Here is a 144,179-nt window from a genome sequence, read left to right as displayed (position 1 = left end):
ACTCAATTGTGCTTCGCAGATACTGTGTTTTTCACAGGGCCCTCCACCAGCAAAAACATTACAATGTGCTGAAGGCTCAGATGATTGTCAGCATTTTTTATCAATAAGATATTTTTTAGTTAAGGTACGTACATTGTCGTTTTAGACATAATGCTGTTGCACACTTAATAGACTATAGTACAGTGTTAACATCGCTTTTATATGCACTGGGAAACCAAAAAATTTGTGTGACTCACTTTATTGTGATATTTGCTTTACGGCAGTGGTCTGGAACCGAATCTGCAGTATCTCTGAGGTATACCCGTACTATCGCAAAGGCAAGGAAGTCCCCCAAACTGTATCTCTGGTTCAAATCTCTCCGTTGACCTCAGGACTCATATGTATAACTTACTACAGAGCAGCCGAGTGGATGAATCTGGAGCAAATAGCACAGTGTCCTAAGTGAAATGTATAGAATGTAGAGTGACAGTATAAGGAATGAAATGGTCTCGTGATTTTCTGCTGAGATTACAGAAAGGCAACAGAGAATGTCCTCCCTCAACCTGAGTCCAGGAAGAAGCTTCTGAGCCTTTTTTCTAAAGGCAGAAAACACTTGTTTGTCAGAGGAGATTTTTTATCCAAAATCCCTGGGGCTCTTTATCGTTGTTTTTCTTTTATCTGTTTGGTTCTTTTGAGCCCACTGTTGAATTTGCGTTATTAAAACTTCCTCCTTTGGCTGACGTCATCACTTTAACCTCTTTTTCTTTGTCTCCCCAACATGATAGGTGATGGAACAGCAAGTGCAACAACATCAAGGAAGGAATGCAGGTCCGTCCACGAATACCCAAACTGGCCCTTCTCCTCTGTCAGGGTCACCAACTTGTCCCGTTTGCCCAGGGACTTTCTTAGTTTTAGAATGGAAAGTCCTACATTCTGAGAAACCCCACAGTTTCAGACAAATCAGGATGATTGCTCACTCTATCGAGATGAGAATAAAAAAGGATATGGATGTAAAATTATTGTAAAAGCTAAAAGGCATCTGCCTAGAGTTGTCTTTGGAATAAGGAGACCTTCTATAGATCGAAATCTCCTGGAAGTTGTGCGAAAAACACAGATTGCCGAGCCCACCACAGATTTTCCGATACAGGAGGTCAGTGTAGAGTGGAGAATCTGCTTTGCTGACAAGTTCCCAAATGCTGCCGATGCTGCTTGTCCGGGGACCATACTTTGAGAACCACCACTCTCCAGTGTATGGACTCTCCCTGCAGAAAGTGCAGGATTCCTCCACCTGCGATTACACCAGAACCATCTTGCCACTAAGCCTGACCTTGTACATGCCCACTGAGCCATTTTATTCTTGCTAAAGTCTTTATTGTTCTGAGGGAGAGAGTGCGTGCTAGACCAGCAACATGGCCACCGTTGATTAATGAGCCCCTGGTGCCCCTGTGCCTTCAGGAGGCTCTGGCATGCAGCTTTTGCCCCCAGAGCCCTGCATTTGGGGGAAAGAAATAAGAGGTCTCTTTAGAAAGCCTTGAGGGTGAAGCCTGAGGGGTTGGGCAAGGCCACAGATCACTGGAGAAATACCAACCTGACCCTCTCCAAACCCACAACAAAACCTTTTCTTGAGTGATTAGCCCCGGAGAAAGGTGATTTGTTAAAGCCTGGGTTCACTGCCTTTGTGTCCTGGGCCTAGGACATCTGGCGGGAGCCGGGGAGCTCTCTGATACTGGCCTTGAGCCCCCATTCTCATCCACTGGACTGTGCATCATTGAAACACTGGCCAGTCATTCTCATGCTAATCCGTGAACTCGGAGAGCAGATGTGAAACATTTGGTTCTGTTCTTACTCACTTGTAAAGAACTAATGCAACTTTTTTTAAAGGGAAGGGCAGAGTTGGGCTGAGAGAGGGGTGAAGGTGAAAGGGGAGAGAGAAAAGGAGGGGAATGGGGTGAATTCCAGAAAGAAAGAAAAGTTTACTCGAACAACTTTCTGTCTCGGTGGGCAAAACACTGCAGTTTCTGTGAACTCCAGCCAAATCAATATAAGACAGGAAATGCAAATTAATGCTAAAGTGGTGGATACCTCCAGCTTGCAAAGCGCACGATATTTATAGAATGCAAGTGCAGGGAGACATAGAATGTTCTCCCCAGTGAGCTTCCATGAGTCTTTTTCTCTCTGCCTTGTGCAAAAGCTTTATCTTCTGGGGGTATGGAAACCTTACTCTAGCCCCCAGAGATTTGCCTGACAAACTTATGGCATTCCTCAATTATTTTATATTTAGAATGTCATTTGAGAATTGAGATAAGTTTAAGCGGAAGCTGGTGGTTGTTCAAAGGAATATATCTATATTTCTATATGTATTTCCGTTTTTTCTATTGATAGAAAAATATATATAGATTTATAGAGAGAGGAATAGATAAATTACTTCTAAAGCTGTCAGGCATTTAATACTGTTTTTCCGAGTGGTTTATTTGGCTAAAGTGCCTATATTATTGATTAAATTGTAAATCTGTTAATGACAACATTGATTCAGTGGAATATCTAGATTTGTTTCCTACACTGTCATCAGAAAAACTCTTAAAGAGAAAGACTTATGATACATTTGCTGATGGCAGACTGTCCCTCTTGGACAGGATTTGTGGCCTATTTAATGCATGCCACAGATACAGGCTGACATCTGCAAAGTGTGCCAACTCGAAATTGTTTACAACTCTCACCCAAATGTCCTCTACGTGCCACCAGCTAGCATCACTCACTTTAACAGTTCTGCTGTGTCAATAGCCTCTGCATGCTAAGTGGCCAGAGCTCCACCTTCCACCCTTGCACCTTTCTAGAAGCCTCTTCAATCAGTGTTGCCCAAATCTCCCTAGTGATAAGAATAATCTGGAGTGCTTGTTAAATTACTTCCAAGACCCTATCCTAGAGATTCTTATTCACTAGACATGGGCAGGCAGGAGTTCCAGCATGCCTAACAAGTGTCCCAGGTGGGTCTGAGCAACAGAAAAGTCTGGGTCACATTGCCCAAAAGAGTGTTTGTGAGCAGTCTCTGGGGTTAGCGGGAGTGTAGCACGTAACCCGAGCTGCCTACCCTCTGCCTCTTCGCTCACGATGCTGTCTGTCCACCTTTGCAGGACAGGCGTTTTGGGGACCACTCCCTTTGGATGCCTGTTTTCACTTTACTGCCCTTAGCTGGAATTCTTGGCTACCTTTCTCCTGATATCTGGCACTGAGCTCTCTCCTGAGGGTGCCTCCATGTTTAGGAGGAGAGGCAGAGACATTTGATGATGACGTTTCTTCAGACTTTGCCTCCCAATCTTCTGGGAAGAAACACCCCCAGGAGAGCAACTTGGAATCCTGGTAAAACAGCTGTTTTCAGTTTCCCCACCCAGAAAGACCCTGAGAAGGGGCAGTTTGGTCACAACATGACACTGCTATTGGAGCCACCACCTCATGACTCTCTGTCCCTAAGTTGGGCCAACACACCAGAGTCCTTCCTCCCTCTTGATGATTTTCTCTCACTGGCATCCCTTTTGTCCATACTGGTAAACTAGATACATATACACACATACAAACTTACACACGTATACACACATCTCTTCCAAAATTCCCTGGCATATGTGTAAATGTCTGGTCCTACCCATGGGCGAGGTTCACATTACTTCTTATAGGGCTACTGAGCTCATCCAAATCAGAGGATGTAATGAGGCACCTGTTCGGTGACCCCAAGCATCCATATACTGATAAGGAGGCCTTCTCTATCCCGAACTCAAGGAATATCTCAAAAAATGATGTCAGCGAACTTCTCTGGGTGGTGTAGGCAACTCAGCCAAGATACCTTGTGCCAAATCTTTCAAAAGAGTTGTCACCTCTTCCTAGACCCATTCCGTCATCTCTGCCCATGTTCGTTCCTCCCTCGGTGCCCTTACTCAGTCCATGCCCTGGCTCGGCAGGCCTCTCCTTTCCTTCCACCTGTCCAAACCTTCAGCATGAATTAAAGAATCCTCTATTCAGCCTTCTGATTCTTCCAGCCGTCAGCAAGCTCCTTCTTTTCTGAATTTCTAATCCTGCATAATCTTTATCATACAATTTGCATTTCATCACATAGCACTAAATATTTAGGGTATAAATTTTCTTAGATCCGTGAACACTATGAATTCCATTTTGGCCCTCCTTTGGCCAAATTCTATTTCTTTCACGGGCATTTATTTTCTTCATTTTCTTGTTCATGAGCTTTTCAAGTGTGTGTCTTCTGTCCCTAACTAGATTGTAAATTAGTACATCACTGCATCAGTTGACAAAGACGTGCTGAACACACAGCAGGTGCTGGGGGAGCGTGGTTAGCAAGGCAGACTGATTTCCCATCATGGAGCTCATGGTCTTCCAGCTTCTTCCAATTAGAAACCATTATTTCCTCCAAGAGAATGGCACCTTTTAAAGGGTTTTATTCTTGTTGCTAAGACACCCTTAAAACAAGATATAAAACGCACATCCTATAAGTTGGGCCACAGGGTGTTGCCATGGTCATGCCTAAAGGTAAGTAAAGTGAGATAGCAGCAGCTAACAATATTTACCGTTTATTGAGCACTTTCTGTGAGTCAGGCACTCTATTAAAGCCCTCTGTGTGCATTAACTCATTTATTCCTCAGAACAACTCAATCCTGACAGCCTGTTGTGATAATAATACTACCATTATCTCCACGGCACAGATGAGGAAGCACAAGCTGGGAGAGACTGAGTGACTGGGCCAAGAGCAGGAGGCTGACAGGTGGTGGAGTCCAGTTTGAACCCAGGGAGATCGGCTCCAGAACTCAGGCTCTTGCCGGCAATGACCTTGGCTTCAATTCTGATTCTCAAGTTGACCGTGGAGCACGTGGAGCACTGGGGGAGCATTTGGCCATGGTAAGCGTTCAGCAAACGCTCACAATCGACAACTAGGGTGCAGCGTGGGCTTCATCTTTGTCCAAGTACTCATGAGGAAAGCATTCTCTTAGTTGCCTAGTGCTATGATTTGTCATTATTTTTTAGTTATCATTTTCTTGTTGCATTATGGTCAGAAATATGATTTATTAACTTATGCTTTAAAAATATTGAGATGTTTTGTAGCTTAATTTGCTCAATTTTTATAAATGTATATTTACTCATAGGGTACAAAGACTTGCACCCTATGAATAGATACACTTTTATAATATATATATAATATATATGTATATTATCATATCCTTCAGCTTAGCTTTTGGCTCAATTTAAAAATCCTTTAGTTTTAATAGATGACTAGGTCTTTTATCCTAAGATGTGACAGGTATATTTGGTTTAATTACAATCATTTTAACTTATGTTTTCTGTTTCTTCCCTTCAATTTTCTTTCTTTTCTCTATTCTACTATATTTTCTATATTTTAATTTAATTTTTTCTTTTGAGGAAGATTAGGCCTGAGCTAACTGCTGCCAATCCTCCTCTTTTTGCTGAGGAAGGTTGGCCCTGAGCTAACATCCATGCCCAGCTTCCTCTACTTTATATGTGGGACGCCTACCACAGTATGGCATACCAATCGGTGCCATGTCCACACCCAGGATCCGAACTAGCGAACCCTGGGCTGCAGAAGCTGAAAGTGAGCACTTAACCGCTGCACCACCGGACAGCCCCTATTTCTATATTTTGCAAATATGACCTGAGAATTTTGCACGTGTGTGTTAAATTGGGAGACATACTGTCTGCTTGTAGATCTACTAGTGATGTTTTTTATAACTAAGAAGTATTCTTAAACGTATATGTGTTCACTTTGAAACTGTAGATATGAAACTATAATTGTTAATTCCCCTCAATGAAATACTAGCTCAGTTATATTTCCTCTGATTTTCTGTCACACTTCAGGATTTTTCTTCCAGTTTCTTAAAATTAAATTACTAGTTTTTAACATGTCACCTTGCTTTCAAAAATTATAAAATGTAATATATTTATTACTGTGTTTATATTTTATTATGCTTTTTAAATGGAGTTTTTTTTTTTAAAGATTGGCACCTGAACTAACATCTGTTTCCAATCTTCTTTTTTTTCCTTCTTCTTCTCCCCAGAGCCCCCCAGTACATAGTTGTATATTTTAGTTGTGGGTCCTTCTAGTTGTGGCATGTGGGATGCCGCCTCAGTGTGGCCTGATGAGGGGTACCATGTCCGTGTCCAGGATCTGAACCAGTGTAACCCTGGGCTGCCAAAGTGGAGAACATCAACTTAACACTCAAACATGGGGCTGGCACCTAACTGGAGTTTTAACATCCCATTTATGACTTCCTTATTTTTGAATTTTTCAGTTGGTTAAATTGTGTCTTCAGTTAGTTTTTCAGAAAATTCTGGATGACATTGTTCCCAGGTCCTTTCAATGTTTTTGAGTCATTCTATTCTCTTTACTTGAGATTGACAAGTTGGCTGGGTATAGAATTCTACTCTGTTTTTTGCTACAGTTACTGAGATGTTTGGTGCTTATGCATTAGATCTGGAAAGTATTTCTCAAAATTGATTAAAAGCCATTGATTTCCCTGATTTCAGCATGGTTTTGGTCTTTGCTATTTTTTAAAAAATTTATTTCAGATGTTTCTGTATATGGGAGTTCCATCCCAAACTTTTTACATTTTAAATTAAACATATATCAAGCTTCTCAACATTTGCTGTCAAGATTACTTCCGGAATTTATTGGCATAATTTATACGTCATCTTATTTTGAATTTTCAAATTATTATATTTTCATGTCTGCTTTTTCTGACATTTTCTAATTTCATTCTCTAACCACATAAAAAAATTTACGCTTTTTAATATTCACTTTTCAATACTTGCTCTCAGTCATTTTCTTTTTTTTTGATGAGGAAAATTGGCCCTGAGCTAACATCTGTGTCAGTCTTCTTCTGTTTTATATGTGAGTCACTGCCACAGCACAGCTTTATGAGTGGTATAGGTCTGAGCCTGGGGTTGAACCTGTGAACCCAGGCCGTGGAAGCAGAGCATGTCAAACTTAATCCCTCTACCACCAGGCCATCCTCTATCAGTCATTTTTCTAAAATTCCTATTTATTTTCCACTTGTATTTCAAATAGATTTTTTCCCATAAATATAAATATGCAATGTTTTGTAGATTCCCGAATATATAAAAAAAATCTTTACATTGCTTTTCTGCAAAGGCAAAGAGCTTTATTAGGTATACAATATTTAAACTACTTTAAACACTTAAAATAATTTTCTTTTAATGCTTTATAGATGTTGCTCCATTGTCTGTTAGTATTAAAAGCTGTAGTGTGGTTGGAGGCTAAATGATTTTTCATCAAGTTTATATAGCCTTTTTTTTGTACTTGATTTCTCCAGTATTTTCTTTTTATTAATTTCGTCTGGTATCTATTACTTATTTTAATCTGAATATTTGTGTTTGTTTGCTCATGTCAAGCAAGTTCTCATGTATTTTAAATCAATTCTTGTTTTAATAGCATTTGTTTTGGAGAGGACCTCAAGAACACTAAAGATTTACATAATCAGGCTTTTAATTGTTTGTTTTCCATTTCTATCATCTTTCTCATATTTTAAATTATCTTTCTTTCTTCCTGCCACCTTGGAATAACTTCGTTAATTTACACTCTATATTCTAATTCTGTCTTCTTGAGGGTAAAGTTAGTTTGTACAGCTTCTAATGAAATTTAGATTTTTAAATCATTTTTTAAAAAATTGTACCATTAAGCTCCCCTTTTGTTTCTGTTTTGTCCTAAAGAGTTTGCTTTTTATTTAGTCTCACTTTATCATTTTGTCTTCTCATTCTTCTCCTTTGTTTCAGAGACCTAATGTGTTTTTGTCTAATTTTCTAAGAGCCAAGCAAATGTACTCTAAAATATGCCAGAGAATACCATTTTGAAAATTATACATTTCATCATGTGTGATGTTCTTAAATTTACTTTTCTCTTTATGCATCCATGAGTCGATGCTACTTCTGTCTAGGAATTGTATTTAGTTTCCAATAGATTGAGTCGGTTCTTCTTTTATTTCCTTGAACTTTACCTGTAGGTTTGGTTTTAGGTTAAATGACACATTATCTTCATAAACGACAAATATGGAGAGTCTGAAAAGTTTCTGTAACATACAGAGAAACAGGGTAAACAAATTTAAACTCAGTTTTTCATCTATTTAAAGAGGATAATGATACGTAGGTCGTATGGTATATTGGAAGATTAAATGAGCTAACGCAGCTAAGATGTCTGATGTGGCACCTGGAGAAAAGGTTAACAAATACAGCTCTTGCCATTATTGAGCAGGGAACCTAATTATTATTCAGAATATTAAGTTGACGTGGAAAAAGTATCTGGCTGTCAAGGTTTTGGATATACAAAAATAACATTCATGGATAGAACCCCACTTCTTACCACAACATTGTACAGTTACAAACATAACCCTGGAGACCATTTTATTTTTCACATTGAAAAGAGCTGGACAGCCTAACTCTCAATAGCTCCCTTTAAAAAATTCCTGAAATTTCTTTAAACAACGTGCTTCTGGAAGCTACTGACAAATGCAGGAATTGTGTCGATTCAGCCAAAGTTAGGCAATGGCTAGCAAGTCTGTGGTGATAACTGGGCTAGGTGGAAATTCCACCTGGTACCAGGTGGGTGTCTCCGCCTTTCTCTCCACAGGCCGCACTCAACAGATATTTTCATGGTCTGTCCATCAGAACGCTGGTCATCTGGATAGATTATTTTTCCATATCAAAATCATTTTACTTAGAAAAGACTATATTTTATTGCTTTTCGAGCTGCTAACATCTCAAAAGTACATTTTCAATTTCTATTTTAAAAAATTGTTAACACACAGACACGTCAATAATCTTGTCTCTCTCTCTCTAATATCTCAAGGATACTTTAGAACTTCATTGCTTTGACAGGCTCCCCAGATAAAACTTCTTCACTATTTTCCTCACCATAAGAATCTACTCAAGTCTTTTTTTTTTTAAGAAAGTCCAGTGTATTGATTTATAAGAATTATCTTTTCCCTTCAAATAAATACAGCAAATATTATCTTAAAGGACAGAAGGATGTCTAAATTTCAAAAGCAAAGAGCCTCTCCAGTCCAACAATATTATAGTTTCTTCCCATTTTTTCCCTTCCTTGTTTGAGGAGGTGCACACACAGGGAAGTCTATGGTCAATGGCGGGAAGGAGATAAAGAGGGAAGATGGAGTGAAAAGCTCAGCAAGCTGCGTCACTCCGACGTTAATGGTTATTTCCGCTTTGTAGGCTTAGAGATGGCAGTGTAGTACCGGGCAGTGTTTGGGGGCATGCGCTGGAGCCAGACTGCAGGGTTTAAATCCTGACCACCTCCCTCAGTGCTTAAACTCATTGTACCTCAGTTTCCCCATCCCCAAATGGGAATGATTCTTATTTCACAGGTTTGTTAATGAAGATCAAAAAAAGTTGATATGTGTAGAGGATCTAGAACAGCCTGATATAAATGTTAGTTACTCTTTTATATAATCCTTCAGTTCCTCATCTATAAAATGTGGGTGTGGGATTAGATCTGGTGTGTCCAAGTTTATTTCTACGATGGGCATATAATCAGAAATTCATCCGAACCTAAGTTCCAAGAATATTTTAAAATAATAACTTTACTGAATTAAGAATGTCTACGCTTAGTGACTGAGTATTAGATATGACTCAATCATGATTCAAATGGACAAGGAGGTATACTTTATACCTATTCTTCTCCTGGCAATCCTTCTTTATGTCAGTTTGGCAATGTAAATTTAATGAAGTTAAACTTAAACAGCTCAAAATTGTTCGAGTAATGACATGATACTTAACTTATAATTGTTACTTGATCCAAGTATGCTAGAGGTACACCCGACAAGGTTGGTTCTTCACAGGAGCAGTGGGCTGGTGGCAAATGCTTGCTGCCCTGTGAAGTCGCATGTACTAGCCAAACCGATGAGCAACACTTGCTCACAGGTCTTCCGGGGTGCACCTTTGGCCTTCAGATCACTGAAATGCAGTAGAGTGGAGAAAGTCCGGCCGGACAGATCTGCAGTGCATCCCTCTTTATACCTGTTCAACTTTCTGAACCCAGTCCAGCATTTCTAAGACCCTATAGGAGAGCTGTATGGTTTAGAGCTGATATAGACAAAGTGTCTGGCATACAGTGAATACCTACTGAGAGCTCAATCAGTGGCAATAGTGTGTGTTAAAGGTAATGTATAATAATGAATAATGATTAGTAGCGACCCAAGGCACGAATCATGTAGACTTGAGATTTTGAGTTATATAGCCTTAGATGTGGATCCAGTGCTGCCATTTTCTAAGTGGGTGACTTTGGTCAAGTTACTTTAAATATACAACCCTCAATTTTCTCATCTGCAAATTGAGAATAATATCAAGAGGAGTTGTGGCTTAAAACATTAGCAATAGTATGCGTAGTGTGATTAGCTGAGTGTGTGACATAGGAAATGCTCAGTAAAAGGACATGGCCGTCCCTGACTATTCTATCTTATATTGCCCCTTCCGCCCCAACCCCTGCGTATTATATGTCCATATATTTTTATTCATGGCAATCATTCAATATTTGAACTTATTTACTTCTTGTTTTATATCTTGCTTCATCCCACCTCTTTGGCGAGAGACAACTGCCCCTCTTGGTTATCACTCTATCCTCAGTACTGCACTCACGTAAGGCACTTAAGACGTTTGCTAAATGAATAATATAATACTAATAGTTGTTACTGTTATTGATCTGCATGCACAGGACTAAATGAGTCCCTCAGCTTTTCCTATATTTTAACCATTTTTTGAATTAAACTGATTCTTTAACGTTTCCGCAAGGATTGTTGTCCCAAGTATCTTACACTCTAGCTAAATGTTTACATGCCCTTTTGCTTAAAGTTCAACAATTCATAATTCACAAGTCATGCTGTAAATAGGTCTTATTAACGTAAAATAGGTCTCACCTTCTTGTACATCTGTGCTTTGATAATAATGCTTTGCATTAACAACTGCGCACTGATGACCGAGATTCATGCGGCGGGTTAATTATGGTGACAGGTAGATTTTGGATCAAATAGAAAGATCTAGCATTGCTCTCAAGAGATTATTAGATGAACCCTGACTTCTCCTGACCTCAGCATACGCACCTGGAGGCAGAGAGCGCCCTGGGAAGGAGAAAAGTGCAGACAGGAAAGAAATGGAAAGCATTCTAATTTTAAATTTGTTCCCTGAAAAAAAAAAAAAAAAACTCAGGGACAATTTGTCTCTTTTTCAGTCTTATCATGCCCCCAATTTCTGTAATATCCCAACTTTGAGTTTGATGATATGTGTTACCAAGTTTGTTAAATTTATAATGATAATAGCTAGCAGAGTCTGCTTAAAGTGCTGTATGTGAGTTATCTTAACCTGTCGAAAATCCTCCAAGACAATATCGTGTCCGTTTTACAGATGAGGAGGCTTAGAGTAACATGACCAGGGTCTCAGGGGCTGGATGACCGCGCTGGGATTCGAACACACGTGAGCACACAGGTGTATGCGCTGCCGCAGCCCTTCTCAGACTGTGATCTTTAGACAACCCTAGCTAAGACCTGCTAGGAGTGAAAATTCCCGGCCTCACTTTAATCCAACTGAATTAGAAACTTGAGGCATGGGGCCCACCAATCTGCATTTTAACAAGCCCTCTCTGTGTGATTCAAAGCAGACCAATGTTTGAGAACCACTGTTTTATTTTCTTCTCCTTTGAATGGATATGATCAAAATCTATCCTTGCTAATTGCCCACCAATAGCTTGAATTTGTTTACTAACTTCTCAAACCAGTGTCCACCTTAGGCTCAAACTTAGCCCAGGATGTGTACATTTCTGGGTTAATATCTCTGTTGTGATAAAAATAAAGCATTCGAGTATCCATTACAAACACATTCATAGAAAGAAAAGTAATATTTCCATTAGTTAGAGGCAATTGGGCTTTCTCAATAGAATTCTTAGAAAGATATTGGAGAAGGAATTATATGGGTTTAAATTGTAGATCTCAGGCAAATATTTAACTGTATTATTAGAAAGCAGGTAATTAAACCTTCATTTACGTATGTCAACAGGCAAAGATGCAATTGCATAGATTTCAAAATTGGCTTATGTAGTCTAGGCAGAAGACCAGCTTATTTGTATATTTGTATATATTTTTGTGGAGGGTGGAGCATGTTGACTTCTGTTTGAAATCGAAAATATATTAGAAAGATGGCTAATTTCATGTGTCTATTTGGCTGGTCAAACATTATTCTGGATATTTCTGTGAGAGTGTTTTTAGATGAGATTAACATTTTAACCTGTGAACTTTGAGTAAAGCAAAGTGTCCTCCAAAATGTGGGTGGGCCTCATCCAATCAGTTGAAGGCTTGAATAGAACAAAAGACTAACCACACCTGAGAAAGAGGGAATTCTGCCAGCAGACAGTTGACAGACGTGAATCACAACATCAGCTTTCCCTGGATCTCCAGTTTGCTGACCTAGCCTGCATATTTTGGACTTGCCAGTCTCCACAATCATGTGAACCAATTCCTTAAAAGAAAAAACCCTCTCTCTCTCTCTCAGGTATTTACCAAGAGAATTGAAAGCATATGTCCACGTGAATCTTGTATAGGAATGCTTGAAGCAACTTATTTGTAATAGCCCCAAACTGGAGACAACTCAAGTGTTCTTAGTAGGTGAACGGATAAACAAACAGTTTTATCTGCACAATAGAATATTACTTAGCAATAAAAATAAAAAAAAACTATTGATGCATATGACAAAACAGATGAATCTCAAACTAATTATGTTGAAAGAAGTCAGACTATAATGGTCACATAATGTATAATTTCATTTATAGAAAATTCTAGGTCATACAAACTAATGTATAGTGACAGAAAACAGATCAGGTTGGGAGGAGGGGAAGGAGGTGATGGACATATTCATTATCTTGATTGTGATGATGGATTCATGAATGTATATAAATATACAGTCATGTGCCACATAACAACATTTCAGTTGACACACTTAGGACAGTGGTCCCATAAGATTAGTACCATACAGCCTAGGTGTGTAGTAGGCTATGCTGTCTGGTTTTGTGTAAGTTCTGCAGGGGAGGAAGAAATTTTCCTCTACTCTTGTAGGTTCTTCTGGCTGGTCAAAGAATTAAGTTGACACGAGACAGATTAACAGGAGAAAAACAAACAAAAGTTTAGTAACATTTACTTGTTATTGAAACCTAGGAAAACAGACTAACTCGTCAAAATGGTCAAAGCCTTCACCTTAAATACCACCCTCAGCTAAAGACAAAAGAAGATGCTGAGGGTGGATAGAGTCAGGGACTTCAAAGGAAAGGCAGACAATTCACAGGCAGGTGAAAAGGAGCAAATGTTTGGAAAACAAGCGTTTGGCCACAGAAACAGAAGACACAGAGGGGAGCTCAACAAACAGGCTTTTCTAGGTTCCTCTCCGTCTACCACCTAGTTCACATGGTGCTAAGGTGATAGCTTGCTTCCTGAGACAGGTTTTTTAAACTGAACTCTTTTAGGAGGTTAAGAGGAGGTAACAAGAAAAACTGAGTCCTTTGTTTCTTAAAAATAATCAGCCTAAAATAATCCTCATGTTAAAGAGACACAGTTTGGGGTGGTGAATTTTGTTCCCCTTTAGTACACTCTATGATGTTCGCACAATGACGAAATTGCTTAAGGAGGCATTTCACAGAACATATCCGCATCGTTATGTGATGGGTGACTGTGTGTGTGTGTATATATATATATATATGTATACATATATTTCTGTGTGTATGTGTCTGAAGCTATCAAATTGTACATTTTAAATATGTGTAGTTTATTGTATGTCAATTGTACCTCCATAAAGCCTTTAAAAATCTCAATTTAAAAAGCTACATGTGGATAGTGGCTACAGATCTAGATAGAAAAAGTGATAACACACCATCAGTTGTGTGCTTCAACATCCATGTAAATGACCATCTCAAACCCTGGTTTCTCTGTCGTTTGGCCTCCTCGTTTCCAACAACTCTTTCTTCCACCCCATCTCTGCCACCCACATCTGCAGTCATAACTTATACCAGTGCTTTAAAAACCACAAGCCATAACCCATAAATATGTCTTGCATTTAATTTTGTAGGTTGTAACCTGCAATTTTTAAGAAAATAGAATAGACTTGAAAGTACCAGAGTATTTCTGGTATCACCTTCATGCATCTCATTAGTAATGATCAGCATTGTTTTGTGAAACTTTATCAAATATACAGAGATACACGGATGTATATGTGTATTGGGTTGCAATATAGACACAAATTTTGTTTACTCTAGGTCAAGGTAAAAAAAAAAGTCTTAAAAGTACTGCCTTAGATCTTACCATTACCAGTAACTGGACTGTCTCCAAAAGCCCTTTGATCGTCCCATCTTATTTTTCTAGTCACTCATCTGATATTCATTGGTTTTACCATTTCTCACTGTTTGATACTCACTCATGTTTTCTCTTTTCTCCCATTCAGCTTAGATTCCATGGTCTTTCATACAGTTTCTCCTCACATCCCCACTTAACTCTCTTTTCTACTTTGACTTCATAGTATTTAACAAATTCCACCTTGGTTGGTTCCAGATCTTGGTCCATTTCAGCTTGTAGTTAGGCAGGCGAATCCAGTTCAAGAAAATGCAACTGTGCTTATATGTTGCACTTTAAGTTCATGACCACAAATGCCAAGTGGGCTGTCGGCATGATATTTCCTGGTAAATTTACTCTTTTGCTCTTATGGAACAAAATTTCACACCTTCCCTTCTTTCCCCACCTCAAGCCTCCTCCATCAACTCCCTCACTCTACCTTGAAGAAATAGAAATGATCAGTGAAAAAATCATAAGAATAATGCATTGGAGGTCCTGATGAGATAAAAGAAAGATTGAAATGGGGTTACTTGAGTGAGTTTGAACTATAGAAAGTGGTGGGCAGTCAGAGCGCGAGAAACTTAAAGAACATCATGCTTCATCCTCTCACCACCAAATGTTTGGGTCATCTCTACCTGTACCCATATAATCTGCCTTAACTTCTGCTTCTGCCCAAGGTCATTTCCTCCACTTGGGTACCAGATCCCCTTACTTCTCACCTACCCAGAAACTTGGTTCCTGTAATCATCTCTCTTTCCTATGGACCAAGTCATTCCCATCAATAATAAAATATAAAATATCTCAGCTTTCAAAAAATTTCCCCCATCTTCTCCAATTCCCAGACAATTTCTCTATTTCCCTTTGTTTGCCAAACCTCTCTCAAAGGTTACCTATAACTATCTTCCTCTCTGCTAGTTCACTTCCATCAGGAAACAAACATGCTACACGTGTACAATATCTCCCATCTGAAAAAGAGGGAGCCCTTCCTAGACCCCACCGATCTAATAAAACCATTCTTGTCAAGCTCAAGAACAAATTATATCTTGCTAAACTTTGGCCAGTTCTCACTCTAATTCTACTTGATCAACAGCATCATTTGATCCTCTTGACACAATTGATCCTTCTTGAAACAAGTTCTTCCTCTCCCTTATCACGCTAAGCTCATTTCCCTCCAACCCCACTGGCTGCTTCTTCTCACCTTTCTTTTCTGACTGACTCCTTTTCTTTTTCTCAGTCCTTACATATAGGATACCTCAGGTCTCAGAGCTTGGTCTTCTTCATTTTTCTATTTATGCTCTTTCCTCAGGCCGTGATTAAATATATTTCCACAGTTTTAAATGCATTCAATAAGCTGGTGGCTCCCACATTTATATCTTTAGTCCCAATTTCTCCATTGAACTCCAGATTTTTATCTGTCTATTTGACGTCTCTAATGAGCATCTCAAACTTAGCATGACCAAAACTGTACTCTTGATTCTTGCTGCTGAACTGTTACCTAATCTGTGTTTCTCTAAATATTCCCCATTTATGTAAATGGCACAATCATTCTCTGAGTTGCTTAGACCAAAGACCTAGGAGCCATCCTTGATTCCTCCCTTTCCCCTATACCCCTCCCTGAATCCATCAGCAGATCCCATTGACTTCACCTCCAAAATACATTTCAAATATCCCCTCTTACTATTACCTTCACGAATAAAACCCTACTTCAAGAGCGTATGATTTATCTCCTGGAAGACTGAAATGGTTTCCTCACTGGTGTTCCTGCTACTTCTCTGGTCCCCCTAGAGTTTATTCGCCATGCATCACTGGAGTAATCTTTTAAATATGTAAATCATATCACATTATTCTCACTCAAAATCCCTCAATGGTTTTCCTATTACAACTAGACAGATCTCCGTATTCCTTTCCCTGTCTTAAAAGACTCTAAATGATCTAGCCCATATCTCTTCAGTGGCATATGTTTTTAATGAATAAATGAATGAATAAATAAAAGCCACAGAGTTTATGGTTATGAGCCTGAGTTCTGGTATTAGATTACTCGTGGTCATATTTTGGCTGCACTGACTAATAGTTATGAGATCTGGGGGACTTAACTCTCTAAGGACTGTTTTGATTCTAAGTGATAGAAAATCATCTCAAGTAGCTGAAATAAAATTCATTGGCTTAATTAACAGGGAAATTTAATGGGGTGATTCTGGCTTCAGGTATATTTGGCTCTAGGTGCTCAATGATATTATTAGGAATTTGTCTCATTTCCTCCATAAATCAGCACAAGTACCCTTGTGTTTGTCTTCAACCTCAGGCAAACACTATCCATAATGGGGCAAAGATATCTGTTTTCATTTTGTTATATAGCTAAAGATTCCATGGGAAAGAGTATTTTTTTTTTCTGAGAGTTTTAACAAAAGTCTAATGGAAGACTCTAAATACTGGGTTTGGGTCATTTGCCTGGTTATGATCCAATCACTGTGGCCAGGTCCTGGCTCATGTGCCCACCTCTCTAAGTCAGGCTGGCTCTATGCTTCCCAAACCATGGGGACTAAGAATGAGAATGCCAGCTCCCCAGAGGGATGTTCTAGGTCCCTCACATGTAAAATGAGACAAGAGTTCCTACCTTGTATATGAGGCTCATAACACTATGCCCGCACATAGCAAGTAATCACTAGTTAGCACATAGAAAAGCTTTGGGATGTATACAAATTTCTACGCAGATAAAAAGTTGTAACTAAAAACTTCCGTCATGGAACAAGAACGAATGAAAACAAATAAAATATGATTTCCATTCTTGCTCAAGATTCTAGAACAGTGCAACAAAATGCATCCAAGGAAAGGAGAAGAAAGGAAATAATAAAGTTACAAGCAAAAGTCAATGAGTCAGAAAACAGAAAATGGTAGTTGCACTTCTCAGTTGCTTTTTTGAAAAAATAAATAAATGCACATACCTCTGGCAAGCTTAATAAAAAGAAGAGAGGCTGAAACACAAGTGTACTAGATAAGAATTAAAATTATGATACAAACAGATAGAATATTTTTAAAATTATAATTGAATACCATACACAATTTGAATACCTTGAAGAATAGAATGATTTTAGCATGTGTTTAATGTTTATGAAGTAAATATTGCACCAATTAAATATGAATATATTGTCATGGAAAGAGATCAAACAAATATAGCAAAATCAAGAACACCCCCTTTCCTATATCCCTTCTCTTCACTCTTCTTCTTAAAAATAACCACTGTCAAGAGCTGGATCTTCATTCTTTTCCCCCACTGATGCATTTACATATGTATTTATTTATGTCTTCAGTGTCATCTGGGAAAATCTACACGTGAGATAATATTTTCCATTCTGCTCTGGTAACTTACTTTTTCGCTTAAGCGAATGAGTCGATGATAAATCTGGTGTTGACATATGGATCTACCTCATCCAATTTTATAGCCTTGGAGTATTCCTCAGGAAGGTAACCTTTTAAATTATTTAACCACTTCTCTATTGATGGACATTTAGGATGTTAGCAATTTTGCTCTTACAAACAACACGGAAATTGAGCATCTCTGTATGTGCATCTTTGGACACAAGTGCAAGTATTTCTTTAGCATAAATTCCTGAAAAGATTTATCATTTCTATTTTGATAGAAGGTGGCAACTTGTCTTCCTACAAGTCAACACCAATATACTTTTCACATAACTCTTTTAGATTTTCTATTTTCTGCTCATTCTTGAAAACATTTTCTATCATCAGTGTTTTACTCTGTCAATTGGATGAAGCCACCCAATAATTCATTTCATATTTTCACTTCTCCCCAGCAGCAATTTCTACTACTTATTGATTAGATGAGTCAAAAGATAAAGCTGCCCCCTTAGTTTTCATCTCTCCAGACTTGGGAATACTAGTAAAAATTCTCAGGATTACGTCCACACATCAGAATGGTCTCTGGGGATTGAAGGCAGACATAGGAGCAGAATGAAGCCTTATCCTCTGGCTCTGCTCTAATTGAATTAGGTTTCTCTCTCTCTCTTTCTTTTTTTTAATTGATGAATTTTGGAAAGGGAGAGGGGTACATTGTTTCTTCATTTTACTCGTTTCTTCAGGTATTGGGAAAGAGATTTTCTGTGAAAAAATTCAATCTTAAGGCAGAAATCTAGTTGATTCTTTTCTACCAATCCAATATTCTCCTGATCCTCACTGATGATATTAATTTTACTTATTGAGAAATGTTTTTGCTTCTATTGTTTCTTCTGTTAGCTATTTTACCGATAGATATTGTTTTCTCTTTTAATGCAATTAAGTATTGATCTTTCCAGATGGTTCCAATTGGGTTGAACCAAACGTCATTACTGATGTTTGACTCTTTTGTAACCTACAATAACAGCAATCCCTTATTTGGCAAGTCTTGTAAGAATTTCTGTTTTTCTGCTTATGCTTTTCTATGTAATTTTCCCTATGATGGGGGTTAGGAGCAGTTGCCAGATGGGGTGGGCTGGCGCCTCGTGAACCAGAACCTCTGAGGGTTTCCCACTCTTGGGCCACACAGCAAGCATTGTGGGTGGGTGGGGTGTAGGAAGGGGACTGAACATCACTTCCCACTTCATCACCCTGATGAACTGACCCTCCACTTTGTGAACCCACCTGTTGACTATCACATGGGGGCTGCACGGGACCACCCTTTCCTCTACAACAGTTTCTCCTATAGTATTTTGGGCAGCTCTTGGCTCCATATATCTAATCTATTCTTCTGTCTTGCCTTAATGTATTCATCAACATTTCTGATCTACTTGTTACACCTTTTTCTTTTTTTTCCCACAAGGTAATGAGTATTCTCAGTTTACCATCTTGATCTAACTTCTCCTGAATGATTTTAGGGAATAATTACTGATTCAAGAAATGGTAGAAAATCTGAATATAGCAACCAAGAAAAAACGTTTTTAATTGTCAATGAATACCCATCCCCATTAGGGCACAAAATATGAATTGTTTTATGGATAACTTTTATATTAGTCTCAAGAAATATATACCCCATAAATTATTTATACTCTTGCAGAGCATGGAAAAAAATATAGAAAGTTTTCATGGCATTTTAGAAAGCCAGCTATATGATAATAAAAAACCTGACAAAAATTGAATGCAATTTTTATTTTGACTGGCCTTTTGAATGAATATAGATGCAAGCATCCCAAATAAAATCTTAGCAAAACACTTACACCAGCCAAATAAAATAATAATAACAGTACCACATTACCAAGAAAGTGAACGTGAGTAGATTTCAACAGAAACACAAATTGATGTACCATAAAATGTTATTAGATCAAAGAAAACAAACCAAACAGAAGAGGCATCTCAATATCTGTAAACGGCATTAAACAAAATCCAACAACCATTTATAATTAATATGTTTTTTTTGTTTTTTGAGGACGATTAGCCCTGAGCTAACTACTGCCAGTCCTCCTCTTTTTTGCTGAGGAAGCCTGGCCCTGAGCTAACATCTGTGCCAATCTTCCTCTACTTTATATGTGGGACGCCTACCACAGCATGGTGTGCCAAGCGGTGCCATGTCCGTACCCAGGATCCGAGCTGGTGAACTCCGGGCTGCCAAGAAGCGGAACGTGCGCACTTAACCACTACGCCACCGGGCCGGCCCCAATTAATATGTATTTTTAACATTAGAAATGAAGTTAGAGCCAGCACTGATGGCCTAGTGGTTAAAGTTCAGCGCTCTCGCCACTTCGGCAGCTGGGACTCATTTCTTGGTCATGGAACCACACCACCCATCTGTCAGTTGCCACGCTGTGGTCACAGCTCACATGCAAGAACTACAAGGACTTACAACTAGGATATACAACCATGCACTGGGGGGCTTTGGGGAGAAAAAGAAGAAGATTGTCAACAGATATTAGCTCGGGGTGAATCTTTCCCTGCAAAAAAAAGAAAAAGAAATGAGGTTAGCTAATTCTTTAATAAGATGAAGAATCCACGTGAAAAAGAGACCTAATGTCATACTTAAAGATCAAACTATAGAAGCATTCCATTAAGAACATAAACAGAAGAAAGAAATCTGATCTTTTACTATTATTTTGTATTATTTTTACATTTCTAACCAATGCAACATGGAAAGAAAAATAAACAAGTTAGACTTTTGGAAAAGAGGATTTAAAATTTTTATCAACTAGAGATTAGATGATTGTCTATGAAAAACATTGAAAGTAATAGAAGTGCCAGTAAGGGTGCCAGTTATTGAATATACATGGAAAAGTTAATAGCTTGCTTATATATCAGGAAAAAAATCATGAAAAATATCGTGGGGGAAAGATTCATTCACAAAACAATCATACATCTAAATCACTTAGGAATAACCCTAGCAAAAGATGCAGGAATTTTCTGAAGACAAAAATTTTTCCTGTGTCATGTAACAATAGAATTCAATAGAATAGAATAATTATAATGTAATAAAATCAGGCATACCATGTTCTTGGAAGAGATTATATTATAAACATGTGAATTCCTCCTCAAACAATCAATAAATGTAATTAAAGTCCAATAAAAATGTAAACAGCCTATTATTGGGGTGATTGACCTAATAAATTTCAAATTTCTGGGAAAATAGATATATGAGAATAGTCTAGATATTTTGAAATGGCAGTTTAGGGTTTTGAGGCTGAAAATGATAGTATGTAATAAATACTATGATAATAATGTGTGGTCCTGATGAACGTGACAACAGAACAAAATAAGATGTCCTAGAAGAGATTCAGGTACATATCAAGTTAAATACAAGATAAATGTGTCATTTCAAGTCAGCAAGAAAAGAACAGGTGTTGGGAAAACCAGTTCATCATTTGGGGGAAAAAAAAGTCAGATGGTTACCTTACAACAGATAGAGAAAGTGATTAGGTAAGAAACTTACTGAGAGTGTCTCTTTCTTGGTAACTCTCCCTAGTCTTCCTCATGCTCTCTTATGATATTTAGCACACTAGCTTGAATTTCCCTGTCTATACACAACAAAAAGAGACCTAATCATATACAGACAAAGAAACAACTATTTTTTTAATCGCTATATAGCCACGTCTAAAACATCATTTTGTCCTATGTAAATGGGTCTATAAAAATCACATTCTTATATAGTCTGGGATTTGAATTATTCTAGGTCCTCTGAGAGAGTGAGAACTGTGTCAGAGGTCAAGCTGTAAAAAGCTTAGAAGTGAGCTTGGGCTTTTAGTGTTTAATTAGTAAAGATAAGCATTATCTTTGTGGCCCCAGCTAATATTATTTCAGCAGTTAAAGGACAGAATGCTAAAGAGAAGAGGCAATCAGATGGATCAAATGCACCTTCACCCTCACAGACGTAACACCAGCAAAATCAGCCTCTTTTTCTCTCTCTCTTGTTTCTTGTCAAGGAAGGACTGCAAGAATTGTGAAGGTAATCAAGGTTGCAAGAAAATCAATTTCATGTCTTTCCTAGGAAATGACAAAGGTAAGAATGAACAGAAGCCCCAAAAGAAGAAAGCTTGTAGGAGATCTAACATGTTTCCAGGAGTCTTTGAGCTACTAGAGTCTACTAGGCGGATGTTTCCAGTAGTCCTACAGGTGTGAACAAGATACAGCAAGGAACTGCAGACTGAACTGGAAACATGTGTTTTACTGAAGTCAGAGATAAAATAAGAATTCTGTTGAGTCGTGATGGAAAATCTTTGAGCATGCTATTTCCTTAGAGAGATGCCCAGCCTTACTGGTTAGGAGCATTGGCTTTGGAGTCAGACAGAAGTTTCTCGTCTTCTTTGAGCATCAATTTCTCCATCTGTCAAAGGGGATGGTAAAACCTACTCTAGGGGGACCACGTGAGAACTAAGTGAGATCATGGTCACAAAGCACTTAACACACAGGAAGAGCTTGTAAATACTAGCTATTATTATTATTTATTTATTTTTGCTGAGGAAGATTTGCCTTGAGCTAACATCTGTTGCCAATCTTCCTTTATTTTGTATGTGAGCTGCCACCACAGCACGACCACTGACAGACGAGTGGTGTAGGTCCATGCCTGGGAACCGAACCCAGGTCACAGAAGCAGAGCTCACCGTACTTAACCACTAGGCCACCAGGGCTGGCCCAATACTAGTTATTATTATTAAGCTAATTGCACTAATTTGTTGGGTTTGAGTTGTGTCCTCCCAAAAGGTGTGTTGAAGTCCTTAGTACCTGGGAATATGATCTTATTTGGAAATAGAGTCTTTACAGATGTAGTTAATATTTAAGTTAAATCAACGTCATAGTGGATTAAGGTGGGCCCTCAGTGCAATCACTGGTGTCCTTATAAGAAGAGACACAAACACAGAGACACACACAGAGGGAAGATGACCATATGAGATGGAGGCAGAAATCAGAGCAATGCATATACAAGCCAAGGAACACCAAAGATTGCCAGCAACCAGCAGAAGGTAGAAAGAGGCAAGGAAGAATTCTTCCCTAGAGCCTTTGGAGAGAGTGTGGCTCTGCTGACACCTTATTACAAACTTTCAGCCTCCAGAACTATGAGAAAATAACTTTCTGTTGTCTAAAACCACCTAGTTTGTGGTAATTTGTTATGGCAGCCCTAGAAAAATAATACAATGTGCAGTAATTAATCTTGCCCTTTTAGTTGCTTAATAATATGACTGAAAAAACTATATCATTGCATAGAAAATAATAACCAGAACTAAAAATGTGCATTTATTTTACTGTTGTACTACATGTGTTTTCATTAAAAAAACAAACTGATGCAATCCTTCTGTTCTAGAAGTTCCAGTACAACTAGAAAAGACACAGTAGATGGAGAAAGAGAGCAGATGGGACTAATTCTTTGGGTTGGCATCATTTGGGTCTTCATCTGGAAAGGTAACTCAATGAAGGAGAAAGCAGTAAAGGAGGGAGTGTTTGCAAATAACACTGGAAGAGCCTGAGCCTGTATCTGACCTAGAACAGAAACCCCAAGGGGGACAGAAAACAAAACCTCTCCTCTTGATAGTCACTGTCTACTTCCTTGTCGGTTACCCAACTGTGTATAGCACTCTTTCGTGAATTTGTGGATAATGTGATATTTTCCATCATCTGTGAAATTTTATTTATTTTCCATCATCTTCATTTGTTTTATGTGCTTTGTGAACTAACTTGCAGAAAGCAAAATTTGCTTAAGTGGAATATTGCATAACCTGAGGAGCATATGCAATGATTGTTCTAATTCCAATTAATATTCCTGCTTAGCCATATTAGTCTTTTTTTTTTTTCTGATTTTGTGAAAAGCCATTCACTAGCAGGGGAAAGGAGATGGGTCCTAAGAGGATAATCTCTGGCTGTAAATATTTGTGTTTATGTGTCTGTATGCTTATGTATGATGTGCACATGCCTTATCCAGGTATTCCAGAGAACAATGAAGAGGACGTTATTTGGGCAAAGACAGTAGAAAAGATCTCTCATCTTGAATTGAAAGTATCGAATCTTAAGAGCTTGGTCAATGTGAACATTTAATGACTTGATCAAATAAGAGCTGTTTAGACAGCAGGAGATCAAACCATCCAAACTTGAAAACTGTATTTAACTTTGACCAAGTCAATACGCATAAAAAAATCAGTGGTAATTAGTCTTGCACTCCTAGTTGCTTAATAATCTGACTGAAAAAGCTACATGATTGTGTAGAAATAATAATCAGAACAAAAAAGAAAAATGAAAACCATTTGTTGGAAGAGGTGGTATCCGCGGGTGTTCTAAGGCATGCCTTAGATGTTCTTCTGAGTCAACTAAGCATAAGCCTCTATACCTACTTCAGTGAGCGGTGCAGGCACAAAAATCTCAGGCTGGAAAACCAGGTGTGCAAAAAATGACTTTCTTATGCTTTTGAAAACTGAACTGAATTTCCATTTTGAGCACCCATTTTTCTAACTGGCAGAAATGTAATCTCAGTCCATTCTGGGTAATCTCAGGGTCTCCCCCTGCCTTACCCGGCCCGGCACCCCTATCAATCCTTCTGCTCCCACTGCATAGCTCTTGTTTGGTCTTAGAAAGTACCAGAATATCAAAGGGAATCTGGGTTTTGGCCGTTGTTACCCATCCATGGGGCATCTGATGAGTGGCGCTTCGTCCTACCTGTCCTCAGTCACCAGTCCACGCCTATCACAGCTGTGTCATGCCTTGTTCCTGACCCCCAGGCTTCTGCAGACTCTGCATCCTTCTCCAGACCCTGCTCCCTCTCTGTTGTTTCTGGGCCCTTCTCCCATGCCTCTGGAGCTTTGAGGGGCCCGTAGGGAGTCGATGCCAGTACTTTCTGCTAAGAAAACCACAGCCCTTCTCCTTTTCTACTCTTATGATGCTCTGAGATGGGGGATCTCTTAGAGTCTTGCCCCTTCCCTAGGCCCTCCCTGGGGACTGAGACACAAGTCTCCTTTGCTCTCAGATTCCCTCAGGCTTATCTACACGATCTGTGTCTCTCCTCCAGCTCCTGCCAGACTATGATTTGGGAGCGGGAGTGACAGGAGATTGGCTCCTGCTCAGGAAGCACCAGCATGTCACTCTCTTACTTTCCCCCTGATTCACTTCTCTCTTCTACAACACAAGGAATGTTTTTAAATCTTCTTTAGACGTGGAGAACCAAGGAAACTCACTCAGACTCCCCTTATTTTTCAGATCTATTACTCATGCCCCACCTCCTTCTAAAGTTCACCTAAGAGATTAACTTAATTTTTATCTATGCAATGTATGTGATATGTTTAAAATAAAAGAAAGTATCAATATTATAATAAAACAAAGGAAAAATTATGGACTCAGCATCCTCTACTTGCAGAAAAGAAATTGAAAAGAGGACAAATAAAATAACCACAAAGCCCTCAGTGAATCAACTTTTAACTTTACGTTACTTATTTAAATAGGTCCCATTTTTAAACTAACAGTTATTGTTTCTTCTGATGCTTAATTTTTATTGTAGCCAAGAGATTTTTAAAATCTGGATGGTCAGTCTACTGAAAAATGTCTCTTGACCCTTTTGCATGCTAATTCATTTCTTGATAAGGTATGTTTCAAAACCTGCTCCCATTTCTTTCATATGTCACAGAATCTAAAAGAATTGACTCAGAACAGAATCAAGAAGCATGAGGAAATCTCTGTGCAATTATCAATCTTTCCAATTATTTTTGGCCAAATCAATAATTCATGAAAATTACCATTTGTCAAGACCTTGGTTAAAACCCTATCCCCTGGGGGAGGTGGGCCCCTGGAGAAATAATAGAACAAAGAAAATGCCAGACACTTGGGGAACTGTCCCCCACCTGGTCTCAAAGTAAACCAAGCCCTCGCTCTATGCAGCTGAGGCTCCAGCATGCTCAGGAAACATTGGTCCTCCGAGCTTCAGACAATAGCAAGCCCTATAAAGCTTAGGATTATATTTCTTGACGTGTGTTCCTCAGAACAATGAATGTTACTGGATAGGGCAAGGGTAAAGGGAGTCCATGGTCCAAAAAGCTTGGAAAACATTAGAATAAGCAAAATTTAACTGTTTTCTTTCCTCAAAAGTCGTTTCAGAGCCTGTAATATGCTAAAGTTTGTCAGGAATTCTCAAGAGAGGATATAGTTTCCCAAGGTTATTCGATCGCAGATTACTTCGTTATGAAACATTTCCCAGGACTACGGTTATATTTGGGGAAACTCTGGCCTCTTCCTCATACACTGGAAACGATAAGAACAGACCTGAGCATCTACTCAGAGTAAGACCTGCTAGGAACAACCCCCATGCCCAGCACATGCCTGGCTTTTGCGACTATTAGCTCCTTGTGAGCCTCTCTGCCTCATCATCCTTTCTTGTCCCAACTATGAGTTTTGCACACTAATATTGGTAACAACACTTTTTAATATTGTCTTGTAATAACTTTTTCTTGTTTTGTTTCTCAGTCTGGAACAACCACCTTGCTCATCTCTATCTGCAAAAATCTTACTCCCTCTTCAACAAAGTCCTTCTTAAATTCCACTTACTTTGGGAATTCTTGGTGATCTTTCTATTTTCTTTGAATTCTTAATAACTCACAGCTTGGAAATTAATAAATTTTTAATCGTCATATCGCTTGAGATTGAGAAAACAAGTTTGGCTCCAACATGAGATGAGTAAGAATCATATAAAATTTAGACAGTGAGCAAAATAGTCACTGTGAACTCATTTCAAGCCTACTGCATCCCTTGGTGAGAGCTGACTTGTGACTAAGGCTGTCTCTTCAGTTCCGACAGTGACTTGACCCACCTTCCATTCCCACTTGGCCACTTGACTGCTACCCACTGGACTCCATCTCTCCAGTGCTACTGGCATGTCCCCAAGTTAATGCAGAGCAAGGACCAGCATGCCTGACTGCAAAGAGAGATGAAAAAACCCACCAGCAGACAAACACCCAGCCAACTGTGAAAGGACCAATTCAACGGGAATACTTGGAGTAGCTTTTGACATTTATTTTTCCCTCATGTGTTCTATCTACTGTGCCACAAAGTTTTATGTTTCTTTCTTTGTAAGATATTTTAGATTTTCTCTTTCTATTTGTAACCTCCGCCAACAGTGCAGTTTGGGATTCTATGATTTCATGGCTGGTTTCTCCACTGGGTTGTCCACTTCAAGCTTTTCTAACCCTTCCAGCTTTCAGCTCTCAAAATAATTTTCTAAAATGCTGCCTTAATTATTCCTGTCTTAATGAAATCAGGAACTTGAATTTGAAGTCTGAAGGTCCTAGACCCTAACTTTTTTTGTCTCTTTGTTTTTCTTTGTTTTGACTATAAACAAATCTGAGTTTATGGGACCAGGTAGCTTTATATCCCAAGAATGAATGAATCAACCTTCTATTCTCCTAATGTTTCTGTGACTGAAATAAGTTCAGAGAGGCAAAAGGTTTCCATTCATGAATAATAAAGCCTTTAAAAACTGTATTGGAATGATGTGCACATGTAATCCAAAGCAACAGGGGTATCTGGGGTATGAGAGTGACCAATTAGATTTCAAAAGCAAACATTCTGATTTGTAGTAAAAAATTCAGTAATGTGTTAGACATCTCCTAGGGTAAATAAAATGTCAGAATTTTAATTTAATTTAATTTGAGCTGTGCTCTCTGGAGTCAGGTTAGGTGGTCACAGTTCAGGCCTGGCTGATGTGCTGGGGGCAGGAAGGCAGGTACAATCCCAAAAATGAGAGCAGGTGGTTCCAGGTAGGTCTTAGAGGGTGAGCATGAGCAGTGCAGGCTGGGGTCATTAATAAGATCACCAGTGGGATTGTCTGACCAGACAAGAAAGCCTGTATGGTGGAGTAGAAAACCAGATCTGATGAAATCGAGACACACTGCTCTAAAATCCCAATGAACCTTGAAAATAACAACAGAATTTACCCCAGGTAGAGAGGAATCCAGATCTCAGATCAAGTTCCCGGGAATCTCTCTCTCCCTCTCTCACCTCTGCATGCCTGTGTTGATTTCTTCCTAAGGCAGGTTTTGCTTCACAGAGGAAAGTATAGCCACCAGCAGCTGAGGCTCCCATCCCGCCAGCCTGGCAAACCTTGGGCAGAGAGCACAGCTTTTCCGGTAATTCTAGCAAAGTCCTGCCATTGAACCTCTGGACCTGCCTTGATTTACCTGCATTTTCTAAACCAGACCCTATGGACTAGAAGACAGCCTACTCTAATATCTAAAGCTAGGGGTGAGTTGAGCTGTATTGAGATTTATGGCATTAGTATAAGGAAAAGTGTTTGCCCAGAGGAAAATCCAGGTGCCCTTATTAGAAGGCCAGAGAAAAATTATAGATACTCACCAGTGTGATATTGTGATTTACAAGAAATATATATTTGATCACTCAGATGACCAAAATATATTTCTCATATAATTTTGGTCTTGGTCCACAGTTCCTGGCTCACAGCTCCCCAAACCCTTGGACATTCCTACGGTGTTGAGAGTTACAAAGGTGTCTTCTTATGTTAATGAAGGTGACTTTTGGACTCCACCTAAGGTTGGGGGCTGGTTGCCAGAAGAACCAGCCATGTGATCAGAGGATTGGAACTTTTAGTCCCACCCCCCGCCCAGCCCCCAAATCTTCTCTAGGGTCATTAGTTAATCAACAAGTCTTTACTGGGCATCTCCTTGCACCAGGTAATATGCTAGATGTTCCAGATGTACTACTGTGGGGGCCTGGAATTGCCACCCCAAGATATGTCTCTTTGGCATGATTATTTGGGGCTGGTTGCTTTGATAAACTGGGATGGGGAGGGAGGCTCTGAGGAGTGGAACTTGCTTGCCCTTTGTTAAGAAACATTTACATTGTAAAGGAGATCTCCATCTGTAAAGAGACCTCCCTCTCTGCACCAGGAAGAAGAAAGGGGATGACTTTATCTCTAGAAACTCTTAATCAATGCCAAAGGGAAGGACTTAAATCTGCATAATAATCTTATTCCTGTTTCTGGTAACCTCCTGTAACTGACTCCCCCCATCCCTACCATCCTCCTTTGTCGTTAGCTGGATATGATATTTAAGGTGGGGGCTTCAGCCATTTTGGCGAGTTGCTCAGCTTGCCTGAGCCTCCCATGTATACATGTTATAAAGCTTTGTTTAATTTTCTCCTGCTATTCTGTCTCATGTGAATTTAATTCGTTCTCCAGCCAGACGAACCCAGAGAGGGTAGAGGAAATGTCTTCCTTCCCTACACTACTGAGCAATGGTCTTGGGCCCCTTGGAGTGCTTACAGTCTAAGAGGGAAGCATAGACAGAACCACACACCTATAACATTACAAACCTTCATAAAGTCTGTAAGGAAAACTTCTTGGAACTTTGAGAATCTGGACCAGGGGACTTGATCAAACCAGGGGCAGGGGGTGGACAGGGAAGGCATCCTTGAAGATGTGTTTTGCGCTATCTGTAGGATGTAGGGGGTGCACATTCTAGGAAGAAATACCATGTGCCCTGGGACAGGAAAAGACAGGGCACATCTGGGAACTGAATGTGAATCTGATGAATATTTGGTACAACATTTGGCATTTCAGTTGAACACAATGCAATTTTGCATTCTAAGGAATGTGTACTTGTTTTGTCTCATTAAGATGATAAGCTCTGAAGACCTGTATTTCACCATATTCAGGACATAGTCTGTTTGCTCTCCCAAAGCCATTTTACCCCCTGCCCCTGCTCCAGCTCCAGGAGGCGAACCTGGCTGTATTACATGAATGGGTTCCCCAGCTCTCTGGCTTCCACACTGGTTTGACCAGTGGTGCCCTGGCAGGAGATGGAGGCAAGGATGAAAGTGAGGAACAGACAAGAAAAGAACAGGGCAGTGGAGGGCCATAGTGTTATTTCTTAGATTCGTTTGTCTTCTGGGGTAAGTGGAAGTAAAAAAGGTCCAGTAAAGCACCCTACATTCTTTGAACAGAACCATTTATGAGGCCACACACATCAATTATGCTCATTAATACAGGTGCCCAAAGAATGCTCTCCAGGTTCTCCACACTTCTAGAAAGTCTTAAGTCTTTTTAAAAAATATTTATCTCTATATCTATTTATCTCTCTATAGATGGATATATATATAATTTCATATATATAACTTTATATATAAATTATAGATATTATAATAAATGCATATATAAATTACCCAACAGCCGACATCATACTCAATGAGGAGAAACTGAACACCATCCCCGAGAACAGGAACAAGACAAGGATGCCCACTCTCACCACTGTTATTCAATATAGTACTGGAGGTTTTGGCCAGAGCAATTAGGCAAGAGAAAGGAAGAAAAGGAATCCAAATAGGGAGTGAAGAAGTGAAACTCTCACTGTTTGCAGATAACATGATCTTATATATAGAAAACTCTAAAGATTCCATTGGAAAACTATTAGAAATAATCAACAATGAAAGTAAAGTTGCAGGGTTAAAAACTAAACTTACAAAAATCAGTTGCATTTCTATACTCTAATAACAAACTTATAGAAGCAAACTCAAGAATATAATTCCATTAACAACAGTGACAAAAAGAATAAAGTACCTAGGAATAAATTTAACCAAGGAGGTGAAGGACTTATACAATGAAAACTGTAAGACATTGTTGAAAGAAATAGATGATGACAAAAAGAAATGGAAAGAGATTCCATGCATATGGATTAGAAGAATAAACATAGTTAAAATGTCCATACTACCCAAAACAATCTACAGATTCCATGCAATCCCAACCAGAATCCCAATGACATTCTTCACAGAAATAGAACAAAGAATCCTAAAATTCATATGGGGCAACCAAGGATCCCGAATTGCTAAAACAATCCTGAGAAAAAAGAACAAAGCTGGAGGCATCACAATCCTTGACTTCAAAATGTACTACAAAACCATAGTAATCAAAACAGCGTGGTACTGGTACATAGACAGGAACACAGATCAACGGACCAGAACTGAAAGCCCAGAAATAAAACCGCACGTCTATGGACAGCTAATCTTCGACAAAGGTGCCAAGAACACATAATGCAGAAAAGATAGCGTCTTCAATAAATGGTGTTGGGAAATCTGGACAACTACTTGCGAAAGAATGAAAGTAGACCATTATTTCATGCCATACACAAAAATAAGCTTAAAATGGATCAAAGACTTGAAGATAAGTTTTCAAACCATAAAACTACCTGTTAAAATGGCTATGATCACTAAGACTAAAAATAATAAATGTTGGAGAGGGTGTGGAGAAAAGGGAACTCTCATACACTGCTGGTGGGAGTGCAAACTGGTTCAGTCACATGGAAAACAGTATGGAGATTCCTCAAAAAACTAAAAATAGAAATAGCATATGACCCAGCTATCCCACTACTGAGTATCTACCCAAACAACTTGAAATCAACAATCCAAAGTAACATATGCACCCCTATGTTCATTGCAGCACTGTTCACAATAGCCAAGATATGGAAACAATACAAGTGCCCATCAATCGATGATTGGATAAAGAAGATGTGATATATATATATATATATATACACACACACACACACAATGGAATACTACTCAGCCATAAAAAAGACAAAATCATCCCATTTGCAACAGCATGGATGGACCTTGAGGGTATTATGTTAAGTGAAATAAGCCAGACTGAGAAAGACAAGCACCACATGATTCTACTCATATGTGGAAGATAAACAAACACATAGACAAAGAGAACATGTCAGTGGTTACCAGAGGAAGGGGGACAGGGGGTGGGCACAGGGGATGAAGCGGAGCACTTATGTGATGACGGACAAGAAATAATGTACAACTGAAATCTCACATTGATGTAAACTATTATGAACTCAGTAAACAAACAAAAATTATATATAACTTTAATACATAAAAAATTATTTTATATATTATTAATGATATAGTATACATAAATTATAGTTTTATATAAATTATAAATTATATAAAATATATTTGACATTATATATTATAATGTATATTTATGATATTATATATTGTGATATATACTGTGTGTGTGAATATATATATATAACTTTAAAGGAAACTAATCAGTATATTAATCATGATCATCTCTGGGCAATGAAATTTGACATTTTGAGTGTATTTGTGTTGTTTTATTTTTTATACTTTGTTGTATGTCAAGTGTTTTAAATAAGCATGAGTTATTGATTCCAGGACAGGTAGGAGAGAGTCATTTTTTAAAATACTCCTTACTTTAAACTGTCAGCCCTCTGTGGGTGGGGTCTGAGGGAAGATAAGCAGTCTTTTGTGCAGTAGCGTGGATGGGTGTATAATATCAGGGGTGGGAAGGGTCTGGGGGCAGGAGGCCCTGAGGACACGGGGTGAGGACAGTGGAGCAGGAGTGGGCACGCACTGAGGGGAGAGAAGGTCCCGAGAAGAAAGCTGGAGGTCTGTGAACATCCATCTCACCTGTTTCACCACTGAGGACGAGACCGCCTTCTACGAGAGCAAGAGCTTTCCCGGCAGAACCTCACCGCTTTTAAGGGGTGGCTATATGCTTTAACACGGAATGACAAACAGAGAGGAAGAAGCAAGAAGAAACTGCAACAAAGGCCATAGCACTTGTTAGTCATTTGGTAGCTATCTTTTCCCTTCAAAGCACCATAGTAATGATTAGCTATGACTGGTTTCGTCTAATAAATGCATCGGAATGGATGAAAGGAAGCACTTTCTAAAGGGCTGTGGAGTGCGACTGTAACTAATGTCATCATGAGACTTTAATCAGTCTTCTTGATTTTTTCCATGATTAGACACAACGCCATATACCCGTCCCCTATTGTTTTGTCAAGAATCTTTCCTGGAACCTTTCCCTGAGAGATTGCCTTGGGTGGCCTGTGTCCCACCAACAAAGCTCGCTGCTTCTCTCAAGATGACTTCTCTCAAGTCATCTCTGGATGACTTTTTCCTCCTAGGTTTTGAGAACCTCTCCTCTCCCTCATTCCTTTAGATTTAAAGGTGGCAACAGCCCAATACCACTAGCCCAGGATCATCGCAGTATGCCTGAGCCTTTGGCTGTTCCACTCTTTTGTAAACAAGTCTTTTTTAAATAATCCCTCCAAGAATTATCCCAATTTGAATGTGCTGTTTCCGTTGGGACTCTGACAGACACACCCCTCTCATCAAAAGCAGCACCCCCCTCTATGCTGTCCAGTGTGGTAGCCACCAGCCACATGTGGGTACTGAGCATTTGAAACTCGTCCCAATACAGAAGTACTGGAAGTGTAAAATGCACACTAGATTTCAAAGACCTGGTGTGAAAGGAAAGAATATAAATGACCTCAATAATTTTTATATTGTCTATACATTAAAATCACATTTTTAGGCACATTAGATATATTACTAAAACTAATTTTACCTGCTTCTTTTTACCTTTTTTAAGATGGCTACTGGAAATTTTAAGTGACCTATGAGGCTCATATTGTGGCTCTTATTTTATTTCTAATGACGAGAAAGGCCCTGGATATTGTGAGTGGTCCTGAGAACCAGGTCTCCTACACAGCGTGGATGTTAATACCCACATAAAGGAAATCCCTATGCTCAGTGAAATTATCATGCACAATATCCTATTGTTTTGGAGCTAGAAGGAAACTTGGAGACTGCCATTTTCCAGATGAGGAAACCGAGGCGTGTTTGTAAGCATTTACGGGATTGCATATGCGGTCAGAATAACTCTAAAATGGTCTTTGTTTTTGTGTCTTCCTTCTGCAAATCAGACTGAAATACCCAGAGAAAAACTTTAAAAGATTTTAAAGTTCAAGTAAGTATTAAACCTCTACTGGTTTGTCGATATCCAATTTTAGAACACGAAGAGGCCTTACTTAGAGCTTGGCAGCACTTGCTGTTCGTCCTTGTGAAAACCCATTGCTTTACGGCATCGGCATCAGAATCCAATAAGCTCTTCGCTGCTTTGTAGACTAGGTTGAGATTGGTACTTTATAAACATAAAACCATGCCCAGCACTGAGTATTTATCCAGCAGGGCATAAATACACCACTTCCGCCCAAGCACCGAGTTACGACCACCACTCGCTCCCCTTTGGAAGGTTAAGAAGGACTTCCCTGATTTCCTCCTCCGTGGCCAAATCGAGTGCACCCAGGAAGGCAAGCGAGAGGAAAGTTTGAAGTCCCAACACTGGGCAGCGGGAATTCCCAGTGAGTGTCCTGCATCCCGGGCGCCAGGCCTGCTGCGGGCCCTGGTCAGCATCCACGGTGGGCCCAGAAAGCTGCCTCCACAGCCGACAGGAGTTGGTGTGAGACGGCCAGGCTACCGCCCACATTGCGGGGCGTCCTGCCGAGACAAGGAAGCCAAGAAATAGGAACAAATCGGACTGGAATGAAAAACCACCTCCTGCAGGTTCCCCGGGCCACCTCCCTCCATTAAACAGCAAGGCGATATGGAGCCCTTCCTGACCCGCTGTCTGAGGAGCGCATTTAGAGGATACAGGGTCAGGGGAGGCAGGAGAAAGAGGAAACCGCTGTTTATGAAAGGTTATTTAACTCCGTTCCCGGGACGCGCGCGCGCGCGCGCACACACACACACACACACACACAAACACAAACATTTAAGAAAAAATTTCCTTCTTCAAAAACTGGGCATGTGGATTTGGAGTCGAAGCTGATATATATTTTTTCATCTTAATTTCTCCCCTTGCTTTATTTATTGACTTATTTCCTAAGAGGCTGTTCCTTTCTAGGTCCTAGAGAACTCTCGATCATCTTAAGCTAATATAAAGGAAAACAATCAAAGGGGGAAAATACTGCTGGCGGGGAGAGAAGGCTTCGCTCGAGGGCCCGGCGTGGACAGTGGACTAGGTGGGAGTCAAAGCTGTTGCGAAGGAATTCCGTTCGCCCCCGACAGATGGGGGCGTGGCACGCATCGCGCTGCTGGGAACTGCGGCCAACAAAACTTCCGAAGGTTCCAGGAGGTGGCGGGGGGCGGGGAAGGATGTAGCGAGGGAGGCGGGAGGGAAGCAGAGCGCAGGGGACTTGGAGGGGACCAGGGCTGCGAAGAGCTGAGCGGAGGTGGAGAGGTTTGGGAGCCCCCGATCCAGTGAGCAGCTCGCTGGGTGGAAGTCAGGCCCCCGGGGATCCGGCCGGCCCTCGCTGTCAGTCAGGCGACCCGGGAGCCGCCGGAGCTCCCCGCTCGGCTCGAAGGGGGCGAGGCTGCCCGCGGGGCTGTGGGGCGGGAGAGGGCGGAGTGGGGAAGGGGCGTCGCCCCTGTCGCCCCCGCCCTCTCCGATGTCATTGGACTGCCGCTGCGGGGTCCGCGCCACCTTTTCTCCATCCCACCCCGCCTGCCCAGCTGCGCTTGTCCGGGGGCTGGTCCAGCCCGGGCCGTTGACGTCACCGCCAAGTTTGCAGCCCCTGGCGCCCCACGTGTGGCGGCGGCGGCGGCGGCCAGGGAGGCGGCAGGGGAGCGCCTGCGAGCACAGTGGCCGCGGCCGCTGACAGGTCCCGCGCACCCCGGCTCCGCCACGCCGCTCACAGGTGGGGCCCGAGAGCAGTTTGGAGCAGCCGGGCGCGCACGAAGAGGGTGGACGGCTCGGCGCGGGCCTGCTGGCTCCCGCTCGGGCAGAGGGACTCCGGGGGACCTCATACCAGGGCCGGAGGGCGCGCCCCGGCGGGCAGGGGGGCCGAGGAAACAGAGAGGCACCGCCTCTCGCCGCTGTCTGGAGCGCACGGAGCTCAGCGGCCCCGGAGCCGCGCGTGCCCGCCCCGGGACGAGCGAGGGATGCACGATCGCTGAGCGGACATCCGCGCCGAGAGGCCGCTGGGGCCGGGGCTGAGACGCTCGCCTTCGCCGTCGTCGCCAAGACCCCCATTCCGGCGACTCTCAGGGAACTGGGGCGCCGAGCACTGCCCCAAGACTCAGAACTTGGGCGACTCTTAAGACGATGGTTTCTTAAGCACGGCACCACGTCCCCCTTCCCACCCCCTCGACCGGAGGCAGGGATCCCGCGCGGGGCTCCCGGCGCTCCTCTTCCCTAGGAGCCCCGGCTGCCGCCTCCCCGGGCAGCTCGCACGCCGCAGGGACGCACGGGCGATGCGGCCTCCGTCCAGCGCGCAGGCCCTCCTGGAGGATGTCAGGGCACCTGGCAGGGTCCCGGCCTAGCATGGCCCGCGCGCTGCCCGACGTCGCCTCCGGCTAGGATGGCCCCTCCGGGCCCGGCCGGCGCCCACCCAACCTCGGCCGAGCCGCTGTCCCGCAGCATCTTCCGGAAGTTCTTGCTGATGCTCTGCTCCCTGCTCACGTCCCTTTACGTTTTCTACTGCCTGGCCGAGCGCTGCCAGACCCTGTCGGGCCCCGTCGTGGGGCTGTCGGGCGGCGGCGAGGAGGCGGGGACCCCGAGTCCCGGCGTCCTGGCCGGAGGCCCGAGGGAGCTGGCGGTGTGGCCCGCGGCGGCGCAAAGAAAGCGCCTCCTGCAGCTGCAGCAGTGGCGGAGTCGCCGGCCGCCCGCGCCGCGCGGCGACGGCGAGGAGGCTGCCTGGGAAGAGGAGACCCCCGGCCTGGCCGGGGCTCCTGGCGGCTCCGGGGCCGGGAGCAGCGTGGCGGAGGCCCCGCCGGGGACCCTGGCCCTGCTGCTGGACGAAGGCAGCAAGCAGCTGCCACAGGCCATCATCATCGGAGTGAAGAAGGGCGGCACGCGGGCGCTGCTGGAGTTCCTGCGCGTGCACCCCGACGTGCGCGCCGTGGGCGCCGAGCCCCACTTCTTCGACCGCAGCTACGACAAGGGCCTCGCCTGGTACCGGTGAGCTGGCGCGGGGCGCAGGCGGAGGCAGCCAGAGCGGGCGGCGGTGGGCCGGCTCAGGTGGGAGGTGGGCTTGAGGGCGCCGGTGATGACCCCCAGTTCACCTCCCTTCGTTTCATGCGGAAGGCAAAAGGTCATCAGCAGTTGTCCTTAGGTTGAGGGGTCTCCTTCCCCACCGTGCCTTCTCTTTCCAGGGAGGTGGATGTTGAGGGAAGGAGTGGGCTGGAAATTTTGGCCTTAATTTTTTCTTTAGTCCATGGCATTCCCTTTCCCCCCGAATAGCCAATCTTGTCTTTTTTTTTCCTGCTCTGAGAAAGTATCCATGTTGTTAGCTAAAGAAAAGTTCCTTCGAAGTTAGAAACCTGCTCATGAATTATTAGGTTTGTAACCTAGTCGGTCCCTCTCCCAAGGAAGCCTGTTTTCACGTCTTCTTTATCTTCTGGGCAATTCCCTGTGGTTAATGCAGTCTTTGCCAGCAGGTATTTATTTCCCTTGACCCTCTGCCAGATAATTGTCCTAGGTGGTAAGTAATATAGAGACTTAGTAAAAGTGTCAGGAACCAGAGCCTCAGTAGTTGGGAAATATACGTCTGAGCAAGTGCCAGCAGCCAGTCTCCGTGTTTGAAAGAAGGCTTCCTTGGCAATAACTTTTGTTTGGGGCGAGGAGTGAGTTTTCTAAAGTGCTTTGTGTATTTATTGGGAAGGGCACCTTTTGTCTCTGGACTGGCAGAAACTTCTAAAGACCTTCAAACAATTATCTTTGCAAATGAGGTAGCCATTTTTAGGAAGAAAAAGGGAAGAAAATAGGGACACTGGTTACATTGTAGAAAACCCTCCTAATACTGTTTAGGAAACAAGTCTGATTTAGATCTTAATCTTGAATTTGCCAGTCTTCTCAAATTCAGACCACCTTTAATAATAGAATCAGCCAAAGTCTAATAAATCCTAGCGTCACCTGGATTTTATTTCCTATATAGTCTTGGCCTCTTTTCTTTTCTGCGAGAACAAGGAAAAATCGTGTTGCCAGAATTTTCCATTTTATAAAGTTTTATCTTGTTCATTAAGTATGCGTTCTCCTTGTTATTTTAACTGAAACAATATTACAAAAGTTACAACACCATTTAGATATATTTCAAAAGCCCGCTAAATTAACTATTCACCCCAGAAACAGAAATGGACATGATCTGACAAGTTTATTTACTCGAGGGGTCAAGCACACCCTCAGATTAATTTCAGGAGCCAAATTGACAGTAACTTAACTTGTGAGAAAACATTTGGTCCTAAAAGTCAAATTCCAAGCATTAAACTCTTTTCAAACAGTAACTTTCCGTTTGTTGGAAAGAAAAACAAACAACCTTCCCTTAATATAGAATATATATCATTTAAAATCATCAGCCACTTAAAAAATTCCCTTGTGTTTCTGTCATTTGTGTTGTATCCTCTGGGAAGTTCTTATAAAAATGACCTGTTGAATCTGGAAACAACAGGTCCTTCTTTTTAGCACAAAGGCAGCTCTGTTTTTTCCATCAAGGACACAAGAAAGAAGTGATTAAAGACCCCTAAAACTCTTATCTAGAGCAGTTTGCGTTGCATTCGGCCTGGTCCTGTGCTGTAAGGGAACACGTTTCAAGCCGACTGCCTGAAACATCTGAGACAATGTTGGGCTCTGAGGTGCTGTAAAATATGGTGAAATATTTAGTACTAAAACCCTTTATTTTCATTTTGCCATTTAGATTTTATTTCCACAAAGTAGGATTGTTTCTTCTTATTCCAGAAATTGAGTATTTGAGGGCACAGTATATCTACAGACCTGGATCTTATTTTCCGTAGACCATTCTGAGCCCGTGTAAGAGAAGGAAGGTTTCAAGGTAACTGGAAACACAAGTATTAAAAAAAAAAGAAAGAAAAGAAAAAAGAGAGAGAATCATAAACATTTAGGCCTCTCTCTCGTTTGGAAACTGGATGCATGCCGTGAAGTAAATCTCTCCCTGGATTGTTTACTCCAGCAGAGGAGTTCCATAAAGCAATTTATGGTGGTTACAAAAATCATTGCACGGTAGACTTCATGGTTTGGTGAATTTAATTTTCTAAGTGTCGGGGCAATGTCTTTGTTTTACCATTTGCAGTGGTTTTTTATTGGATGCATAAATTTAAGTTTAACTCAATTACATAGAAAACTCATTAAAAAAATCCAACTTATGGAGCCTGGATTATGCGATTATTTAATGAAATTTTGCCACAGTTGTCTTTCATCTTGGCTCTGAACTTGGAGTTTGATGTTTGTGAGAAAGACTGAAAACTTAACTATGAAAAAGAAATTCCCCACACAAAATGCCAGTTAACTATTCAGTGAATTTTAGCCGCTTGTATTTGGCCAATATTTTAGAGTAAGAGATTTGGTTAGACCTTCTTGAGTCAGCCCCAAATTTGTAATATAAAATTTCTGCCACACTCTTATTGACCACACACACACAGACACACACACTCTCACACATATAGAGGAACAGAAAGAAAATCCCAGTATTTGCAGCTTCAAGTGAATCATGAAAGAGAAAAACCTGTATAATATTTTTAAGATGCTCACTCACATGGGAGAATCATAAATGTCTAGCCTTGTTGTTTTGCCTGGTGAAATCGCTCGGTTTGCCATAATAGTTTGTTGTGACAGCGCCCCCTACTGTCCCGACAAAGGGAGAATTCTGTTGCTATTAGGAAGTTTGAAGAAAATCCCTTGGAGAATGAGTTTGAGTTAGAAACTCCTGTTGCTGGGATGTGTCAGTAAATTTCTCTCGCTTGGAAAAAAAAAAATAAAGTACTTATAAACTGCATCCTAAGAATAGTGTAATCAACAGTGTCTGCATTCGAACAAATTTGTAGGAGTAAATGCAAAGAAAATGAACTTATTCAAAATCTCTATAAAGGAAATTATTCTGATTGATTTAAAGCTTCCTACTATTACTCTAAAATAGATAAAACAAAGGCAAATTTTGATATGCCAGGAAATTTGTTAGTGATAATTTAGGATGCTTCGGTGGAGTCTCCTGGGTATGGAACTACGCTCTGATGGAGTTTAAAAAACATTCCACACGACTGAATTTCGCAGATGTGATATCAGTGCAACACGTGTCTGTGGCTTGCATGTCATAGGCAAACAATCCTTTGCGATGAACAGTCTCCATTTCCATTGTGTGTGTGGTGAGTTCATAAAGGAAAGTGGGGAATTGTTTCATTAGCTTCAAAACTTTGAGATCTTTTCTGGAAGTCAAGGTCGAATGCCTCTACTGTAGTTCCAGAGCAGGTGAGCTTAGAATTTAATAAGAAGGCGCTCTCTCTGCCTGTGTAGATCTGTAGCCACTAGAAAGTGTGGGGTTTTTCTCCTAAGACGAAAGATACCTATTTATGAAGTAAAGATGTGTGTGCACTTAAGTATGTATTAAAAACATGTGTATACACACACGACACACGTTTATATGTTTGGTTATATAAATGTTATATAGCCGTTTGGTTTCTGTGATACTTTCATACTGTGTTTCAGGACAAGATAGTAAGTATTCATTATCCACTCTCTTCTACTAGTCCATCTATTTCCTATGTTTTGATTCATTTTCTTAAGTAAGACTGGACAATTTCAGCAGAGATCAGTATCATTTAAATTATTTTACTCTACAGCATCCAGGAAGATCAAAGATTACTCAACTTGCAGTTTAGGAGTTAGTTCTCCCCTGGCTTCATCGGCATTTGGAGTTTTCTGGCCTCTTATGACCATTGCCTGTTTCAAGTCCACCAGGGAGGCAAACTGAACAGAGGAGCTTTCGCTTCCTCTCAGGAGAGACCGGCATCTCGGAGCAGCTGGGAGCAGCTGCAGAGGACCTCCGTGGGCTGTTTCCCACCCTCCTGAGCCACAAGGCCCTTCTGCGTGAAGGGTTGGAAATGAAATTTGAGCCAAGGGAGCTGCAGAGTCTGGCCACCCGTGCAAGGTCATAAGGACTTGGGTCCAGAGAGGCTCCTCTGTGCTTCCAGCAGAGTTAAGGACTGGGAAGGGACGAGGGGTAGGAGGAGAGTGGGGAGAATTTGCTTTGGACTCAGAGTCTAGGGTGCAAGTCTGTCCAGGGGGAGAGGGCATAATTTCTCTCCTAAATATACTTCACGGGAGCTCTCAGTGACTGGACGCTCTCCATCCACTGAGAGGTTGCAAGTAGCCCCTTTGGAAAGCCACGGTGCTGTCATTTTGTTCTCTGAATGTCTGGTCTCATCTCTGCATACTAGTGCTCCAGCCGTACAAGTGAGATAGTCTAGTTCCTGTGTGTGTATGTGCACACCCGCGTGCACGTGCGTGTGAGAGCGGACACCCAGTAGGTGGGGAAAGTGATGGAATTTATAGCAGAAAAGTTGTTAAGTGGTTGGGGGAACTTCTGAGCGATACTCAGACACCCAGGGTAGGGATCAGGCTTTAGGACTGTTGAGTCCAGGCATTAAAAACAACAACTACAACAACAAACCACGTATGGCATAGCCTGGAATTGGAATACCTTGTGTGAGTGAATATTCCTTTATAACGATGAGATTTATAACATGCTGATGTATTTTATGTGAAATGCATAGCCATCTATGAGTGAAAAATTTCCACAATATTGTAATCTCCTGCCTGCCCTGTAAAAAAGAAAACACTCTGGCCAAAATATTTGTCTCATATAAATAAGTCTGTTAATTGGCCAGGAAGAATATGTGCCAAATTTGTATTTTGGAGGGGTCATGGGAATGAAATAAGCCTGTGCAATTAATGACAGCAGGAGCTGACCTTGCATAGACCAGATGCTCACATCAGGATAAGTGTGTTGCAGAGCAAACAAACTGACTTGACATAAACAACGAAAGGCCTCGTATCTCTCAGGGACACATTTGGACGACTGCAGATTGCGATTAACGTCAGTCGGACTGCTGGGCCTGGTCGGGATCTTTATATACTCAGCGCTTCTCTGTAGGGGGATGTCTTCCCTCACCAAGTAATAGTAACTTGGCTGATAAAGAGTGTCTTTTCTTAGTATGTTTCCCAATGATACTGGACTGCAAGCTTTTTGGAAATTTGTTTCTGCTTAAGTGGTCAGTTACAAGTGTGAAAATGAGGTTTCTTGTTAAATATATGCCGTTAGTATGTTATCAGAGGAAATTGTACCTAAATGATATTTTAGCTCCATAGTCTTTGCATTTATAGGAATGTGTTAAAAATGCTTGTCGGCATTTAAAACCTTTGCTAATTTGAAACAGTTTAAAAATCTCTGTGAGGGATATTGATATAGTTAATAAATAACCTTATGTGAAACCAGAACTTAGAAACGGACGAAATTCGGAGTTTGGTGCATTGTAGCATCTTCCCGGTTGCTTGCCTCCGGTGACGCAACTCTTGAATTTTTGCATTACTCATGTGGTCATGACTATTATGCCTCGAACATTTACATGTGTCCTATGGTCACTTGAGGAGTGTATTCCAGAAGTTCACAATTTGCCTGTTTCAGAAGCTGTCGAATTACAGTAAATGTAAAAAAGAAAAGAGGAAATGTTTATTAAGAATGAAGTTTAGTACTTGCCATTAGGCATGTGATATTCTTGCAAAGGTTAAAAAAAGTCCTGTGCCCGGGCTCTTGAGAGCAGCCCACTTTGAATGTGACGCATAGCGCCACCTAGTGGGAGGGAGAGTCAGCGGGGAACCCGAACAGCTTGAAAAGCTCATCATTATCAGAGTATATTTGCAGTGTCAATTTTAAAAAGGGAGGAAAAATCGTCTTAGGTAGCACTTACAGCAAGTATGATCTTCATTTTGCCTCTCTGCCTGAGCTCACTTCTTTTAGGCAGGGCGTCTGTTCTTTGGAGAGAAATAAAAGAGACTTGCCTTCACCATAAACCTGAGAAACAAGATATAAATGATTAGGAGATTTATATTAGAAATGCACATGACTGAAAGGAATGCCATATGCCCCAGATTAGTTTTGTTAGTGTGTTTTGCCTCTGTTTCTGAAAGCCAGCTTCAAATGAAAATACTTCCAGATGATTTTATTTCAACATCAGTAATGCAGCCTCTTTCCTTCCCTGTGTAGGACAGGCTCTGGAGGAGGGTCCCAGGATTCTTAACAGGCAGCACACAGAAGCCTGTTAACCCTTAACACGCCAGAGATACACTACTGAACATCCTGCCCACGTGGGCCAGTGTCATAGGAAGGTGCTTCCGGAGAGACCTTGCTGGGACCGCGGTCCAGCACGGGGAGAGGGCAGGTTGGTGCAGTGGGATGGTGATCAGGTTAAAAGTAAGACAGGAGGAAAGGGAAGAATAGAACCATTACAGTGGAGGAACATGGCCGACCCCACTGTATCCAGGTGGTAAGGTGGAGGTCGCGTGCCCCTGGTGTAGTGCAAAGAGGAGGGCACCTCACCTCGGGGGTGTTCTTCCCCTAAATGCATACCCCAGGCTAAGCATGAGAAGAGGTTAGACCAACCCGCACGGAGGGGCAGCTGCACAATACCTGCCCACTATTCCTCGAAAATGTCAAGATCATGAAAAACAAAGTAAGACTGAAGAACTGTCACAGATGGAAGTAAAAAGACTAGTCACCAATGATAAAGGCAATGTGGTACTCCTGATTGGATCCTGGAACGCAACAAGGGCGTTCGTGGAAAAGCTGGGGAGGTGAGAATTGTGTGAGTACTTTAGTTAATAGTATTATACCAAGGTGAATTTCTTGGTTTGGATCATTGTACTAGGGTTGAGTAAGATGATAACCTTAGGGGAATCTGGGTGAAGGGGTATATGAGAATTCTCTGTACTTTTATTTTTTTTTACATTTTAATATCTAAAATTATTCTACAATAAAAGGACGGGCCAGCCCAGTGGTGTAGCAGTTAATTTCGCACGTTCTGCTTCAGTGGCCTGGGGTTTGCTGGTTTGGATCCTGGATGCGGACCTACACACTGCTTGTCAAGCCATGCTGTGGCAGGCGTCCCACATATAAAGTAGAGGAAGATTGGCACAGATATTAGCTCAGGGCCAGTCTTCCTCAGCAAAAAGAGGAGGATTGGCAGCAGATGTTAGCTCAGGGCTAATCTTCCTCAAAAAATTAAATAAATAAAATAAAATTATTCTACAACAAAAGGGAAAGCAGCAACCTCAAGAGAGAAGGCAGGAGATGCCTTGCGGTATCAAGGGATGAGGGCTCAGTCTGAAATACTCCACTGCACCAGCTCCCTTTTAGTCCATGTTTCTTCTTTCCTTTCCTTCCGAAGGCCCCCGGCCCAGGCCTGCCAGCTTCCCCTCCACTGCCAGCACCTGTTGCTTCCAGACATGCTGATCTTTCCCTCAGCTTATTTCATAATAAAATTGGCTCTTGGCTCCCCTCCTACTCTCTTGTCCCTGAAACAGGCACAGAGACAGTTTCATTTTTATTTCTTTCTCTTTTTCACGGCCGGCAAATGTAAAGTGAAGAAGGTAGAAAACATTGCTTGCCCTTAACCGAAACCTTCTTGTGCTGGAGAACAAAAGCTTTGATGTAAATGACAGGTTTTTGAAAACACCAAGAACTGAAATAGGGGTCAGAGGAAAATCAGACTTGGGCATCTGGCTTTTGTGCTACCAACATCGGACGAACAGTTGTCAGGGGTTGGGAAGCTGGCTCCTGGGTAAACAGATAGGGCCGTGGCTGTGGACGCTTCGTATGGCTGAGATGACAACACAGTCCAGATTTTCCGGGCCAGCTTAAGTATTCTGTCTGCTTGCTTGCCCTGGGACTCTGACTTTTGGTTTAAACACTGTGGCTTATGAGACCAGCCGTGGGTGCAAAACAGACCTGGAACAATCTCGGGGTTAAAGGATGAGGGAGGAAGAGAGAAAATCCATCTTCAGAGCACTGGAGGACCAGGACCTGGCGTCCTGGTGGGTCTTCCTGCTGAGACTGTTAAGCTTGGGATGCCAGCGTTATCAGACTCAAAGTTCCTGTCCAGGTGGCATGCTGGCATTTTCTGCTTCTGTTTTTAAACACACAGTTGTGCATCTGAGATTCTGATTTAATAGAGTAATGAAAATCTGCCTCAAAACATTTCCTTTGATATTTTTAACGCCTGTAAAAATAGTTTTATCCGTATTACACTTTCACTTAAGCAAAACAAAACAACACAACACCGGCTACATCTTGAGACTCAAAGAAGTTAACAGCATTTCCTCCTAATTGTTGATTCGCTTATCTTTATTGGTTCTGTTTTATAAACCTGTTTCATGCCAAAGACAGGCTACTAATGCTTGTATAGATAAAATAATTTCTGTGATTTAATGCCATTCCTTATTTGTTGTTTGGCATTTTTCCATTTTAGTTGGAATATACTTTTCCCCATGTATTTTGAAACTTTTTTGAAATAGCAAAACCCTGAATGTACATTTGATGAAATCTATCATTTTAGTCTCTGTTTCGTTTATTTCTGCCACTAATCTTTGTTTCTTTCTACTAACTTTAGGCTTCTCTTGTTCTTTTTCTAGTTCCTTGAGATGTGAAGTTAGGTTGTTCATTTGAGGTCTTTCTTTTTTAATGTAGGCATTTGTCACTGTAAACTTCCCTCTTAGAACTGCTTTTCATGCATCTTATAAATTTTGGTATGCTGTGTTTCCGTTTTTGTTTTGTTTCAAGATATCTTTAAATTTCCCTTCTGATTTCCTTTTTGACCCGTTGGTTTGTGAATTTTCCAGTTTGTTCTCTTTTTCTGATTTCCAGTTTCATACCATAGTGTTTGGAAAAGATACTTGATATGATTTCAATTTTCTTAAATTTGTTAGTACTTGTTTTGTGGCTCAGCCTGTGATCTGTCCTGCAGAATGTTTTGTGTGCACTTGAGAAGAACGTGCATTCTCCTGCTCTTGGATAGAATGTTCTGTGTATGTCTGTTAGGTCCCTCTGGTCTAAAGTATAGTTCACGTCCAGTGTTTCCTTATTGTGTTCTGTCTGGGTGATCTATCATTTTAGACATAAGGTAATAAGAGTTACTTTTGGCGAGCCCTCACTATGTGCTGGATGATGCTGAATGACTGCTGCATGTAGTCTAGATAATTTTATTAATGTGATTAATATTATTAGGTAGGTTCTATCACTTTGTGCCCTCTATAGATCTGGAAACAGAGACTCAGAAAGGTGAAGTAAGTCGTCCAAGGTCATATAACCAAGTAAATGATAGAACTGGTGCTGGATCCAGGTCCACACACGTCCAGCATGCCAACACTTCCCCACTAGGATATTCTGTCCTGCTCTCACATGGAATTGCCCAGGTGTGGTTCCTGCCTAAACAGCAAGCCATCAGTGACTCAGAGATTGTGGGGATTGAGAGGCTGCCCCTGGTGACTGCACATGTTTGATTCTGGTCTTGGACCTTTAGTTAGAAAACTGGGCAATAAATCGACATATGGTTGAGAAAACGAATTTCTAAAAGTATTTAAATATCCTTGTGAGTCTGTGGGCCTATGTGAAATAAGTAAAGCCACTTCTGTTTTTTATCAGCTTGTCTTTTTTTTTTAGAAGTAATCTGATCACAGAATTCAACTTATAGAGCATATGTGAAACCCTGGGCCATTCAGTTGAATTTTCTATCCAATCCATTAAAAAATAACAGTAACCATAAAGAACCCTCAACTTTTCGTGGTCCAAATGACCAAGGTTCCTTCTTCTAAGCTGCTGCATGGGAAAGCCAAAATATTGTCAGAAATGTTATGAGAAGGCTGCTCACTGCTCCTGGAGTTAGAGCAAGGTGAGTTGGCCCATTATTAGCGCCAGGCTTCCTCTTGACTTCCTTTTGGCAAGGCCCCAACCGGGCGCTCCCCCTGAATATGGCTGAGTCACTGCCAACGTCCATGTTTCTCATTCTTTACTGTATCTGTACCTTTTGATTGACACTCCTTTTTTCATTCTCTAGATGTTTTAATACTCTCAGCAGGGCACAGCCCAGTTGTTACCCCCAAGCACTATCTTGTCTATTTTCATTATTATTATTAGTCGTAGTAGTAATTTTCATCTAATTTATTGCCAGCAGGTCGTTATTAGTGCCAAGCTCTTTACTATAGTGGTCGTGTCATTGCCATATAAGACATGGCTATTGATTTGAATTGTCTTTGATTCCAGCCAGATAGAATCATAAACTGTAAAGGATGTTGGAGTTAGAAGATATCTTAGAGATAAAGATTGTCTTTTACTTATGAGGAAATTGAGGTGCCTTGCCCAAGTTAAGCTAAAAGGCAAGAACTCAGGGCTCCTAATTCCCAGGGTGATTCTGGAGAATACAGTTAGGAAACAATTGCATGCTGCGAATTATATACATTTAGTTTTGGGAGGTTTGCAACAGTAACAAAAGTATTGCACAGAGTGGAACAAGATATAGCATTATTTTTTCTCCTCCTAGAATGGATGAGTGAAAGCCTTGAATTGAATTGAATCATTGGTCAATTCATCTTTAAATTTCTGATTTTCGTGTCAGATGTTTCCCCCAATGTTTTGATGTGTCTAGATTTTGAAATCCAGCTGTCATGATTAGCTTCTGGACCCCTGTATGTAATTTGTATGTTATGTTCATTGACTGCTTGTACAAGATTAGTTGGAGAAAGCCAAGTACAGACAGGAAAATGTTTGCCTTTTCTCTCTTGACTATTCAGAATAGGAAGTAATCAATCAAATTATAGGAATAAAATTCCTTTTCCCTTTTTCAGAGTTCTTACTTGGATTAGACTCTCCTTTCAATAGAAAATATCAAAGTTGCCAGGCTACTTTGAATGACAAAGTCACAAACAATGTGTTTGTTATCGTCCTAAATCTTTGCAGATTCTCATTAAGTTCAGGTATTTACAAAGGGAACTGGATGAAGCTGTAACTGAAGTTACATCCCCAGAGCTAACCGCTCTCCTCATCCGCTTTCTCAGCTGAAGCCCTGTTCGCTCCAACGCGACGTTTTGAAAAGTCCTGGCAGTAGGAAGACACTGAAGCAATGAAGTGATTTCATTTCACAAAGCTTTTGAGTAAACAAAAACGGGCATCTTTTTTTTTTTTTTAATTTCCTGGTGGACTCTAATTATTCTTGTAGTTTCTTTCATCAAATGTTGTGGGTGTTCTTTTTTTTTTAAGGAAATAAAGCCCACTTGTTTTTCTTTCTAATGAGGCCTGCCTCTTTCTTCTTAGTGTAGGAGGACTTGGGATTACAACAGTATCTGTTAAAAAGGCTTTTCCCAAAGCCAGAGGGTCTACCGGAATGCACTGCTAGGGTTTAATGATGGAAAGAAAACAAATTGGATCTGTTTTATGTTTATATGGGGAGGAGGTCATGGGGAGCTAATGCTCGTGATAAAAATTCTTGGGATTTTCAGGTGCATTTGCCCTGTGGCCAAGGGTGGCACATTGGAAGCAAACGCTGGAGAAACTACTCCTCAGCTCCTGCTGATGGTCACCAAGTAAGACAGCGGACTCAGTCTTGCCAGGCCATCTGACTTTTCAAAAGAATCTTGGAATACTGCTTTTTTAAAACATGTTGAAAATAATTCGTGTATTAAAAACCAAGACCAAAACTAAAACCAAACAAAATTCTGCATGGATGGAGCAAATCAATGTCACCTGAGAGTAAATGATTGCTCATTTATAATGTATGGCTGATGGTGAAGACCAGAGTTAGACAATGCAAAACTGGTGTACATCGAGAGTTTTTCAAACTGGATTACAAGACATTAATGTATAATAAAATCAATTATTTTTTTAAGTGGAAGGGAATAAGTTAAGATAGGAGAGTGAATCCAGTATAGTAAGCAAGACAAATATTATTGTGACAGACTTGATTCAGTTATTTACATATATAGAGAGACAGAAGTGTGAGCAGAAAGCGTTGGATATAAAATGTATTTGTTATAATGGATCTCAATAGAAAAAAGTTTGAAGAATGCTGGCTAGGGCGAACAGAAGTGCTGTTTGAAAAGGCTAAAATGAATGTGCTTCAGGATCCCTCAGGAAGCTCAGTGTGAGCATTCTGTGCTAGAGATTCTAAACCTCAGTCTTTTCAACCTTGTATCTCCAGGGCCTGCAACTGTATCTGTCACATAATAGATTTACTATTTGTTTAATAAAAGAAAAGAAAAGAGACCCCTTAGACCAGAGGTCAGCAATTTTTTTCTGGAAAGGGCTAGATAGTAAATATTTCAGCCTTCATGGGCCATATGGTCTCCATCACAACTTTTCGACTCTGCTGTTATAGCAGGAAAGCAGCCTTAGACAATATGTAAATGAATGGGCATGGCTATGTTCCAATAAAACTTTATTTACCAAAACAGGTCTCTGGCCCGCTGGCCTTCGTTTGCAGACTTCTACGGTAGGCTAAAGGCTTCGGATGCTTCCCTTGCCTTCCCTTGCGTATCTTGTTACTCCCAGGCGAGTGTCCGCCACTAACATCCTGGGGAGGTGTTGTGAATGCATGGTGTAGGTGATTAACGCCCCCTCGAGATACGGCTCAGGAACTGGAGAGCTCTTGAGGCTGTATGAGAATGGAATAGCCCGTCCTGGAACTGCACGGCAGTCTCTGAAATATAGGGGGTTGTTAGAAGATGGCTTTTTGTGTAAAGGGGATTATATGCTCAACTACAAACATTCTGTTTTGGAAAAGGTGTCATAGAAACACAAATCAAAGCAGGCTTTGGTCATTTTTAAAAAAAGCTTAATAATCCATTTTGACATTTCTTTGACTTTGTGCTTGAGTGCATGTTTTATTTATAGGTCTTCCCCCACGTCTCCAGTTTTCCTTTTGTCTTTTGGATTCCTGGGCATCCTATGAAGCACTTGGGGGTAACAGCAGACGCAATGAGGTGATACTTCATCATCTGACCTCTGTTCTGAGAAGCAATCCTTCCTTACATCTTTTTTTTTTTTAATTTTTATTGAAATAACATTGGTTTACAACGTTATATAAGTTTCAGGTGTACATCATTACATTTCCACTTTTGTGTAGACTACATCGTATTCACCCACCAAAGACCAGTTGCCATCCATCACCATACACGTGTCCTATTACCCCTTTGCCCTCTCTCCTGCCCCTTTCCCCTCCAGTAACCACCAATCTGTTCTCTATATCTATGTATTTGTTTGTTTTTTGTCTTCCACATATGGGTGAGATCATACGGTATTTGACTTTCTCCATCTGACTTACTTCACTTAGCATAATACTCTCAAGGTCCATCTATGTTGCCGCAAGTGGCAATATTTCATTTTTTTATGGCTGAATAGTATTCCATTGTGTATATATACCACATCTTTTTTATCCATTCATCTATTGATGGGCACTTAGGTTGTTTCCAAGGCTTGGCTATTGTGAATAATGCTTTAGTGAACATGGGGGTGGACATATCTTTTTGAATTAGTATTTTCGTGTTCTTTAGTTAAATATCCAGAGGTGAGGTGCTGGCCCCCTGGCCGAGTGGTTTAGTTTGCATGCTCTGCTTTGGTGGCCCAGGGTTTTGCGGGTTCGAATCCTAGGCGTGGACATGGCACCGCTCATCAAGCCATGCTGAAGCAGTGTCCCACGTAGGCACAGCCAGAGGCACTCACAGCTAGAATATACAACTATGTACTGGAGAACTTGGGGGAGAAGAAGAAAAAAGGAGAAAAAGGAAAAGAAAAAATAAAGAAGATTGGCAACAGATGTTAGCTCAGGTACTAATCTTTAAAAAAAAAAAACCAAAAACCCAGAAGTGGAATAGCTGGGTCATACGGTAGTTCTATTCCTAACTTTTTGATGAGTCTTCATACTGTTTTCCATGGTGGCTGCACCAGTTTGCATTCCCACCAGCAGTGTATGAGGGTTCCCTTTTCTCTACATCCTTCATGCAGTGTAATTCAACATTCTGTCTTTGTCTGTGGGGAGTGAGACATCAAGTTGAGATCAAAGCACGGGGAAAGATTTTTGAGGATTATTAAATGGTGTGTTTGGGGAGTTTGAACTTTATTCTGGATCAGCATTGTGCAACAGAAATGAAATAGGAACCACATAGGTCATTTTAAATTTTCTAGCAGCCACCTTAAAAAAGTAAAAATGAAGAGGTGAAATTTATTTTAATAATATTTTGCTTTAAGCCAATATGTCTGAAATGTTGTAATTTCAACATGTAATCAAAAATAAAACATTATCAATGAGACATTTTACATTTTCATATGAATCTTCCAAGTCTAGTATGCATTTTATGCTTGCAGCACATCTCAATTCCGACTAGCCACCTTTCGAGTGTTCAATAGCCCCATGAGGCCAGTGTCTACCACTTTGGACAGGACAGCGCTAGAGGGGCAGGGGAGGAGGCATTGAAGGTTTTCAGTAGAGGACTGACTCTGCACACCTCCTCTGGTTCCACTGTGGAAGCATAATCCTAGGCGGCATATGAAGGGTAGAGGGTGCTTACTGAGATGGCTGGCTGTTGAGGAATCTCAAGGACAGAGATGGAGACTTGACCAAGAGCAGCACAGTGGGCATGGAAAGTAGGGGAGGGATTCGTTGGGTGTTTGGTGGTAGGAATTACAAAGCTTGATGTGGAATGTTAGCGATGAGCAAAGGGGAGAAATTGGAGAATATTTGAAGATTTCCTGCTCAGTTGTGTTTTTTTGTAACTGTGACTGTGCTGGGGAACACAGAAGGAAATAACAGGTATGAAGGAGAACAAACAGCTGTTTCAGACACATGAAGTGGAAAGTGCGTTGGGGTAAGCTGGAGCTCACAAACGAGGTCAGACTCGGGAGCCACCGTAAGGCATGGTTGTTGAGGTCGTGCCAGCCGCCACCACGGCCAAGACGTGAAAGTATGTAGCAGAGCACAAGGAAAGGGTGGAAAGAGAACAGGACCAGGACAACATGTTTATATTCTTGCCCCAAAGAGGGACAGTTTCTGTAGTTTGTGCCACGCATGCAGAAGTGTTTAGAGGGAACTGTACTGATGTCTATAATTTACTTTGAAACTCATTAAAAATGGTGAGATGAATTGATGGATGGATAGAGGGATGGACAGATATGTGATAATAAAAGTACAGAAAAGTATATATTTAGAATTTAGTTCATGGGTAAATGGTGTTTGCTGTCCAATTCTTGGCTGTGTTTAACATTTTCATAATAAAATGTTGGCGGTAGTGGGGAGGAGAGAGTTTCAAGGTCAGTGGTATCAAATGCTACAGAAAGGGTCATTACAGGTATAAGACAAAAGAATGTATGTCTCCTCAGTTAGGAAGTTGTTGGTGACCCTGAGACCAGGTGGGCTATTGTGTTGTGACAGAAGCCAGCTGGCAATATGTTGATGAGTAAATGAAAATGTGTCAGAAAGACAGAGAATGTGGTGAACTTCACCCGTGTGTCCGCCTGATCTGTGCTGTCCCCCTCTGCCTTCCTGGACTTGAGTCGACCAATGGGGTCCTCATACTTGCTTTATGACCATTATGACTAGTCATCCATGTAAGTACAACTTCCCTATCTGAAAGTAGGGTTTCAAATGTATCGAGTGTGTTGTCCTGCTTGCTGCATTTGTCTGTCCTGTTTTCTGCACTCATGTGGTCATGTCTACATGGTGACTTTATCAACAGTTTCCTTCTCAGAAAATTTGTAGCCAGATTTTTTTTTAACTGCAAATTGTGCTCTTTGGATGGATGCTTAAGATTTCCGGAATTAATTATTGAACAAAAGCAGCGTCTGATACGCCCGTTTAATTTTCTCAAAAATTTTGGTAAAAGCGAAGTGGCCAAGCTATTTTTCAGGGCAGTGCTGCACCAGCCTATTCTAAAGTGCATTGCAAGTGTGGAAAGAAAAATAAACTTGCTTTAAGAATCTCCATCTCTTTGAACATTCACTTAAAATTTCCATGAGGTAATGAAGAAATTTAAATGCTCTGTGTTTTCTCTCACCAACATTCAAATTTTTCAAAAAAGTTTCAACCATCGGATATTCTTTCATCAGTGACGTATTCTTATTTCTCCTTTGTGAATGCCAAATATCATTCTTTGTTAATGCTCCTGATATTTTCCTTTCTCCTTTCTGGAAATTTTGGTGATGACGAGAAAGCATTAAAAAAAGAAAAGAAGAAAGAAAAGCCTGAGAAAAACCAACCAGTTTATTCCTGTACTGTCTGACTCACAAATTTATTGGTCGTGGCAAAAAAAAAGAAAAAGTTTCGTAATGTTTTATTTCTTACTTAGTGGATAGTGACTGTTTCTGTCCAATTTATAGAGGCTTATAGAGAAAGGAGTTGGAGGACATTTCAAGCCAAAGATTGCTTAAAATAAGGAGACTTGCTGTATCTGAAGTTGAGAAATTCTTCATGGCCTCTCTCTACATTTAGTATTAGTATATTGCAAATAATTCATCTATTTACATCAGTGTCCTTTCCACTACACTCAGAAATCTAAGGGTGGCCCTTTAGCAGTGTGGCAACAGATTAGGGGGGATTTATCTGGAGAGGATGAGGAAGGAAGAGGGGAGGGTATGGGGAGTCCAGAGAACTGAAGGATTAAAAAGCTAGTGGCTTAAGTGTAAACACACAACCGCATTAAATCTTCACTCATCTAATATCCTGATGAAAATGAAGCCGGCCACCATGTTGCCCTCTGCGTATGTGTGAAGAAACTTAAAATTTCATTGCATGACCAGAAACTCTACATAATTGGGGCAGAGGAGAAAGTAGAAAACTTGAAGGGGAAAGAAAAAACTAGAAAGAGAAAGGAGCATGAACAAGTGCTTCAGAGGGCTACCAATAAACGGGCAACGAGACCAATGTGAAGGGGAATGGGGTGTGAAAGCAATTTCAGATCTTGTTGGTGGTCAACCCTGACGTTTTGGGCAGATAACTCTGAAGGCTCTTGTGAGTCCTGAAATTCTCAGATGTGGAAATGTTGGTAGTTGCTCATCCGCATCTGTCTCCCTTGTCACATGCTTCTCTATGGGTTTCCAGTAAATTTCCTCACACCCTAAATATGTTGCGTTTTCAGTTTCTACCATGATTTTGTTTCAAAAAGAATAATTTTCCCCCATTTCTGGAGACTGAATACTGTCTTCACAGCAGTTCAAATCATCTGCCTCTACAAAATTAACAAATGACTGTTGTCATGAAGTGTGATGTCTACTTACACATTATCAAAGTGCATGGGGGGTTCTACGACAATGCTAGTTAAAAGAATAAGGCATTCGGCAAGACATGACAGTGTTTCAAATATGGTTCCTTGTAATAGATTATTGATTTCTCAGGGAGAAGAAGCATGAAAATCATTAATCAAAGACCTAATATATGAGCAGTGCCATGTAAATGTAAAAGGTGATTATTCTGAAATGGTTAGAAATCCAGTGGACGTTAAATGTCTCGCTCCAGGTGCAACCTCCTAATTGTTTAGCAAACTATGTCAATGGGCACATTATATTTCGGCTGTATTCTTGCAAGCCTGTTTCCTGTTCACTTATAAAAAAGCAAAAAAATAATAGTTTATTTAAACTGCTTTATTAATATATTGGCTTAAACATATGACTTACATATACCTGTTATCGTAATATGCCAGCACAGTTTTAAAGATCTGAGTAAAATCATTGCCCTGCAAAACAGAAAGTTCTTAAAAATCAAATAATAATTAGATATGTAAGCAATTTCAGTATATTGATTTGGACATCTGACTTATGTATGCGTATTATCAGAATTTTGTAGAATATGCTGGCAGTTTTGAAAGCTTAAGCAAAATCATTTTCCGTGAAAACAGAAAGTTCTTTTTCCTTCTCCCCAAGGCCTCTAAAAATCTGAACTATTGAACTCAGATTTGAGTAATGATGTACTATACTTTGCCAAATGACTCGTTTCCCCTTTTATAACATCCATCAGAAAAAAGGAAGTGTTCAGTTGGACAAACTATTTCCCAAGGAAAGCCTTTTTTTGTATTTGTTTGCTTAAGTCGAGGTAGTTTTAAAATAAGATGAAAACTTCATATTGTTCTCAGGTGACATTTAAGACATGAAAAGATTTGAGTCTGTGGGTTATGTTCTTTTGGCACAGAAATGCTGGGACAGTAGTTAAAGGAAACGATGTCTTCCATAATCGAAAGAAAGTAATGCAGACATTTAACAGCATGTGTTCATATAAAAATGACAGAAATAAGATGTATTTCTTAAACTTGCAGTTTTTTTAGACACAACCATGACAAAATATAAAATGTATTTTAAACATTTTTTTTTTGAAAACTTGAAGTATTTAGGCTCAGAATGGTGTGACTGGGTTTACTTTTATTGTATTCAATTCTTGTTTGAAATTTATGGACTTGCTACAAAATCTCAACCCTCTGGGAACTGAGCTTGTTTATTCTTATCCAAAAATAAAGTACCTTATTTTTAAGAAAAAAGTATGCTATCGTAAGATCTCATTATTAGGATTGTAAATGACCTCTGGGTCGTCTAGTCCAATACTTATCTGATAGACCAAAGTTTATTAAAACAGCTCTATGGCTATTCTAGTCATCAAATAATGCTTTTGAGATACATCTCCAAAACTCTGATGTAACATAACTTATTTGAAGAGTAAACTATTTAGTCAGTCCATTGTTTCTTTTGCCTACTGGTTGCCAAGCAGATTCACATCTGTTTATTCTTTATTCATGTGGCTACTTGTTTTAAGACCGTTTGGAGTGTGTAGACAACTTTAGAAGTATGGTTTTATTAGCTCATATTAAAGTTTATTTATTTATTAGGAAGATAATACAGTCAGTTCTGCTATAATGCTTGTTTTGAAAACATGAATTTGTTCCAGTGGAATTAATATATTAGGAAGCCATTTGAGTATAATGCCAATTTTGAGTTTGCTTATGTGCATTTTCATCCACAAGAAACACTAGGTGAATGCGCAAAACTTCACTAAGCTGAATTCAGCCACGCAAGAACACACACACACACACACACGCCTCGAATATCTACCAGCTACCTCAGTTTACACAAGTTGTGAGCCACACCCGTCCACGTCTGGTGTATGGCTTTACGTCCCATTTTAGATAACCCTCCTTCTGCCACTTCACAATAGCTCACCAGCTGCAACCCTTCCAATGCCCACTTCCACAAGAAAACTTCCAGGCTTTTTCAAGGTCAAGTGTCATATTTATTGTAGTATTTATGAATTTTTTAACCATTGGTAAAACTGTGCTACCGTTGTTATTAGCTTCCTACCCTTTTTTTACTGTGCCACTGGTAAAGTGTTGGAGTGTTGTACCCTAACTCCTTTCTCCCCATAAGCCTTGTGGCTTTTATTGTGTAATTTTATGTAGTGCGATGATCTTAGGAATGCCTCTGTTGGAGTTACAGCACCAGTGACTATACATGCGCACCCATTACAGAAAACTGCAGCAAATGCGCTAAAGACTACACTTGTAACCAATTAGATATAATTCCTCCCAGGCGTTTTACTGTGTATCACATATTTTTAAAAATTGTTAACCTACTTCGGCTCAGGGCGTAAATGATTTTGTCACTCAGGAGTACAGTATAAACATTTTCTGAGTATATTGTTGGGCCTTTTGTAAATATTGTAATGACTTCTAAATCCCCTTTTAAGAATATATCGTAATTTGCTTATCATTTAACCTTTCAGTACTTTTTAATTTGGAGCTATAATAAATAGTACTTTGATGGATGTCTTTGTTTATAATGCTATTTGTTATATTGATATTGTATATCAATATAACTTGTATATTGTTATATATACAAGTTGCTTAGAATATAGTCTCAGAATCATAAGGTCAGAGGCTATGAACATTTGATACATATTACTAAATTGATTTCCAAAACAGTTGTATGAATTTCTACTACCAACAGTATTGTGCAGGTAGAACTGTGATAAAGTTTCTATGCTTCCATGATTCTCAAATAGAGAGAAAATTTCACTTGAATGCAGAAATTTGTTGAATTATACAAATGTTTTAATTTCTTTTAAAAAAAGACACACAGAACTAGGCATCTGGATTTTTAAAAATAGGTAGTTGTGTGGTATGGTCAAAGGATCCCCAGCTTATCTAATATTAAAGTTTTTCCAGATATTTAGACATCAGACAGCTACGTGTTGCTCATACATTTTGTATATTTAATGTAAATGGCAAATTTGAGAAGAATAATAGTAGAAAATCAATTTCTATTTTTAATAAGTGAAATAATTTAAATTCAAGTAATTGCCATACTTGCAAATAACTATTCATACTGTAATTCCTCTTACCTGACTAAGACTTCGTTATTAAGGTGCTTCTGGCAACATACTAAGAATGCAGTTGTCATTCATTAAATATTAGCCAGTCCCTATCTGCGTGGGAGGAGAGACCGTGGGGCCCAGGCTCCAGGCTGGATTGAATTAAGGCCTTGGGTGAGGAAGGCACAGCTCTCCAAATATCACTGTGGAAGGCCCTGGCTTTTAAAAAGCTTTTACAGATGTTTTACTGATGGTGTGGCTTCTGTTGTCTGGCTGTGCCATCAGCCACCTAAGCACTCCTTACTGTTCAGTGTCTACTTGGTTCCAGCATTTCCCTATGACAAACAAAACTGTGGTGGACTCCTTGTAATGAAATCTTGAATGCTCACCCATGATTATTTTCTTAGGATAATTTCCCAGAAGAAAAATGTTGAGTAAAATAGCTTATAGATTTCTTTTCAAGGTTTTTGATAGATATTGTAAAATTGCCCTTTGGAAAAGTTGCACCAAATATTCCCATTAGTGGTATGAGAGGGCACCTTTCATTGAGTTCTAGATTAACAGCCATTCTGAGAAGTCTTTGTCCATATCTATATAACAAAAGGTATTATCAACGTTTCTTGTGATCCTTAAAATCTGACATAAAAGTTGAGTTAGGGCGTGCCTGAACTTGATGCAAATGGTGGTCATATTGACTGTGGTAGAAAAGTGCTTTCTAGTTGAGAAGCCTGGGATCTAGTCCTGGCTTTGTCATTAATTAGTTAGTGAACTTATACCAGGCACTTGACTTCCCTGTGACTGAGTTTTTTCATCTGCAAAATGAGAATGTCAAATTAAGTGCTTTCTGTTCTTTCCCTCTGAGACTAAAATGGTACCGTTCATATATGCTATATGAACATAGACTAAGGAAAGCTTGTGGGCTTTACTATCATGACAAATGTTCTCAAGCTCTCTAGGACGGGATGGTTAGCTTTGCAGGTTCCCTCCACAGCCAGACCTAAAGGCTCTTTGGGGTGGAAGGTGGTGGGGAAGGCAGGCCTTCTGCAGTGAGGCAGCTGGGAAGCAACCCCATGGACCCCTTGGAAACTGAGAGTCCATAATAGCTTAGTGGCAAGATCTCGTCCAGTGTAGGCCAGGCAGAATCAGGGTGAAGAAAACTTTAGTTTTATGAATTAATAGCATGCTAGTTAGGCAATCCTACCAAGCAAATGCCTGTTCCATCATCCAGTTCTAGACTTGAAAATTGTGATGAATTGCACTAGTCAGTTTACTGGCCAAAAAACCCACCAACATTTGCGTAGTTGCTTGATGTAGGAATAACTAATTCTTAGGATGTCTCTTGATCTCATATGCTGGGGAGATCTTAATTAAGATGAGATGCTTCAAATGCTAAATGCTGTGAAAAGTTTGTGGACACCGCCAACACTGCAGTGGTGGTTTGGAAGATAGGTCCGCAAATTCTCTGATACTCCTTCCTTCAAGAGGTGGAGCTTAATCGTCCTTATCTTGAGTGTGAACTGAGCCTGGTGACTCACTCACATCAAAGAGAACAGGGCAGAAATGATTGGACGCTACTTCCAGGGTTTGATTTTAAAAAGACTGTGCACCCAACTTGGGTGTGTTCTTTGTCTCAGATGATTTGACATAGGGAAGTTAGCTACCATGCTTTGTGAGCAGCCCCATAGGGAGGCCCACGTGGTGAGAAACTGAAGTCTTCTGCCAACAGCCACATCAGTGTGTTTAAAATGGATCTGCCAGCCTAGAGAAGCCCCAGCTGACAACTCGATTGCAATCTCCAGAGGTACCCTGAACCAGAAGCACCCAGATACGCTGCTCCAGGATTCCTGACCTTCAGAAACTGTGTGAGATAATCAGTGTCTGGTATTTTAAGTTACTAAGTTCTGGAGTCATTTGTTATGCGGCAGTTGCTAATACAGCCACTGGCATCGTTTGCTAAGGCAGTGCTTCTCACACCTAAGTGGGCATCAGAATCACCCAGAGAGCTCATTAAAACACAGATTCCTGAGCTCCAGCTCCTGAGCATCTGAATCAGTAGGTTTAATGTGGGGCTTGAGAATTTGCATTTCTCAGAAGTTCTCAAGTGATTCTGGTGCTCTGCCGGTTTGGGGACCATCTTTTAGGTGTGAAAGACTTTGTCTGCTGCATGGAAAACCTTGCTGTCAACTCTGCTGCATCCACAGCAGAGTAGAGCTTTTCCATGGTGCTATCCTGGGAGATTTCTCTAGCCTTCCCAATACACCTGGAGCCTCTATTTTTATCCAGCAGTGAAGGGAATGAAGCTTAATTCTTACAATGAAGGCTCTTGAGGTTTCCAAACCTGCCAGTCTGTTGGTAGCCATCCCAGCAATTAGTCTGTTTTTCAGCTCATTCTTTCCCAATACAATTTCCTTCTCTTCTTAGCTTCTATTGGCAGACTCCTTGCTAACCCTTGGCATGGTCTTGTGCTGTCTTGGAATCTCTTAGACAAATGTAGAAGGAACTAAAATCTCTGAATAAGCTGTAAGCTGAAATGGTGGGAGTTGAAGGTTAAGAATGGTTTTCCCACTGGCATCTCTGACACAAGTCACCATATTTAGAAGAGAGAGAGCAAAAACTCCCCAATGGAGCTAGGAATCGACAGGATGCAGAGTCATGTGACCACAGCCCCAGCTGACAGCTTGATTGCAATCTAAAATGGTACCCTGAGCCAGAACCACCCAGATAAGCTGTTGTTGCTGTGGCTGCTTCTTCAAAGCACACTCCTGCCTTTATCTGACCAATGCAGTTTCATTTACAATGTCTTATGAAGTTGATAAATTATGAAATCAAATGGAGGCTGGAATTTTATTCCTTTCTGACCTCAGGCATCATTATCTAACTTTTTTGAGCTTCTAAAACACTCTTCTTTTCCCTTAGTACAGGAGCTTACAAATTGGTGGGGGCATCAGGAAAGAAATGCAGTATAAGGTAGCATGTGCAATGCCAGGTTTCAAATTCTCTGAAATCAGAGAATTTCAGAGCTGAGAGAGCAGGAGAGACCTTTGTGTATTGAGGCATTGGGGGAAAGTCTCCTGAAGGCGATGGCATCATAAAAAATGAATAGGAACTAGATAAACAGAGAAACATGGGAGGAAATTCTAGGTAGGGGCAACTGCAAAGTGGAAGAGAGATATATCTGGGTGCTGTTGTGGGGTGGTAGTAACAGGATTAATGTGGCTATGTGGGCATTTTGTCTATAAAGAGTATTGCAAGAGAAGATGAGAAAGAGAAATTAGAACCTCATTCTGGGGCATACTGAAAGGCAGTTTAAAAGTTTTGGAATTTTTTGTATGGAAATAGGGAAATTTTGTGAGCAGGCTAATGATATATACCCTTAAATGTTTTAGGGAGATTGATATGGCAGCAGATATAGACTGAATTAATTAAGTAGATGTTGGGTGTGGGGTAGAGTATGCTGCAGTTGAAAACTCCACCAAGGGAACAACTTCTGTAGAGGTAATGAAGACGTGATCTGGATGAGATGAGAGTAAGAATCAGAGAATAAAAGGAGTTAAAAATGACTCTTCCCAAATTATCATCATGGTAGAATGGCAATGGGTGAAACTGAGTGAGTATGGATGAGGAGTTGTGGTTCTAGATACACAGAGAGGTCAGGGGGTGAGTTCCAGGTGGAACCTTGCATAAGGCAGAGGCATAACACTACACATGCAGGCTTGGAGTAGTCTGCTTAGATGTGAGAGGAGAAACTGTGGATGGATTGAATTTTTAAGAGATGGAAATCAGGGAGCTTTGGAAGAAGCCTTAGTGGGGACATTGGGCTATGGAAGGATATTTTAAAATGGGATCCGAGAGGTTGGGTGAGACACAGGGCCACCAGAATGCCACGGAGGCCAGGACAGTGGTCATCTTACACGTGGAGAAGAAGGATGCTAGGGAGAACCAAGAGCACTAAAGGTTGAATGGATTTGGCAGTGAGGAGGTCAGGGTTAGCAATTTCATGGGCATTCAATACTTTGACTGAAATCCAGATATAAGGGGAAAAACTTTAATGGATTGGGTTGTACTGTTTCTCCAGGACCTCTTGAACTCCAGGGCTACACGTAAAAATCCCTTTCTGCCCCCTGGGATCAGGCTGTTAAATAAGCAGAGTCTTACGGTGGAAAAGGGGCATCCCTTTTCTGTAATTCAATATATAAACTTTTAACTTATTCTTTTCATGTCTCCCATATCCCTAACAGGATGGTTAGCTCTTGAGTCTGTGTTTTGCTCGATTTTTTGTTTTCCTGTGGTTTCTGGCCCAGTGCCTCACACGCAGTAGAAACTCAGAAAATAGCTGTTGAATCCCCTATCTCCTTAATCTCGTAAAATAGGAGAATGGGTCTGAAGATCAGGCAGGTGATTAATACGCGGCCAGGACATCTCCCCCAGGAAGCCCAGCCTCTAAAAACAGAAGCCAGAAGTTCAGCAACAGCCACTTCAGTCGTGAGCCCTGTATCAACTGGGGGATCTAGTCCCTGGCACCTCCTGCCTCCCCTCTGCCAGCTCCTGGGTTGTGCTTAGCACCCCCGCTTCCTTTAAACCTCCATTTAAAATTTCCAGATGAGTTGGTTCCCTGGTCCTCTAAGCGAAGTTCACAAGACAGAGGTGCAACTGTTCATCACCTGGAAGGAAAGTGTACGGGGACACAGTGTGACCCAGGAGACAGGAGACCTACGTTCTGCCATAGGGTGACTTGATTTGGGACAAGTCAGTTCCCCTTTTTAGGACTCAGTTTTGTTTTCTCAAAACTGCGTTTGACTCAATGCTTTCTGCACATATTTGGTCATCTTTAGACAAAGGTTCTCAAGCGATTCATAGACGTAAAAAAGACGTGATAAGGGAGTGAGGTGAAGAGAGATGAAAAAAATCTCTCCAGAAGCATTTTATCACTTACGAAAGCATTTTCCTATGAATTCTCCTTTTTTTTTTTTAACATCATTTACTATGAAAAATTTCTATATATGGCAAAGCTCTAAGAATTTTATCGTGAACACCCATCTGCTCACCACCTAGATTCTATTCTTAGCATTTTACTGGCCTTGTTTTATCTCATATCTTTCCATCTATTTAGTCTCTATGCAGTGTGGATTCTCTTCTGTTTCCACGGTCCCTCAGGGTATTATGACTCTCCTCAGACACCACAGGCCTGTAGGAAAGTTAGGGAGAGTGACCAGTTAGCCACTGAGACAAATTGGAGTTGGCAAATTGGTAACCAGCGCCATCTTGGATGCCCTCTGAGGGAGATTTTCTCCCTGCAGTCTTCAGAGAATACAGCATTTGCTAAAATAATGTATCAACCGTGCAATATAAAACACAAAAATAAGGAGACTGAGTTAAAAAAAAAAACAACCTACAGAATTTGTAGATCCAAATGAGCAAAGTTCATCAACGCAGTCTCCAGCAAAGGCTATAAACCTATTCCAGTCTTGCTGCCACCCAAAGTTTTTTGGGGATTTTTTCTTTTGGAATTCCCCTCAGAACTATACAACTCATAAGAAAACTGGCTTTATTGCTTCTGGGTAGGCTCACACTGATTAGACTCCTAATTGCTGCTTCTCAGAGCCACTCTCTGACCCCCCTTTCTCCCTTTCATTCCACCTGTGGCTTTCCTCTCACTACCCTGGAGCTTGTGTGGGCTGAAACAGCAATCGCGAGTTCCCTGGGTTTGCAAATGGCTAAGAAGAGACTTTGATAACAGTAAGCTTCTCCTGTCTCTCTCTCTGATGCTGAGCAACTCGCCACCAAATGCCTGCATCTCGGTGTCCTTCTCTAAAATATGGCCGAGAATTTTTTCCTTGCCCTAGTTACAGGGCTGTTGCGATGAAAAAAAATGAGACACTTAGAAACCTAAAACTCCTATAAATACATGAAAAATACATGGGGTATTATGATTTTAATTATATTGAACTATAAGTAGTAAGGCCAAAAAAAAAAGACTGAAAGGAGATACATTAAAATGCTAGCGAGCTAGAATTATGGACGAGAGATTATTTCCTCTTCTTGTTTCCAAAATTGTTTATAAGGTGATATTACCTTTTTCATGACAAAGTGTATTAGGACTAAGCATCTGTTGTTCTTATATTTTAGGACAAAAAGCAAGAAAGGATTTTTGTAGTAGATAGTTGAAGAAGGAAACGAGCAGTCATTTGGGAGAGAAATTGAAATATTATAGAAATGAACCTTCTTTGCCTAATAGTAGCACTGGCTTCTGGTTTCTACCTTCCATAGCCTAAGAACATTCATTTACTTTGCATCCTTGAGTAACAGTGGAATCTCACAAATGTGTTGAGAATATTCAGATGTAGGCGATTTTATCCCTTTGGAGCTATGAGAAGACTTTGAGAGGTTAGGTTAGCTGTCAGTGGACCTGCTAACTCCTGTCTTCTGCGCTGTGCCACTTCCCAGGCTGGATTAGTGGGACTCCCAGAATAGACTTTCCAGGTCACAGCTTCTGTGAGCAGGAAGGTGGGAGGAGTGTGGAATGGCTAAAGACCTATTTTAGACTTTTAGAACAGAGAATATGAAAACCAGGGAGTTACAAGGGGAGGTGTCTTTGACATTCTTTGGGTGTACGATTCAGAAGTTTTATTTTGCCTTTTTTTCCAACTCCCTTCCCCAAGGGATTGAATTTACATCAGAATTTTACTTCCAGTCTGGTTTCCTGCATTAAAGTTTCAGAAGTTGATAGTTGTGAAAGATGAACATCTTAAAAATCATTGCTGGTGGTGCAGAGAGATAGAAATGGAAGGAGCTGGCGGGCACCGCCTGGGAACAGGAGCAGTGAATCATCTGATCCCTTCTTGTCTCATCTCGGAACGTCAGGCTCTGTCTAGCTGACTGCATCCCGGAGCGGTCCCCATTGGAGGGCTCGTAGACTTGTGTGCGTCTGCTGTGTGCCACAGCCGTGCTCGTCGACGTCGGATGCTAGCCTCTCCGCTCAGGAGACGTGGTACCAATATAGCCTCATAGTTAAAACCTTGAATTATCTCACGAACACTTCCAGTGATGAGATGGACTGAGCTGAGGAAAATGTGATTTACTTCCCACCCCTCTCCACCCACTAACAATAAACATGCAGGAATATTGTATAAAATAGAACAACCACCGCAACAAAACAGTACACCCAGCCAGAGTTCAAAGAAAGGAAATTCTGCCAGAACAGTAGGTGGAGGCTAAGGCTGCAGTGACCCACGGGGGATGAGCAGGAGAGAGGATCTGTCGGCCGAAGGCTGGGGCCCTGGGGTTCGGCCAGCGTTTGCCAGGAGGGACACACTGTGCCCCCTGCACGAAGCCGAATGCCTGCACACACCCTGTGCTCCTTGACCTCATGGCTCACTTCCTAGGCCCAGAAAAGAGTGGTGAGGAAGCTTGTCCTCTGTGTGGGATTTTGGACAAAAGAAAAAAATCACCCGCAAGGAATTAAAACTGTAGCTGTCTGAGCTGTGTGTCCGCATGTGGTCTGAGTTTATACTTTCTGGAAAATGTGAGAATTCCAAGCTGAGAAATCAACATAAGAACTGGTCTCAGGACCATTGAAACCCCTGTTAGCTGTGGCAGGAGAAAAACTGAAACTTCTTGGATGATTTTTCATCACTTCGTTCTCAGGAGGTTTCCCCAGAATGAACAACCATGACTGAGGATGAGAGCACCATTAGGCATTTCAGTCACCCGAGGGAAGAAATCAGCTGTGAGGAGGAGGCAGCCGGCCCACGCAAACCCCAGGACAGACCTCAAAAATATAATACTCTGAGAGATACTTACATGCTTGTTTCAAATTATTAAAGAAATACAAAAATCAGAATGAAAAAGTGTGACAGCATAAAAAAGATCTGAAAAAGAACCAGATGGAATGTGAAATGAAAAATAGTGCTGAAGTTAAAAACTCAAGGGATAGGATAAACTAGAGGTTAAAATAGCAGAAAAAGATCTGATAAAAGGTCAATCTAATAAATTTACCCAACAGCAGAGAAAAACAGCTGAAAAATGTTCATAACTAAAAAATTTGATGAAATTACCAAAGAGATAAAGAGTTAGGGACTAGAAAAGAGTGGTTCAGAGATGCAGAGAATAGACTAAGGAGGCCCAGGATCCGTTTAATTAGGCTTCCAGAGGGCAGAACATGGAGAACTTTCAGATAAACAAAGACAGAGTTAACTACACACAGATTTTCACTGAAACAAATACTGAATGAGATACTTTAGCAAGAAAGACTGAATCCAGAAGGAAAGTGTGATGTAAGAAAAGCAACATTGAACCAAGAAATGGGTAAATTTGCTAGTACATCTAAATGGGCAATGACTATAAAACTAATAAAAGTAGTAAATAGGTTGGATTGCTAATCAGAATGAGGGAAAAGTGAAGTGGGTGGTAGTGTGAAAGCATTTTAAAGTTTTCATGTTGATGGCGAGAAGGATAGCAATGTTAACTTTAGATTTTCTTAAGTTCATCATCATGCAAAACATTAGACGTAACCACTGAAGGAATAAAATAACTTCAGACTGGAGAGGCCATAAAACAAAATACAAATCAACTTGATCAATCCAGTAGAAGTTAAGAAAGGAACAGAGAAACAAATATAGTAAATAGGAAGCATCAAATAAGAGAAAACAAGTTCAAATTGATAAGTAATCAACATAAATGTAAATGGATTAAACTCAAACATTGAAAGATTCTCAGATTGGATAATTTCCTCAGCAAAACAAGTCTCCTTTAGAAAGAATCTGGATCTTTGGAGAAAATCCCTACTGCCTTCAAACTTCACTTCTAATATCTTCTACACCAAGGGCTAAAAATACATGTTGCTGTGCACAGGCAGAGCAAAGGTCAGTGTTTAGAAAAAATATCGTTAACACATGTCCGGAGGTGCTGCTGATGGAAGAGTTGCTTTTCTTGGATTAACATTAAAAACTTCTTAAACCAACCCTAAACTCTTTGGCTTCCTACAGAGCAATGGTAATGTAGCTTTTTGGTCAATGGGACGAGTCCAAATGTTTCGTTGTGTAATAGTAGACCGAGCCATTCATTCGATGATAATTCATTAAGAAAACCTATGTGCCTGGCACCAGTGCTAATCGTTGCAATTTTGCGGCTTTTAGGTTGCCCTCTCACAGTTAATTAAAGACATTTTAAAAATTCGGAAACATATATTCAGGGAAGGAAGCAACTCCAGGTGTGCTCTATAGGGACAAATCTCCATAGCCGGAAAGGGAGACAACAGCGGCCTTCAGTCCAGCATCGGGGACCCACGTCCTGTGGGAAAGCTGTTTTCCTGTGCTCTGTTGGGCTGAAACCCTCTGGACTCCATCCACTCAGTGATTTCTAGAGGCAGAGATCGTCAGAGCTGGAAAAGACCTCCTGAATTTCCAACCCGTCAAGCTGCTATGGAGATGAAGAAAACTAAATGTCCTCCCACACTCTACCCGGATCAGCAAAATAGCTGGACATCTCTGACATTTTCTTTCTTTGCTTAGATTCCTACTCCTAGATTATCTACAAAAATCCTACTCCAGTTGCCCCGACTCCAGCTGACGTAAGGTCCTCGTGCGTGATGATCTGAGTGAAACATACCTTGGTACCCACCAACACACAGACCCTCCAAGTAACTGAAGGAGCAGAGGACTCACCACCCCCTTCTAATCTCTCCACTCATCTTGTACTCCAGCTTTAGTTTCTTTCGAGACCACTGCCCCCCTAAAAAGAAGACCTGTGATTCTGATCTGCCCCAGGGTTCCGAGGGCGTGTTGAAGAGCTTCATCACTTACTTTCCTCCTTTCCAAATGGGATGCGCACATCCCTGGAGGAAGTGGGGCCAGGAGGTTGGGTAAAATGGGCTCCCTTCCTGTTGCCTGCCATCTGCAGCATCTGGCATAACAGGTTCACATTTTCCCCACTTTCAGTGCACCCCTGAGATCTCTTGGGTCTTGTTTAGGGACCCTTTAGCTCCAATTCAACTCTTTCAGCCCCCAACAAAGTGAGCAGACAACAGCTGGCCACCGCAGCTTTTCAGGCTCTGTATCCACTTCTGATACACAATCCTCTTGTAAAAGAAGCCAAGGCCATCTAGGGAACTAAAGTTAGACAAAAATCATCTTTTTATGAACTCAAATACTGTCCTGTCATGGTAAATATAAGATGGTTTACGGTCGCAGGGCACGTTGACTGGCTTCATAAACCCTGACTCCTGGAGCTCAGCTGGGTGCCTTGATATTTGACTCTTTGGATGGAGTTTGGCCCAGTGGAAATGTTTGCCAGCGATTTCCATCATTGTAGAAAAACAGGACTTACAGCCCATAAATTCTCTGCTTGGCCAGGGTGGGGTGGGGGTAGGTATGATGGGGCCTGGGGGAAGGGCTGAAGACAGAGGGTGGAGGATGTTCAAGGACTTCCATCAGGATAATGTTTCTTCAGTTTTCGAATCTGTCTTTCACACTGGACATTTTTATAGGGCCATTCAATCCCAGGATGTAAGGGAGATCAGAGGGGGCGGGAGGGGGCTGCAATGTCGGGAATTGGATAGGGTTACTGTCCCTGGCCCGCTGTTTCTCCGTGTGTGCCCTGGCTGCCACGCTGGTGACAGGATGTGAAGCATTCACAGAGTGGCCTGGGGTGTCTGTCCATCCAAGGCAGACACGTTTGTCCCCCACCTCTGTCCCCTGGAGTGAGTACCCTGGACTGCTCCAGGCCACGCCTGTGTCTGACTCATCTCCTGGCATGTGGCAGGAGCCCAGCAAACTCTTACAGGCTGCAGGGCTCTCCTTGCCTAGAGACGGGGCCGAAGGTACTACTGGCCTATTCCAGAAAAAGGCAGGGTGGTAATGGTGATGGAGAGAAGGGAAAGAAGGGGCGGAGTCAAATCCGCCCTTTGTTCCCATTTTTAGGTTTTTTGAGACAGCGCCAACACTGGTCTTTGCCTGAGGATTCAACTGTCTGGAAGGGACATTGGCAGCATGCTTTGTCAGCTGTAGATTTCTCCTGGAGCAGAGCTCCCTGGCCCAGTGAGAACCCCATCACTGCCTGGAACTTATGCAAGGAAGCTGCCTTTAGCACCACATAGACAAGCACTGCATCCTCATTTTGCTCCTCACCCCTGGGATCCAGACTTTTGCGCTGGCAAAATGCACAGCTCTGTCTTTTGGATGCTTCTGTGAGTGAAAGGGCTGCTGTTTGCTGCCGTGTCATCTCCTGCTCGAACTCCCCAGTGTCTCTGGCCTGGTGGGAGGTCTGTGGTCAATGCATTTGGGCATGGTTCTGGCCTGGCGGTATCTCAGGGTGAACGCTTGCAAGGAAATCAGCAGCAGGGAGAGAAAAATGCGGTCTAACCCTACCTCCTAAGAAAAGAGGCTTACCACTTGTTGGAGGTAGACAAAAATACACAGCTGCAGACACTGGTTGAGCTTCCATTCCTCCAGGGCATTGGTCCCAATGCTGGCTGCCCACTCGAATCACCTGGGGAGCTGTAAATACCGATGCTCTGCGATGTCCCCAGAGACTCCTGTTTAATTGGTCTGAGGTGGGCTCCAAGGAGTCTGCGCGTCGTTGAAAATGTCCCCAGATGATTCTAACGTGCACGAGGCGTGGGGCCCTCTGCTTAGATGTGTTATGAACAGAAATGAGGGAGATGAGAGCAGTTTGCTCTGGTCTCCCAGTGGCTTTTCTCCACCCACATCTCCCACAGACCCAGCCTTTTAAGGTTTTGTGCTTGGCTGGACAATATTGCTGGAAATGAAGGCTGAGTTTTACCTCAGCCTGTAAACTCGAGGAATGCCACTTTAATTTCCCAAGCTTTGGTGTCTTTATCTTTTAAAGGAAAAAAACATTTAAAAAGATTTCCTGAAGTACTGAGTACTTTAGTTCAAAGTCAGTTCTTTATTAGGTACTTGGATTGTGGTTGTACTTTGAGTAAAATGGAATGATAATATTTAAATATTTAGGCATATTTATCCATGGCGTCGAGTAGTGGAGCTACATTATTTTGCCCTAAAGGAGGTCAGCTCAGTTTAGTGTGGACATAGTCAGCCAAGGTAGGTGGACTAATGGAAACCCTATATTCTAAACCAAAAATCCAGACGTGTTATGACCAAAAAAAAAAAATTGTCTCCCTGTTAGATGTGCTGAGTGTGACAATTTTGTGATGATTACTTAGGAGGATGTTTTTGTTCTTAGGAGATGGACGCAGAAATATTGAGGGGTGAAATGTCACCATGCCTGCAACTAAGTCTATTATGGTTCAGCAAAGGAGTATACACCTTTGCACACACAGAGAGGCAAGGATGGCAAGAAACAAACAACACCCGGTGATTCCAGGTGAAGAGGTTATGGGCAAGTCACTCATACTGTTGTTGTAACTTTCCTAGAACTTTGATATTTTCCAAAATAAAAATTTTTAGAATCAAAGAATTGATAAAAAAAGTTGGTTACCCAACTGTAAACTAACTCCTTGAAAAATGAATGTTATTAATTCCACAATTGAAGCAAACAAATAAATAAAAATCAGTATTTGCCTATCGTTTATCAGTCTCCTCAGTTACTTTAAGGATAGTGCATGCTTACATTCTGTGCCCAAAATGCGACAAAGAAAGTGCTAGTTGCTGTCAGCTATTCACTGAAGCTATCTGTTAACAGCATGTTCATGTCTAGAATTTTATAAGGGGAAGGATACCGTAAAGATGATAAATTGCTTAAAACCTTTATATATATATAGAAATATATACCTATATATATATTTTTTACTTTATTTTTTATTTTTATTTTATTTTTTTTTAAAGATTGGCACCTGAGCTAACAACTGTTGCCAGTCTTCTTTTTTATTTTGCTTTTTCTCCCCAAATCCGCCAAGTACATAGTTGTATATTCTAGTTGTGGATCCTTCTAGTTGTGCTATGTGGGACGCCGCCTCAACGTGGCCTGATGAGCGGTGCCATGTCGGTGCTCAGGATCCAAAGCGGCGAAACCCTGGGCCACTGAAGCGGAGTGCGTGAACTTAACCACTAGGCCACGGGGCCGGCCCCCTATATATATATATGTATTTTAATCTCACTTTTACTTGTAAGCGTAGTCTGGAACTGAAGAGTTTGGATTCCTAGATGTTTTTTGGAGGTACCATCCATTGATATGAACTGAGCTTCCCCAGCTCGCTGGGTGATGGTGCCCAGCCACGGGACCAGGACTGAAACAGTGATGCTCACTGCCATGCTGAGCATCCTGGCACGGGGTGCAGTGCTCAAGGATGGGGTGCCTCTTCAAATGTGCATCCACGCACCACATGGGCAATGAAGAGGTTTCGACTCTTACCATTATTCAGTGCATTTGCCCTTAAACTGTGACTTATTTGGTGTTACTCTCCTACTTTATTTATTTGTTAATTTTTGCTTGTTCAACTTCTTTGCCTTTAATCTTACTTTTTAAAACCTATTTGATACCACTTTGTTTTAGATATATCTCTTTAGAGAAACATATTGCTGCATTTAAAAAAAAAAACATTTACCAATGGATGGGTTCACCCTACTTTCCTTCATTGATGTTGGCATAAGCAATATGTTTGGCCAAACGGTCATCACATTTCATGGGTTTTGTTGTTGTTGTTATTTTTTTTTAACTCTTTTCCTTTTATTTTTCTACACAGACTATGATTTTTATTAACTCTCTAAAAATAATTTGGATGGTATTCATCATATTCTTAATTCTGCTAATTTTGTCTTTCATTTTTTTAAAAATTGAAAATGTATTTCTTTTATAATCAAGATACAGAGAAAATCTTAATTTACTCCCCCTCTGTAAAATGAACTAATGTTCCTGCTTTTACTTCCTGCAAAACCTTCTCCACCGGGTCCCATTTTTTGTTGCAATAATAACACTAATAGCTAATATTAATTGAGAATTCATATGTTCCAGGCTCTGGGATGAGAGATTTGTAGTAATTGTTTTACACGATTGCTACGATTACCTAGGAGGTAGGTGTCATGATCAACCCTTGCACAAAAGGGGAAACTGATTCAGAGAGGCATTGCAGTTTGCCTAAAGTCACTCAACCATTAGGTGCATCAGTCAGACTCTGAACGCAGATCTGTATTATTCCTAAGCTGAGACCTTAAACTACTAATATTATACCACTGGGCATTTTATTATTACTTTTTAATAACATTGTCGTTTTTTCAAGAGCTGTTTTTGACATGGGCGTTTTGTAAACATTTTTATGACAATTTTTTAGACTTTTGTGTTTAGTTTATTTGATGATCAAGGCTTTTATTCTCTGATCTCTCTATTATTCCATTCTTTTTAAAAACATGTACAATATATCAAGCATGCAGATAATACAGATTAACCTCTGATGGCCCAGACTTGGCATTTTGCCATGTGTCCTTCAGATGTAGGTATAGATGGATATAGACATTTTTAAAAGAAAGAAACCACGGTAGTTCAGGTAAGTCTCTCTGTGCCCCTTTCATTTCCTCCCCTCCCTCCCTTCCTTGAGGTGACCACCATCCTGAATCTGGATTTTTTATCAGTCACTTCCATATTTTTTATTTTTCTTGCTTACATATACAATAAATAATGACTGCTATTGTTTTTTGTTTTAAAAACTTATATATGTGAAAGTTATTTTGTTTTATTTATGTATTCATTGTAGTAATTTCAGTAATATTTTCAGCATTTAATTATGATTCTTGGCATGTCTCATTTTTTTTTAATATCCTCCCTTAATAAATGAGACCTTGTTGAAATATAGTTTTCCCTAGTCATAAATGTTTTCCCTCAAAATTCTGCAGAATCTGATTCCTCATCTATGGTATTGAATGCTGTGAACTAGATGCCTCAGACAGCCTGTCTTGCTTTGAGGTGACTTGTAGGATGCTGTCTTTATTCATAAAATTCGAAACATTTATCAAGATGCGTCACATGGTTGTCCCTCTTCAGTAATTTTGCCTTGTCGATGGCAAACCTTTTCTGTCCATGGATTCAACTTTTTGAGAGCGTTTTCCAGAACATTCAGTCCCCTGCATCTTGAGGCTCTGTTCTCTGGTCTCCATATGTCTGCCCTTCTCCCTTCCTGTTCTCATCTCTCAATAGCTTTTCCCTGTAGCCTAAGAGGAGACTTCAAGTTTAGCCTCCACAATGGTAATTGACTTTTCTACTTCTGTATTTTTGGTTTCTTTTAATGATTGCGCCTCTCCCTTTTCATTTCTCTCTACCTCTCAAGGAGCCCCTTCTTAGCCTGTCTTTACTCCTGCTATTTCCCATCTCATCTCTGTCTTTATAAAGTTCATACTGAAGTTTTGCAAGTGCATTGGGCAGGCATCACTCAAAACTTAGTTCGGGTTTTGTTGTTTGTTAGACGTCTTTTTTCTCTCCAAAATGTACCTTTGTTGTCTCTTTCTATTTAGGACTTTCTTCCTTTCCTTTAATTTTGTGGCTTCTCTTTCTAGAACTGATGTCAGTTGTTATCTGTTGACTCATACTTGAGTGTTCAAGGTTTTATTCAGGCCTTTAATTTGCTCAAAAAATAGGGTGCGTGATTCACTTCAGATGAACAGGAGGTCCAGTTAATGAAAAACCCATTCTAATTAAGTGATTCAGCAACTGCAAGGAGGGGAAAAGAGGTCACATCTCAGAGCACCCACCGGGGAAACGAATCTGGGCAGTCCTCCACCTCTGCTCATTTTTGTGAATCTGCTGGGCTAGGTGACTGCTTTCTACATGGCCTTTTGTTTGTTGGGAATTGGTGTTTTTGTTTGTTTTAGTTTGTTGGGCCAAGCCCTCGCTCTGGGTTCATTAAGTGACTGTGTCTGGTTTACTTCCTACGTTGCCATCTGCTCTTTCTGGGGAAATTTCTGCTGTCTTGAGGATTTTCCGCCAGGTGCAAGCACCGTTGCTGTTGAGTTTCTGAGTGGTTCTCTGTTTATTCTGATTTCTGCCTGCTTTCAAACTCTCCCAGAATCTAGGGAGATTCAGAGTTCTTGGGGGTAGCCCAGACCTAGTGCTCATCACACCACACTACTGTTTTAGGAAAGGTACTGGGTACCATGGCCCTAGGTGCCCGCCCTTCACTCGATTCCATCTGCGTGATATCTGCGGGGGTATCTCGAAGCTGAATGTGGACGTGACTGTTCACGATCTTTCATACTGAAGGAGAGTTTCTCACATTTTTATCTTCCTTTGGTCATTTTGCCTAAGATTGGATGAAATATGCGAGAGGGAGGGATTTTGATGAAGTCAGAAGTATCTTTTGCCTTCATGATTTGTTCCTTTGCTTAGAATACACTTCTCCAGGCAAGACTGCATGTTCAGCTCTGTTTCAGGTTCTTATGTGTCACATAGTCTATTCATTTGCACAGGTAACTCTTAACACAACTGGAGTTTACTTTCGTGTGTTCCTCGAAGCGCAGATGGAACTTTATTTCTTATCTCAAATAATTAAATGATTGTTCTAGCACCTTCTGCTGAATATAAATATCTTTCTAATTTCCGTGACTATTTCATTAGACAGTGCCACATTTATGTCATAGGGGAACCATGCCTTGTTTGGATATTAGGTCTTGAACTCCACACGGAAGACAAGTTCTTACAGAGTCAGACATTTATTTGGGAATCTCTTTAATCAAGTCTGGAGCGCTGTGAGGAGGTGAGGTGCTTCCACTCTGAGGGGTGCCGAGGGACAGTCCCAGCCTCCGTTCCTTACTTTCTAGGGCGTTGCTCCCAGCTGAATGTCAGGTTGAATCCCCTACACTCTTTCAGCTGTGTTCCCTCTGTTGCCAGCCTGAATCTGTGTAAGTGAAATGGGAGTTTAATGACGCCCTTTAAACAAGGGTGGGTTACGCTTCATCTGCCGGTTCTTGTTCCCAGCCTACAGGAACCCCGGGGCAGGTTTATGAGATTGAAGGATTGGGGAAGGCTTCGCAGAGAGGAACGGCGGGAAGGTGAGCTTCAGGAAGAGAGAGGGCTCAGCAAAGAGGCCTGCAGGTTCAGCCTGTGCTCAGGGAGCCAGGGGTGTTTTGGATCAGCAGAAATGTGGGTTGCAAGCTGGGGAGGAGTGAGTGATAACGCTGGAGAGGTAGGTACCTGGGACTCCACTGGGGATAGCTGTGAATTCCAGACTCAATTTTCCTTCATTATTTGCTAATCGCCCAGGTGCCACGGAATGGTTTTAAGTAACATTATCCTCACAGGGCTTAAGGAAGAGTAATTTGGCAGCACCTGGATGTGGATGGACTAGAATACGGGGAGACAACTTGTGAGGGTTTGCCATAGTTTAGTTTCGTGATAAGAAGGCAGAGTGCAGTTGGGGATGGATGGATGGGGGAAGGAGGTGGCATCTGTTACAATCTCAGGGATGGCATCTTATCCCACCGCGGCAGGGTTTGAAACTCTGGATGATCTTTTCCTCCTCCTCATTGAAAAACAAAACCTTTGCCTCGCCTCTCGTTTGAAGGAAGGCTGGGCATGCTTCTAACTGGTTGCCCTCGTACATGTAAGACTTGACTGTTCCTAAGTGCCCAGTGCTCAGCGAGGAAGACAGTAACCAGGCTTCGCACTGACCGCTGAGCTTCCACTGGGCCACTGCCTCCTGGGGACATCGGCACCCGCAGGGCCTCATGCTCTCAGACGGCAGCTCTGCTAAGGACTGTGTCTGGGAAAGCTTCGTGAATTTGCCATTCCTCTTGTGAGCACCTTTATTTCTCATTTTTAGTTTTTAATAAGCTTGATACACTATGCATTGCTCATTGCTACTAACATTGGAACCAGTAGAGCTATAACCGGCAATGACATCTTTGAGCGCCGAGGATTCCCTGCTACTTTTCTGCAATCAGGGCAAGGCTCAGAGCCGCTCAAACCACCGGACTTGGGCCGCGGGCTTTGCAGCTGGGCCAGTAGAAGCTCTGAGCCTCAGTCCCACCGGAGCACAGGCTAGCCACTCGATAGAAACTCTCAGAAACAAAAGAAAACAAAACCACCCAAGCGATAAACCCCAAAGAGTAAATCTAGGCTCTATCAAATACATAAGATGTCTTATTTATGAGGCAGGAAGCCCCCAACTGTGGTTAATTCACCAAGAACATTCTTTTCCTTTTTGAATCTCTGAGTATTCTTGGGGCCTCCAGCCTCCATACTTGCGGGCGGTCGTATCCGTGACACTGTGTCCCTATGTTACTATCTAATTTTCCTTGCAAATTCCTGCCTAGAGTTTTGATAGGCAAATTATTAGACCATCCATTGCTCTAAAGTCTCTATCTGTAAGGGATAGCAAAGGGGTAAAATTCTTTCTGGACATCATGTTAAGGGAAGTTTGATAAAGATGTGGATAGTTAGGCCACGAGCCTGCTTACAGTTTTAAAAGAAAGTAACTGAAAGGGTAAGGGACGGGAGTTAGGGGTGAGGAACTTAAAAATATGTATTTTGAGAAATCAGTACTAGGTCATGTGCCTAGGAAAACTCTAGAGTGTTTAGAAAGGAGTATATTAGCTGGCCAGGAGCCCCTCCGAAGAAAAGTCTTCTAAGGCACAGATTGCTGTGGATGGGAACCTGATGGATGAGGCATTGTGTCAGAGGTATTTAGGGAGGTTTGAACTGATGTTTAGAATTTTGGTACATGGACAGTTTCTTTAGAATGTAATCTGATCTGGACAAGTGTTGAGGACCCTGAAGGGACCACAGGTAGAGAAGATCTTAGTCTTTTCAACTGAGAGAAAGCATACCGTCACCTTCAAAGAAACCCTTACTGGTGCTCTTATAAAACCGCCGGGGCAATGCTCCCTGTGATGGCGTCGACATTAGCGGGCATGGCAGTGGGGAGCCACTCCTCTCTGCAGGCAGCTTCTCCCACACAAGGCCTGTGAAGGTGCCTGCTTGGTCATCCCCGTGTGGACCTTTTGGGCAGCAGCATGTTTCCTGTCCTGTGAACTTACAGTACTCCCTACTCACTCACCTCTCCTCCCCTCTGCGCTCTCAGGTCCAACAAGAAGCTGAAGGGAGGAACTGGCCCAGCTCCATACTCAGCCTTGAAGGCACAGTGTCGTGGCGTATTAATTGGGCTCTGGAGTTTGTACGCACCTTTGCGCCACAGCGATTCTTGCTTAATGTGTAGACTCCGTCCCGTGAAAAACAAAAGGGAATTTAAGTTAACTTGGAAAGATCAGGAAGGCTTAAACCCCGGGAACTAGAAGTTCGAAGGACACCAAAAGGCCACTTTTCTAGGCAATCAATTGCAGTTCTCCTCCCTGCTAAAATGGAAGCAGTATTAGTCAGTAACCAAAGAGAAAGAACTAGTTGACTGGGTTTACTCAAGGCTCAAGTTCTTGGCTTGCTATGGAGAAGGTAAGGCGTGGGAAGCCCTTTGCCTGATCTTCCTTCTCAAGTACAGAGGCTGCCGCGGAGGCCGAGGGAGGAAGAGTTTTAGTGGTACCTTTGTTTTTCTTAATTTGCATGTGAAAAAGTGCCACAGCTCGCCTGAAATGTTAACATCAAAGGCAGCACTCAGTGATCCTGAAGGGAGATTTGGGCGCTGTCTGGAGAAAAACACATTTCAGTACAGATGGGAACTCCTTTTTATAAATAAATTTACAAATGAGGTGACAGAGTCAGTCAGCCACCCAAGAAGAGGCAGAAGGAGCCCCTGTCCTCATGTCGCTCTCCCCATCCCCACGTGGACGTTGCCCTGGAGAGTGATTTCATGGGGAAGCTGTGCTGATCAACGCTGCAAGCGCCTTTGGCCCTGACACACCTGGCACTTAGATTATAAGTACCATGGTCAGCCGGGGGAAAATGAAAGTGCTCAAGAACCCAGCAATTGCCAGTCAGCCAGCCATAACCTCGGGTCTATCAAATCAATAAGTGCCCGTCAATTGGCATCTCCGTGTGTGGGGATAAAAAGAGGATAGAGACAGAGGTCACACTTTCACAAAGCAGGCAGCTTAGTTGGAAGGAGTAGATTCGGACCCCAAATGTTAAGTAGTAATTCTTTTTTTTTTTTTTTTTTTTAAGATTTTATTTTTCTCCTTTTTCTCCCCAAAGCCCCCCGGTACATAGTTGTATATTTCGTTGTGGGTCCTTCTAGTTGTGGCATGTGGGACGCTGCCTCAGCGTGGTCTGATGAGCAGTGCCATGTCCGCACCCAGGATTCGAACCAACGAAACACTGGGCCGCCTGCAGCGGAGCGCGCGAACTTAACCACTCGGCCACGGGGCCAGCCCCTAAGTAGTAATTCTTGAGTTAAATAATATATGAAAAATATAAAAGAGGAAAAGGAAATGCCACAAGGCAAGTAGATCATTATGATAGAGTTGCGTGAAGGAGATAGTTGGACCTCAACTGAGAAGGGTTTGGTAGAAGGAAGAAGATAAAGAAGTAAAACTTAAGAATGAGAAGCAGTTTAAGCACTGCGTAAGGATAAAAGCGAATAGAATTTATTGAAAAGAAAGTTTTAAAAAGTTATTGTTTTTTTCAAGGAACGAGACGCATTTAAGCAGGGAAAATAGTTTGGAGCCTGCGAGGGAAGGGCTCTGGCTGAGCAGTTTATAGTTCTCTCCTATCACTTTGAACAGGGTGGGGACAGCATCAAAATGCCACTCTAGGACAGTTCCTGTGTTGCTGTGTACGTGGGGGAAACCTCCACCACATAGGAAACATGGCTGCTGGAGCACGTAAATGGTGATCCTGTCTCTATTTAAAGGGTTGCTAGTTTGTTCATGATGGATTTTTTTTACATCAATTTTGATTTTTTTTAAATATTGCATTAAAACCTTATTTATCTTGATTACTGAGTTTTTTGGTGCCCCCTAAATTTTGCACCTGAGGAAAATATCTCACTTGTCTTCCCCTAGCCCTAGCCCTAAATAAATCCTCCCATTTAAGTGTCTACATAAACAAAAGTTTAATAAAAGTTAAACTCAGGTGACCGACAATGCTGGTGTTTTTGGTCAGGTGAATCTGCTCCGAGTGGTGATTCAGGGACCCAGGTTTCTAACCCAACACATGCCTTGAAGCTGGCTCTGAGGCTCGTCTCCGTTCCAGCAGCCAGAAGTGGAAAAGAACATGGAGGATTGGGGAGGCTTGCAAATGATGCCTCATACTGCTCTCATGCTGTTGGCTGGAGCTCAGTCACATGCCTCACCATGGAGGGTGGTTGGCAAATAGGGTGTAGCTGTGTTCTCAGGAAGAAAAGGAAGTAAACTGGATGAACATCTAGCAGACTCCTCCGTCACAAGTTTTGTAAAGAAAATATAACTGGAAAAAAAGAATATTAAATTTCAATAGTGAAAAAAAGAAAATTTAAATTAATGCTGTTCAAAGATTGGTCCCTGTGCTCTAACGTTTTTTAAAAAATATACTACTACTAAAAATAAATAGATTCAGTTATCAAATAATCTTGTAAATGTTTCATGCTTTTGTACCCTTTGGCAGATTCGTAATACATGTTACCACTTTAAGGCTCTGAGAGTAAATGAAACAAGAGTATTTTAATTTAACCTTGCCTTCCATCTTCTTTTCATAGCATATCTATTGACATCCTATGGCATTTTGGGAAATGGTGTGTCTGGAGGAAAGGGAAGTTTTGAGGTAATCAATAAGAAGTGAATGAAAGGTCCTTTGAGTACCATTAACCATTAACAGTTCAGTTAAGTGAGTTGGCAAGAATTTACAGTAAACTATGATAAGCTAGTTAGGCGACTTTTCCCAATAACTTTCCTGGAGGCTAGAATGGAAAAAGCACCTGGCTAGGGAGTTCCAAGTGTGACAATTGGTAGAGCAATTGTTAAATCTGTGTGGTAGTTGAGGGGGTATGTGTAAGGTAGTGTTGATGAGTCAAACTATGGAGCCCAACAGAGTGAGGAGCAACTACTGCCAGAAGAAGACATTTGGTTCCTTGAAGAAGGATTTGGTCCTTTGGGAGGGATAAGCATAGGAGGAGTTTCCCTGAGGTCAGAGGATTGTCGACTAGTGGTGAGCAAGAGGAAAGCAGCAAGAGAAATTATCCGTGTGAAAGGCAGGAAGTATTTGAGAGCTCAGACACTGAGTGGTGCTGTGAAGTAACTAAGTTTGTGCCTTTGTTGGTGGGCGATAGATGTGGAGTGGAGACTGTTGTGAAGTCTTGGAAGATGTTAAACCAAAGGTCAAGATTATAGATGGTTCATTAACCTGAATATTATCTAGGATGTTAAGAGACATGGTGAATATATGCTTGGGACTGGATGCCTGTACCCCCAAAATTCATATGCGATGATATTTGAAAGTGGGGCCTTTGTGAGGTGATTGGGTTTAGATGGGGTCATGAGGGTGGAGCCCTCATGGTGGGACTAGAGCCCTTATAAGAAGAGGAAGAGACCAGAGCCCTCTCTCCCTCTGCCACGTGAAGATCTGTAAGAAGGTGGACATCTGCAGACCAGGAAGAGAGCTCCCCCCAGACACTGTGTCTACCAGAACCTTGATTTTGAACCTCCTAGCCTCCAGAATTGTGAGAAAAAATGTTTGTTAATCTATAGTATTTTGTTAGAGCAGCCTGAACTGATTAAGACAATATGCAACCCAGCTACAGAGTCATTAAAGACAATGGAAATGGCTACTGAAAAGCGTTAGAGTGTGAAAGTGAGACTTGGACTTGTTAGTATAATTAAATACTGGGACTTTAAAAGGGAAGACACCGTGTTAGATGCTGAGGGGAGGGATCAAGCTGAAGACTCCTTTTTTTCCCCTGAGACGGATGGGAGTGGAGAGTGGGTCTCTGTGTAAGAGACATGGTTATAGAATTTAATAGGTCATCGAATATCTAGTAGAATAGGAAATTTGGTGATCATTAAATCTAATGTGTGTCTGTGAGGAGTTCCTAGGCAACCTGCAAAACAGGAATTCCACAGTTCAATGTTTGCTAGATGTTACATACCATATGGATCTTGGAGTTTCATATTGCTTATTAGCACATTAGAGGGTCTGAAAAGTCCTAGAGTAAAGATTAAAAGCACATTTATCTCGACTCTCCCCAAACTTATTTGTCTATGAAATCCATTTTTTCGTGGCACATATATTTTCATTCATTCAACCCATATTTATTGAACATCTACTACTTGGCACTGTGCTATGAAATGTTGGTGTTCCAGAGAATGCAGTTTGAGAAATGATGATCTTCTCCAATCTCTGCATTTTTCTGATGAGGAAATGAAGCCTATCAATAATCAGTAAAGGGAGGAGGTAAAGAGAGAGAGAATTTCCATAGGGAAGGCTGTGGGGAAAATGGACTGCAGGATAATGGAAAGTGAGAAGAGTGATATGGAGATAGTAGGAGTGAAGTTAGGGAGGCAGATACTTCTTTTTCCAGGGGTTGCGTATGAAGATAAAGGAATAAGACAAGATGGAAGTGCACACTTCTTAGTGGTGAGGAGAGGGTCTACCTGGTAGACAGTCAGTTTTATGATATTAGAGTACAAGGGCTGGTGGAAATTAAGCAGAGACATACACATACATAATCCCATACTCAAGCAACCTGTAAAACTGGCAAGAGGCCGGAGGCAAAGATTCATCTGATACTTTTTGAGGTATTGTGCTAGATGCTCTGGGTGGTGCAGACACAAGAAAGAAACTGTCCCTTCCATGGAAAAGAGGTCTTTTCCATGACCTCACAGTCGTAATGCAGCCTCAGATCCAGGACTAACAATCGTTCGTGTCCCGAGCACAGCTGGCTTATTTCAGAGATCACATGACCACAACCTCTAGGGCCTGGTGGAGTATGACAGAAAACATAAAACCTCTTCCATGCAGAGAGGTGCTTAGCTCCCAAGTATAGATAGGGAGAAGGGAGAAAGGGTTTCTCAGATGGTGAAGGCAAATGAATGGAAGAGAAAAATCGAGAAATGAAAGCTCTGCCATGGTGATAAGCAAATGCTGGGATGAGTTATTCATGGAAGTGCTCCCTGTGGAGTGAGCAGAGCATTGATGTCTCCATTCATTGTGCACGTCCCTCTCACACGGCTTTCATTATTTGAACACTATCTGGTGTCATTAAGATATCAGTGTTATTTAGGTATATCTGCATTGGCAGTTTAATTATGTCTGGGTAAGGCTCAGTATTTATTCATGGGTGATCTTGGGGAGTTGTCAGACTCCAGCCTGGAGATAAAGACGAGGTGCTGGAAGAATGCTAATGCTCCTCAGCTTGCACTTGACAAACACACGTGCCAGTTATTACCAAACTGATTATTTCTATCATTAACAACACATACATCAGCCTCCTTCACCCGAGACCGCCACACACATTCATCTTTTCATAAACAATTGTCAGACAAGGGCGCTGGGAATTGATGCTCTGAGGGAATTGCCCAACTTGGGTCAGCCACTAGATGCAGCAAGCTGAACACCCTGTTAGCGTCATTTCATTAATCAGATTAGGACAATAACCCATGGGGTGAGCCCTGTGTTCGTAAACAATAACCAATCAGGGTGCCTTTGTGTTGCCTGTGGTGGCGGCTGCATTTCTTTTTAGAGGATGCTGCTTTGCAGATCCGCTTGGAAAACCTGCATCTTTGCTCATCCTATCACTGCCCATTTATAATAATTACTCGTGTTCCAAGGAGCGGGGGTCGAGGAGAGACTCCGGGGTGGTGGAGGCACCATCTGCTCCGTATTGCTCACCTGAGTCAGAGCCTCCTGACATCACTTCTCCACAGCAACATGAGCCAAACTGAGCAAATTAAGAGGCTGGGGCTGTGCCAGACGTTGCAGGGCCTGAAAAGTGATGAATGAAAGCAATGGGAAACAGCAGACCTGCTCCCAAGCAGAGACCTTTCCTTCAAAGGGTGACTCACAGAAAAGGCAGTTTTGCCCTAGTTAGAAAGGTCGTCCCAGACCCTCATAACCAAGGAACTCACGCTTGTTTCTCCACATCCACAGCTTGTTCAGATCTCATCTCACCTATTTGGAAAAGAGCATCCTCTGCCCAATTTCGCTTAGCTTTTTTTGTTCTCTTCTGATGTAATACAAAGTTTCAGAGTTTGGTTTTTCAATGAGTCTAAATGACTGCCTTTTCAGCAAACACACATTTATATTTTTAAGCAAGCCCAAAGCAAGAAATATATCTATTTGTCCTTGAAATGGTTTCATTTGGTGGCACATACAACATGGTGATGATGATGATGATTATGCTTTACCTTCGTATAATGCTTCACTAATAGTCTTTTTTGATGTTCACAAAAATTGGACTTGCTTTTAAATAAAAAAGATTTTGGAAACGAGGTTAAGAGACATTGTGCAACTTGCCCAAGATCATGAGCTGGTTGGTAGTAAACCCTGATGATAGGGCTCCTTAATCCTCCTTGTACAACCATACGATCATCCTGGACTCATAGTAGTCCAACATTACATGTGATGCTTCAAACTCCTGACAAATGGTTGTTTGTGTGAGAGGATCTCACTCCCTTTTGGTACCTAGTTCATTCTTCTTTTGAGTGCCTTTAACAGTCAAAAATTCTTTTTTTGTTACAGTTGAGCCAAACTCTTTATCTTTGTAATTTCCATCCGATTCTAGATTTTCTCCTAGGTGTACATAGAACAAATCCGATTCTCCATGTAAACATCCTCGGATATTTAAAGACAGCCATAATATCTCCTGGAACCTTCTCTTCTTTGGGCTAATTCCAAGTGTTGAGGCTATTGGTACTGTGTTCATCTTCTCGGGCTGCTGTAACAAAATACCACAGACCAGGTCGCTTAAACAACAGAAATTTATTTTCTTACAGTTCTGGAGGCTGGAAGTCCAAGATCAAGGTATCGGCAAGCTTGGTTTCTCCTCCCTCCTTAGCCTTCTCACTGTGTCCTCACACGGCCTTTCCTCTGTGCATGTGCATCCCCAGTATCTCTCTCTCTTCATATAAGGACACCAGTCCTATTAGATTATGGCCCACTCTCATGACCTCATTTAACCTTAATTACCTCCTTAAATGCCTTGTCTCCAGATACAGTCACATTGGGGGTTTAAGCCTTCAACACATGAATTTGGCGGGGTGGGGACACAATTCAGTCCATAACAGGTACAATTAAGTCAAGGCCTCCAGGTCTTCAGCATACTTTATTACATGTACAGGAAACAGAGAAAGTCAGCACCTGGCACAGGTGGAAGAGGTATCTGGAGGTGTGTCAAGGATCTGACCTGAATCTCCTTTCTTCAGACAGCCATCAGAATTGGTGCCCACTGAATGAGTGCTACGCAAAGAGTCCACAGATGGCCATCTGGCCGTGATGCTCAAAGACTCAACCTAAATCAGCATTGAAAATGATCAACCCTGAGGCAAGGGGTATTGTTCCACTGAGGAAAGAGACTTCTCAAGGAGCACAAGTCTCTTGGAACTGGTTATTCTGCAGCACAGGATGTAAAATTGGAAGAATCACCCTCTCAAATCTCAAAGAAACTAGACTCAGGCCTTGTTTTCTTATAGTATGTTTGGGAAGGTGGAAAGGGTAATTATATAAACTGGCCCTTCCATCGCCAACACGTACACCAAGAGTGAGTGAGACAGTGATGAATTGCTCAGGATGAGGTTAGAATAATTTAATAAAAAGAGGTGGAAATAGGGTCTTTAATTTCTAACCTTTTGAGCTGTGGCTAAAATCCATTAGGAGAACATGGATTAAGAAGTCCAAAGTAAGATTACTCAGCGTCACCCACCGGTGAATCACTCTGGCACTTGGGTCAGAATTAACATCTGAGGATTTTTTAAAACTTCATGGCTGGGATTTTTTTTTTTTTCTCCTGGTTTGACTTCTTTTGTAGTCTTAGCCTCTTTAGCCAGGGAGATAGGAAATGTTTGGCATCCATTCAAAACTCATTCAGACCACAGGGTAGAGCTAGAAAGGAGGCCTTTGGGGATATGCAGGGTCAGTCTGAATAATTTATATCATAGCTTTCAGTAGAAAAAAGAAAAGAAAAAAGTTTTCCACAGCATCAGTAGGGAAAATTATATCACAATGTATAAGTAGATTTAGCAAGATTTACAAATCTACATGTGTTCCCTTAAGCAATAGTTTTCAAATATTTGATGACCTTAGAACTCTTGGTTCAAGTGAAATTTTACACTAAAGTAAAGTTGAACAAAACTGATAAAATGGAAGTTGCTCTGCTTAAATAAGGATGTGGGATCTCAGAGACCCCTGCCTTTCCTTTTCACTCTTTCTGGTAGCCCCTGAAGGAAACGAATGCAAGATCTTCCAAGAAGATAGATCAAATGCTTTTTCTCTAGGAGACTCTTACTCTACAGTATCTCCCATTGAACCACAGAACGTGTGTGAGTGAAAATTCATCACTGAGTAGTAAGTCACACCTCTCCTTACGTTTTGAAAATGATACGTGGTCTTCCAACAGAAATGTAGAGATTTAAGAAGCTGATTTTCCCAACAACAGGAGCATTTAAAACTCTGTTTAAAGCAAACTGCTGGGAAAAAACCATAGATTTTATCAGTTGAGCTTGCATTTTTAATCCATCAAATCATACACTGTTAAAGATACATGGGACATGAGAAACTGAAATCAAATGAAATAATTACGTAAAAGTGCTTTGTAACCTGTAAAACATTTTTCAAGAATAAGCGTTGATGATGATGATGTTTCCCTCATTCCTTTAACTGGAGCTGTCATACTCCTTTGACACTGAACCTCTGAACCCTTTAACTGGAGCTCAGAAAAGGGAAAAGAAAATCTTACCTAGTGTCAAGTGGCTAGTCAGTGACATAGATAACACTGGAACATTATAGGTTGTTGCTTGAGGAAATTTGGTCAGTCATAAAAAGCCTAGCAATCAGAGGCCAATCAGAAATTTAAAAGAAGCCACTTATTTCCTTTTGTACAAAAATGTATTTTATCTATACTTGAAATGGATTCCAAGGAACTACTTTTTGTTGGAATACAAAAGATAAGTCTATCAGAGTGGACCTACGACTCTAAAACATGTCATGGAGGGAATTTAGGTTTATTTACCAAAGCCCAAACTGGGGTGCAGAGTGGCACCCTCTCTCTGTAGCTCTGTAGTGATGGTTTGGGACATATGGAATGGGCTCTCGTCTTACATGGTTGGTGCTGAGCGTCTAACATCAGTGTTGGAGGTAAAGATTCTACAAAACCAAAATTACCTCTGACAATCCTTCAGACTCTTAGAAACTCAGACACATCATGTATTACTTTTGTCTGTGGAAACTTGGCTGAGCTGTTCCTTTTCCTGTGATGTTGGAAGCCGAAATCTCTTTTGAACTGAGCAAGGCAGCATGAGTATGTTCCATGTTTTGTTCTCTTTGAGCTCAATTGGTTGAATATGCTGAGGAATTGCACATGATCTGATTCTACTATGCAAGTTTCTAACTTTACACATAAATTGATTTATGGTGATAGCACTGGTTTGTAACTCAAATAAATTTGAAATGACGATATAATAACAAATATGGAGTGATGTGTAAGGAAAAAGCTGTTCTTTGGCAATCTTTCTAACCTATGAAGTGAAATTATGGAGAATAACTATGAACTTCTCCAACTGACCTTTGGTACCTTCCTCTGAGCTAGAATCTGGGTTCAGAAGAACGTTGGGAGGTGATGTGGGATTGTCTCCAATCGTGGCCACCACCAATTCCTCCCATCCACATTTTTGCATTCCACTTCTTGCATCAAGAGGTGGAATCTAGGGGCCAAGCTGGTGGCATAGTGGTTAAGTTTGTGCACTCTGCTTCTGTGACTCAGAGTTCACAGGTTCGAATCCTGGGTGCAGACCTACACACCGCTCATCAAGCTATGCTATGGTGGCATCCCGCATACAAAGAATAGGGGAAAATTGACACAGATGTTAGCTCAGGGCCAATCTTCATCACCGAAAAATAAAAAAGGGGTGGGATCTAATTATTTCCTCTCCCCTTGGATCTGAGCTGGCCTTGTGACTTGCACTGGCCTATAGAATGAGGCAGAAGCAATGCTGTGCCAGTTCCAGGCTTAGCTATTTCGAGTCTTGAACAGCTTCTATCTTTGCTCCCTTGGAGCCCTGAGCCGCCACGTAAGGAGGCCAACCACCTTGCTCGAGACAGAGGTCAGCCAGCCCCCAGCTCTTCATCTCCGTGGCTGAGGACCCAGACATGTGAATGAATGAAGTTGTGGTCATTCTATCCCCACTGAGCTCCGGCATGAATAAAGCTGAAAGAGTCCAACGGACATCACAGGGAGCAGAAGAACCTCTTGGCCAAGCCTTTCCTGAAATATGGAATCATGAGCAAATAAATGCTTTGTATTGTTTTACACGTTAAATTTTGAGTGCTTTGTTAAGCGGCAGTGGATAACTGAGACAGTTGGCCAGGAGATTTCTGGTAGATTTTATTTCACAGGTTCTTCTCTGATACTTTTCCTTCCTTCCGCAGACTCTTCTGCTTTTGTATCCTTTGATGCTGCTCAGACTCTTGGTGAAGAAAAGCAAAACGAAACCGAAACATCAGGAATTTCCTCATGATAGGCCCTGATCTTCCCTTCTACCCACACAGATGATGGGGGTGGCGGTTGGGCTCCAGTGTCTTGATGTGGGTCTCAGCTTTGTAGGAGGGGTCACCAGTGTACATCATGGTTTCATAAATTTCACATTCCTTATTATTTTACTGTGCTTGGTTTTCGATTCCTATTGCAATGGAAGACAGTGACAGGTAGTACACAGTTACTTTCTAAAGGATTCAAAACCTCAGGGAGAAGGGAGCCGTGATAAAGATCAGAAATGGGAAATTAGACAATTCTAGGATAAGAGGGGTCAATAAATTTCTAGGAAAAAAAAAGTGCTACCATGAAAATATCAAGAACCAATCTCAAGGACTTGCAAAATGGTGAGTCCACTTCTCTTGGGCTACTCAGTGACCAATCTGGATGGCTGAGAGTCAGTCAGTCATTGAGCCATTATAGTCAACTGAAAAACAAATTTTTCCTAAAAAAAAAAGGTGGAATTACCCTCTGTCAACACAAAGGCTGACTTCTCTATTCAGTACCGTAGTGAGCCTCGTTCCACGAAGGAGTCGCTGGATGTCTGACCATTAAGTAGTAAGACGTGTCACTTCTGTTGGATGGAAAAACACTATAAAATTGATATGTTGCTTAAAATACACACATGTCGCACTTACAGACCAAATAGATATTTCTTGATAGAAAACACGCTTTAAAACCTTGGCAGGGCAAAGAAATCTGCTAAAGAATGTTTATTTGTTGAAAACTCAGTTAAATTCAGTGATATTGTCACCTAAGAAAACCTCAAAGCTCAGATTTTAACCTCACTGAAATATTGATGGCATGGAGAGGAGGCAGATGAAATAAAGGATTCTTATTATTTTTGGTACCTCAGAATCAGCTGCCTGTGAACTATGGGAAAGTGCTTCCCCACTGCCCCCTTCCTCCTCCTCCCATCCCCATCCTGTACGAGAGGTAGCTCCACCCTCAGTTGACAAGCGTCTGGTGGAAATTTTATAAGATTTTTCAGAGAGGCATCAGTTGTCATTAATACTTGAAAGAAAATTGAAGAGAAGGATTCAATTACTCATGTGAAAAATGGACCCTCTACCCAAGGTTTGGCCACTGCTGGGATGTCTGTTTTGAAACTGAATTATAGGTGTGATACATTTGCCGGAGACACGGGCATTCATTTTTCTCAAACCATGCAAGATTGGGAGGACAGAATAGGAGGGAGCAGAGAGAAAATAAGATAATAAGAGTTTCACGTTGATTTACTCATCTTTGTGCAAAGTAATGGGGACAGGAGGGAGACCGTTCCAGAAGTCTGAAGGAGAGATGGAGGAGGCGTGGAAGAAAGGATTGCAGGGCAGCCTGCCAAAGAGAAAGTCAGATTGTTGTTCTTAGATAATAGAAGATTGCTTTATTTCTCTAGCTGCTTTGTCAAAATACTTATGCATAAAATATGCCACATGATGCAGCCGGAGTGAGCGAAGGCCATACTGCTTATCCAGGAAATGACTGTATTCCTAACCTGCCTGTCTGTTAGCTCATTCCTTTAATAAAGATAAACTGGGTCTGCATAGCAGGGCTGAGGCTATGATTCCAGTGTGTTTGAGTCTGGTAGTGCAAGAGAGATTGGCTCACAGTCCCCGCTCGGCAGATGGATGGGTCCTTGAGGCACAAAGTTGACGCCACACAGAAGTCTGTGTCTGTGAGCTATCTTGAAGACCTAATGTCAGATCACTGAGTGTGGATAGGAGAAGCACTGGACCGGAAACCTGTGGAGTCCTCCCTCCGTCACTAATTAGCTCCAGGCAGGACCAGGTTCATAATTTGTGGGGCCCAGTGCAAAATGAAAATGTAGGGTTCCTTGTTAAAAAATTATTGAGAATTTTGAGGCTGCAACAGCAGAGTACTGAACAGAGGATGGAGCCCTTCTGAGTGTGGACGCTGTGAGTCTGCACAGGTTTTCTGTCCGTGAAGCCCATGCTGGCTCCTTGACTTAGTGACAAGAAGCTTCTCTTTTGGAGCTGTCCGTTTGCGTGTGTGAAATAGACTGATTGGACCACATCAGCAGCTTTCATCGTAGACGTGGGAACATCGGTGGGGTCAGTTAGCAACATTATTAAGTTGGATCTTCTCTCTAATATGGAATTCAAGTCTTAATTCTAAAGGATCTCTCTGTCCTATTCTTTAAACCATGTATCTGTGCAGACTGATCTATGGACCCTTTTGGGTGCCCAGGAGATGGGGAACAGAAAGTTTGTGGCCATTGTCTCATAGGGAAAAAGAGAACTTATGATAAAGAAGAAAGAGGATATGTTGTCATATCTATAAAATAAAATCAAGTCCATTCTCTTGCATTAAAAATTAGTCCCTGCCTTTCCTCCAAAACAACTTAAACCTCCTTTTGTCCCCAAACAGAAATTCTGAAAAATAGCACAAGCTCATTTATCTTGGAAGTGACTTTGCAGGCAACGTTGGCAGCTTTATCTATTTGAAAAGAGACCTTGAAACCCAAGCTTCTCTAAAGCTTGGGCTCTGAAGTTGAACTTCTGGGAGATGACAAATGAGAACGGGATGAAGTGTAACTTTTCTTGCTTTAACCAAAAAAGGATCACTAAACCTAGGCATCCAGCTTTGGTTTGTGAGTGCTGGGAAACATTACTCTGTGCCCAGAAGCCGCAAATGGAGTAACTGTGTGGTTCCCCAGGTCACTTAGGGAGGGTTCTAGAGTTGCCAGAAAAACTGATATTTCAACTTCTGGTCTTGATGAAAGAATCTAATATAATTCTGCAGATCTACTCTTTTTTCCCTTTTCATGACCCAGGGAAGAGACAGTGGGACATAAAGTCACTCATTAGCATAAGGAAAGCAATTTGACATCTACTTGCCATTTTGTATGAGTGAGTGTGTCTCTGATTTATTGATACTTTGCCTTTTTTTGTAAGAAGGCAAAACCTATTTTGGAAGACCACAAGTCCTGCAATACATTTGGCCTACTTTTACAGGTTTTTAATTTCACTTTTTTATTCATCCATTTAATAAGTACAGTTGGCCTTTGTTATTCACAGATTTGTATTTGCGAATTTGCTTACTTCTTAAAATTTATTTGTAACCCCCAAATTAAGACTTTGAGCACTTTCACTGTCATTTATGGACATGCACAGAGCAACTGAAAATTTGAGTCACCTGGCACTTGTGTTCCCAGCTGAGGTCAGACAAGGTGACACTGCCTCCTTGTTTCAGTTCTCCCACTGCAAACCAGTGTTCTTTTTGAGGTCTGTTGAGTGCCAAGCTTTTCACATTTTTGTGCTTTTGCTTAGTGATATTTCACTGTTTAAGGGACCCCCAAACACAGTGCTGATGTGCTGTCAAGTGTCTCTGAGTGCAGGAAGGCTGTGATGTGCCCTGTGGAGGAAATATGTGTGTTAGACAAGCTTTGTTCAAGCATGAGCTATAGTGCTGTTGGCCATGAGTTCAATGATATATATTAAATAATGTGTCTGCAAACAGAAACACACATAAAACAAGGTTAAGGATTGATCAGTTGACGACAACGTTGTGACCAGAGCTCATGGGAACCTAACCTGTATTTCCCTGAGGAACAACAGTTCAGTATTCCCTAACTCACTGTTCACGAGGACTTTATAGAATATAACTACCTCAAATAAGGAGAATCGATCGTGTGTGTTGAGAGCCTGCTCTGTTCAAGTTCCTTGAAGGATGCAAAGTGCAATGGAATGTATCCCCCCTTCAAGGAGTGTGTTTAATGACAGTAGTGACCATTTTTGACAACTACTTATTCCAAGCACCTTAAGTACAGTATGTTCTTTCATTCTCTCAGCAATACTGTAAGTTGGGCATTAAACCATTCATAGGAACAAAGACTCAAATTGGCACAGCTGCTAGGTGGTAAAGCCAGGATTTGACCCGATTCATTGACTCCCCAAATCGTGCATTCGTCTTCCCATGCTCTTCTATCTAGTCAAGGAAAGAAAAAAGTCAAGAAAACTCACATACTGCCACTATAGATTGAGAAAAAGGAGGTACCCAAGTAGATATTTCTGGTTTGTTTTCTCAAAAACATCAAGTCCATCCTAATTTCTCCCTCCAGCTTGCTTTGAGATATCTGTAAAAATGTTTTCAGAGAAGCTCTTCTGGAATTTCCAGTCTTTCATATGCTAAGTCCTTTTTCTTCTGATTCGTTGCATTAAATATAAGGCAGGAATTTTAAACAAGGAAGAAAAGAACTTTATACTCTCTACTATGATCCTCTACTACAATAAATATCACGCAGTTTTTTTCTGGTTGTTGTTCTGTTATGTTAAAAAGAAAGTATGTTGTCTCATATCTATAAAGTAAAATCAAAACCTTTAGGAAGTTGTTTTCATGAAAATAACATCTTTTTATCCTGATACAATCAGATTCCTCCAGTACATATTATTTTGACTTAACCCTTTTCATTAGGTGTAATCAATCTCAAGTAACAGATACATACAGAGTGGTTTCCTCCTGCCTTTAAAAAATAAATTTAATAATTTTTCAGGTTATGAGAGTTCCTTTATTATTTTTTTTCTTGCCTTCCCTTTAAGGTCTTGAAACTCTTTTAAAGTAGAGTCTATGTTCCAGATCTTTCCCTTTCAAAGACTTAGGACAGTGACCTTTTTTTCCTATTCCTTCAAGGTTGCTATAAAGATAAAGTGAAATAACTTATAAAAATCTCCTTAAGCATACCTAGATTATAGCAGGACTTGTTAAATATTAGGTCCTTTTCTACTTCTCTTATTAGTTTAATTTCTGGTTAGCAGTTGAGGCCATTTATAAGGCTAGTGTGTACATGAGAAAAACCTAACTTGCGCAGATGTTACTATGTATAGACACGTTACACGTATAGCATTGCCTACAGTTTACAGAGCCCGCCTTCCCCATCCTGGAGGTATTTTATTCAATTTAATCCTTACAGCAACCCTGAGAAAAGGACAGAGCAAGTGCCATTGCCTTTTTTTGGTAAGATGATGAGACGGGGGTCTGCTGAGGATGAGATTATACAGGTTAAGATCACAGATGTCACTGAAAATAACCTGTTATACTTCCTCCATTTTCATCGTGAGCCAAAGCATAGATGTCACCATATTGCTTACTAGTTGTCAATATTTCTTGGAAATATTCAAAACAACTAAGATTATAAAACCGCCAGAATCTGACTCCAGATGCTCTGACTTTGATGCTCTTATCTTCTGCTGCCCAGTCTTCTCTGATTTCACGCTTTTGTCTGAGAACCATGGAGAATGATTGTCTTTTCCCCATCCTGGGCATCTTGTCAACAGATACTGAAGAAGTCCCTAATTCTCTCTGAAACTCCGACTACCCAGATTCCTTTTCTGTGTTGATCTCTACTTTGTTCCACTTTAATTCTGACTCCTCAGGCTTTGGATTCTCCCGGAAAACTCATTCCCTCACCATATGCCTCTGTATCCTTGCCAGGTCTTCAGCTTGCTGCTGAAGCGCTGGGGTTCATTTCCTGATTTCTGGAACATTGGCTGCTTCTTCTGGAACTTGACAGTTCATTCATTTGCCAGTTTGAAGTCTGAACTTCCCAGTGGTCCCCTCCTGGACATCCCCATGTTCCTCTGTTAACTAGGAGAGTCTGTCTGTGGTCCCCCATGTCACATGACAACCAGGCCTTTTGCAAATACGATTGTAAATGAATATGTGTGCAGTGAGCACTTGTGAGTGCACGGGAGATCTTTCCACACGCAGGAGACCACCATAAGTCCCAGTTCAGCAGCACCCACTCCAGCCTTAACAGCAATTGCCAGAGAAGTCACTCACTGGTGAACCGTGCCGGCGGCTTCTCTGCCTCAGAGTGGGCTGTTTCAACTCATCTGGCTGATTATGCTTGCAAAGAGACTTGATTTTCAACTCTAATTACAGCCGCTAATTCAGGCCTGGCCTTCTGATCATTCATCTTTTAAGTGTTCAGCTTCTGAATCCCATTTGGTTCCCTGTCCCCGTCTCTTTCCTACCACCTCCCCTTGATGTGGCCAGAATAGTTAACTCAGACAATTAGTAAATGCTGAATCATTGAGTCAGTGAATGAAGCAAGTGTCTGTGTGAGGTATACAACTTCCTGAGTGGGTTTAATGGAAGCCTAAAGAGATTTTTCACAGATTCATGGGTTTTCAAAGGAGAAATTTGCATATTAATAAGAAGCTGTTCAGACTGATTCGCTTAATGTGTTTGGAGTAAGTATAATTAAATGTCAAGGGAGATATATCATGAAGTCATGAAGCTGAAGCCAATTTATCAAAAATAAGGTCTAGGGAGAGACATTTCAAATAATAAACAGTTCTCTAACCTTCCTTTTTAAGGTGATTTGCTTAGTCTGTGCCAAGATTTACATGTTTTTTGAGACTCGTTTCGAACAAAGACGCTGGGAACAGAGTGGGGGTGGGGAAAGAGAATGAACATTTTTCCTATTCAAGTTTATAACATTCAAGGAGGTCTTTCCTGTCTGAAACACTTTTAAAGGGGACAGAACCTACTTAGTTTTCTCTCTCAGATATTGGGATTTAGTTGGGATTAGCCCCCACTCCACCCCCACACATACAGCTGCCATTTGCAAACTCTTGTTCTGATGAGAGAGAATGTCATATGTGAGGATGACTAGTCACTTAGGAACTGCACCTCTAAGAAAAATGGATGCAAATATAACCCTGGGTTCTGGATTTTGAAGAGTGAGCTATTTACTAATGAACATGTCTAAGGAGTTGGCCATTCTTTGAACAAATTCAATCCATGCTTTGCTGTGAATCCACTCAGGAGAGAAGTCATCATAAAATTACACAGGCTTCTTTTTATACTTTATTCCCTAGGTGTTTGATTGAATTAACCAAGAAATTCAGGCTCATGTAGTAGATGGATTCTCTTGAATTCCAGATGACACTAAAGTGACCTCAGGAATAGTTGCTTGACCGAATCAAATGGAAACACTCAGTAGCATCTTGATTCTGTTTATCAGACTGTGAAAGCCAACGGGTTCATTCCTGAGCAGACTGCAGTGAACAGCACCTTCAGTGGCCCTCCTCAGAGAGGTCTCAGGAAAAGAGGAGAGACTTGAGTCAATGCCGTAAAACCACTTGGTTGAAGAAAGAAAATGCCTACCTCGTACTCGCTTACCACACCAACAAAATGAAAAGTCATATTTACAAAACTGAGAGGTTAAGGTGCTTCCACTTGCAGTGGCTGTGCATTGTACTGACCGGGGCTGCTGGGAGGACTAAGCAGAGAAAGGCCATGATTCAGGATATACTCTTTCTGAAGCAACACTTACATTTTGGGTGATAGCAGGTTCCCCCAGTTCCACAAAGCAAGCTAACCTTGAGAAGCTTTGAGAACAATCTATTGTATCCCATATCTGAACAGAGTATGTTATATAGGGCTTTTAAAAGTTAGTCAATGTGACCTACTGCCTTTGTAACAGCAATGCCTTTGAAATCTGCCTTTCTTGGGTTCAAGTCCCAACACCCCTCCTTACCCTCTGGGGGACTTTGGACAAGTTGCTCATCCCCTCTACACTTTAGCTGTGTCATCTGGAAAGGCAGAGATCATAATGCCTGCCTTGTTTGGGTTTTGTCTGGAGAAACATGGTGTCTGTGAACGATCTTGTTACTGTTGTGTTTTCTATTATTTGACCCATGACCTCATGGAGCCATCGTTTTTGGATCCATCATTTGTGGACACTGTTTACACTTAAAGTGATTGGAGACATTGGACCCTGGAATTTTCTCTTAACGTTCAAAGCTAAAAATAAGGACTGTATTTTAGGTGGGATTGTGTTTGTCTAACCAGGAGAATCCTTTGGAAACTCTGTGTTGCAACTATTCAGAGCAAGGAAAAGGAGGGCATTTTTGTTCCTGGGATCAAGCCCCTGGTCATCCTCCTCTTCCTAATGACAGGCTTACCTTCTAATATGTGTGTGTGTGTGTGTGTGTGTGTGTAGATAGATAGATTACAACTGTGGTTTCAAATGTTTGTACCACTAGGACTCATTCTTAAAAAAGAAAAAAATCTATGGCACTCTTGCTATATAACAGAATCTGTGCTGATTGAATGAGGGAGGGAGGGTGTCTAGAACTCACCTGCTTAGCACACCCTCTCAATTTACAGGGAGACCCTAAAACGTCTCCAAGGAGTCTGTATGGTTGCATTCAGCCCAGTTTGAATGCATAGCTCGTTGGCTTGCAGTTTCTCTAGCTGTGCTGGACAGGTTTGCATTGTTGTTTTAGTAATGTGCAACTTTTATCACATAACCAAAACTTTAAGTGAACACAAGAATATTGCAGTGTGGTCACAAACACTAAGACAGTCTTATACAAATATTCCTTAATTTTGCAGAATAGGAAAGTCTTTCCGTAGATGACTGTTCAGCAACCCAGCAAACCATAGGTCTTGAACTTCGCATTTATGCCTTCAAAGTGTGTTTCCAGCTGTGAGCTTTTCTCTTTATCCCACGGGAACAGTAAGTTGAATGTTCCCCAGTCCCACTGTTCTCTCTCTTGGTTAGAAGGAATGGTCTTCTAACTGGTCATGGTAGGACCTGGATGGGAACATACCTGGATGGGAACAAGTCCTCTTCTTTAACTTTATTTTGAGTTCAGAGGTAGCAAGTTCAAGAACAAGAGGCGAACCTTTGTGAAACTAGGTGGCAATTCTTTTGCTTACTGCTATCAAATTTTTATATGAAATGTTCATGAATTCCTCAAAGTCAGTCATTCCTCAAAATAAAATATATTCCGTGTAATGTTACTTCCACACTGCTCAGGGATGTTGTGAAGGTAGGAGGATTTTGTGGTCAAAGATGAATGGGGAATGAATTCAACAACTTAAATGGATTTTCCTACAGAAGACTTTTAAGAGTTATGTTTCTAAGGTTCACTGTGACAAGTCAAATAGGTTTTGTCATATGTAGTGTTTCCAAAATGACAGTGACTGTGGAAAGCATTTGTCATGAAAACCCTTGGGACTATACGTTTTTTGGAACACAGTTTGTGAAATGCTGTTTTTTCTCTTTTAACTAAAGCACACTGTGATTTATAAAGTGAAAACATTTTTAGGGTGGATAAACTTCCTTGTTAGAATTTGATAATGGTCTTAGGAAGTTATTTTAGGACCCGATGCACAAGTCCTTTCTGCTCCTGAATAAGTAGATGGCAATAGGAATATTAACTGCCAATTTCTTTCTTGAAAACATGGTCTTAGAGACTGAATTTTGTGTGATAGATTGGTGTTATGATATGATTGATTTTGCTGTACCATGGGACTAGCAATTCATTTTCTCCCTAACAAATAGCAGGTGCTACTCATTCAAGGAAACAACTACACAGAAGTGAAATATCTTTTCTTTTTTTTTAGGGCTGTCAAAAGTACTATGCTGTGTAATTTTCCATGTTTTACTGTTTGGGGTAGCTCATCATTCTCCCAGGGTTACCATTTCCCTATATCAGTGTTTATAAACCCACAGGACTACACATGTAGGGCATTTGTGACAGTTGTATATCTTGGATCCCATGCTTTCCAGCTTTATCTCCCAAGTCCGCCCTCCTGCCCTCACCACTGCATACACCCATACTCCCTTCCCATATACTACCACAGCCCCGCATTCTGCATCTTTGTATCATTGTGCCTTTGTGCATGAGTCCATCCCTCTGCTTGAAATGCCTGTTTTCTTCCAAACCCCCATCCGTTCTTCAGAGATTAACTCCAATGCCACTTCCTTCATGACTGTTTTCTCCACTGGTTCCTCCAGTGGTTGAATTCATCACACTCTTTTCTGAGTTGCATGCCACTTTGTTTACAGCTCATACTCTGTCACTGTTTGGGTTCTCCAGGAAGCAGATCCTGAGAAGGAGTTAGGATACAAAAGATGTTTTGGAGAGGGCCACCTGTTAAGGAAAAGGGAAAGAAGCTAGATTGGGCAGACCCGACACAGACCTGACAGTCTCTGCCAGCTCCACTGGGAGATCTGGAGCAAAGGTTACTCATCAGGCGAGTCTCAACTTGGGCAGACAGCAGACAGCGCTAAGCTCTTGTGCCACCACCTTGTTCAGTCATTGACTGAGAGCCACCCGGAGCCAAGTCTGTGTTCAATAGCTGAGATGGACCCTAAGGACTCCAACAGCTGGAACCTGTCAGCTGACCACACACAGCCTAGCTGCAAGTCCTTTTGTGAAGGGGATCAGAGTAGCTCATCTCTGTGTCTTCCATTTTTTGCTGCCCATCAGAGTTTTTATTCTTTGACCCACATACCTGGAATGTCAGAACTAGAGAGACTTGAGAGATCATGTAATGGAACCTCTACATTTTATAGACAAGGAAATGGAGACATTTGTCACCCACACTGGATTATGAATTCCTTCGTTGTGTGATCCATGTTGGATCCCAAAACAGAATCTACCAGATCAATTCAGCCATTCCCATTTCTACTCCCTCATTCCAGTGACATCCAAGTAACCCTTCATCTGGCCACCCCAGGAGGCACCACCTTTTCCTGGAGGCCAAGAGGAGTGAATGTTGATGGATGCCGGGTAAGAAAACGAGGAAATTATTAGTGATATCTGCACTAGGTCATAGCAGTTCAATTACACATTTAAAAAGAAAAACCCAAACAGTATTGACACTTTAAATATTAGGCTTTTGTGACTTGAAGTCCCCAAACAATTACAGACGATGAAGGGGAGCTGAAACCCACGGAGAAAGCTTAGCTGCAGCAATAGTTGGAAGTCTGTGAACAAACTTTTGTTTGTAGAAGGAAGAAAATCAATGAGCAGAGGGGCAGTAAATCACAGCAGAGTGTTTTCCTTCCTGTTTATCAATCGCTCTTCATAGAAGCTGCTTGGCTCCAAGGTTGTCTTAGATGCACTTCCCACGACTCTGCTTTCACTGGCTCCTGGCGCTTTGTGAGGGGTCTCTGTGTGGCTGGTGATGGGGCACCGCCCTCACACAAGTCTGCCCCACTCCAGCGGTGACTGATAATGCCTTAATTACCAAACCCAAAGCAGGTGATGTCTGTCTTCCTGGTCCTGAGGGCGCTTGATTATTCAGCTCCCTAAAAGGAAACACTTTCCACATCAATAATTAAGCAGAGCAATTAGGGGAATTTAAAAAGTATAATTAGACAGAATCAACTCTGTGTCCCTTGAGCATTCTATGTCTTTTTCTTCCTCATGCTCCATTCCCTCTCTCCCCTCTCCTAAAGTGTCATTTTCTGGACTTAGGAGGCCTCCATTCCCTGTTTTTAAAGCCCAGGCAGGAAAGGAAACAAAACCAGTTGAAGGGGATGAACGCGAGAAGTAGAAGGTGCATGCAGACCCAGGCTGCCTGGTTTCAGTTCTTGGGGCTTGCTGTTTTCTCCTTATAGGCAGCCTCAGCTCTTGGCTTGAGGAGTGGAAACGGGCAGGTTGTTTTGGGCTGGCACATGCAGTTGTGCAGGAAGTCTCGGGGAATGGGTCCCCCACCCCCAGAATAGTGAAGCGTATGGCCAGAAGCACAATGCGCAGCGGCCCCAAAGGGGGACCCATAGGAAATTACCTCTGCCGGTGACCTTTCACTTCACTTTGCTCTGATCCATCTAGTGTCCTCAGATGAAGAGAATCAATTTTTTTTCCCTTGAGAAAATGAAAATCAATCACAGGCCCACCAGACAGTTATGAAAAGTATGAAAATTAAAGATACATCCTAGTTCAATATGGTAATATGAATGTAAGTCTCCCCTTCTCCCAAATGTCCAGTGAAATGGCCAAAGAAATAGTAGCGATATCAGTAGTGGAACAAGAGCAAGTCACCACCCACGTACCAAAAAATTCAGAAACTTCTCTAGGGTATAATGCAGGGAAATCTAGATTGAGGAAAGGGCAGTCAGGCCAGGAGCCAGTGAAGGGGAAAGTGTAGCCTGGGAAGAAAACAGAAGGGACCTCCTGGAAACCCCTAAGCCCAGATACTAGGACCCGAGGGATGGTGTGCTGCAATGCAGTGATGGAGGGCAGCTCCCGAGTCTAGCCTGGGGAGACACTTAAGTGCCAGGATTGACCAAGCAGCATTCACACCTGCAGATGGCAAGGTCAGGGCCTGGAGCACTGATCCTTCCCCTCCAGCGACAGGTGGGGGCTCAGCACATCCAGTTTCAGGTCTCAGCCTTGGCGTGGTAGCCCCTGTGTTCACTCCCACCTCCTGCTGGTGGACTATTTATTTGCCTTTTAATTTGAAAAAGTAAATCCCAGAAAATGAGTAACATTTATCTTCTTCCTTCCTCTGGCCCTGACAGATTTCAACAGGAACTCAGAAAAACAGAAGCCATTTCAGCCCTAAATAAGGGCAAAAATAGCTTCACCTCTGGTGCCCTGTAAGGTCAGCAGGCAGAAACATGATCAAACAGGAATCTCAGTCGTTTCAAAGAACATAACCAACTGGAGGAATCAGAGGGAATGCCCTCCCTGCCTGTCCCTCCATGATAGATAGTTTCAGTAGGAAATAAGAGAAAAGTTGAGAAAAATCTCTCATTTGTTTTCTCAACAAGATTTCGGTCTTTAGTTGAAAGCTTAACTGAATATCATACGCAAGTAATGAAAATGGCCTGAATGTATCCTGATTCCAAAGGGAAAAGTTTAATCAAAGGACGAAGAGGGAAAACAAAACAAAACAAATCCTGCAATCATCTTGATGACAAAAGCATTTCCCTCAAAAGAAGAAAAATGAGGTTAGCATTAGATATCTTCCTCAAGATATTATACTTCTGAAAGCATTAGCCTAATATTACAGGGTTTTGAGGGAGAAAGTTTGTGACTTAAGAATTTGTAACCACCCAAATGATCTCAAATGGTTAGGGCAAAGAAAGTGAAGTCATCACGGTAAGAATGAGTGAACTGAATTTATACAGTATAAAAGGGAATTAATAATGGTAATTCATTGTTTACAAGAAGCACACTAAAACAATATGAAATAATGTTCACAAATATAAGGATGGTCAAAGCTTGAGTTCTCAGGGGCATGCATATACACCTAAACACATACACATTCAAAGAGAAAAGAAAGGAAATAAAAGTAAACAAGCTGAAGTGACAAAAAATGTATCCGACAATATAAAATTCAAGGTAAGAGACTTTAAATAAAAAAAAGACCTATTTTTTCTTTTTATTTGAGGAAGGTTGGCCCTGAGCTAACATCTCTGCCAATCTTCCTCTATTTTGTCTGTGGGATGCCACCACAGCATGGCTTCATGAGCAGTGTGTAGGTCCATTCCTGGGAACTGAACCCATGGGCCCCAGGCCACCGAAGAAGAGCACAGAAACATAACCACTACATGACCTGGCGGGCCCCAAAAAGGTCTGTTTTTAATAATCAAGACCACAACCTACAGCTTAATATTCATGAACCTTTATATGCTAAATGACATAACTATTTAGGATCAAAATATATGAAGTGAAAGCTATTAGAAATGCAAATAGAAAAAAAAAGAAATGCAAATAGAGATTTAAAAAAGTTTTCTTGTTTCTTTTACTTTTTATTTTGAAATAGTTATGGATTTACAAGATTGCAGATAAATGTACAGAAAGTCCCTGTGTACCCTTCAATATTAACAACTTCTGTAACTATAGTTCAATATCAAAACCAGGAAATCGACATTGGTGTAACACAAAACAAGAAGAGATTATTTATAATACCACAATATGGTAGAATATTGTAATACATCCATTTAAATCTTTGCCAGAGCCATTGGAAAAATATGAATAAACGTATGGAACTCTCAAAAATATACTTAATTTTGATTTATTAAATAGATATCAGAAGGCTTCCTATCCTACAAACAGAAAATAGGCAATCTTTTCAAAAGTCGGTGGAACACTTATAGAAATTTTTATATATTTGGCCACAAAAAGCATAATAATTTTCCTGAAAGTTTAAATAATATTAAACTCACACTTTGACTACAAGTGAAAAGTAATAAAAAAGGAAAAATAAAATTAATAAAACAACTACAAGGTTAAAAACAATCTTCTTTAAAATCCTTGAATTAAAGAGGAAACCAAATCTGCAGTTAGAGATCATTTAGATAAGAGCCAAATGATAAACACCTGTCACCTTGTATAGTCAGGGATGTAAGGAGAATGAATTCATGTCCTTATATATTTTAATATCAAGCTAGAAAAGAATGAAAATGAATCGACATTCAAATCCAAAAACCAGAAAAGGAGCAAAAAATAATAAAACAATGAGAATAGACATGGCCAAAAATAGTGAAGACGTTAGAAAGCAAACACTATATAACTCTACAACGGTGATTTTATTTCAGTGGTGAAATAAACTGTCGAAAGGCACAAATCACGAATACTGTCTGTAGGAAACAAAGAGGGCATCAGTTATTGAAAGACGATCCAGATTAAATTAAAAAAAAACAAACAAAAGCAGACAAAAACCATTAGTGATTTCTCCATGTAAAATTAACTCTCATCTCTTATTTAAAGCATTAAGAAAAAAAAAGCTCCTCGCTGTTGGGGGGCGCAAATTCTCAGGAAACTGTTCTTTCTAACAGCAACAACAATCCACTGTGTGGCCAAATCTACCGTACCTCGCCATCTTTGCTCGTGTCTTTGCAGCATTTGATATTTGACACTGTTCATCAGGGCCACTTTTTGAAAGGTTTTTCCTCCGTCGCTTGGTTTTGTTTTCCATTGACACCATCCTTGTCCTTTGTTACATTTTCTTCCTGATTTTACTCCACGTGGGCCCCCAAAGTTCCAGGCTTTGTTCTACCAGTTGTTATGTCCTTTGTCTCAATTAATTGATCCTGTTTCCTTCTGAAGAAAATAATGGATCTGGCCACATTCTTTGTCTTTTTCTTACAGTTTCACCCACTTTCTGCACAACTACATGTCTAGTTGAAATCACTTTTTTCTAGAAAGGAACCATGTAAGAGGAAAATGGACAAAACTTCACTCGATGTTTTGCTTGATTCTAGAGTCTTAGATGCTGGACCCTTGAGACCCAGTTCCTCCTCTCTCCTTTATGAACCTCCTGGCTTGTGTAACTCTCACTTTTGACCATACCTCCTGCCTCTCTTTCCTATCTTGACCCATTTCTGTTCCGTTTCCAAACACTCAGCATTTCCAGCTTATTCTAGGTGTCTGTTTCAGCTTGAGAACTTTCTATACCACTGTCTATAAAGCTTCACTTTTGTGTTCTATGGTAAGATGGTCAAAACTAAGAGCATCATCTTCTTCTGTACACGCTTTGTGTGTGTGTGTGTATGGTCTTTGAAGCTTGACTTGAAACAGCTTTGGTATTGTTAAACGTTATTTTACCATTATATTCTTGTTTCACTTCCTATGTGTTTATGTTGTACGTCCCTAACTGAGCAGATAACATTTCCTATATGACTTGATATTCACGAATTAACTCTTTGTGATCTGTCTATGTAGTGAGACTTAAATACACATTATTTAATAGATTGGCTCCTGAAATAGATAATAAACCCTGAGATGGCGGGGTTTGGCCTCACACATTTTCCTTTAACACATAGTAAAGACTCACTAATCTGTTGGATGACCTATGACGTTCTATTTTGATAATTTTGTACATCTAAGGTAGAGATAAATCACCACAATTATCTTAATGAGGTTGAAGGAAAACCATATTAAATTGAAAACAACCAAGCAAAAGCATGCAATAAATTATTGAAAAAAAATTAGAGATTTCTAAGTGGGAGACTAATACCCATCACTTAGCAGTAAGACAGATAAATAATTGGTTTTTTAATAGTCAAGATACATTATCAGTATTTTTCAAACTTTTTTTGACTGTGATCCACATTATTTATATGCATATACATATAAACAAATAAGTATGAAATACATGTTCATGAAAGAATACTTTATCTTATATGATGCTGTCTAATAATTTCTAAACTATCTTATTTTATTTTATCTACTCTTTTGAATGCAGGTGGCAATCTTCTAAAGCAAGCTCTCAACAGGGGTGATTTTGCCCCTTGGGGGACATTTGGAAATTTCTGGAGACACTTGGTTGTTGTCATGCCCTGGGGGCAGGGGAGGATACTCCTGGCATCTAGTGGGTAGAGGCCAGAGGTGCTGCTCAAATCCTACAATACACAGGACAGCCCCACAACAAAGAATTATCTGTCCTGAAATGTCAATAATGTTGAGGTTGAGAAGCTAGGATCTACAGGGTTGTGTCCACAGATCTAAAAATCCTTCTATGCTAGGCTTACCAAGAACAGGGGACATTGCCTCTAATAATATACCAAGCTTCTTCCAAGAGGATAATGAGGACAACTTCTGTCATTATGGGCACCCCACAAAGTAGACCCATTTTTCCTTCTTATAGTGCTTGGCGTACTCTTTCTTCAAGTTCATGTCAACTTGTGAGACTGAGGACTTCGAGGCCGTACAGGGCACTTTGAGGTTAAACGGTAATGAATGCCTCCCTACGTGTCCGTGAAAGCTGATTCAGCACGCAGGGCCATTAGCGGTGTTGGGTTAGAACTAATGAGCTTCGGGTGCCAGGAGTTGGTATTGGAGCTTCATGGGGCATTGAGACCCAACAGCACTCAACTTCTTTCTGACCTGCTGGGGCCTCTATTACTTCAAAACCCAGTAGCGAGAAAACTGCTGAAATGGCAGTTTATACCACATTAGGCTAATTACTTCTTTTCCCAAGATCAAGACTATATTTTGGAAGGGCTGAGGAATCTGAAAGCAGAGAACATCCTGCCTACTGAGGCAGGGAAGCTAAGGCAGTTTTTGTGCCCCTCCAAAGAAACAGGAGATTAGCAAAGAATCTGAAAGCAGAACGCAAAGTGGAAGGACTTCTAATGTTGTCTGTAGACCAGCGCAGCCAAGAAGCAGGTTGTGACTCAAACGCAGAAGCTTGGTTTGGGAGATGTGCCACCACAGACAGCTGCTGCTGGGTAAGAAGAAAGGACGACAGGGGGACTAGCAAAGCTCAACAGAATGCATGGAAACACTAGCGAATTTGGAAGGAAGGATATGCCGTTGCTTTTGGTTGGAAGGTTTGAGGTTGTCTCAGCAAGCCCTTGTCAAACCCAACATATAGGGATGTTCTAATTTTTCTATGAATAAGCATGTGTTTTATTTATCTAAGTGGAAATGTTTTGCGTTTTTTTCAGCATTGTTAGCTATCATCACTATGGACTTGTTCTACAGACATACACTGGTGGGGAAATATTTTAGAGGTTGCCCTGGCCCGGAGGGTAGGGTCTTAGATTTTTGTTCTTATTTGATTAGTATAATGTTGGGCAAATTATTTCACATCTCCCAGCCAGGATCTTGTAATATTTCACTGTGTAGCTGGACTGGTATGATCCGTACAGTTTTGTTTCCCCTTGAATATACTATGGATTTAGGCAGATTGGATAATAATGGAGCTGTCCTAAGTAGAGCAGATGCTTTATATCTCCACTCAAGCAGACATTAGAAATTCAAAGCCTCCTGGAGGAAGGGAAGTTAATAACGAGTCACAACTTTTCGGTTATGAGAGAGAGAGACAGTGCCCACAGCAATAGCATGTCAGTTCTTCACTGATCTTTTGCTAGGCTTCGTGCTACTTTGAAGGCAGAAGTAGGGAGATGGTGGCAAATGGTTAAATCTGTTAAATCTGATTTTTATAACAAGGGTACTTTGATTATTTCCACTATGTGGATGAGGAGACTGAGACACTGAGAAATTAAGATACTTATGGGTCACATGTTATTAAGAAATGGAACCAGATCCTTCTAGTCCCCAAACCTGACCCATTTTCATTCCGTTTCCCATCCTACCATCTCTAAGTTCTGTCCTTCACACCAGGGGGTGATCCTCTGATACTTTGGATTTCTAAAGTTATTCTAAATGCCTTGCAGGCAAGTAACAGTATTTGTTGAAGCTTAATATGGGGAGAACAATCCAACCAAATCAACAATGTTTGTAATTGCTTTATTTTTTTCTAGACTTGGTAAAGATTAAACAATAGCCATATCTTCTCTCAGACAGTTGACATGGATGAATGAAATGACTATACACATTAGTTTCCACTTATTTATAAAATATCTCCCTTATTTTAATCATCTGAAAGTCCAAACTAGATCCATTTCCAGGAGTTTAAGAGATCATGTGGCAGTTGGCTGTTACTGTGGCAAAAATAAACATGCCATCGTTATCATCATCATTATCATCATAACCATCATCATCATCATCGCCATGCTAAGCACTTTCAGCTCATTTGTACTGCATTTTGGGTAGCTTTAACAGTTTCTTATCATGGCTTTTCCTATTCATAGTAGAAATAATTATCACCTCGGTGACCCCACCTCCAGCAGGAGCCACGTACCTCCTTACAAAATAACGGTGGACTAAAACAGAGGTTAAGTGGCTCGTTCACTGCTGTTCAGATTATCAGTGTTGCAGACAAGAATAGAAATCGACCATTATGAAACTTCTGCAAAGAAAGTCAGTGCTGTAACCATTTAGACTTAATCTTAAGACCCTAGGCAGCTGCCAGGATTAGGACCTATTTTCTGATCTACTCTACTTTTGGTGTTTTAAGAACAAGTTAAAGAAGGAAAGTAAATCAAATCAGAAGTAGTGGTTCTATTTCTTAGAGGGCCCAGCAGCACTTTCAGTGTTTGGAACTACAAATGGACCAACAATTCCATTCCTTAGAGATAACCACTGTTGGTTTGGTGTGCATCTGTCCAGATTATTGGTAAGCCCATATTATATATAAATACAGCATATTAGTTATATATGGCTAAAATAATGTTTCATAATATTTCTACAAAACCCCAGAGACATACAGTTATTTGTTTGACAAGGCTGCAGCGTTCCACTGATCTGGGTTGATTTGAGATCTCAGCTGGCCTTGCTCATGTGTCTGCGGTAAGCTGTGAGTCAACCAGATGGCTCTTCTGATCTTTTCAGATCTGCTCACATGTCTGGGGAATCAGCTGGCTGAAGGTTGATCTAGGATGGTCTTTGCTGGGATAACTTTGGTGACTCAGCTTTGTTCCATTTGTCTTTCATCCTCTGGAAGGCTAGTCCCGACATGTCCTCCCAGTGATGGCCAAACGCAAGAGCATGAGTGGAATATCCAAGAAGTTTTTCAAGCCTCTTCTTGAAATAACTATATACTTGCTCATGTCCATTGGCCAAAGCAAGTCACATGGCTGAACTCAGTATCAAGGAATGGGAAAACAGATTCCACTCATGGTGCAAAGGATGCAAAATTCATGGCAAAGGGCAAGGCTAGAAAGAGGGATGAAGAATTGGGGCCATCAACACACTAAACCTCGTAATCACTGAAACATATTTTAACACTCAAGGACTTTTTTTTTTTTTTGCCTTTTTACCAATATGAGCTAATATCCTATCATTTTTATGGCTTGTATTATTTTAAAGATCTTTCTTAATTTGAAACAGATGTAATTAGATTTTTTTTAACATTGCAAAATGCTCCATTCTATGGGTATACCAGAAGTTTTCATCCAGTTCCCTAATGATGGACATTTAAGTTGTTTTCTGTTTTGGAGACTTTTTTAATGGTGCTACAGCGGATGCCCATTTGCATAAATGTTTGTGTGTTCACATTGGTGTTTCTATAAATTGAACTTGTAGAAGTAGAACTGTGGGATCCCTCATACTTCACCCTCCAGCAAGACTCAACCACTTGTGGTTCCCTGAGTGTGCCACAATCTCCTGCACCTCCATGTTTTCAAATACTGTTTCTTCTAGAATCCTCCTCCCCCTCCCGCTTGATTCTGATAAACTATGGTGAAACCCATGATAAAGTGAATCTACATATAACTGGTGATTAGCTCTCAGACTTGTATCAGACTCACTCTGTACTATCTCAAGGTCACAGTATATGCAACTGAACTGTTTTGGAGGCCACTTGTAGCTCTACTCTTATCATCATTTTAGTCTGCACTCAAGCACGCCTGTATGTGTGAAGGCTTCTCTAAATGTTTTGGGCGGATCAGGTATTCCTCTGAATGTAATAATACTTCCATTATAGTAATTCCCCCATTGAAATACATTGCTGTTATGTCTTTCTGTCAAGATGGTAAACTTTATGAGACCAGGAACATTGTCTTTTTATCTTTGTAGTTGCATTTTCTAATAGAGTGCTTGGCCAAAGTAGGCACTCAATAAATGTTTGCTAATAAAAATCTTACACTAGAGGTCAAACCTAAAAGTAGCCATATAATAACAGTTTAATAAATATTTATTTGTTCATTCATTCTATAAATATTTATTGAATATGTACAGTGAATTGGATATGTTTGAAATGAGAGGATAGGGAGAAAGTGAATGTGCCTTCTTGAAATGAGATGGTGTTTTTAGAGAGTCTGATGAAATTCCAGACTTGTTACTCAGAAAAATGCATATATGCTCACATTCACATTTTTACATACATTTACAGTAAGTTCACTGCTTCCTGATACTCGTTCTTGGAGCATAGGTTAAAAACCTCTGCCTCCAGTTGATAAGAACATGGCTCTATGTCAGACTTAGCTACAAGAAGGACAGATTTTAGAGACTTAAAGTTAGACCATCCGTCGTGACCCACCCATCATAGTCCTTCATTCCTGAATCATTACAAGTGTGCAAGTGACCAGAGCATGGATTCTGTCAAATCTATATCTTTACCTATATTTTAGTAGTCTTCCCTGCCTCTAAAATATTTTTGAGACTCACATATTATTTTAGGCTACTGATAATTAAATATATACAAATAGCAAATCTACCGCAAATATGTCTCATGACTCATTTGACTTTACTTAACCATAATTCCTCGTAAATACATAGATCTATTTGATTTATTGGAAGACAGAGAGTTTCAAAAAAATCGCTGGATAGAAAATACGATTTCTACATCTTAGAAAACATTTTAAGGTATATTTAGATTAAATGAAACATCATATCCCATTCGGTGTAGTAGCAAAAATAGAAACTATCTAGGAATAATATCAACAAGGTGTACGCACTGCCTGCCTGTAAAAAACTTTACTGTGGATTTGTGACTAGTGGCTACGCAGAGTTCTTAGAAATGGTGCTAAAATCATAATCCATGAAATAAATGGATAAATTGAACTTCATCAAAATTAAATTAAAGACTTTTGCTCAGCTAAAGATACTATTAAAGATAAACACTGCATGATTTCACTTACATATGGAATCTAAAAAAAAAAGAAGTCAAATTCATAAAACAGAAAGTAGAAAAGTGGTTACCAGGAGCTAGGGAGTCAAGAAAATAGGGTGAGGTTAGTAAAAGGGTACAAACTCTTAATTATAAGATGAGTAAGTTCTGAGGATCTAATGTATGACATGGTGACTATATTTGATAACACTATATTGTACAACTGAAATTTGCTAAGAGCGTAGAACTTAAATGTTCTCACCAAAAAAATGAAAAGTACTGCAAAAAACCCCTCAAAAATTAATTATTACAGTTCAGTCTAGCAATCATTAAAAAAAAATAATGGGGCCCCATGGCATAGTGATTAGGTTCAGTGTACTCCACTTTGGTGGCCGGGGTTCACGGGTTCAGATCCTGGGCACAAATCTACACCACTTGTCAGCCATGCTGTGGTAGCATCTCACATATAAAGTGTAGGAAAATTGACACAGGTGTTAGCTCAGGGCAAAACTTTCTCAAGCAAAAAAAGATTAGCTCAGGGCTAATCTTACTCAGCAAAAAAAAAAGGGGGGGGGATAAAAAGACAAACTATAGACTGGGAAAATATTTCCGAATCCTGTATCCAACAAAGACCTTCCAGTTAGAATATATAAAGAACTGTCAAACTCCACAGTAAGAAAATAACTCAAAAAATGGGCAAAAGGCTTTAACAAACATTTCAACAAAGAGTCAATTAAGCAAATGAAAAGACATTCAATATCATTAGCCATTAGGAAAATGTAAATTAAAACCCCTGTGAGATACTACCACATAGCTATTAGAAAGGCTAAATTTGTAAAAAAAACAAACCTGACAATGCCAACTGCTGACAAGGATTGGAGCAAATGGGACCCTCATACATTGCTTTGGTATAGCCACTCCTTAGAGTCGTTTGGCCATTTCTTATGAAGTTAAATATATACTTTTAAACGGCCCAGCAATTCCACTCCTTGCTTTTTACCTGAGAGAAAAATTTACATTTGCACAAGAATCTGTACCAAATGTTTACAGCAGTTCAATTCACACTTGTAGAAAACTAGAACCATCTCAGCTGTCCTCCAGCATGTGAATGGATAAACAAACTGTGGTATATCCATACAATGGAATACTACTCAGCAAGGAAAAGGAACAAAGTATTGCATGCAACAGCTTGAATGGATCTCAAAGGCATTATGCTGAGTGAAATAAACTGTCTCAAAAGATTATATATTATATGATTCTATTTATAGGATATTCTCAAAAAGACAAAACTATCGTGACAGAGAACAGATCAATGTTTGCCAGGAGTTAGGGGTGAAAGGAGGGTAAGACTATAAAGTGATAGCACTATATTGGAGTGATGGAGCTGTTTTACATTCTGATTATAGTCGTGGTTACACAAATCTAGATATATATTGAATTTCATAAAATTGTACTCCAAAAAAGTCAATTCTACTATGTGTTAATTTAAATAGAAAATAAAATAAAAGGTTTACTGAGGAATGCAAAAGAAAATCTGTATAAATGAAAGCCCTATCATCTTCCTAGATTGACAGACGACATTCTTCCTAAATTAGTCCTTATGTTTTATGAAACCCCAGTTCCAAAGGAAGGGAGAAGAAGTAGAGGATGTGGTGAGAATATTTTATAATTTTTTAGTCCATTTGGAAGAAAATATATCCAATAAAAAAATATTGAAGAATTGGGGCTGGCCCCGTGGCCGAGTGGTTAAGTTTGCGCGCTCCGCTGCAGGCGGCCCAGTGTTTCGTTGGTTCGAATCCTGGGTGCGGACATGGCACTGCTCATTAAACCACGCTGAGGCAGCGTCCCACATGCCACAACTAGAAGGACCCACAACGAAAAATATACAACTATGCACTGGGAGGCTTTGGGGAGAAAAAGTAAAAAATAAAATCTTTAAAAAAAAAAAATATTGAAGAATAGAGTAGACAGACAGTTTCATGTTAGATTTGAAACATATCATAAAAGTACCATAAGTAAAAGAGTGCTCTACTGGTGCCAAAATAAACATCGGACAGTATAAAAACTTAATACACAAAATGACAGCTACACAGGAATTTAGTATGTGAAGTAGATATATCAGTACTGGATAAAAAGACAGTTATCTGTCATTTTTTTAAGAGAAAAATATTTAGAATTCAACCTCAGCAATAATTTAAAATGAGTTTCAAAATGAATATAATTAAAATCAAAGATGGCTATTTATTTAATATTAAAGAAAGAAAAAAGAAAAAGAAAAGCCATAAAGAAAAAGATGGAAAGACTTCAAAACATTAAAAAAATAAAAAACATCATAAACAAAAAGGAAATGAGAAATGATAAACCAGAATATTTGCTACACGAAAGAAAAGGTATACATATAATTAACATAAGGAAAATGCGTAAAATCTAAGAAAAAAGGCATCCCAGTAGAAGATAAGCCAGAAAAAAAAAGCATAACCAGGAAGTGTCTTTAAAAATCATATTCCTAGTAAATATCTGGGAAAATGCTCACTAGTTTAAAACGTAAGTATTAAAATATTGAAAAATCATTTTCCTATGTTCTGGCAGTAATTGTGCAATATTATAATCTGCAATATTAATAAGTCCATGAGAAAACATACACTTTAATATACTGAAATACAACTAAGATATTTAACATATTAAAATTCAAAGACACAATTTAATAGAAGGCAGGTTTGCAATACAATTGAAAAACCTTTAAAATATACATGCCTGCCTTTCCACTTCAAGGAAATAATTAAACATGTGAATGAAAATGTGTACCTTTGTAACAATAATGTACAACTGAAATCTTACAAGGTTGTAATCTATCATAACATTAATAAAAAAAAAATGTGTACCTTTGGAAACAACCTAAGCATCCAACAATTAGGGATTCACTAAACGCTTTATGGCAGTTCATATAATGGGATACTGCACAGTCATTTAAAATGAAGTCGATGCTTATTTTACATTAGGAATGATTTTTCCTATTTATTCCTAAGTGCAAAAGCAGTTTAAAATGGCGTATGTACAAAATGGTCTCGTTTTTTAAATAAGTTATAAAGATTGCGTAGAGTAGTCTGGAAGGATATATTCTAAAATGCTACATCTGCATGATGGGTGGGTGATTTTACTTTTTAGAATTTTGTGCTTCTCTGAATTTTCTAGTTTTCCTAAAACGAACCTCTTTTGCTTGTGCAGTTTTTAAATTTCTTGAAAATCTAATTTAACAAAATCTGTTTGGAAAGCAGCTCCTTTCTGCGTGGTCTCACCCTTGAGCCTATGGGCGTTTATTTTCCTTGGCTGAAGGAAGACGACTCTTCAGGCCCACCCTTAGCACTGTCAGGTCCCTGAACATGAGTACAAATGGAGACCCATATCCCATATGCCTAAACGTTTAAAAACTGATAAATCAAGCTAATAAACTGTTAGAGGAAATATATTCTATTCTCCTATTTTGACAAATATTCCTTCATAACAAGAAAACAGAAAAATATATTTAAATCTATTGTTTTTATAGGTCTGGAAGTTTTGGCAAAATTCCAAAGATGACTCGATTTGATTGTTATTGCTCAGCTGGGATTCTGTTGACGGGCCAGCAATGTTTGCATGAGTAATAAAATGAAGACATACACAAATCATGAAGCATTATATCCTTATGCAATACGGTTCATTTTTCATGCTTAATTTCAGCAAAATACCAATTATGTTACAATCAGAATTTTTATATTAATTTTCTCCTATTGACAATTATGATCTAAAGCGGAGGTGGGCAAACATTTTCTGAAAAAGTCAAGGTAATAAATCTTTCGGACTTTGTAGGCCATGTGATCTTTGTCACAACTGCGCAACTCTGCTGTTGAGGTTCAAATGCGGTCACAGGTGGACATGGCAATGTGTCTATGAAACTTTACTTACAAAAATAGTTAGATTTGACCTGTAGGCGAGAGGTTGGAGATCCTTGATCTAAAGGATTTTTAAAGGGCAAATGTTCAAATTTGGATATATGTCGATCCAAAATATAAATTTAAGAGTAAAATTGGAAATGATTTTCCTGTTTTAAGTTAATTTTCTTCTAAAGTATTCCAAGTTGTCTATCAAAATCCAAAAACAAAATGTAAATTATAATTTTTAAATATCAAAATTTAAAATCAAAATTAAAGTTGACTTTATATTAATTTTTTAACATTGTAATTCAATCTCATTAAACATTTTCATAAAATTAGAACTGTTTTCCATTCTAGTTTTCAATGTCCATCTAGTTGCCCAGGGAAAGAACTCAGTATCATGCGTCACCTGTTTCATGTAGACCTACATATTGGCAAGTTTTCGAGTAGCATCGTTTACTTAATAATGCAGAATGACTCTCCTCCTCCATGTGCCACTGTTGTGAGTACCATGCTGATGTGTGAGGACCTCCAGAACCGTGAACTGGAATAGGAGGAGAAGCAAAGAAATGAGCACTCAGTAATACTAGCAAATGATGCTTTTATATCAAGAAGCTATTTCATGCCGTCTGATATGAAGCGCTTGATAAGTCACTCGCCTTTTCTCTGAGCTAACTACTTCCCTCGCTCAGACCTTCCCCAAACCAGACGCAATGTCCATCTCCACTGTCAGCAGCAACACAAACCTATGTATGTTCTCCACATTGAGACCTGTTGTTTTGAAGACACAGGGTGAGAGGTGTGGAGAAACATTCCCCTGGGACCTGAGCAGTGTTAGGCATGAGAGTGGATTTTTAGGGCTGTGGGTTGCCGTGTGCCAGCACTTGAGTAACAGTGTCCTTAATAAATCTGTGTATGTGATATGTGGGACTTTATTCATCCTGGGTCTTTGAGCTGGGTCGCTTCTTGTCTAAGGGCACTGCTGATGCTTTTCACCTGTGTCCCACCTGGAGCGATGGTTTTCTCCTTCCTGGTGGCTTGTATTATAGCTCCACTGCTGGGCTGTGTGCAGTGGACGCTCGTTGATTGCTTTAGTCTGCATGCCTCGTTTCATGATGATGTCATTCTTTTGGAGGTTTGTTTTATGTCATAAGAGTGAGATTATTTTGGAAGTTCTGTTAGTAAGACAGAATGTGTATCGTTTTCTACTGTTCAAAACCAGGGAGGCTGATGACAGGGTACTGATGGCAAGTTTTGGAAAGAATATCCAGGCAGTGCAAGGCCCCGGACCAAGCAAAATCATGGTTTCACATCAGTTTTCCTGTTTTAAACTTAAAAGACATATTGATTTAGCACCTACTCTGTGTCCAGAACCTAACAAACAGAAAAAAAAAAATCAAAGAAATTAAAACAAACAAAAAGCCCACCACTGTCAAAATGTAACAAAGAACCTTTCCAAAATTTCAGGTTTTTCTTCATCGTGCCCTCCGCACGTCTCTCTCTCTCTCTCAGCTTCCCCACTCTCCTGAAATTGTCGATTTCCAGGCAAGGAAAGCACATTTCCTCCCTTATCTCCAGCAGCACACATGCAAAGACCTGATAATTCCAGGCTGATGAGAGAGCCGTGCTCTGAAGCAGCTGTCCGCAGTAGCACAAAGCTGATAGCACAGCTCTCAAACTCATCATTTATAAAGCTCCTGTCAGGAGCCGAGGCAGGGGGTTGCTGTGGCTGCCAACACAGAGCTGGGAGAGGCCTACCCTTGGCCCATGCTCTGCCCACTTTGATCAGGAATTCCATATTCCCCTTCTTGATGGTTGGTCTTATAACATGGTTAAAAGTGCCAGGTAGGATGAAGAAATAACAATTCTCCCTTTAATCAGGGCTCCTGTGTAATTTAGCTTTCCTGCTGGAGAAGCTCTGCAAAGGAATCTGCCCTCCACGGGTGGACTTTACTTTTCAGGGATTTGAAACTTCAGCATGCTCAAACCCTGTGCATATTATATTTCTAGAATGGGGGAAGGATGCTATGTCATAGAAAGAATGGTGAACTAAGGGTCAGGAGACCAGCATCTAAGCCAAGCTTTGTGTCCATGGGGCTGCATCACTTCTCAGACCTTTCCACATCTGTGAGACGTAGGGGCTGGAGCAGAGTTGTCGAAGGTCCCTCTCAGGTCCAGCATGCAGTGGTGCTCCGCTTAGGAGACACAGTCCTCTCCTTTCCCTTCTCCAGCACATTCTTCTCTTTTTTTTCCCCACCTTCTTGATCGCTTCCTCTCTGTCTCTCTGTAATCAGTCTCTCTCTCCCTCTGTCTCTCTCTGTCTCTCTCATTCACACACACACACTTCAAAGGGTTTGTAAATATTTATCAGGCTTTAGATCCTGACTAATTTAATTGTAGTTTATCTCCACTATATATAATCATTTTTATAACTAGATTTAGGATCATTCTGTAGGAATTATTTCTATTCTAACTGACTTCAGATGTTCTCTCAGTTTTTTCTACACTGGCTGCTTTATTCTTGAGCTTTTAATTTGGCCCTATCTGTCGTTCAACTGAAATGAAACTTCAAGTTTGATTTTTTTCTCATGGTTACCTAGACACTAAGCTTTTTGAATCATTGCATATCTGCAAAAGTCATTTTGATACGACTTCAAATGACATACAACTTAGCTGAGTGTAAAGGTCTTTTTCCCTTTAATCTTTTACCTTGAGCACTTATTACTGAAGTCTCAGGCCGAGCCCCCACTCCCCACGGTTTGTTGGTAACCTAGTTATTGTGTTTACTTTTCATTTTGAATGCCTATGAAATTCTTTATTCTCAAACTCTAAAAGTTTGCTAATATTTTTCAAAGTGTGGATCTTCATTTACCAGGGCTGGAAGTAGAGTGGCGCACCGGTAGCATGTAAGATGCAAAATTTAAGGTGAAGCTCCCTGTCAGGGCGGTGAAAGTGCTGAGTTCTGCACACAGGGACAGAAGAATAATTGTCACTCTTTAGTTTTTGCATGAAGAATGTCTTAAGTCCAGAGACAGACTCACGGTGGAGAAGTAAGACATGTTCTTGTCTTTTTCCAGGTGATTTCTTAGGCTCTGATTGTCTTATAGATTCTGACGTTATTAGGTTGTCTGTGAACTTAGTTTTTAAGATTGTTACGTTGACTTTTTTTTCTGGATAGTCTTTGATATTTTGATAGGACATTGTGAGAAGCATACCAGTTCCTGAGAGCCAGACACCATTTAAAGCAGAGTTTAAGATAATGTACTCAGAGTTAGAAATGATATTTTAAATCTTATAAATACTTGAATTCCCCAGTGAAGTAATCTCAGAAGGAGAAATTCAGAGGGTGATGCAATGAGCCTTGTAAGATATTAGTGTATTTTTGTATTTCCTAGAAGTCAATGGGTGAAATAATTTGTGGGATTACTTGGGAAATTCTAAGGTCCTACACAAACATAAAGGATTATTGCGTGAATTGATGATCCTAGATAACTCTTGCCCCTCCACCTTCAGGACTGCTCTGCTCTCTGACCTGGATACAGACAGATTTTCTACCCTTTCATGAGGATCCCCAAAATTACCAGCCAAGAATCCTTGACTTTTCTCGCCTCCCCTGGACTCCCAAGAAATGTCAGTCGTGTCGCTTTCTTGAAATAAGCTTTTTTGCCTTTGTCATAAAGCCTGGTGGGAATAAGCACCATCTAGTTCTCTTTCTTTGCCTGACTGTTCAGTTCTAGAAGGAGTCCACTGCCGCCATCCCTGGGAAATGCACCAGGCTTTAAGCTTGTTGTTGACGTATCTTGACGACAGTTTGGATATTCGAATTGCACATCTAGATTCGGTCAGCGTGGGAGCCAGTTCAAAAACATAAGGCTTCCTCTTCTACAGAAGCCAACTCAAACAACAACTAAAAAGAGTTTTCTTTCCAGCTTTACAAGTCACGTTTTGAGTGGGGTCCCACATGACAACAGCAGGAAAAGCAATATTGATGCGATTGGGGCTTGGCCCGGGGATGGCAGGCTGACAGCACTGGGGGCCCACGGCAGCTTCCTCTGCTCCAGACTCACGCCATCTGGGACCCACGGGAATTACCTTCAGACCGTGGCCATGAAAAGAGCATGTTTTTCCTAGAATTTTCTGCTGCCAGAGGCTTCCAAAAACAGACACGTGGTTCTGTTTGGTTGTATAGACTAAAAAATTCTACGTGTATGTGCGCCAGATTTATTTGTTCCTCAAGGTAAACTACCTCTGCAGTACAATTCAGAGACTTTCCCTGGCAGCGTGTTCTTCATTGCAGAAGAAAGCCTTTGAAAACATGCTGTGTGTTTTACCTGTTTGCCAAATTCCAGACAGAATGACTTGTACTGTAATACGCACATGTTTTGGCAGGATGTCAAAGATAGCCACCAACAACAATGCTGTTGCCTGGGTGTTCGGGGAGGTTGAAAGAATATGTACTTTAGACCTGAGTGGACCTGGATTTTCATTCTCTCCCTCCCCTCAAGACACTCATTACTGTGTCTCTTTGGACAAGTCATATTACCTCTCTGAACCTATTTCCTCATCTGCGAAATTAGGCTAATAATTCTACTTTCCACTGTTGTTATGAGATGCAAGAAATAATACATCAGATCTTGGCCTATGCTAAATGCTTCCTAAGTGTTCACTTGCTTCTGTCTTCATCATGTTCTTCCTAAGACACCTGAACTTGAATTTTTGGCTGCCCTGCATCTGTTATTTTTGACAGAGTCCTATCCGTGAACTTCACGTCCTAGCAGTGACATCTCTTTTTGATGTTTCAGGCACAGAGGAAGCGTGGGACAAAGAAGGGTCTCCTTAGTCACTGGCTTATTGAATGTGGTAAGACCACTCAACTCCTGGGCTCCCTGGTCTTTCTGCTGCCTCCAAGCACTAGGGAAACCCCCAAGGGAGGCGTCACTGGGAACGGTCTCGGCACTCTCCCTTAGCATCAGTTATTTGAGCTGCGTCTTTCAGACCTCATTGGTGTTGAAGTCAGTTCTGTTGATGCAGAGCTGCCTTGCCTAATGAGTGACACAAATCTTTTGATTTGATTGGTAGATGCACACTTCAGAACAGAGCAGGTGAGGCTGTGCAGAGCTTTCAATTGACAGATTAATGATGAATTGAAGTCCTGCACCATCCAGGGAATCTTAGAGGTGGGAATGTCTTAGAGACACAGGGGACAATAGTCTTATTTTGCTTATGAAGACACCAAGGCCCTAGAGAGCTAAAGTGATTTGCTCCAGATCACACAGCTTATTAACAGAAGAACCGAGGCTGAATCCACATTTCTATTCCTAGTTTTGAGTTTTCTCTAAGACTGTGTTGTCTTCATGGAGACACGTGGTCCATCTGTGCTGTATTTTAGAATAAACCAATAATGTTTTGTCTCCTTTTGAAATCCTAGGCAGAAATCCTAACTTTTAAAAATTATCTCCACCTCTATTGAAAGAGAAATTTACATTTTTTCCTTTCTTAGAGGAAGGGGGGGGGCCTACTTCTTTCTTCAAAATAACTGATGATTTTTTAAGTTAAATTTCTATCATTTTCCACTTTTAAAACTTTGGGATCTTCTTTGAAAACTGTGACTTTGTTCCCTTCATAAATCAGCTGTCCAGCCTCAGCAGTCCTCCCTTCAGTATCTCTCTTGCTCTCCCACCCCTGTCTTTACCACTCTCAGCCCCTAGTCCAGGTCGTCAGCTCCTCAAGCTTGGATTACACTGGAAGAGCCTCCTACAGCGTTTCACTAGCTGCACCCTTTCCTTGCTCCGTTCTAACTCGTGCACTGCCTCAGATTTCATTTATCACTGGCAGTGATCGTGCCGTCATCTGTTCAGTCTAATTTCATACAACTCTCCTAATTCAAGCAGACACACCCTTTCCTCTGTATTCAAATCAGAGTTTGGGTCTTTCAGGACCTTCACAGCTACCGGCTGGGTAACTGTCTCATGTTCTCGTGTTCTCCATCTGTCGAATTTGCTCCATCCAGGCCATCTTCTGTATATTCTTTTTCCATCCCCTTTCTCTGCTGACTTTCTTTAATCCAAAGTGACAGAAATAGCCTTGCACTAGACCTTGGGAGGACCATTCATCACCTTTCATATACTAACTGTGGGAACTCACACATGCCACTCAGACTCTCTCAATCTCAGATCCTCATCAGAAAAATGGAGGAGCATAATACCTGCCTCATCTCTCCAATGGCTGCGTAAAGATTCAATGAGAAAGCAATTGCTGCAATGTTTTGCAAACATAATGCACTCTTCAGATATCTCTCTACTCGGGTCCCCACTCTAGAGACACATCCCCTGAACACCACTGGGCTTATAGCACCGTGTGATTCACTGGCCCCGTGTGGGACAGAGGCTAGGCAGCTCCTGTTCTGATATCTTACCTAGGGCAAAGGGGAAGGAGTCACTGAGAGGACCACTGATTCCTGGGTATGGGCGCTCAACTCCTTTTCTGTTATGATCTGAATTTCATACATATGTATGCGTATATATGTTTATATCATCAAAAATAGAAGGATATATATGTGTATATATCCTCCTTTTTTTGTTGGATTTCCGGGTAGCTTGCATTTTGTCTATTATGGTTCAATATGAACATTCAGGAACATGTCCTTTGGTGAACATATATACAATTTCTATTGAGTATAGTCCTGGGAATGAAATTGCTGGGCCATAATGTATGCACATAATCAGTTTGGTAGATAGTGCCAAAACATTTTCTAAAGTCGCTATGTCAATTTACACTCAGACCAACAGAGAGGCAATTTTTCCACATCCTCGCCCACACTTGGGATTCTCTGTGGTTTTCATTCTAGCCATTCACGTGGGTGTGTCATTGTATGACAGTGTGTTTTAATTTGGATTTCCCTGATGACTAATGAAGTTCAGCACCTTTTCATGTGTTTATTGACCATTTGGATTCAGTTTTTGTATGCACTGTCTACTCAAGTCTTTCACCCATTTTCCTTTTATGCTATCTGGTTTTTTTTAGCTTATTGATTTATAGGAACTCTTTTTATATTATGGATAGGATTCTTTTATCAGATATATGTATTTTAAATATTTTCTCCCATTCTGAGGCTTGCCTTTCTACTCTCTTAATGGTATCATTTGATGAACCGAAGTTCTTATTTTGATGTAGCCCAATTCATTATTCTTTTCTTTATGCTTATTCCTTTAAGAAATTTAAGAGATCTTTGCTCCCCCTCAAAATCATTAAGATGTGCTCCTAGGTTTCCTTCCAAAAGTTTTATTATTTTGCCATCTGAAATTGATTCTTATGCATGGTAAGAGATTAAAATTTCTCATTCCTTATGAAATGTGGAATGAATTGACCAAACACCATTTACTAAAAATACAATTTTTTTAGGAAGAAGTACTTCCAGAGAGGGCCAGTAGCAATTCCAGTGAGAGGGTGGGGGAGCAGGAAGACAATATGAAGGCAGGGGAATTGAGGAAAACTGGCCCCAGTGGATACAAAGTGTGAAGCATATGATGTGGGTTCCTTTTTTACACTTTCTTAAATGTCTTATATGCACAATGAGTATGTGTTGTCGAGTGCCATTGAGGGCTACCTCTGGGTGGTGCCCCTGACCATGGAAGCGGTGGTGCAGACAGTGCTAGAGCAGTGGCCGTTTTATCCCAAGGGAGGCCTTGCCTCTAGGCCTGTCAGTGGGGTGCTGTCATGGAAGCTGGTCTGTCCTATCAGCAGTGTGACAGTAGGAAAGCTTTCTGGGTCATCTTGGTACTCCTACCATAAACTACTTACTTGATTTAGGGCTTGAGTAGAAAAAAACAAACTCTTTAGCCAGTCTATCATGGTTCCTACACCCTAGACAGCATAGACAGCTACTCAAATAACTCTAGGCCTGTGGAGACTATTCCCAGTGTGACTTATCAGATCCAAATGAAATACCCAGGACGTCAAGGTGGCACACCTTTATGAATCAGACGGAAGTGTTACCAAACAGTTTACTTCTTGGCAAAACTATACCACATGGCATGGGAGGAAATTGATGCTCCTTAAAAAGTGACCTCATCTCTTTCACACTGTAATAAACCAGTCCTTCCAAAGAACTTGGCTTTGCCAGTTCATAGCTTTCAAACCAGGCATCCTCACTGTCTGAATGTCATACATATGGGGCCTCCAATGGACAGGTGTGTAGATGTCCCAGGAACGTACCAGAAGGTCTCTGATCTCCTCTGGACTCTAGACGGAATGGAGTTCTCCTGGCAGTCAGGAATCCTGAACACCAGGCATCAGTTTCTTAAGAGCAGTTCTTGGTATGTCCCCTATAGTCATGGTCATGTCAACACTCCATTCACTGCCCAGATTGCCCAAACCCTTGGCTTGATTTGTCTGGGGAGGTGAGTAAACTGAGATTAGAGAAGTTAAATGACTACCTCATGGCCACCCAGCTGGCAGTGGGCAGAGACCGACCACAAACTTCGTTTTCTAATTTAAGACGGCTCCGCAAAATCTCATAAATTATTATACTCCCCTTTGATCTAGCAAGAGGAAAGCAAAACCACAGCCTCCTTCAGTACCTTATGCTAATGTTTAATTATCTGCAAAGATAAAAAGACTCCTTTGTCTAATTAAATTCTATTGGTGCACTTGAGGCCCTTGTCCTCTTGGTGAGTTCTTTTTTAAATAAATTATGGTAAAATAGACATAACGTAAAATTTACCAGCCTAACTATTTATAGGTGGGCAGTTCAGTAGTTTTCGGTGCGTTTACATTGTTGAGCATTCACTCTCCAGAACCCTTTTCATCTCTCAAAACTAAAACTCTTTGCCATTAAACAACTCCCCGTTCCCCTCCTCTCAGCCTCTGGCAACCACCCTTCCACTTTCTGTCTCTATGAATTTGACTCCTCTGGGTACCTCATATAAGTGGAATCGAAGAGTATTTGTCCTTCTGTGACTGGCTTATTTCACTTAGCATCATGTCCTGCAGGTGCATCCAAGCATTAGTGTGTGTCAGAATTCCTTTCCTTTTTAAGGCTGAATAATATTCCACTGTGTGCATAGACCATATTTTGCTTATCCATTCATCCATCAATAGACACTTGGGTTGCTTCTACATTTTGGCTACTGTGAATTCTCACGGCAATCTTTAGGGAGAAAGTGCAAATTGCCTTATAATAATCCTTAATTTGCTTGTGGAATCCCTTTCTGTCCTTGTCCTTTTCAGGAGAAAAAAAAAGAAGCTTCTCTAATTTTTTTTATAATTCTAGTTTCTACCCATTTCCCCATCCCTATACCTACTGTAAATATCTCCAAATTCTTTTCACGGTTTAGAGGCAAGGTTGGAATGGCCTATTAGCCTGGAAATTAAGGCCTCCCAGAACTTAGTCCTCCCATGATCCAATTAGATTTCTCAATCCCCAGCCCAAGTTGTTCCATCATCAGGCAAACCTCATGTGTCTCCTCATTGCACACACCCTTCTACTCCCATAGGCTGTCTGGTATTTCTACAAAGCTTTCCTAATACTGGGATGGCTTTTTCACTGCCCGTCCAAGGCCCAAGCCCTCAGGTAAGGAAGGACGACTCCCAAATTCTCCTAAACACATCAAAATATGGTCTTCCAAATTATATGTGCATTTTGTTTTATGTGACAGATGAGCTCTTTTTTGAACACCAGAATTCAAACTGCAACAAGAAAATGAATAAAGATATGAAAAAGGAGATTACTATTTAAAGAATCCTGTGTGAGTCCTTGTACAAAGCCATGTACTTTACAATGCAAGCTTCGTTAGGATTTATTTAGACTATCACTTCTGCTGTTTTGAAAAAAGTACCTTGCAGGCAGCTTATACTTAACTCCCCATCCCCACCCCATGTAAACCAATCAGTTTTCCTCATCCTGTAGATGACAGTAATTAATGTGTTTTTCTTCTGAAATCCTATTTTAGCTGTTTCCTCTTCAAACTCCTCCTATTTTGGAGAGCTCTTTCCCCTACTTTATTGAGATAATTTAAAATGTGGTTTCTTTTTTCAGCGACGTTAATAGTATTTCCTCTGGCCCAGCACAGTCTGCAGCTCTAATCTCTGCTGAAAGGCTGCTGGGGATCTGTGCATCCCCAGAGACGGGGGAGAAGGGAGGCTGTGATTCCAACCAGCAGCTCTCGAGTGACGTACGCTATCTCTATTCCACTGGCCAAAGTATGAGGTCGAGTAGCCGGTAGTCGAGCTTACAGGAAAGGAGGCAGGAAGGCTGATTTCTTTTTTAATCAACAAATACTCCTTCTTATCACATCAGTGGTATTTGATGTTTGCTTTTAGAGTCCAAGACTTTTTCCACATGTTTAATCAAATTTCCTTCACTGAGATATTCCAACCATTTCTGGATAGATCCCCTGGCTCGTCTTATAAAAGTGTAACCTAAGCTTCCCAAGTAGGTTGGCCTAGCCAATTTCTGAGCTCCATGAAGGGAGTTACACGGTGAGGAAGTCTGTGAATTCCTGTCACACAGTGGCACCAGCCTTGCGTGGGCGGTAATGACAATTTCTGTCTCCCTTGTGTCAACGCCAAACTCTCTGGTCTTTGCTTAATTCAGGAGTATATTTAAGGAGTGGAGAATGGGACACATTAGAAGTTCTTTTGAAAAAGGGATTGTAGATCTCTTTTTTAAAAAAGGAACAGAAATCAGATACCTAATTATCATTTCCCCTTTCCAGAAAAAAGTAAAGATAACTTGACTGAGATATCAGAGTGCAAAAATGTGAGAAAAACTGCATCATTAAACTAAGCCAGGGTCAGTGGTTTACTACTACAAATGTTGGGGAATTTGTGCCAGATATAACGTAGCTAAGAAGAGGAATGTTTATGAACCAATTGATATGATGCCTGAGACAGATGCCAAAGTACAGTCATGGCCGCATAATGACGTTTCAGTCAACAACAAACCGCATATACGACAATGGTCCCATAAATTAGTACCATACAGCCCAGTGTGTAGTAGGCTAGACCATCTAGGTTTGTGTAAGTCCACTCTACGATGTTCGCACAACAACGAAATCAGCTATCGATGCATTTCTCAGAACATATCCCCATTGTTAAGTGACATGTGACCATAATCCATTTGGGGTGGTCGGGGAATAGAAATGGAAGGGTTATGAATAGAAAGGTATGAAATAAAATTGGCCACCAATTACTAATTTCTGAAGCTGGGTGTAAGGTATATGAGATTTATGTTACAATTCTCTCTACTTTTGTGTATGTTTGGAATTTTTCGTAATATATAGTTAGCAAATAGTGTAGGTGGGACACAATTATAGGAAGTCAACAAAGGCAAACTCATCACACAAAGTACATTCTTTTATTACAAAGGAAAAATAGAAATTAATAATAAAATTATAACAAAAACAGCAAATCAGCCATTAGAATTCAAAATAAAAATAGAAGCAATCCTAGATAACACCTTGACCAAAAAGGAAATAAAACGTACAAAATGCAATTACTAAATATTTATGAAGTTATGACAAAGACAGCAGTACATGTCAAAACTTGTGAAATTTGACCAAGCCTGTACTTAAAGGGAAAATCTTGCCTCACAATGCTTTATTACTTGAAAAGAGAGATTGAAAGTAAATGAACTAAGCACTTAGTTAAATAAACTGGAAGAACGATAAAGCATAACTAGAAGATGAATAAATGGCGGGCATTAAAAAGCTAAAATGCAAATCAGTGAATGAAAAAAATGTAATCGAACCTGGAAAGCAGAAAGAAAGGCAGAAAAAAACAAAATTATGGTTGAGATTGGGGGTATAATTCCAACTACTCAACTGGGTGATTCTGAGAAAAAAATTGCACAAAATTGACCCAAGATGAGGCAGAGTATTTCAACTAAACAATAACCAGAGAAGAAACTGACAAGATAGTTGAAAATCCTGCTTCCTTTTCTACCCTCACCCCTGAAGCGCCAGTATGACTCTGTAGATGACTTCCATCAAATTTTTGAAGGAATAGAAAATTTTTTGGTACTTAAACTCCTCTAGGATATAGAAAAATACGAAACATTTCTCAACTCATTTTATTTGTGGAATAATTCATATTCTAACAATTGATTAAGCTATTGATCAAAAGAGAAACTGCAGCAACATCTCATATGAATGAAAAATCCAAAACAAAATAATGATGAATCCAATCCAGGAATGCATTAAAAGAATGACATACAATGATCAAATGAAGTTTGTTCCCGGAATAGAAGTGAATCCCATAAATTTATGTTTGATTTTTCTTATCAATGGAACAAAAGACAAAATACATTTAGTTATTCCAATAAATCCCCAAAATACATTTATTCTAACATTGATTTGAGCAAGATCTATTTCTTATAAAACTTGGAATTAGAAAAACAGTGCCTTAATATTAGAAAAAAATATATATATAAATTTCATGTAAATAGTGCGTTTAATGACAGTACACTTCAGTTGGAAGAATGAAAAGGTTTTCTCTCTCCTGATCATCCTTTTTGACTGGCCTGAGACCTGTCAGTTCTCAGTAGGAGCCCATGCCTAAACTGGGTAGCAATGTCTGCTCCATCAAGACTCCAATGGGATATTTTTTTAGCATGATACAGTGAGTCTAACATTCATCAGGAAGAGCAAAAAGACAGGAATCATCAATAATGTTTTGACCAATAAAGAGTCAGAATTTACTTTGGTGTACATGAAAATATACTGTAATGATGATCACTTATCATGAGAATTAGGCCAATGTAGAGAGGAATCAAGATATTAGACTTCTATAATGATGGCTTTTCAAATTATTAGATAAAAGATGGGTTATTTAATAAGTCTTGTTACAGGAAAATTCAGGAATTATAAAAAGAAGTATTTTGCGTACTATGGTGTGATATTAAGTTAAATATAATTGCTTTGTTTATAAGAAAACCACAGAAAGGGCTCAGAGTATTTTAATCCCATCTCATAGCAGTATAATTGCATTTATTACAATATTCTAATTTGCCTAAAGAATCGGATCAAGGTTATTTTCTTACAGCATTGTGGGCTGATAATAAAAAATAAAAATTATATGGCGCTTATTCTGTGCCAGGCACTTTTCTAAGCTACTGAGGTATATTAACTCCTTTAATCATCACAACAACCGTATGAGATCGACATTATTTCCCATTAAACACAACAGGAACCAGAGGTGCAGAATGTTACTGCGACTTCTCCGGGGTCACACATCTAGTAAGTGGGAGAGTTGGGGTTGCGACTGAGGCAGCCTGGCTCCAGAATATACAGCACACTCCCTCTCCTTGCAGTGAGCTCTCTAGGTAAGGCAGGGGGAGTCGTTCATTTTTCAGGCTCTAACATGCCTTTTTGCTTTGCTCAGGGACCTGATGCCGAGAACCCTGGACGGGCAGATCACCATGGAGAAGACACCCAGTTACTTTGTCACCCGGGAAGCACCCGCGCGCATCTCGGCCATGTCTAAGGACACCAAGCTCATCGTGGTGGTGCGGGACCCGGTGACCAGAGCCATCTCGGACTACACGCAGACTCTCTCCAAGCGGCCCGACATCCCCACCTTCGAGAGCTTGACGTTCAAAAACAGAACTACGGGCGTCATCGACACGTCGTGGAGCGCCATCCAGATCGGCATCTACGCCAAGCACCTGGAGCACTGGCTGCGCCACTTCCCCATCGGCCAGATGCTCTTCGTGAGCGGCGAGCGGCTCATCAGCGACCCGGCCGGCGAGCTGGGCCGCGTGCAGGACTTCCTGGGCCTCAAGAGGATCATCACGGACAAGCACTTCTACTTCAACAAGACCAAGGGCTTCCCCTGCCTGAAGAAGGCCGAGGGCAGCAGCAAACCCCACTGCCTGGGCAAGACCAAGGGCAGGACCCACCCCGAGATCGACCGCGAGGTGGTGCAGAGGCTGCGCGCCTTCTACCGGCCCTTCAACCTCAAGTTCTACCAGATGACCGGGCACGACTTTGGCTGGGACGGATAACAATATAATTTAAAAAGAAAAAAAAAAATATGAAAATATAATATATTTTTTTACCAGTCGGTAGAGAAAAGACAGTTTAATATTTGTGCTGAAAATATCGGTTTCAGTATTTTTTTCAAAGTATGTTAAGAGATTGTCCTCACCTCTGCCCCCATCTTCATGTATAACCCACACCAAACATTTCGATAAACAAAAAATGAAAACTTCACTCATCTAAATACTTCCAATTTTCAGTTTTTATTTTATGTTTTATATATGCAATCATAAAGTGTGAGCATCAGTGGCCATTAAAACTTTTTTAAAACTCCTGAGGGTAAATCTTTTTCTTTTTTTTTTTAACAAGGCCCAGATAAAATTGCTATCTGTCCTTATGTTTTCCTCCTTTTAACTTTTTTCCCGTGCCATTTTTTTTAAATCATTACCCAATTAATAATGCTACACGTTTGCACCCACCTCGCAGTTATCAGTGTGCTTTCAAATAAAACATCTTTTTTTAATCCTTATACGACTATGTGGTGTGAGAACTGGTATATAGAGATTATTATCCCCGTTTCACAGATAAGGAAAGTGCGTCAGGGAGCTCTGATGACTTACTTTAAGGCCAGATGATGGACCCTGGACAGACCCCCAGCTTCTACTTGTTCCTTGTTTCATGACACTTTCTCCAGGGAGAATGGTGAATGAGACATCTGTACTTTTAGGAGTGGCTGGCTAGTTTGGGGATGATCTGAGATGGGACAGAGAAGGTTTCCTACTGCTTTCTAAGTTCCAGGCCAGCCTTCTGGACTCAGTCGCATTACACGGTTGTGCTCAAGAAAACCACTCAGACCTGCACACATCTTCTAAGAGCCAGTCTTAGCCTTTAAAGTACCCTGAGACAGGAAATCAGCTTGACTGAAGTTGAGAGAAATTATTGGATTCTTGTGTGGAGAACACGATGGACCCTCACACTAGGAACAGGGCCAGGGGTGGTAGGAGCATAATTTCCCTCCTATTTGTTGTTTTGACTGTCTATTTTTTTTGGTGAGGAAGAGCTAGCATCTGTTGCCAATTGTCCTCTTTTTGCTTGAGAAGGATTGTCTCTGAGCTTACATCTGTGCCAGTGTTCCTCTATTTGGTATGTGAGATCCCGCCACAGCATGGCTTGATGAGCAGTGTGTAGGTCTGCACCCAGGACCCAAACCTGGAAACCCCAGGCCGCCAAAGTGGAGCATGTGAACTTAACCACTACGCCACTAGATCGGCCCCTTTTTCTCTTTTTTAACAAACAAAATCTGCTTCTCTTTGTAGCATCTCGTTTCTAACCTTGGAGCTAGTACTAAGAAAAAAATCAATAAACATATTTACAATGGCCTAATTTTTCACAGGTGGAGGACTGTCACTTTCCGCTTTATATTTTCTCCATTTCCTATTCATACCAATTATAACCCAATATTCATTAAAATTTGGAAAATATTCTAAGAAACGCAGATGTGGGTAAAATGGTGGTTTTTCCTTTTCTCCCATTTGTTTCTGCCCAGCACCCATTTATATAGCTCAAATAAATCAGTGGTTTATTAACAGTATTCCTTTACTCTCTGAGTGGGCATTAACAAGATTAGCATTAATGGGAATTAAATTGGTTTAGAGAGAAGCACATACGCATGAAATATATAAAACATTTGTAATTAGTCTGTCAGCAACATTTTATTAAACCCAAGAGAAAAATGTCTCCTATCTCATGGAAGTTTTCTACATCTGCCAAAATTTAAAGGACCAGACATTCTAGTATTCTAAAATAATGTTCTTTTTCTTCTCCAATGTTGTCAACAAAAGAAAGTAAAATTGTTTTAAAATACGCAGTACAATTGTGCATTGGCCATAGGTGCTCTATCAGGTGAAGGAATTATTTCTTGAGCAGCCTAACACAGGATGAAAATGAAGGAAAAAAATCCTTTAAATGTCTAGATAGTCCATGATTGCTCCAAATCTTTGGGTTTATGTATTAATATCCCATTTTCGGGAGTTAAGTAAACCCGGAATCCAGGTCCCCTTTTCCAGTTGATTTCCTTCCCTTCAGTGCCCTCAAGTCTCCAATGGGACAGCCTGTTTTTCTTCTACTTGAATCATTGCTACCAGCGACGAGACACTCATTTTAGCTCTTCTCATCTTTTCTCTTAACTCATTTTATTTGTGCTTCTGATTATTTTGTAAGTGTTTGCTTGGAATTATGCAAAAGTGGCTTGCACAAGGAAACAATTGCATCTAACAATCTGTATTCAGCAACCTTCATCTTTTCGTGTTAAGAAATAATAAAAACCAGAATTGAGTGCAAAGGACCTCTTCTTGTATGTAGATATGTTTTTGTTGTTCATATTATTTTAAAAATGAATGACCACACAGCACTTCAGGAAAACCTTCTAACTTCTAAGATTGCTTAAGAGTGTTGCAAGTTATAGATCTCAGTGAAAGATCTAGTCAGCATACTTTAAATATCCTCCCAAACAGGAATTTCCCGTTTCTGCCTCCACGTGGTACTTAGTCCTACTATGCATGGTCTTGGCCTCAGATTTCTTTTGTCCATTCAGCTACGCCAAATAAGATTTGAACATCTTAGCCATCCTTCCTCCCAGCTGTCTGCTCCTCCACCATGGCTATTGACCTCCTTAACTCTTCTGAGAGATGGAGAATTATCTCTCCGGGAGACCAACCAGAGGGCTACAGCTTCATTCTGAGCACTTTGCTTTTGAGGTCACGTCTACAGTGTATAAATTCCCCAGATAACTTAATAACTTTTAAGAGAAATTAATTTCATTCCAGTGACTGGAGATTAATAAGCTTCTAGAGAATGGATGTTTATTACTCTAGGAGTATTAATCCCACTCTAATTTTTTATTTTAAAGATCTCCAAAGTTATAACAAATCTCAATTGTAATCTGGATCAAATCCACATTTGGCACTTGAATCCTTTCTTTAGCTGGTTATGCTGGGGTTGAAAACATTGATGTGTCTATAAATTCTTTGTTGTTGTTGTTGTTGTTGTTGAGGAAGATTAGCCCTGAACTAACATCCGTTGCCAATCTTCCTCTCTCTCTTTTTTTTTTCTTGAGGAAGACTAGCCCTGAGCCAACATCTGTGCCAATCTTCTTCCACTTTACAGGTGAGTAGGTGCCACAGCCTGGCTGATGAGTGGTGTAGGTCCTGACTCAGGTTCTGAATCCGCGAATATGGGCTGCCTAACTCAACCATTACACCATGAGGCTGGCCCCAGTGTCTATAAATTCTTAACTCTTGATTTTGCAGTTCTAAAGAGGATAAATGTCCCATAAACACATTTATCCCATTTTGTCAGCTGAGACCTGCCAAGTCTAAAAGATACCTAAAATTCAATGTGTGAATAATAAAAATGTCTGTAAAATAATAATACCTTATATTCACTTAGCAGATTATCCTTTCAAATGCATCATTTCACCATAAACCAACAGCAGCTCTCCGTTCTCATTAGTTCCACTCTACAGATGAAGAAACTAATACTTAAGACAGTGATTCCCAAGGAAAGATGATTTTGCATCCCAGGGCAATGTCTGGAGCTATTTTGGTTGTTGCAAGAATGGTGGAGTGTAGGGTGCGTCTAGTGGGTAGACGCCAGGGATGCTGCTAAACATCTTGTAACGCACAGGAGAGCCCCTATAACAAGGAATTATCCCGCCCAAAATGTCAGTGGTGCTGAGGTTCCCAGATTAAGAAGAAATAAAACAGTCACAGCTAGTATGGTCTGAACCAGGTCTTAAAACCAGGTTCTAATTAGCACTTGACTGATAATTCTTTCACCACTCTAGCTGTTTCTTTTGAAAGCCTTTCTTTCTCTCTCTAACTCTATAAGTAACTCCATTATAGTAAGCAGATCGATGTTTAATGTTGTGCTTTGCCAAGAGGAGTACTAAAGAGAAACATCACTGAGGTGGGTTTTTACAACGAAGATACAAGAGCAGCTTGTAACAAACAGATAGTTGCATTGTGATGAAATAGAATCAGTCAGCTTCAAGTGGGAAAATAACTTGCAATAAAACCTTTCCAAAGGCTTTTCATGTTCAAGTCTTGCAGTTTCAATTTGCCTCCAAGACAGTGCTGTGACAGTTTCTTGTCACCTGACACAACCATGTGTCAAGAGATACAAGTAAATGGCTCCACTTCTGTTAAACAGCTTAATTCAGATGGATGTGCTATGTTTACAAATGGCCCCGAATTGCTGAGCAACAGCAAAGGAAGACGAATTCTTACTGCCACATTTTCTAGAAACCCCAGAATTTTGTATGTAATTATCATAGAATCAGGAAAGAGAAGAGCTTGTGGCTCACAAACATAGGAGAGTATGCTGAGATTCAGTCCAGTGAAAGTCTCATGCAGAAATGAAAGCCTCTGCTTGTTCTCCTGTTGTGCCCTGTGATCAGTGAGGAAGTAGGGGACTGTAAAACCTCAAAGGTCAAGCCCTTTTGGGGAAACATCAGCATCACCGTAGAATTTGTGGTCCTTCGAATATCTTCATCAACATGAAAACAGATTTGCATTCAGAGTCTCAATTATTTGGATGAAAAACATGGATATGGAAAGTGTAAACCTGTTTGTCACATCAAGGAACTTTGGAATGACAGACTTTCCCTTTAAAGGTTGATAAAAGGTGAATTTGGGAAAATTACAAGGCAGTGAACCTTCCTACACAGAGTAATAAAATAATAGATTTTCATTATGCCCCGAGGAAATAAAACTGAAAATAGAAATTGCTTCTAATATATGGATCCATTGTGAGATATTTAGGAGATTTAGTTAGTATGTTTCAAGCTATAACCTTAATTTTCGAGTTCAATTTCCAACTGTTGGTTGTGTTGTTTTAATAGCTGTATGCTCAACAGCTTACTCTCCTCTAGTTTTACTGTCAAAATAAAAGCTAACAATAAATAGGCAACGTACATTCTGTTCTGAGTCCTTTTCATCCCCAAATTCCTGGGTCTAGTATTTTAGGTGCATTTGAAGGATCAGATATGATGAGAAACGGCATCCTTTGTTAACTCTGTCTGGCTGGTACCTGATTAGGCTAGATTTTTCGCTTGATGCTAACTGATATTCTTAAGAGAGCTTTAAGGTTATTGTCTCTGCACATAGCAAACTGTGGTCCATGTGCTTTCAGTCTCTTCCAAAGTCACTTTAGAGTAATCCTAGAGTGTATACCGTCTCTGGTGTCTTGTTTTCATTGCAAAGAGGAGTGATGTGTCTTTTTCCTTTCCGCCTCCCATCTCCATGCTTCTTTCACTTTCTAGTGCCTTCTCTTCCTATGTCCTGCCTGTATGCAATGATCCCCCTAGCATCCCAGCCCTACTGGCCTAAGTTCTGCCCTCCCTTCAATTGTACGGTACTCAACGGCATACATGTCCTGCTTCAGATTCCTGGGGGAGATTTTGCAGTCCACTTAGGGTAACTGCTTTCAGCTTCAGCTCTAGGGAAAGTAGTCTGATTATCTGATGTAGATACCAGAGCAGATGAAGGTCAGATGGGTTTAACTTTCCCCAAGAGTATTTACATTAGGAAAACAGGGCCCAAAGGAAGATGAATGAGACAGAGTATGACAGTGTGGGGGCACATTTTGACAGGAGGTGGAGGTGTTGTTGGAAGGACACTGACCAGCTTTGCCGTGCCCCACCCCTCACCAGTGACCTGAAGAACCAGGGTCAGCAACTTGGCATTCCACTTCTGAAATGGTGTCTGCCTATGGTCTGGGCAGTGGCATTTTTCTCCCACCTGTTTTCCCATAAAGCCTTGTCTAAGCTCGGATTTCTTTATTTCAAGCCTGCAACAGCTGGTCAACAGAGAACAGTAGGAAGCAAGAAAACTTTACAGTCATTTCTCTGCCATTTTTCAGAGGAAACAAGAGTTCTTGATTAGCTACCATCAACTAATACCTTTAGGGTCAAACCTAATTCTTATTTCAGACTACTTGATCTTACTCCTAACAAAGATCAGTTTGTTCTTTGTTATGAAAAATCCAACTAAATATTCTATAATAATAGTAACTTACCTTTAGATGGAATGATTCAAAGCATTTTTACACGCTGCTTAGGCTTGAACTATTTTTTTTTTCCTTTCTTTCTAGATTTAAAAAAATGTTTATATAGTATATTATAACTCTTTCCCATTTGCAACAAACTCTGCATTTCCCCTCCCCTGAATTACTTACAGATATCTTTTCAGCCTCTTTCTTTTCACCCTTCTTACTTACATATCATTTCTCTTCTGAGTGAACTTTCACCCTTCAATATTTTCCTGTATCAAAATCCTTAAGCCAAAAGTCATCTTGCATTTTTATTTTTTTGTATTCTTCTTTTCTTTACAATTAGACTCTTAGCTGTTACTTTTCCCTTTGTGTAACCGTCTACCTCCAGAATTATACCTTATTTTTCATTTTAAAGCTTGTCCTTTATTCTTCCTTCTTTGATCTTCACCTTTTCTCAGATTGTGCCTTTCCCTTTTAGGAAAAGTTCTCTTTGGAGAAAAATCTCCTTTCCACTAGCCTTTCAACATATGGCATTTAAACTTTCTTAGAGATGTAGCTTTCTTATCCCTTTTTACCCACTAAAATGCAAAAGTACCAAACAGCGTTGGCTCCTGACTATAAAGCGATTCCATATTGAACATGTCCAGCTCTCCTTCCATCCAGCCGTAAATAATGAGCTCCTTTTCAGACTCTTTGGCCCCTGCTTTTTGATGAGACCATTAATAAAAAGTTCTGTATCAACGGAATGATAAACTCTACTAGCCCGAGCCATATATAATGAATACGCAGAAAAATTGGAAGCAGATCTGTTTTTACCAGCCTCATCCTGTCTTCCCACTGAAGTTGCAAATCTCCCACATGGTAACGATGCCCAGGGTCCATTTCTCTCATCAATCCTTCAGTGTGTGTCTCTAGGTTTCTCCCCAGTCTGTTCTCTGCTTTTCCATGCCCATTTATTCCTACAACATTTTCATTATTTGATTCACTCTACCTCCAATTTCTCCAGCCTGATCTTCATCATTTTTACTATCATCTCCCTTGTTTCTGCTATTGCCACTCGGATGTTTTTTAGATCTCTAAAACTGTGCTGAGTCTGCTTTTCCCTGATGCTCTATCATCTTCATGAGCACCCCTCCTTCATTTCCTATGTTATTTTGAATTTTTCTCCACTCACCGTTTGAGGCCAGGGATACAGCCATACTGGTAAGTAATATGATTAAATATTCATTAGACTTACTCAGAGCTTACTTATATATATCTTAAAAGGAAACCGTGGTCTTCCAATCCATCCATTTTATTGACCCTATTTTCCTTTTCTTATCAATTCCTCAGCTCTTTCTGTGCCTTAGTGATGAAATCCCATGTCTTGTGGATAATTTTGTGAATGGTCTTGATGATGAATGGTGAAGTCCTGCATGAATCATTCAGTACCACTGATCGTCAGTTTTCTCATTTGTTAAAAAAAAAAACAACTGCAGTGCTGTCAAGTTCATTCCAACTGAAACGTCCAGAAACTTTTTATGGTTGGGGCTGTCACTAATCGTTATTTTTCTTCTGTCTCTCAAAATGATTATCATTAAATCAATCACTTCACCTATTTCCCACAGTCCCCTGAAAACTGTGGCTAAAATTTGCTTTTATTAATGTTATCTGGCCACCAAACCTTTCCTTCCTGTATAACTTGGTCACATTTGTCCATGTTGGAGGAATGCTGAGTGCCCCTGAATTGCGTGTTTCTTCCTACTTTCCTTGCAGTCCTGGCATCATCACTTCTCCTTGACTCTGAGGCCGTATCTTTTCTGGATTCTGAAAATATTCTGTTAAAAAAAAATGTCCTTAATAACAGTTTCTAAATTGAGGCTATCTTAATCCATCCCTTTTTGGCCCTTTAATTTACAGACTACCCCCCACCTTGAACAGTGAAATATAGCTATAAAGAAACTCATTCATTCTTGTGTTAACCATTGCTTCCATCATCACTTTGATCTGGTCCAGACGGACCATGGTTTTCCTTTGACATATGCTATTTTCTGTGAATGTTTATACTCTGGTTTTTTCCACCTCGTGCACCATTCCCTGCTTTTTCAAAAGAAGGAAGTGGGTCCCTTACTCTTTGAATCCTTTGCTACTGAGATAATGCACCATTTATAACCATTTAGAAATGGGGCAGTGCCTCTTGATCGACCATACAAATGCCTTCTGAGTCTAGCGTTTGCCCAACAATTATCATCAAGTCATCAGAAGAGGCACTCTCTGTTGCTTTGTGTCCTGGTCTCTATGGGCCTTACAATTAAATCTAGTCAGCTTTGATTTGTGGGAATTTACTTAGTTTCAAAGGTGTCTTTTGAACTCTCTTTTTAAAAAAGAGTCCTCTTTTTTTATTTTGCTAAAATATACATAACATAAAATTTACCATCTCAACCATTAAATATACACTTCAACGGGATTAGGTATATTCACCATATTGTCTGCAACTATTACCACTATCTATTTCCAGAACTTTTTTATCATGCCAAACAGAAAGTCTGTACCTATTAAACAATAACTCCTCATTCCCCCTTCTTCAGCCCCAGATAATCTCTACTCTGCTTTCTGTCTCTTTGAATTGACTCCTCTGGGTATCTCCTATAAGTGGATTCATATAATATTTGTCTATTCGTGTTTGGGTTATTTCACTTATAATGTTTTAAGGATCATCTACAGTATGGCATGTGTCAGAATTTCCTTCATTTTTAAGGCTGAATAATATTCCATTGTATATGTAGACCACACTTTGTTTATCCATTCATCTGTCAATGGACATCTGGGTTGTTTCCATCTTTTGGCTATTGTGAATAATGATGCTATGAACATGGGTGTGCAAATGTCTGCTAGAGTCTCTGTTTTCCATTCTTTTGAGTGTATACCTTGGAGTGGAATTCCTGGATCACATGGTAGTTCTGTGCTTAACATCTTGAGCAATCGCCAAAGTGTTTTCCGCAGTGGCAATGCATGAAGGTTCCAATTTCTCCACATCCTCTCCAGCACTTGTTATTTTCAGTTTCAGTTGTTTTCTTTTTTTCATTGTTGTTGATAATAGTGGTCCTAATAGGTGTGAAAAAAGGATGTTTTTTTCTGTCCTTACACAGACTTGTTTCTCGTTTTCCTTGACCTTCCCTGTCCACTGTCCCCCTCTCTGTCCCTCAGATGAAATCAGCTTCCCCTTTTTCTTTCCACAACTGTAACCTGCTACTCCTCTGTTTTCTTTGACTGCTTCCTCTGCCTTCTTTCAAACTTCCCAGCCTTGGAAACCCTCCTGATCATCTGCCCTGAAAGCATACAGTGGCTTCTTTTGGATGGATCCTGACTTGTGCAGCTCGGCTGGCCTTTCCATCCTTGACTCTTGAAGCCAACCAACCTGTATCTTTCCCTTCTCATCACAGTAGCACATGGGCAGGGTGCCACACTCAGTAGCCCCCATGGACACGGTCTTCCCAAAAGACTGTTCAGTCTCACCTTTATTTGAAGCATGGCCAGATTCTTGTTTTGCACATTGGAGACACTTTCTTGATGGCATGTAATTATCAAGTCATCCCTCTGACCTACTCTGGACCTTGAATGAGGGGGCTAGGTCCTTGACTACCAGTGATAACCACTCAAGTTCCCGATAGCAGACTCCCTTTCCTTCATGCCACGTGCCTTTTCCACATAATGCATTCATCAATATGATCTCCAGGCTGGCTTTTCAACCTCACCAGAATTATAAACACAGCCCAGTGTTTGTTTACTCGGTCACAGTTTCTCCCTTCTCCTGAAGGGATAAGCAAAATTTAACTTAAGCCTACTTAGTAGGATCACTATGAATAAAAACAAGTTGAATCATTATTTATTATTTTCACTTCAAAAAAAATAAATAAAATTGTCACCATGAATGAACAAATCTGCATGAATTCTTGCTGCTGTCATCTTGAAAAATGAGTATCAGAAAAATGCTCCCAGGAGCAAATTCAGAACCACCTCAGGCTCAGAGACTAATCCTGTCCTTAGACGGGACATAGATGCTTAAACTTTAAATAGGCAGCCACACTCGCTGAGGCTCTACCTGCCTTTACATTTTGCTCAAATTCTGATAACTAGGCTCATTTCATTTTTCTTGTAACCAAGCTCCCAATCTCATAAGTCTGCCCAGGTAACTAAGTGTTGTCTGCTACCCCTATAGCTGGTGTTAGCCTTTTTTGCTCCAGTTACCCCAGGATCGGGAGGGCCCATCCTCACAGCCATCTCTTTGACTATATTGCTGACGTCTGCTGAAGACCTCCCTTGCTTTATCTACCTAGGTGGGTCAGGAGATGGGACAATGCTCTTCTGTGTGAGCTTGCCCAACCACCTGACCCGTGCCTGTAGCAATCTCTGTTTATTTTGTCATCTTAGTGATGTCGTTGCTGACCCAGGCTAAAGCCACGGGGAGCCTCATTCTAGAGAACAGATTCCAGTGGCTGGGGCTCAGCTTTTTCTTCATATGTTTTCTAAGACAAATCCGTTTTTCCTCTCAATTTCAACGTGTTTCTTGTGGGAATTTGGAGGGTAGCTTTGCAGCTTTGGTTCCTTCCCATTTAATGATATTCCCCAGGTGGCTGCTGTTTCTCCTGAAGGGTTTTCTTAAAGAAATCTCCAGTCTAGCTGGGCACATAGACAGCAGGAGTTCTTTCTGTCCTCTCCTGCCTTCACCCTTGGGCAGGTGGATTTACTGTGAAAAGAATAAAGCTCAAGCTTCAGATCCTTTGCTGGCGTGAGTCCCTTACAGCATCCTTTACCCAGTTTTGTATTTGCAGTTTTGTATTCTTTTCTTAAAGGAGCACCTCAAATTGTCTGAGCTTCAGGCTCCGTGAAACCTGTTTCTACTTCCGCCTCTGTGATTCTTGGGGAAGATAAATTTGCCACACCAGCAGGATGCCATTTCTTCCCCTTTCACTGCTTCTTGATTAGTACACCCCAGATTCCATCCTCCTCCAAGTGAAGAATGCTATATTCTCTACTTCCTCGTCCTTATTCTTATCATTTGCACCTGGCTGGTAGCTGTAACTTGACAAAGAGATACCTAGATGTGTGTAAAGAGCAATGACAAGGGGCTGGCCCGGTGGCGCAGTGGCTAAGTGCGCACGTTCGGCTTTGGCGGGCTGGGATTTGCCAGTTCGGATCCCGGGTGCGGACATGGCACTGCTTGACACAGCATGCTGTGGTAGGCATCCCACGTATAAAGTAGAGGAAGATGGGCACGGATGCCAGTCTTCCTCAGTGAAAAAAGGAGGATTGGCAGCAGATGTTAGCTCAGGGCTAATCTTCCTCAAAAAAAAAAAAAAAACACAGTGACAAACCAGTGCAAGGGAAGCCCAATTCCCTCAGCACCTTTTGAAAGGATTGGTAATGGTGCATTTTAATTTTTACTGGTAGTGCCAGATAAAACCTATCAGCACAGACCTAAACCCAGGGTGACTAGGGACACTAGATATGTTAATATAATTCACAAATCACCTTCCACCCTTCTTAAGCCCTTTAGAGCCTATTTTCTAACATAAATCTTTATTACCGAGAGTCAGTATGATTACTAATTAAGAGTATGGGTGTGCAATTTGAAGTCTAGATTTGCCAGTTTCGACCTGTGTGACTCTGGAAAACCTACTTAATCTCTCCGTGCCTCAGTTTTCTAACCTGTAAAGAAGGGGTGTCCATAATAGTGCTCACAGCATAGGGCTCTTAAGAGGATTAAATTATTATGTGAAGTGCTTATATCGATACTTGGCACATAGTAGATAGTATATAAGTTTCAACTTTTATATTAGCTATTATTTAGAAACTTTATCGACTCACTCTCTTGGTTCTAGAAAATGACTGTAGTTTGCATGAATATGTACATCCCTGTCTTCCTATGCACTTCCAGGCCTCTTTGCACACAGCTTATGTAATTTGGGATAATAGCATAACATTTTAAGATTATTTTACCTTGAAATTAAAAGACTGCTCAAATACACACTGGACGCTTCCAAATCCTGAAGCTGTCTAATAGCTAAGCAGGAATCGGAAGGAGAGAGAATCACTTAAACCCACTGACAGAGTCCATGTTTGGGTCATCCCATGGTTACATCCCCATATTTTTTTTTTTTTGAGGAAGATTAGCCCTCAGCTAACTACTGCCAGTCCTCTTTTTGCTGAGGAAGCCTGGCTCTGAGCTAACATCCGTGCCCATCTTCCTCTACTTTATACGTGGGACGCCTACCACAGCATGGCTGCCAAGCAGTGCTGTGTCCGCACCTGGGATCCGAACCAGCGAGCCCCAGGCCACCGAGAAGCGGAACGTGTGAACTTAACCGCTGTGCCACCGGGCCGACCCCACATCCCCATATTTTCCAGAAACAAGTCATGGGCGGGAGGGAGAGCACCTAGGCTTCCCCATCATAAGTCATCCACCAGAAAGCAAACACTTGGGGTTACTTGGTAGAGTGACCCACGGGTCCCCATGGCAGGGCTGTGAGAATCTGCAAAGAGCAGTCCCTAACAGCCTCAGGTCCTGGAGTCTTGCTCTGACACTAGCTTGTGACTTTACATAAATCCTTCGGGGTTCTCAGAGTGTCAGTTTGCTCATCAGGGAGTAGATTAAATGGTTTCAAAGCTTCCTACCAGCTCTAAGCAAATAGAAATGCAAGTTCCATCAAACCGTTTGCTTGGTGGGTCCTAGTGATGACACGTTTCAGTTGTCGAACACTTTAGATTTCACACAAGTCTTTTACAGTCTTTTTCTTTAGCAGTCAGTGTCCCTAAAGGTGGGATATCTCCACGTTCATCAATGAACACTCCTAATAGCACCGAAGTTCATGACACTTTCTCAATAACACCTTTGCAACAACATGGCTGAGTGTTTGTTTACTTACAAAGTCATTATCGCTGGCACTGTGATCCAGTAGAGTCAGTAGTTTATGCCACATCCCGCTTCTGCAATCATCTAGTACAGAGCAACTTAAATTCACAGTTTGCATTTTCATTAGAAGAGGAAGAAAGATGGCGACATGGAAGTTAAAAATATATTGATTTTTCGGGGCTGGCCCGGTGGCCGAGTGGTTAAGTTCGCACGCTCCGCTGCAGGTGTCCCAGTGTTTCCTTGGTTCGAATCCTGGGCGCGGACATGGCACTGCTCATCAAACCACGCTGAGGCAGCGTCCCACATGCCACAACTAGAAGGACCCACAACGAAGAATATACAACTATGTACCGGGGGGCTTTGGGGAGAAAAAGTGAAAAAAATAAAATCTTTAAAAAAAATAGAGAGAGAGAGAGAGAGAGAGAGAGATTTTTCAAGTGATAAACTTTAGGGGAAAAAGCTTAATGAGAAATGATTCATGTACCGGCAAGGGTGGTGTTCAACCTCCACAGCTATAAAAACTGGGTTCATCAAACTGGGCTGCTCTGTTTATCCGAATGTTTTGAGGTCGTGGAATTCATTCACGCTTACAGTTGCAAAGCCTCAACATGATGAAAATGGTCTTTAGCAGCAGTCCATAAGATGAAGATATTTGCCATGAAATAGGACTTATATGCTATGAAATAAAACTTTACAAGGCTCCTGGCTTAATAGACTAGGCCTGTTAGCATTTTATATATCTATCAAACTTGGTTAAACAGTTTTAGCTTCCCTGCATTTTCTTAAATTAAAAGTTGTAATTTTTCAAGGGTAAAGCTGGGCTTCCTAGGGGTTTTTGCAAATATATTAAAGTTCATAAAAAATAAGCAAATTAATAGTTTCCCTTGATGGTTTGGTTCAGTTGAGCCAATTTTTGTTTATTTTCTTCTCCTTGTAGTGGAAAGGGAACTGAAAGGAGATCGTTTGTGGTGGTGGATATTGATTTGATGCAATTTGTTTGCTCATATTTGTTGAAGAAGAAATTATATTCATGTGCATGCTATGTTAAGCGGGCACTCTATTTGAACTTCCAAGTCTTTTGGTCATATTTGATGATCATTACCATTAAAAAAGCCTTTCAAAGCCCCTTTAAATTATTTTTCTGTGACTAAGTCATCAAAAAGGTAGCTTTTATGCACTTTAGGTCTTGGAGTTTATTTTTAGTATGGCAAATTTTCCCCCATCTGAGAGAACTCACCAGTTTCTTTCTCTGAGGACATATAATTTCTTCTTCTGCTTTATGTCCATGGTCCTTGATCATTTCTTACAAAAGCTGCTAAGGTCTTTTATTAAAAATACTTCTCCGAGAATTTTCTTAATTCTGTAACTTTTCTACTCCACTAATTTAAACTGGAAACTGTTTAATGTACTAAATGTAAATTTACCGTGACAAAACTACCAGAAAAATTATAGACAGTAACAACAAACTAAAAATTTCAACATAAAATAGGAAAATCCTATTTTAAATGTGTTTTTTAAATAGCACCACTATACTAGTTTCTGTCTCTTTCTGTGTAACATAAAATGTGTACGTTTTCTATGATAAAAGTTTAAAGAGTTTAAAACAGCTGTCTTCATAAAATATTTTGTTGGTCATTTTCCCTTCAGTGTTACTTTTGTTTAAAAAAATAAATTTTGTTTGCGTTTTCTATTTTATTTAATAAAAGGCCCTCCTTTCATAAACACCGGGTCAGTTGCTGTCATTCATTGGTGCTTTCTTATAGAACGTAGTGCTTGAGGACTCCAATACCGCTGATGGAGTAACATTATTTCAACACTAAAGTCAGTCTCATGTTCTTTAAAAGGAAAATTATCAACCTTTAGACTTACATATGTTCTTTTCCTTCCTTAAAATCAACTATGTCTTTCTCTTGGTCCAAAAGCAAGACATGGGGAGGGTTTTGGTTTTCCAATAAAACAAAAATTAATGCTAGTTTATTTGTTATTTAAACAGTCTGTTAATTTTATCCTTTTGGATTCCCAAAATACTTTTTTTAACAGCTCTATTGACGTACAATTGAACATCATAAACTGTACATACTTAAAGTACGTGATTTGACAATTTTTAAGATATGTAAAAACTGTGAAACCATAACCATATTTAAAATAACAAATATATCCAACATTTCAAAAAGTTTACTATTTCTTCTTATAGTTCCAGCAGATTTTGCTTCACATATTTTGAAGTTCCCTTATTAGGTATGTACACATTTAGGATTATTATGTCTCCTTGATGAATTGGTCTCTTTACAATTATGAGGTAGTCTTCTTTATCTCCAAGTAATATTATTTTCTTGGAAGTATACTTTCTCTAGTATCGATATGGTCATTCAAGCTTTATTTTGATTAGTGTTAGCGATAGGTCTTGTATACATTGCAAAATGATCACCATGATAAGTCTAGTTAATATCTATCAACAGATATAGATACAAAAAAATTTTTCCTAGTGATGAGAACTTTTAACATTTACTCTCTTAGCAACTTTCAAATATGCAGTATTATTAACTATAGTCACCAGGCTGTACATTACATCCCCAGGACTTAGTTATTTTTTTAACTAGACATTTGTACCTTTTGACACCGTTCACCTATTTCACACCCCTCCCCCCAATTTCCTGACTCTGGCAATCACCAGTCTGTTCTCTATGAGCTTGGTGTTTTGTTTGTTTGTTTGTTTTGTTGTGTCTTTAGATTACATATAAGTGAAATCATACGGTATTTGTCTTTCTCGTAGTCTGACATATTTCACTTAGCATAATGCCCTCAAGATCCATTCATGTTGTCACAAATGGTAAGATTTCATTTTTTTATGACTGGATAATATTCCATTGTATGTATAGTCCACATTTTCTGTATCCATCCATCCACCAATGGACACTTAGGTTGTTTCCATATCTCAGCTATTGTAAATAATACTGCAATGAACACAGGGGTGCATATATCTTTTTGAATTAGTGTTTTCATTTTCTTCAAATAAATACCCAGAACTAGAATTGCTGGATCATATGGTAATATTTTTAATTTTAGTATTTTAAAATAGTATGACCCTATCTTAACTTGATTACATCCTCAAAGACCAAATAGGGTCACATTCACAAGTAACTGGGATGAGGACTTCAAAATATCTTTTTAGGGGCCAGCCCGGATGGCCTAGTGGTTAAGTTCAGTGTACTCCACTTCAGCACCCAGGGTTCTGTTCCTGGGTGTGGGCCTACACCACTCATTAGTGGCCATGCTGTGGTGGCGACTCACATTCTAAAAGAAGAAGATTGGCAGTTGATGTTAGCACAGGGCAAATCTTCCTCAGCAAAAAAATATATACATATATCTTTTTGTAGGGACACAATTCAATCCCAAGAAGTACCATCAATTCAGAGGGCATAAAATAAATATCTACTAAGTTACACTGAATTCATCATAAACAAATTATTTCTCCTTCCTGGGTCTCACGTGTGCATTATCTATTGCTGCAGAACAAACTACCACAAGTTTATTGTCTCCTGGTTTCTGTGGGTCAGGATCCCAGACACAGCTTAGTTGGGTCTTCTGATCACGGGCTCACAGAGCTGTAATCAGTCAGGCTGCATTCTCATCTGGACGCTTGTCTGGGGAAGAATCTGCTTCCAAGTTTATTCAAGCTGTTGGCAGAATTGTTTTTGAGATTCTAGAACAGAGGATCCAGCTCTTGCTGACTGTCAGGTGGAGGCCACTCTTAGTTCTTAAGGCTGCCTGCAGTTCCTTGAGGCCACCACAGTTCCTTGTCATGTGGATTTCCTCAACATGTCTGCTCACTTCATCAAGCCACCAAGGAGAGTCTAGAGTGAGTCTGCCACCAAGGTGAAACCTTACATCATGTAACAGAATCACAAGAGTGACATCCATATTCTGTTGGATAGAAGCAAGTCCTGCCCACGCTCAAGGGGAGGGGATTATGCAGAGGCATACATACCAGGAGGTGAGGATCTTGGGGAAACCTTAGGGTCTGTCTGCCACATGTTTCCTCACCCGAAGAATGAGGGGACTGAAATTGGTGCTCACCAAAGTTCGTTTCAGCTCTGGCATCTAAGTGTCTGGCGAGATCCTTCACCCCCCAACTTTACATATGCTGGCATCCTCTCCCCTGCCCATCATGTCCCACTTCTGACGTGCAAGCACAGAGACATTCATAACCGTGTCCAGGTTTTTGCTGATGAGAGACCCGGACTCATCTGCTACCTTTGCTGAGACTGAGAACCTGGAAGGGCTTCTTTAACCAGTGTAAGGTGACCTCTAATTCCTGCATGAAACAAAGCCTTCATTTTCCTCTGACTGAGTAGAATAACTCGAATTTATAACACTCTTGACTTGTTTTTGTCGATACATTCTCCTGAAGAATAAGAATCCTTTCTCTGCTGATCTGAAGTTATCAAATCCCAAATCCCTTGCTTCTCCAAAGGTAACTTACAGAACTATGTCTTTTGATATAACTTAATAAATGCTAAGGAAGGCCGCATCATATTGTTTTTTTCCCGGCCTGCTTTTGGTAGACCTCATCTTCGTGTTACTCCTGCTTGGAAGACCTTGTTTTATAACCTTTCTTTTCTCACCTGCCACGTGATTCCCTTGGCTTACTCCACCACCCTTTCTTTCTTTCCTCCTTTCTTCCCTCCTTTTCATTATACCATTTATGGTTAAAAACTCTTCCCGGGAGAGAAGAGCTCAGAACTTACATGTCCTCACCCCAAGTCTGCTCCTGAGCTGCCACTCTGGCCACTGCCCATACCCATGTGCAGCCTCCCTACTCTGCTTCCCCCCACCATCGCCATGACACTGGGTTCTTAAACTCCTGGGCTAAGTTGGCAGAGCAGTTCCTACAGCCCCAGAGTCCTCTCTCCCCCTCAGCCTGCTCTACACTTCACTCCTCACTCCATCCCACCTCTTGCCTCATTGGTGAGAGAAAGGCATTCTCAAGCCTGGGATACGGTAATGCAGAGCTAGATAGTTTTACACTGAGATTCAAGTAAAGTTAGAGTGACTGAGAGCCAAGATCTGTTGAAGCTCTTCTTTGCATCTCCAGCCTCACAACAGCGGACGTATTCCTCAACACGGTAGCACTGATCGTAGTTCCAGAGGTTGGATGAGATTACTGTTGGTGGCATGAGGGCAGGAGACAGCACAGTGCCACCAGAGAAAAGCTTCTCAGAATACATAAGTTAATGAATTAATCTATTGTTTCAGGTCACTACTGAAGTACTGACAGAGGTAAGATGGTGGTCCTGTGGGGACAGACATTACCTGAATCGCCTGCCTCGTATGCTCCCTCCCATACCCACAGAAGACATCGTTAATCGATCATAGCACTTGGCATATTGAATTCTGATTTCCCCTGAGAATTCTTTCCAACCACATGCTTTGGGGAGCTCCTACCAACTGACTGCAGTTGGTTCATGCAATGACACCTATTTTCCGTCCCTGCTTTAGAGCTCAGGGAACATAAAGGGATAAAATGGGGAAAAGGCTTGGAAAGGAAAATGGACAAAATCACTGGGGTCTCAACTGACAGCTGACTCTTTCTACAGTGTGTTTAACTTTATCACATTTCAGCTTCCCTCTCCTGTACCTGAAATACAAGTGTCCAGAAGATATCTGGGTTCCCTAAGGTTGCACAGCCAGATTAGAGTGTTTTTAATTTGCTTCATTTTCATTTGTAAAATAGCAGTAATGATGGCTTCCAATCTGTAGAATCACTGTAAAGATTCAATAAGTTGTGTGCATCTGGTTCTTAGAGTAGTTCTTGGTACTTGACAGTACTTGATCAATATTAGTTATCACCGATAT

General features: G+C 40.8%; 1 protein-coding gene across 1 annotated transcript; it reads left to right on the top strand.

The window, feature by feature from the left end:
* Positions 1–36,007: 36,007 nt before the first annotated feature.
* Positions 36,008–125,714, top strand: HS3ST3A1 (heparan sulfate-glucosamine 3-sulfotransferase 3A1). The gene is made up of 2 exons (XM_001918178.6): positions 36,008–36,606; positions 124,785–125,714. The coding sequence occupies exons 1-2, from the start codon at positions 36,008–36,010 to the stop codon at positions 125,404–125,406; spliced, it is 1,221 nt and encodes a 406-aa protein (XP_001918213.5). The 3' UTR covers positions 125,407–125,714.
* Positions 125,715–144,179: the final 18,465 nt, after the last annotated feature.

The sequence above is a fragment of the Equus caballus genome, chromosome 11 (genome assembly GCF_041296265.1).
Source record: "Equus caballus isolate H_3958 breed thoroughbred chromosome 11, TB-T2T, whole genome shotgun sequence".
NCBI classification, from domain to species: Eukaryota; Metazoa; Chordata; class Mammalia; order Perissodactyla; family Equidae; genus Equus; species Equus caballus.
This window is presented reverse-complemented; position numbering and strand designations above follow the sequence as displayed.

Excerpts from the sequence above, each read along its gene's own strand:
- HS3ST3A1 (XM_001918178.6), top strand. The coding sequence starts at position 36,008 with ATGGCCCCTCCGGGCCCGGCCGGCGCCCACCCAACCTCGGCCGAGCCG. Across the intron at positions 36,607-124,784 it reads AAGGGCCTCGCCTGGTACCG|GGACCTGATGCCGAGAACCC; the intron begins GTGAGCTGGCGC and ends TGCTTTGCTCAG.